Source organism: Schistocerca gregaria, chromosome 2, assembly GCF_023897955.1.
Source record: "Schistocerca gregaria isolate iqSchGreg1 chromosome 2, iqSchGreg1.2, whole genome shotgun sequence".
In the NCBI taxonomy this organism is placed as follows: domain Eukaryota; kingdom Metazoa; phylum Arthropoda; class Insecta; order Orthoptera; family Acrididae; genus Schistocerca; species Schistocerca gregaria.
This window is the reverse complement of record NC_064921.1, coordinates 120,886,940-121,031,118: the sequence shown is the minus strand read 5'-3', so window position 1 is coordinate 121,031,118 and position 144,179 is coordinate 120,886,940. Positions and strand designations below refer to the sequence as shown.

Genomic DNA, 144,179 nt, shown 5'->3' with positions numbered 1-144,179 from the left:
TCATCAGTCCCCTAGAACTTAGAACTACTTAAACCTAACTAACCTAAGGACATCACATACATCCATTCCCGAGGCAGGATTCGAACCTTCTACCGTAGCGGTTGCGCGCTTCCAGACTGTAGCGCCTAGAACCACTCGGCCACCCCGGAAAGCTTTCCAGATTTTGAAAAGGAATTTATTACAGCATGAAAAGCATTGAATCAAGCATTAGAGTGTGTTTTTACTTAGGAAATTGATGGGAAAGATCATCCTGTAGCCTATGCATCTAGGCAGTTGAATGCAGCAGAGAGGAATTACTCAACAACAGAGAGGGAAATGCTTAGCGTAATCTATGGAATCACATATTTTACATGTTATTTACATGGGAGAAGATTTCGGGCAGTGACAGATCATGCAGCATTGAAGTGGTTGTTGGGGATGAACGATCTGTCCACTAGACTTGCTAGGTGGACTGTGAGGCTTAATGAATTCTTAGCCACATTGGCGAGGAAGCACACTGCGGGCCGCCTTGCAGCTCCTAGCGGGTGGCGCTGAGCTGGCAGGGATATAGACCGCTGAGTTGACTACCGGTGCATCCTGACATCGTAGCAACTTCGCGGCCATACAAGGCCGTCACACAGCAGTGCGCTGCACGGGTCGTTGAGGTAGCCATTTCACACCAAGCCGTTTCTCAGACACTCCTGGAAATGGAAAAAAGAACACATTGACACCGGTGTGTCAGACCCACCATACTTGCTCCTGACACTGCAAGAGGGCTGTACAAGCAATGATCACACGCACGACACAGCGGACACACCAGGAACCGCGGTGTTGGCCGTCGAATGGCGCTAGCTGCGCAGCATTTGTGCACCGCCGCCGTCAGTGTCAGCCAGTTTGCCGTGGCATACGGAGCTCCATCGCAGTCTTTAACACTGGTAGCATGCCGCGACAGCGTGGACGTGAACCGTATGTGCAGTTGACGGACTTTGAGCAAGGGCGTATAGTGGGCATGCGGGAGGCCGGGTGGACGTACCGCCGAATTGCTCAAAACGTGGGGCGTGAGGTCTCCACAGTACATCGATGTTGTCGCCAATGGTCGGCGGAAGGTGCACGGGCCCGTCTACCTGGGACCGGACCGGGGCCCGTCTACCTGGGACCGGACCGCAGCGACGCACGGATGCACGCCAAGACCGTAGGATCCTACGCAGTGCCGTAGGGGACCGCACCGCCACTTCCCAGCAAATTAGGACCACTGTTGCTCCTGGGGTATCGGCGAGGACCATTCGCAACCGTCTCTATGACGCTGGGCTACGGTCCCGCACACCGTTAGGCCGTCTTCCGCTCACGCCCAAACATCGTGCAGCCCGCCTCCAGTGGTGTCGCGACAGGCGTGAATGGAGGGACGAATGGAGACGTGTCGTCTTCAGCGATGAGAGTCGCTTCTGCCTTGGTGCCAATGTTGGTCGTATGCGTGTTTGCCGCCGTGCAGGTGAGCGCCACAATCAGGACTGCATACGACCGAGGCACACAGGGCCAACACCCGGCATCATGGTGTGGTGAGCGATCTCCTACACTGGCCGTACACCTCTGGTGATCGTCGAGGGGACACTGAATAGTGCACGGTACATCCAAACCGTCATCGAACCCATCGTTCTACTATTCCTAGACCGGCAAGGGAACTTGCTGTTCCAACAGGACAATGCACGTCCGCATGTATCCCGTGCCACCCAACGTGCTCTAGAAGGTGTAAGTCAACTACCCTGGCCAGCAAGATCTCCGGATCTGTCCCCCATTGAGCATGTTTGGGACTGGATGAAGCGTCGTCTCACGCGGTCTGCACGTCCAGCACGAACGCTGGTCCAACTGAGGCGCCAGGTGGAAATGGCATGGCAAGCCGTTCCACAGCACTACATCCAACATCTCTACGATCGTCTCCATGGGAGAATAGCAGCCTGCTTTGCTGCGAAAGGTGGATATACACTGTACTAGTGCCGACATTGTGCATGCTCTGTTGCCTGTGTCTATGTGCCTGTGGTTCTGTCAATGTGATCATGTGATGTATCTGACCCCAGGAATGTGTCAATAAAATTTCCACTTCCTGGGACAATGAATTCACGGTGTTCTTATTTCAATTTCCAGGAGTGTATATATATATATATGGTGAGAATGTTGGTGAGAATAAGATTCTCCAGTTGCCTGAGCCCTATTGTATTTGCACCATGAATTTTCTCCTGATGGACACAATCCATGACATGGCTTATCATCAGTAGAGGATTTATGGAAGAATATATCTCAAACATCCCTCTTCATTGCTCCATATTTTCTTTATTTCTCCTAATTGCTTGCCTACAGTATACCTGCAAGTTTTCTATTTCAGTTTTAGTTAACTGACCCTGTCCGATCAACAATTTCCATTTTCTAATTTTTTTCCTCTGATATCAATAGTTTTCTCAGCCTAGTTCCCAAACGTTTTTGAACATAGCCTACACATTCTATTTTGCTAATAATGGCATCTCCATGTGGCTTAGAGTTCACCACATTGTTGTATACCTTACTGTCACCATTCCCCAAATATTTGGTGTACCGTACGCCTCTTGTGTCTACGGAACGATGAAATATTTGTTGTTCTCCATGAACTTCCATACCACCACTTGTTCCTCTGAAATTAGACACACAGTTCTGTTCTTTATATTCATTGACTTTACAGCATTTGCAATATTTAGACATTATTTCCACATCTAACACTTTACCAGTGCCTACACTCGTGGCAATCACTACCCAATTCAGAGAAGTATGTCCTCTTTTCTGCCAACTTCCATAAGTACAACTGCAACATCCGAACATCCATCATTTTCTTCCACTGCTTCCCTAGCAGCCAGTTTCATGTTTTCCTCACTGACCTCTCATACAGCTTTCTTTAATATTGCAGCCAGTTTTTCAAATTTATTTGGTGGTTGATGTAAGTTCATCACTGAACAAAATGTTCTCCCTGCAGCCATGCCCTTGCTTATGGATCGTAAGGCATAAAATAATCTAGTATTGATTTCATAGGGGCCACTTGCATCTGGTTTTGAAGGACTCATAAATGAAATCACAGCTAACATTTAGTGAAAATTAAATCCAAACAATTGCTAGGCCTTTTCTCCCACTAGCACTCTCACAAATTTCCGAACTCTGTGACTCACCATACTGTCTATATTATTCAGATTTAGAAGTGCATCTGACAATATTCTCAAATTTATAATAATGTACTGCACCCCTTCTCACTTACAGTAAATTCGTTGTAATTCCCTTGAAATGGTGAGAGCTTCCTTGATGATGCACTTGTTGAAGAATTACAATTAGAAACATCGTTGCCAGGCTACATAACCTCTTGTACAGAAAGCTTTCTAAACTTGTTTCCTCTAAATTGTCGTTTCTTGAAAATGCCTTTACGTTTCGTCATGTTCAATAAACACAACAAAACACACGTAAACAAGCACCTCAAATGTAAGTATAACAACTACTCGCAATCACACTTGAACAAAACTAACTGGGTGTTTGGAAGCATTTTGTTTACAAAACAGAAACAAAAGAATACCGACCGTTGCATTCCAAGAATAGCCAACACACTCGGGAGCAAAAAAAAATCCCTAACATGCAATGTAGGGGATATAAAGATCTAAAATATATGCAGAAAAGTGGGTGACAGAAAAGTGGGCGTGGCACATAAACGCATGTGGTAGGAAAATGCTCTTTAAATGATAGAAAAAAAATTCAGCAAAATCCTTTTCATAGTACTTAAATCAACCCTTAATCTATCGAAATATGATGAAAACCGACAATCGATTATTTCGACCTGAACCACTGTGTGGTCCCCTTAAATATTTTCACATATGCAGCCATGAGTGATATTGTGGATGTCGTCAGCAAAATGGTAAAATCGCACTGTAGCCTTTTATTGAGTTGGCGCATACGTTCGTAGCGTTTTTGGTTTGCATGTTGAAATTCTGGTTGCTATGGTTTTTATTTATCGATTGTTACTTTTTATTTTTAGTTCACTGCTGCTATTTGAGTTTACATATTGTAAATTTGTAACTTGCGGTAGTGAGTGGAGATGTGGCCGCTAGAAAATTGAGTTCCAGTTGGAACATTTCCTACATTTTCTTCTCTCTGAGTTCATTAGAGGATGTCAGCAGCGGAGGCAGTCAGAAACATTTGCGCCGTTATGGGGACAATACCTTTGGACAGAGCATAGCAATAAAATGGATTTCTCGTTTTAAGGAGGATCGTTTTGACATTATTGACTCTCTACTTCAGGGAGATCTTTGGGGTTTGATGAAGATCGTTCAAACGCATTAATCCACGACGATCCTCGTCATTGTGCTAGAGAACTAGCAAATGTTATTAACTGTGATCATGCCATCGTCGTGTTACATTTACTTGCAATGTGGAAGGTTAAAAATCAGATGTATGGGTACCGCATGAGTTAAGCCAACCCCCCTCCCCCCAAAAAAATCGGCAAGTAACCATATGATTATCTCTGCTTGCTCGTCATTGATTGGCTTGTGAACAGCATGGACCACTCTTACGTTCTACCGTTGCTGGTGGCGAGAGATGGTGTCTCTATGCCAACAAAAGGCAAAGAAACGAACGGTTAAGCCAAAACAAAGCAGCATCACCCCGTACAAAAACCTGCACGCATCCACAGAAGATAATTAGTAATTTTTGAGAATGTTCCTCTTGCAGTATAGCATTTTTTATTACGTAAAAATGAACATGAACAGTCTCTACCGCTTGAAACTTCTTTTTTTATGAAGTTACCGGTTTGGTTTCTGAAAGTATTTGTATGGAGTGTAGCCATGTATGGAACTGAAACGTGGACGATCAATAGTTTAGACAAAAAGAGAATAGAAGCTTTTGAAGTGTGGTGCTACAGAAGAATGCTGAAGGTTAGATGGGTAGATCACATAACCAATGAGGACCTATTGAATAGAATTGGGGAGAAGAGGAGCTTGTAGCACAACTTGACTAGAAGAAGGGATCGGTTGGTAGGACATGTTCTGAGACATCGAGGGATCACCAATTTAGTACTGGAGGGCAGCGTGGAGGGTAAAAGTCGTAGAGGGAGACCAAGAGATGAATACACTAAGCAGATTCAGAAGGATGTAGGCTGCAGTAGGTACTGGGAGATGAAGAAGCTTGCACAGGATAGAGTAGCATGGAGAGCTGCATCAAACCAGTCTCAGGACTGAAGACCACAACAACAAAAACCGGTTCGGTCTGTTTTACACCATCATCAGACTTCAAGCCATGCTGACAGGCGGTGGCTGTCAACGGAGCAGGCGCTACGACTCGAAGAACGCTAATAGCTCAAGCAAGCAGTTGAGTCCACCATCATGGTATGAGGTTTGAAGATGGACTAAAAAAGACCAAAACCGCTAACTTCATAAAAAAAGGAGATTCAAGCGGTAGAGACTGATCACGTTCATTTTTAAACAAAAGATAAGGCTATGCATCTGGCGGAACAGCGACGGTATGGTGTGCTACGAATTGCTTCCCTGAGGCGTAACCATTACTGCTGACGTTTATTGTCAACAACTGAAACGTCTAGCAGACGCAGTCCAGGAACAAGACCAAGAAGACTCCGTGAAGTGAGGCTACTCCACGATAACGCCCGCCTGCATTCTGCTAGGCTGACAAAAACTTTATTCAGGACTTGGGTTGGGAAGTCATTCCACATCGACTTTATTCACCTGATCTTGCGCCCCCAGATATTCACATTTTCCGCTTTCTATCGAACAACCGTCAACAAACTTCCTTTCCTATTGAAAATACACTCGAAACATGGCTCGACGAGTTCTTCGCCTCAAAATCATGCGATTTCCACAGTCACGGAAGTGAAGTTACCCCAGCGTTGACAGACTATTGTAAACAGTGATGGAGAACATATTATTGATAATTAAAGTCTCTGTTACGTGTATCTCTTCTGTCTGCAAAAACGCAATGAACTTATGCATCAACCTAATACATTGTGGTAAGTCATTTACAAATGAGAAGAAACTTAAAGGATCAATAATGATTCTTGTACTGTCTTTGCTGTTTAGTACTTCTTTCTGCTTCCTGTCTTTGAAGTATAACCATAGTCACCTATTTGATACATCACTTAGTCTTAAAATGTTAGCTTTCTTTAATAGTATTTGATGGTTCACAGTGTCAGAGGTTTTTGATATCACAAAATAATCTTACTGTCACAATTTTGTCATGTAGGGACTCTGGAATCTACACATATATTTAAAGTGGATGTATGTTCCACATCTTCTCCCCAACTACTGGATCTATTTCACCCAGAGCTCCTGCACATATTACTTGCTATGTAGAAGGGAATACTTGGAGGGGGGGGGGGGGGGCAAGAGGCAGGAACCTCCTATTGGGGAGGAGTGATAACACAGAGACAAGGGGAGGAGGAAGAGGTGGAGGACAGAGAGAGAGAGAGAGAGAGAGAGAGAGAGAGAGAGAGAGAGAGAGAGAGCTGGGAAAGAGGAGATGGACGCAATATGGGGTAGGAGGAGAAGGGGGAAGCAGCAGATGGCCTAATAGTATTGGAGAAAATACATTCCCAAAGAATGCTGTGTACTCAGCTAGTTTTACTGGAGATTAGTTTTCAGGAGACATACACTTTTGGAAACCTGTCTTTTGCTGAGAATATTAAATCTATATAGATGTTCCAAACTTCCTGTGTATATGAAATTTTCTACTATGTTCGAAACAGCAGTTAGAAGAGATATTGTCCCATAATTTGTAAGTTTCATTTTTTCACCCTTCTTGAAGAGGTGTTTCATAACACCATATTTAAGTCTGTCAGACACAGTTCCTTGTTGTTAGGCTGCACTGTAAATTTGTAAGGTATATCACTTACAGAAACACAGAAGAGTTTCAACAAATTGTTACCGATATTAATCACTCCATCTCAACCACAGAGGTTAGGAGATGGCACTAACCATACTGAGCAGACATCGGCTGAAGTCTGTGTGCTATCTTGGTGTTCCTTAGAAGTCTGTTTCTCTGTTAAAGCCCTTGTGAAGTCTGCCCTTATAAGGTTAATGAATTAAATTGACGGTCTGTTCTGACAATGTACTTTGGAACAATACAGTTTCATGGATGAATACCCATTGTCACACAGTTGAAATCTTAATTTTTAACGCCAGCTCTCACCCGTAGAGAATAGTGCACGTTGCGTCAAAACAACCGAACTGCTTATTCCTGTTTTAAGTAAAACTGAAGAGCAGAACAGTGACACGAACACTCCACTTTCAATATGGCCGAGGTAGGCTTCACTTTTTTGGCATAAAGGCAAGTCTGCTGGCATCTACCTATATTCTAATCTGCTTGAGCACACCTTACATAACGGTATTAAGATACAGTTATCTACAGACTTTTAAGACAGCATGGAGGGGCAATGGCAAGAAAAAGAAGAAAGAAACTGCTTTTATTCTATAAAGATTTTAGCGAGGCGCTGACAATTTCGCTGTTGGTATCCTATGCTTCGCTTTATTTAACGGTCCTGTTGGAATTTATAAAGAAAAGCGAGTATCTGTTTGCTTTTACGATAAAAGTGAGTGTTGTAATGTCAGTGGCCTGTATATTATTAGCCGTAGAATTGTGACTATTCGTCCCATTCCATCTTCTTCATCTCTGAATACAACTGAAGACTTTTACTGTTTATCGATCCAGTAAAGCGTATTAAAATTTAAATGCATTGCCCCAAGTCATCAACATTTTTTTTTAAATCTATATATACATAAGTCTTAAGACTTGGTCTCGTAAATGCAATGGAATGGGGCTAGAAATTAAAGACGGATTTTATTTCCTTACTGTTTGCTGATAAGTCAAGTGGTTATACCACAAGCTGTAGAGGACACAAATTATATAGCTATGTAGCCAGTTAGCAATGGCTTACAGAAGCCAGAGACTGAAGATTAATTACCAGAAAATAGAATATGTCACTAATGATCCAGATGACTTGCACATAGAGGGAAAGGAAATTAAGAAGGTCAGTAGTTTCTGTTATTGGGGATCTATTTTATCGCTGGGGGGAAAATCAGAGATACAAATTAATAAAAGAATGAGCAGTGGAAGGAAGGTCAATGGGATGCTCAGCTCAGTCTTATAGACTAGAGATGTAATAAACCGAACCAAGAGAATCATATATAAAAAGATAGTTGACAGCATAGTTATGTATAGAATGGAGGCTTGGACTACGAGCATGAAAAATTAAAAAAACTGCAACCAGTAGAAATGGACTCCTGAAGAAGATCAGCAAGAATTTATAAAAAGGGGGAAATAAGAAACGACCAAATAATAAAAAGAGTCGAAGTACCAGAAAGAATCGATGACGCAATGGATAGAAGGAAGTTACAATCATTTGGGCATGTAAGAAGAATGGAGAAAGCCATAATATCGAAAATGATCCTGGAATGGTAACCGGAGGGAAAGAAGAGAAGAGGTCACCCAATGAGCATCTGACTCTAAAATGTACGATTAACAACGAGAAGACTTGGAGCAGAGGAAGAAGATATACAAGATCTAAACACCTGTAGGGCATTCGTGAGGAGATAAATTAAGATCTAATGTAACATGTGTAATAATCTCCGGGTATTTGTTATGTCGGAAAAAACCTTTGTATAGAGGACCTGTAGAGACCTTTGTAAACCTTATCAAGAAACATGTGTGGCAAGATGTTTACAGTGCTGATACAGTAGACGATAAATGTAATGCTTTCCTCAAGACTTTTCTCGAGCTCTTTTAAAGCTGCTTTCCGTTAGAACGTTCAAAACAGGGTACTAGTACAAACAGGCAGCCGCGGTGGCTGACTAGAGGGATAAGAATATCCTGTAGAACAAAGTGGCAATTATATCAAAACTTTAGAAATAGTCAAAATCTAAATGCAGCAGCTCATTACAAACAGTATTGTAAGGTGCTTAAAAAAGTCATTAGGAAGGCAAAAAGTATGTGGTATGCATATAGAATAGCTAAGTCTCAGGATAAAATTAAAACCATATCGTCAGTCGTAAAGGAAGTGGCTGGTCTGCAGAGACAGGTCGAGGATATAGAATCAGTGCATAGTGGGAATGTCCGTGTTACTGATAAGTCGCATATATGTACAGTATTTAATAACCACTTTCTGAATATAGCAGGTGAACTAAACAGAAACCTAGTCCCAACAGGGAATCATGTAGCGCTCGTAGAAAAAAGTGTTCCGAGACTGTTACCTGAATTGCTCCTCCATGATACTTACAAGAGGGAGATTGAGTTAATAATTAAATCACTAAAGACCAAGAACTCTCATGGATATGACGGGGTATCTAGCAGAATACTGAAGTATTGTTCTATGTATGTTAGCCCAGTACTTAGCAATATCTGTAACTTTTCCTTTAGGAGTGCTCGGTTTCCTGACTGATTAAAGTACTCGGTAGTGAAAAGGGAGACAGGGATAATGTTGACAATTATAGACCTATTTCTGTGCCATCGGTGTTTGCTAAAGTTATCGAGAAGGTTGTATATACAAGGTTACTGGAGCATTTAAATTCACATAATTTGCTGTCAAATGTACAGTTTGGTTTTAGAATTGGTTTAACAACTGAAAATGCTATATTCTCTTATTTTCTTTTCTCTGTGAGGTTTAGGAAGAATTTAATATAAGGCTGCGAGCGGTAGGTGTTTTCTTTGATTTAACGAAGGCTTTTGACTGTTTTGATCACAAAATACTACTGCAGAAGTTGGACCATTGTGGAGTAAGGGGAGTAGCTTACAATTAGTTCGCCTCTTACTTTAAGAACAGAAAGCAGAAGGTAATTCTCCGCAATATTGAGAGTGGTAGTTATGTTCAGTCCCAATGCGGCACTGTTAAGTGGGGCATTCCCCAAGGGTCGGTGCTGGGGCCATTGCTGTTTCTTATTTATATAAATGATATGCCTTCTAGTATTACAGATAATTCAAAAATATTTCTGTTTGTTGCTGACACCAGCTTGGTAGTGAAGGATCTTGTGTGTAATACTGAAACATTATCAAATAATGTAGTTCATGAAATAAGTTCGTGGCTTGTGGAAAATAATTTGGTGTTAAACCACAGTAAGACTCAGTTTTATAGTTTCTAACTCACAATCCAACAAGAACTGATATTTTGATCAGACAGAATGGGCATATTATAAGCGAGACGGTATAATTCAAGTTCCTAGGCGTTCAGATAGATAGTAATCTGTTGTGGAGAGCCTATGTTTAGGATCTTGTTCAGAAACTAAATGCTGCTTTATTTACCATTAGAACAGTATCTGAAATAAGTGACAGTTCAACACGAAAAGTAGTCTACTTCGCATATTTTCATACGCTTATGTCATATGGTATTATTTTTTGGGGTAATTCTTCTCATTCAAAAAGGGTATTTTTGGCTCAAAAACGGGCTGTTCGAGCTATATGTGGTGTAAGTTCGAGAACCTCTTGTCGACCCCTATTCCACAGTCTGGGAATTCTGACCTTGCCTTCACAGTACATATTTTCTTTAACGTCGTTTATTGCTAGCAATATTAACTTATTCTAGAGAGTTAGCAGCTTTCACTCAATTAATACTAGGCAGAAATCAAATCTGCATGTGCAATGCACTTTCTTGACTCTTTTGCAGAAAGGAGTGCACTATTCTGCTGCATCCATTTTCAATAATCTACCACAAGAACTCAAAAATCTTAGCAGTAGCCCTAACGCTTTTAAGTCTAAACTAAAGAGTTTCCTCATGGCTCACTCCTTCTATCCTGTCTAGGAGCTTCTGGAAGAGCTGAAAAATTAAGGCAATTCCAGTGTTACATTGTTGATTTTCTTTATTTAAACTTACTAATTGTCGCCTGAATACGTTTCTTGTATTTCATTTTACCTGTTTCTACTATCGTGTTATGATTTCATGTATTGACTCGTTCCATGACCATGTAGACTTCTCCTTAATTTGGTCCCACAGAACAATAAATAAATAAAAGAAAAGAAAATCTCAATAAATAATCAATAAAAGTACAGTGAAAGAGATGATGAAATATCATTACATATTTCAGTGCCGATAATATGGTTCACATATTCATTACACTGTATTTGCTACGGGCACACTAAGAATTATTCACCCCAAGCAAAAGGGCGTTTATTCTGTTCCACATTTCATGTTGTTTTGTGCTATAAACTGAGGTTTCAGTTCTCATCTTCGGCACAGCAGTGTAAAAGAGGACACAAAATCAGCTCAATGCAAAGCCCACGGAATTTCCATCTTTATTTGTGGGTATTTAGGCATATAAGCCGCCTCTGGTAGTTCTGCTGTCTCCAGGTAAGATCATGCGCGTCAGATAAAATCGTTCCTTTCGAAAACTTAAGCCCAAAAAGTTTACGTAAAATTTAAATGTATTTTCCGTGCTGATTTGATCAAAACTCGTGTCGATGTCGTCATATATTGTGTGTATATCAATTCGTCAATTGTAAACTTATCCTTTGCGTTTTAGAAATGTGATATACGTATTTTGTGGAATTGTATCATCAATATTGTAAGCTTAACATGTGCTTTTCATTAAAAAAATTCTCACAATATCTTGGCTCAAAACCAACAATTCTCTAATTTCATTATGTTTATGTGAGTTACATATTTATGTGAGAAAGGTATATTTTAGAGAATTCTCTAAGTTGTGAGGGATTTGGGTAACCTGTCTCAAAATAAATCGGTGTTTGCGATTTACAGTTACTGTAAGTAACAGATCGTGTAACATTAGTTTTCTCTTTTAACAGAAATTTATATTGCCTCAATTTACCGTAAATCAACTCTGTTGTCGAATTTGTTAGTGGCTATAACCTGGAAAACATTTCAGCGAAATAGTAAAACTTGTAACAAATTTTTCTGTTGTCATAACAAACATTTCGTTTTGGCTGTTAACCGCTTTAGTTCCAAAAGGTTACTGGTAACTTGTAGCATATCAGACCCATTAATTAAAAGAGGATTAGCAAGATTAGTTTAAAGTTATTTGTTTATTGCTCAGTAAAATATGCAGTGCCACTGTGTTCACTCTTCTTGGGCGGGAGATGAACTGATTGCTGTTTGTAAGCAGCTGCAAATCGCCTTAATTACTGTGAAGAGACTGGAAGCTGCTGCGAATGAATGTGTTGGGAGGACCATAGATAGCAAAGGAACCTCAAATACTCCCGTGGACGCTATCCCTTTTGCAGGAAGTACCGTATACATCTCTACTAGTCCAGCTGACTGCGAGTGGCTTGTCAATGATAGGTCTAGGCAAGCTATACAGAGGAGACAGAAACCAGGGAGAGCTCAGCATGTTATATCCATCACACCCAAGATTAGTATTCTGTCTTCTACTGACATTGCAGGTGAGCCAATGAGACTCAGTTCACCTGTCGGGAAACCTGTGGCGACCTGTGTCAAGAGGAGGCAAACACTAATTAGTATCAGTCTATTAATCATTAGTGGTTCAAACTTACGGTATTAGGGAAATGGTAGCAAGAGATGGTAAGGAGTACTAAGTGCACTGACTGTATACACCTGGGGACCTCACTCAGCATACTAAAGAAACTCTTCCGACAGGTACTGAGGGGGTAGGGAGCAACCAAATTCACACTGTGGTACACAAAGGAAGATACTGTACCTGTCGTCTGGGCTCTGGGGCCATACTTGGATCTTTCCAATGACTAGCAGAGCAGGATGAGAACACCACTCTAGTTCAAGCAGTTTCAACAAAGAACTGTACATGAATGTTGGACGTGGATGGAAACTGTCAGGATGCGCCATATTAAAACTCGTCGACGTTTCCAAAGTGATTTATTATTTTCAGCTACTGTGCTCCCGTTCCTCTCGGTATGCGTCACCTGGTCCCGCAATGCTGAGGACACCACTTCGCTGTCTGAGAAACGGCTTGGTGTGAAATGGCTATCTCAACGACCCGTGCAGCGCACTGCTGTGTGACGGCCTTGTATGGCCGCGAAGTTGCTACGATGTCAGGATGCACCGGTAGTCAACTCAGCGGTCTATATCCCTGCCAGCTCAGCGCCACCCGCTAGGAGCTGCAAGGCGGCCCGCAGTGTGCTTCCTCGCCAATGTGGCTAAGAATTCATTAAGCCTCACAGTCCACCTAGCAAGTCTAGTGGACGGATCGTTCATCCCCAACAACCACTTCAATGCTGCATGATCTGTCACTACCCGAAATCTTCTCCCATGTAAATAACATGTAAAATATGTGATTCCATAGATTACGCTAAGCATTTCCCTCTCTGTTGTTGAGTAATTCCTCTCTGCTGCATTCAACTGCCTAGATGCATAGGCTACAGGATGATCTTTCCCATCAATTTCCTAAGTAAAAACACACTCTAATGCTTGATTCAATGCTTTTCATGCTGTAATAAATTCCTTTTCAAAATCTGGAAAGCTTTCCGGGGTGGCCGAGTGGTTCTAGGCGCTACAGTCTGGAAGCGCGCAACCGCTACGGTAGAAGGTTCGAATCCTGCCTCGGGAATGGATGTATGTGATGTCCTTAGGTTAGTTAGGTTTAAGTAGTTCTAAGTTCTAGGGGACTGATGACCTTAGAAGTTCAGTCTCATAGTGCTCAGAGCCATTTTTGAAAATCTGGAAACACAAAAACCGGACTTGATGTTAACACTTCTTTCAGTTTGTCAAACGTTTTCTGACACTCTTCTGTCCACTCAAATTTCACACCCTTCCGTAACAATCACGTCAATGGCTGTACTAAATCTGCAAAATCCTTCACGAACTTTTGATAGAAATTGCAAATTCCATGAATGGTTACACTTCTTGAAGTGTTTTCGGCTCCCGAAAAGCCCTTAAGCATGCACCAAGCTCAGATCTGTTCGCACTCCGTCTTTATGATATGACCGAAATATTTCACTTCTTCCAATGCAAAATGACACTTCTCCAGGCTCAACGTTAAACAAGCTGATCTTAACGTCATAAAGACTTCCCTTAACCGCTGTCTATGCTGCTCCATACTACTTCAAAACACTGTAATGTCATCCAAATAGACAAGACACTTCCATGATTTCAAACCCCTCAACACACTGTCTAACAACCTTTGCAACGTTTCCGGAGCGTTTTTCAAACCGAATGCATTCTGATGTATTGGTAATGGCCTCCCAGAGTAGAGAAAGCAGTTTTTGGACGATCCTCTGAAGCCACCTCTAACTGATGATAACCACTTGTCAAATCCATCGTAGAAAAACGCTGGCACTATCCTAAGTGATCCAAAGTGTCTGATATGTTTAGAATGGGGAATGCGTCCGTTACTGCCTTATTATTGAGGGATCGGTAGTCACAACAGAACCTGTATTTCTTAGATCCATTCATAGATTTTTTAGGCACGACGTCGATGCCCGTTCCCCAGCAAGTACACTCCTGGAAATGGAAAAAAGAACACATTGACACCGGTGTGTCAGACCCACCATACTTGCTCCGGACACTGCGAGAGGGCTGTACAAGCAATGATCACACGCACGGTACAGCGGACACACCAGGAACCGCGGTGTTGGCCGTCGAATGGCGCTAGCTGCGCAGCATTTGTGCACCGCCGCCGTCAGTGTCAGCCAGTTTGCCGTGGCATACGGAGCTCCATCGCAGTCTTTAACACTGGTAGCATGCCGCGACAGCGTGGACGTGAACCGTATGTGCAGTTGACGGACTTTGAGCGAGGGCGTATAGTGGCATGCGGGAGGCGGGGTGGACGTACCGCCGAATTGCTCAACTCGTGGGGCGTGAGGTCTCCACAGTACATCGATGTTGTCGCCAGTGGTCGGCGGAAGGTGCACGTGCCCGTCGACCTGGGATCGGACCGCAGCGACGCACGGATGCACGCCAAGACCGTAGGAGCCTACGCAGTGCCGTAGGGGACCGCACCGCCACCTCCCAGCAAATTAGGGACACTGTTGCTCCTGGGGTATCGGCGAGGACCATTCGCAACCGTCTCCATGAAGCTGGGCTACGGTCCCGCACACCGTTAGGCCGTCTTCCGCTCAAGCCCCAACATCGTGCAGCCCGCCTCCAGTGGTGTCGCGACAGGCGTGAATGGAGGGACGAATGGAGACGTGTCGTCTTCAGCGATGAGAGTCGCTTCTGCCTTGGTGCCAATGATGGTCGTATGCGTGTTTGGCGCCGTGCAGGTGAGCGCCACAATCAGGACTGCATACGACCGAGGCACACAGGGCCAACACCCGGCATCATGGTGTGGGGAGCGATCTCCTACACTGGCCGTACACCTCTGGTGATCGTCGAGGGGACACTGAATAGTGCACGGTACATCCAAACCGTCATCGAACCCATCGTTCTACCATTCCTAGACCGGCAAGGGAACTTGCTGTTCCAACAGGACAAAGCACGTCCGCATTATCCCGTGCCACCCAACGTTCTCTAGAAGGTGTAAGTCAACTATCCTGGCCAGCAAGATCTCCGGATCTGTCCCCCATTGAGCATGTTTGGGACTGGATGAAGCGTCGTCTCACGCGGTCTGCACGTCCAGCACGAACGCTGGTCCAACTGAGGCGCCAGGTGGAAATGGCATGGCAAGCCGTTCCACAGGACTACATCCAGCATCTCTACGATCGTCTCCATGGGAGAATAGCAGCCTGCATTGCTGCGAAAGGTGGATATACACTATACTAGTGCCGACATTGTGCATGCTCTGTTGCCTGTGTCTATGTGCCTGTGGTTCTGTCAGTGTGATCATGTGATGTATCTGACCCCAGGAATGTGTCAATAAAGTTTCCCCTTCCTGGGACAATGAACTCACGGTGTTCTAATTTCAATTTCCAGGAGAGTATTACTATGCTCTATAATACCATCCGCAAGCTGTTGATCAATGAAAGCCTCCACAATCGGCTGCAAATACCTCAGTATTCTGCATGGTTTATGGTAAACAGGTGCTTCATTACCTGTTGGTATCTTACGTTGAACTAATGGAGTTGCTGGTAACGGCTCTTGTGGAAAAGACAAATCCTTAAATTCCCACAACAATTCTCCCATAAGCTCTTTTTCTCGTCCTTTCAGATGCTTAACTTTGTTATCCAATGCAGTTCTATCGGCAGTTAGTGGCTGATAGCTATGCCTACCTCTCTAACACCAGTCTTCATCATCGGTACATCCAAATTCGCTACTAACTCCTTTTCTCGCGTCTACAGCCCTAAAATTATCCACGTTCACAGGGACTACTCGCCTGTCGGTTCCCTCTTGTACGCGTACAGTACTACGTTTCACAAAACAACCTAATAGATCCAAAAATTCATTATCGTACAATGGTTCAATAACACATATCGTACCCACAGGTAGATTTGACTCTCCACGTATCCAAAGCGACTTCCCGGTGCCACTAGACACACACCCATGAGAATTAAGCCTTAATGCTAAAGTACACGGTTCAATTGGTTTATTCATTACGTCGAATGCTCGTCGCGACAGCTCTGCATCGACAACAGTTTCCCCTAGTTGAAATAAGTTCCACAGTTCACTGTCCAAGCTCAATTTTGGCATGATGTTTGTGCAAGAAATCTACTTCTAGGATCATGTCGTAGCCCACGCTTACCCATGGTACTACCTCCAAGCATGCATCAAATCTGAGTTTCCCTATGCGAAAGTCAACTGTCACTGACCCCAAAGGTATCACCTCCTCCTTATCCCCCCCCCCCCCCCCCTCCATCGGGTTCGGTTCTTGGCGGGGTCGGGGACTTTCACCTGCCTCGAGATGACTGTGTGTTTATGTTGTCCTCATCATTTCACCATCATTCATTAAAGTGTCGAGACCGGACAGAGAAAAAGTTATGAATTGGTATGGGCGCTGACAATAGCTCAGTTGAGCGCCGCACAAACCAAACATCATCATCATCCCCCACTCCACGCAACATATAACGTATTGGGTCCAACTTCCTTCGTCCGATTAAACTCCTAGTAGCCAATGACACTTGCGCCCCTGTGTTAACGAAAGCTTAAACGTTTGTTTTAGTTCCTATGTATCCTACCACTGAACATTCCATCTCTGCATACGTATTTTTAGCATTGAGATTAAACGGGAGCTCCCTTAGGTGGGCCTTTGGCCCCCTCTGCTGTTTAAAGATTGTCCACCTCTACTAACTCCACTTCTCCATCCTCTGTGCTGCTGATTTCCACCCCTTCCTCTATTCCTCAGTGACTGGGTACATTGCCTCTGCACATGTCCCATATGACCACACTCCCGCTGTAAACACAAATTGTCTATCATGTACCCCTGTTGCCACATCTATTTCCTCACATTGGATTGCCAACTGAATGGCCAAATACAGATCTTTTGGAGTCCCTTCACGTACTGTCCGCGACATATGCGCTGGGAACTCCCTCAAAAATGCATCAAGTGCCCTTTGCTCGGCCTTCTGCAACAGAACACCATTCGCCTCATTGCTCTGACTCGAACTCAACCTCCCCCTGAAGTACCGAGCGCTATTCCGTTTCTTGTACCTGTAAAAGCCCCTCCTTCAACTGCTTAAACTGTCCTGGCTTCCTTAAGGCCTCAGAACACCTTAAATATTTCCTCACTTCACCCATTAATCTAATCTTGGCTACATGTAACAACTGTTAATCAGAACAACCATTCATCCAGCTGAATTTTCCAAGTCCTCCACAAATGAATGCACATCCTCAGTTGCCGCGCCAGAAAACGGAATAATCAAACTCGTGGTGGCTGGATCAATCTCCTGCTGCGGTATCCTAGGCAAAAACGACTGATCCGATGCAGGCTCTCACTCACTTCTAGATGTTAATTCACTTCTCAACTGTGTACTGTCCACTGTCAATTGTGCTACCTTTTCCAACAAAATCCGTACTGCTTCTACTTCCAACACACCTTGCATCCCTGACTACCATTGTGTTGTTTCATTCCCAGTTAGTCCCGAAACAAAACATTTAAGTACAAGAGTAACCTGACTTCCTACAGCTCCATATCATCATACCCAGTGTCACCATACACCAATACAAAAGTAATCAAATGCCATGAAAAACAACATCTTACTGCCCCAAACACACTAAACTTATTCTGACAAAAAAAATAATATGCCTCTGCAAAATACTAAAATGATCTGCCAGGAGCCATACACAAACAAAAAAAGGAAAAAAAAACGTTCAACACTCAAACAGAAAAATTGGTCACCACATTTTGTGACTGTAATGCAGCCGGTGGGCTCGAATGTCGTACTGTACAGATGGTGCCCGCTATTCTGACACCAAATGTAGATGAATGTTGGACGTGGGTGGAATCTGTCAGGATGCGCCATATTAAAAATCGTCCTCGTTTCCCAAGTGATTTATTATTTCCAGCCCTAGTGCCCCCGTTCCTGTCGGTCTGCGTCACCAGGTCCAGCAATGCTGAGGACACCACTTTGCTGTCTGCGAAATGGCTTGGCGCGGAATGGCTGCCTCACTGACCCGTGCAGCGCACTGCTGTGTGTGGGCCTTGTATGGCTGCAGAGTTGTGATGACGTCAGGATGCACCGGCAGTCGACTCAGTGGTTTCCGTCCCTGGCTCCTCAGCACCACTGGCTGGGAGCTGCAAGGCAGCCCATGGCGTGCTTCCTCGCCGGCGTGGCTAAGATTGTGATGACAACAAGCGCCTATGATTCGGCATCCGAATCTGCGGCCCTCGCCTCGGGATGCCTCCGGCGTGTGTTGAGAACCAACAAGACTGCCCGCAGTAGTGAGCCATGGCATAGCCTCCGAATGTCGGACCAGCGACCTGCCGTGCACTGGAACGCTGGCGCCCCATTTGCTGCTGCGTGTAGCCGGTGGTGTGACACGCACCACCGCCTAGGACAGCTGTCACGCTTGACTGCCTTGTTAGTGAACTGGCTCCCTTTTATGTGCGGCTGTGCACCTCTGTTTTGCTAATGCGCCACTCCAAGTTCATAACACCTGGGTTGGGCCAGTGGGCCCCTTCTGCCTGTAACTAGAGCCATGCAAACCACTGCGTTTACTCTTTTCAATGGATCTACAGGCATGAGCCCTCCATTCTACTTCGCAACCGCTGGTAGCATAACTTACTGTCAACAGGCCTGTGCCTGGCTGTAACTTGTGTTCTCAGAAATATTGCACTGAATCCAACTTTCCTGTCTTAAACGGTGCTGCCACTACAGAACAGATTGCGGTCACCTGGTTCTGAGATGAGTGAAGGGATTGAAGTAGAGACTGCGAAGGTTCTGTGACAAGCTGGACTGTAATTAGCTAGACGTGTGTGATAGGACTGAGAACTGAACAGTGCCCCTAAGTGGGTCATATGTGCAGTACACATCAGGGGCAGCTACCCGTATAGCTGACAGTGTGTGGGCACAGGGTTTGTTTGATTAGGTAACTCCCTATCCAGCCCAGCTAACTATAGTTGTAAGAAACCCAGAAGTACTAGTGTAAGATTCAAAGAATTGCACCTTGCAGGCGAGAGTATTAAAATCCTGATGGATAATGGTTAAAGCATTCACAACCAAGTGCCAGAGTTTCAAGTGCTCCTCGAAAGCAGTGTAGTTCACATGATACAAGGCCCAGAAACCAAGTTAAAACCTGTATTATCAGTAATAAGAGACAAATATAACAACAAACTAGAAATGGCAACTAAAACAATTAGCCCTTCATATTGTAAGTAGGCTGTTTAGGTTTTTTTATTTGTAACACCACCTCTGTATGAAAATCACTGGCTGTGCTGTGGGCAGTCTGTGGCTGGTTGGCATTGTTGTAATACTCGCCATTGTAGCGTTAGGCTGTTGGCTGTTGGCTGTTAGCAGCGCGTAGCGTTGCGCAGTTGGAGGTGAGCCGCCAACAGTGGTGGACGTGGGGAGAGAGATGGCGGAGTTTTGTAATTTGTAAGACTGGATGTCATGAACTATCATATATATTTTGACTATTAAGGTAAATACACTGTTTGTTCTCTATTAAAATCTTTCATTTGCTAACTATACCTATCAGTAGTTAGTGCCTTCCGTAGTTAGAATCTTTTATTTAGCTGGCAGTAGTGGTGCTCGCTGTATTGCAGTACGAGTAACGAAGATTTTTTGTGAGGTAAGTGATTTGTGAAAGGTATAGGTTAATGTTAGTCAGGGCCATTCTTTTGTAGGGATTATTGAAAGTCAGATTGCGTTGCGCTAAAGATATTGTGTGTCTGTTTAAGCACATTCGTGTATAATTGTTCAAAGAGGACGTTTCACATAGACCAGTCTTGTATAATTTTTCAAAGGGGACGTTTCAATATATGTTCTGCAAATTAGACAAAGAAGCAATACTGTCATCTCACTGAGAAACCGCAAGCTAGCCTATGGTGGCAGCAGTTCTCCGTCTGCCAAACGACTAAAAAGTTGTAACCACCATACCCAAGAGGTGCCACATTTATCAATAGCGCAAGGAAATCTGACATTAAACAGTGCCCTTGTGTGTATCACCCCTGAGTTGGCTAACTAGATATAAAATTAATTTAATTACTTCAAACGCGCAACAAAATAAATAACATCGTAGGGAATGAAAATGGGTGTCATTGAAAAATTAATAACAATGACCTGCGCTATCAAAGAGGTTTATTAACTAATATCGAGGTCAAGAGAGAACAAACATATAAACAGAAACTTCAACTGTGTAACATTTCATTAACACGAACTCAGGTTGGTTGGCAATAGATCTGGGGAGCCTAACTGGAATTTACGTATAAATGAGACCGGCTACTGTGAGTGGAAGGATGCCAATCTAGGCAAGCACACGCTGCTGCATCGTTCCACTGATTGGTCTCCCGCGTCAAGATACAATTAAGCATGCAATGAACACTGGGAGTGGCTACTGCAGGTACAAGCCTGCTATGAAAAAAGATAGTCGTGAAAACGATGGATAGGCTTCTGAATCTGCCGAAGCTGCGCAACGTTACGCGATCTAGCCATTCAAAGACGAGACGCTGTCGGGTTGCGGGCAGTGCCAAAGTGTTTTACTGTGGAAGATGACGCCACGTCCACCGGTGACTGTCTCACATCCGCGAAAATATAAAGTTTCGCCCAGGTGTTCAGATGTCTTTACAACTAACTACTATCTCCATATAAGCGGAAGAGCTGTAGCAACTGTACTCAACGATGGACAAGAGGCAAGACCATGCCTCTCTCTTCTGCCCAAAACCCCCCGAAAAACAGCTGTTCCCCCAAAGTTCTCAAATAAACCTATCATGGTCCAGCAGTGGTTATCGTGCCAACCATGTTTTCTAGCAAGGAGACCCGATCTTAGCCGGCCGCTGTGACCGAGCGGTTCTAGGTGCTTCAGTCCGGTACCGCGCTGCTGCTACGGTCTTAGGTTCGAATCCTGCCTCGGGCATGGATGTGTGTGCTGTCCTTAGGTTAGTTAGGTTTAAGTAGTTCTAAGTCTAGGGGACTGATGACCTCAGATGTTAAATCCCATAGTGCTTAGAGCCATTTGAACCATTTGATCTGATCTTCCTCAACCAATCGCTGCAGTGCTGTACACATTCTGTTCTCCGAAGAAACAGCACACAATGCCTGGAGGTCCTGCAGCCCAATTCACGGCGCATTTCACAAGATGAGGGAAGCTTCCTAGTGGAAACAAGCTCTGTCTCGTCCATAAAACGATTTAGTGGGCGCCGTTTTGGCGGGGTGCTTCGGCATCTAAGAAACGTGACATCCGGAGAAATTCGTCGTCCCGTCTCACAAGATACGCTGTTTGTTCTTGTAATAAACACGTTAGCCGGGCGCCAGCCCGACGCCGCTTTACCTAGACCCGCACAGGGAGAAGAAGAACAGACTCCTACACCACGTCCACTCGCTAATAAGGCAATTAGGCCTGCGCCAGTATGCCCGGCACCGTCAGTTTCTAAAGAAGTGTCGTTTTGCATTCAGCCACGGCGTTCCCACCGTTTTCCTTGGCCGCTAGCGGAACAAGGACGTCCGCCAGAATAGCGGCCCATAAACCACTGCCCTGCCGTACCCACGGTCCGTTTCGGTGGCTACAAAGGAATCCGCGAACTGGTTTGCTGCTGAGAGAAACTTCTAAAGCTGCCCATAATGCAATGGTCACCTCCAGCGTCCAAAAATTCGTCTCTATAGCTGAGATTAATTCTATTACTGCTACTCAAGTCATAGGAGTACTGAGATCAATCAGTGGTTTACATCAACCCCACTAGTCCATCAGATTAATCTCAATCAGGGAAAATTTAGATATACAATAGGTAATTGAAATTGAATGATAATCACCAAAACAAAATGAAGGGGGAGGTGCCTGATGGGTATTACCACGGCATTATTGTCCCTGCCTGGAAGGCACCGCGATCTTTCAAAACTTCTAACTTGTAGCTCAGGACAGGACCATGTACAGGAACCATGGCTCAAGTTTAAAATAACAGTTGACAATGGATATACATGTATCCAATAGAACAGTTTATGATGGGACGGTTGGTCGGTTGGTTGGTTTGTGGGATTGAAGGGACCAGGGCCAGACTGCTACGGTCATCCGTCCCATGATGGGACGGACCTTGTATGGTATAAATTCACTGCAAAGAAATTTCTAAAGAAAAAACAGCGACTACTGCGTAATTGTAAGAAAACAGAGCATAGGGCTTTAGACAGATGGAGAGATATTGAAGGAACCGCGTTTGACTTTCAAGAGAGCAATACGAGAATCCTACAGTGACTACCATAACAGAATGTTGTTGAAGTATGTTTCACGAAACCCACAGACATTTTGGTCGAATGTAAAGGCTTTCAGTGGCGCTAAAATTAGCGTCCACTCACTCATGGATGAAACAGGAACTGATATTGAAAGTAGTAAAACAAAAGCAGAAATGCTTAACTCTTGTTCCCAAATGTTTCTTCGCAAAAGAAAAACCAAGAGTATTGCCTCATTAATTCTTGTGCTACTGAAAATACGAGCGAAATAAATGTAGAGCCAACGGCGTTGAGAAGCAGGTGAAGTTATTACAATTGAACATAGCTCCAGCGCCCGATGGAATATCTATCTACCGTAGACCACTAGAACAATAAACCGTGCCCAGCAATTGGGACAAACACAGGCCACATCCATCTACAAGAAGGGTAGCAGATGTGATCCATGAAACTACCATACAACATCTTTGGCATCCATTCGTTGTAGCATATTAGAAAGTATTCTGAGGTCAGACTAAGGTTCAAACGTAATGAGGTATCCCGGAAAGCATGACCTCCTCCACGACAACTAGCACGGTTTCTGAAAACATCGATCATGTGATACCCAACTAACACCTTTCTCACAAGACATCCTGAAAGCCATGGGTAAAGTATTCAATGAGATGTACTATTTTTCGATTTCCATAAAGTATTTGACTCAGTGCCACACCTATGCTTCTGTCCGCAGTTCATGGTCTAGTGGCGTGTCACGTGGGCTACGCAAGGTGGTGATTGACGCCGAAGTGTGGCCTACGATCTTCACAGAGCACCAGGCTTACATCTGCACCATCGCTCTGCCACGACAGAAGACATGGCGCAGCAGGGGTCCATGGAAGCTCAGAATGAAAACTGTTTACGGGAGGTTGAAGTCACATGGCGACAATGTCAACGGCGAGAGCGTTCGTACGATTCAACGCTTAAATGCTGGCTCTGCTGTGTCGGACCGGCTTTACGCAGAACGTTCACACGATATGGCCAAGATAAGTCACACTGGCAACGGGCGACTTCCGAATTTTATTTCACAGCCCTGCGTGAGTTGGCGAAACAACCACCGTGTCTGCCGACCGTCAGCAGGCTGTCCAACGTATCAAAGCACAACTGCCGCGTCTTACGGCAGTGAAGGTGGAAGGAGTTAAAGTATGTGGGAGGATGCTCACCGGATTACGCAACGAACGGCCGTCATTCCACTATATCCAATAACGAAATGTGTCCTCCATAACAAAAAATCCTCAGTCCAGTTACAAATTTCGCTTGACACCCCATACGATCGCACTTTTGATAGGAAGCGTGGGTATGATGATGTTTGACTTGTGGGGCACTCAACTGTGTCATCGGCGCCTGTACAAAGTCCCAATTTTTACACAGTACAATTTTTTTCGCAGTCCAATCTAGCCACTGTCACGAATGATAATGATGATGAACTGATGAAGATAACACAAATACCCAGTCCCGAGGCAAAGAAAACCCCCAACCCGGCTGGGAATCGAACCTGGGACCCCGTGTTTCACGAAATAAGCATCAAACGAAAAAACTACAAAGAACAAAACTCGTCTAGCTTGAAGGGGGAAACCAGATGAAGCTATGGCTGACCCGCTATATGGCGCTGCCAAAGGTCAAACGGATATTTAAATAGGAACCCCCATTTTTATTACATATTCGCGTAGTACGTAAATAAATATGAATGTTTTAGTTGGTCCACTTTTTTCGCTTTGTGGTAGATGGCGCTGTAATAGTCGCAAACGTCTAAGTACGTGGTATCACGCAACATTCCACCAGTGGGGACGGTATTTGATTCGTGATACATTACCCTTGTTAAAATGGACCGTTTACCAATTGCGGAACAGGTCGATATCGTGTTGATGTACGGCTATTGTGATCAAAACGCCCAACGGGCTTGTGCTATGTATGCTCTTCGGTATCCTTGACGACATCATCCAAGTGTCCGGACCGTTCGACGGATAGTTACGTTATTTAAGGAAACAGGAAGTGTTCAGCCACGAGTGAAACGTCAACCACGACCTGCAAGAAATGATGATGCCCAAGTAGGTGTTTTAGCTGCTGTCTCGGCTAATCCGCACATCAGTAGCAGACGAATTGCGCGAGAATCGGGAATCTCAAAAACTTCGGTATTGAGAATGCTACACCAACATCGATTACACCCGTACCATATTTCTATGCACCAGGAATTGCATGGCGATGACTCTGAACGTCGTGTATTCTGCCACTGGGCACAAGAGAAATTACGGAACGATGGTAGATTTTTTGCATGCGTTCTATTTAGCGACGAAGCGTCATTCACCAACAGCGGTAACGTAAACATGCATGATATGCACTACTGGGCAACGGAAAATCCACGATGGCTGCGACAAGTGGAACATCAGCAACCTTGGCGGGTTAATGTATGATGCGGCATTATGGGAGGAAGGATAATTGGTCCCCATTTTATCGATGGCAATCTAAATGGTCCAATGTATGCTCATTTTCTACGTAATGTTCTACCGATGTTACTACAAGATGTTTCACTGCACAACAGAATGTCGATGTACTTCCAACATGATGGATATCCGGCACATAGCTCACGTGCGGTTGAAGCGGTATTGAACAGCACATCTCATAACAGGTGGATTGGTCGTCGAAGCACCATACCAAGGCCCGCACGTTCACTGGATCTGACGTCCCGGATTTCTTTCTGTGGGGAAAGTTGAAGGATATTTGCTATCGTGATCCACCGACAACGCCTAACCACTTGCATCAGCATGTTGTCAATGCATGTGCGAATATTACGGAAGGTGAACTACTCACTGTTGAGAGGAATGTCATTACACGTATTGCCAAATGCTTTGAGGTTGACGGACATCGTATTGAGCATTTATTAAAATTAGTGTGGTATTTACAGGTAATCACGCTGTAACAGTATGCGTTCTCAGAAATGGCAAGTTCACAAAGGTACATGTATCACATTGGGACAACCGAAATAAAATGTTCAAACGTACCTACTTCTGTATTTTAATTTTGGCCGCGCGGTTCTGGGCGCTACAGTCTGGAACCGAGCGGCCGCTACGGTCGCAGGTTCGAATCCTGCCTCGGGCATGGTTGTGTGTAATGTCCTTAGGTTAGTTAGGTTTAATTAGTTCTAAGTTCTAGGCGACTGATGACCTCGGAAGTTAAGTCGCATAGTGCTCAGAGCCATTTGAACCATTTTGTATTTTAATTTAAAAAACCTACCTGTTACCAACTGTTCGTCTAAAATTGTGAGCCATATGTTTGTGCCTATTACAGCGCTATCTATCACAAAGTGTTCCAAATAAAACATTCATATTTCTTTACGTACTACACGAATATGTAATAAAAAATGGGAATTCCTATTTTAAAAAACGCAGTTGATATCCGTTTGATCTATGGCAGCGCCATCTAGCGGGCCAACCATAGCGCCATCTGGTTTCCCCCTTCAAGGTAGCCAAGTTTCATTCTTTGTAGTTTTTTCGTTTGACACTTATTTCGTGAGATGTTCGGGCGGGTCACGATCAATGGACCACCCTGTACATTGAGAGAAAGAAGGCAGCGGCGACGTACACTTACATGGGATGTCTAAATGCCCGATGGATCGCGGGCCACGTTACAGAAGGATATCGTACGTCCTTTTGCTCATCACTTCCGCAGTTCTCTATGTGGAGGATCAGCTGGACAGAGCAGGACTGACAGACGTGCTTCGCGAAATGCCAGCGGAAGAGAGTCCCACACTGAAGTGGGCGGCCTTATGGCTAAAATCACCGTAGATGATCTGGACACTGCCGTAAAGCGTGGTGCGTTAAACAGATCCCCTGGACCAGATGGGCTCCCTCTTGAGTTCTACCACGCCATTGTTTCTCTAATGGGCCCGACGTGGGTACAGATGTACAATGAACTCTTAACACCTACCTTACGTGCCCCTTCCGAGTTCACAGGGGTATCATGATACCCGTTCCAAAACCAAGTGGTGGTCATAGACCACAAGACTACCGGCCTTCGACATTATTGTATGCAGACTACAAAATCTTTGCATGTATCCTCCATGCTCGCCTTCAAGTGGCGGTAAAGGACAAAATATATTTAGAACAAATGTGTCTAGGTGGGAAGAGCAATATACACACAGCGCTAGGGGCACACAGGAATGTCGTAGCACTGATGTCGGGTTGTCGATTACGAGGAGCCCTCTTGGCAGTGGAATTCAATCACGTTTCCGACCGAGTGGACCATCTATTCCTCCGAGGGATCATGAGAAGGATGGGAATCCCCCTCCAGTCTGTGGACTCGATCATGAGGTTGATTAATGGCGCAAACTCGAGAGTCTTGGTGAACAGTGATAGCTACGAACCTTTCACGATCCAGCACTCAGTGCGGCAAGATTGCCCCCTTTCGGCCACCTTATTTGCAGTCGCTCTTGAACCTGCACTACACGGTCACCGACGACGACTTGAAGGCGTCCAGCCAATGCGGCGCATACGCCGACGGCGTCGTTCTTTGGGTCAAGTCAGGATACTAAATCCAGGAGGCGCTGGAATGGCTCCAGCAGTATGGAGATGTGTCATCAACCTACGAAAGACTCGATGTGTGGAAGTGGGCCGAGGGCTGCCATCAGGGACAGCAGTGCCCATCACCAAGATTAGATTAGATTAGATTAATACTTGTTCCATAGATCATGAATACGACACTTCGTAATGATGTGGAACGTGTCAGGTTAATGAAAGATGCCTGTACAAGATATTACATTACACAAAATATTGCTTAAGTTAGTTTTTTTCCCTCCCTTAACTTATATCTAAAAATTCAGCCAATGAGTAGAAGGAGTTGTCATCTAGAAATTCTTTTAATTTATTTTTAAATGTTGGTTGACTATCTGTCAGGATTTTGATGCTGTTTGGTAGGTGACCAAAGACTTTTGTGGCAGCATAATTTACCCCCTTCTGTGCCAAAGTCAGATTTAACCCTGCATAGTGAAGATCATCCTTTCTCCTGGTGTTATAGCTATGCACACTGCTATTACTTTTAAACTGGGCTGGATTATTAACAACAAATTTCATAAGTGAATATATATACTGTGAGGTTACTGTGAGGATCCCTAGATCCTTAAATAGATGTCTGCAAGATGACCATGGGTGGGCTCCAGCAATTATTCTGATTACACGTTTTTGAGCAATGAATACTTTTCTACTCAACGATGAATTACCCCAGAATATGATACCATACGAAAGCAGTGAATGAAAGTAGGCATAGTAAGCTAATTTACTGAGATTCTTATCACCAAAATTTGCAATAACCCTAATAGCATACGTAGCCGAACTCAGACGTTTCAGCAGACCATCAATGTGTTGCTTTCAGTTTAACCTCTCACCAGTGGACACACCTAAAAATTTTGAAAATTCTACCTTAGCTACAGACTTCAGTTCAAGGTCTATATTTATTACTGGAGTTGTGCCATTTACTGTACAGAACTGTATATACTGTATTTTATCACAATTTAAAGAGAGTCCGTTTGCTGAGAACCACTTAATAATTTTGTGAAAAACATCATTTAAAATTACATCACTTAGTTCTTGGTTTTTGTATGTTATTACTATACTTGTATCATCAGCAAAAAGAACTAACTTGGCATCTTCATCAATATGGAATGGTAAGTCATTAATGTATATCAAGAACAGTAAAGGACCTAAGACCGAACCCTGTGGGACCCTGTGCTTGATAGCCCCCCCAGTTTGGGGAATCAGCTGTTGTATTAACATTACATGAACCACTTATTTCAACTTTCTGCATTCTTCCAGTTAAGTATGAATTAAACCATTTGTGCACTGCTCCCCTCAAACCATAATGATTTAGCTTATCTAAAAGAATTCCATGATTTACACAGTCAAGGTCCCCACACTCACGTGTTTGGGAGTGGTATTCCATGGAAACATACGACGTACAGAGGCGGATAGTTATCGACGGCTACTGCGACAGATTCGCCAATTGATACTACAACATGCACTGCGCGCCATAGATATGTTCCAGAGCGCACATTATGTCAACGTCTACTTGGCACCGAAAATAAGTCACTTGGCACATATACTGCCGTTGCCTACCACGATCGCGTCAAGACTACAGTCGGCCTTCGGACATTTCGAAAGTGCTGACCTCCTCTTCAAAATCCGCTACGATACCTTGATGCTGCCACCGAGAGGAGGAGGCATTGGACTCGTAAGCGGAAAAACAGGGTGCCTGCGCTGTTTTTAGTAAGATGCAACGCTATTGGAAAACCGAGCACGTCACCTTAATGGACGCTGTGATCAACGAAGTGGCTCCCCATTCACACTGTCCACCAGTCAATGTATGCCACATCACGGCACCACTCGCACACCTTCCGGACTTCTTCGTCGATTACAGTTACGTTCAGGACAGTTTGCCGGACACCAGGCTGCCCACAATGAAAGACATATATCGAAGCTTCCTTTAGCAACAATCTCGCAATGTGGCCGAACAGAAGTACCCGGCGATACAGTGGCAGAGAACATGGAGAACGGTCCCTCTCTCCCTACATAGGTACCCGCATTGTGGTATGTAGCGGTGAACGGCAAATTCCCGAACCGTCAACGACTGCACTCTATTCATCTGGTCGACTCGCCGATATGCCCCCACTGCGCGGTCGACGACTCTGACGAGCACCGTTTGGTTTGTTGCACGGCAATTAACTGTTGGCTTCTAACATGCTAGAACATGTTTTTCCAATTACTTGGGTTCGTTATTCACGGACTCTGGCTTGTTGGGGTGTTCCGGATATGAGAAGTGAAAAGAGGACATAACTCAACGTTGAGGAACTAACGTTCAAGCCTGATGTATCGAGGAGACTATACATATTTTTTAAGTTAACGAGAAGCCGACCTGGATACACGCAAACAGGGCCGTTGCAGGGTCCCGTTTTCTCTTCTTTCTTTTTCTAGTAAACACTCTAATTGTAGAAGGCGCTAGGTGCCGTTTTTAGGTTTGGATGTGTTGAATGGCACCTTTAGTTTCTGTATGTTGTGTGTAGCACCTATGAAAATAAAAAAAAGTGGCTAGTGTTGCTGCCACTGGATCAAGGGGTCCCAGGTTCGATTCCCAGCCGGGTTGGGGGTTTTCTCTGCCTCGGGACTGGGTATTTGTGTTATCTTCATCAGTTCATCATCATTATCATTCGTGACAGTGGCTAGATTGGACTGCGAAAAAAATTGTACTGTGTAAAAATTGGGACTTTGTACAGGCGCCGATGACACTGTTGAGTGCCCCACAAGTCGAACATCATCATACCCACGCTTCCTATCAAAAGTGCGATCGTATGGGGTGTCAAGCGAAATTTGTAACTGGACTGAGGATTTTTTGTTACGGAGGACACATTTCGTTATTTGGATGAAGTATCATCAGCAGACGTGGATGTAACTTTGAGTATGTTCCAGGAAAGTGTGTTGTGTCCTTTGCTGTTCATGTTTGCATATTAATGAACTTGTGGACAATATTGATAGACTTCTCGCAGATGGTGCAGTTATCTATAATGAAATACAGTTTGAAAGAGGCTGTGCAAATATTCAGTCAAATCTTGATGAGCTTTCAAAGCGGTGCAAAGAGTGCCAACTTGCTTTCATTTTTTAGAAATTTAAAACTGTGCACTTCATAAAACGAAAAAATAGTATCTTATAACAATAACATCAATGAGTCTCAGATCGAATAGGTCAGCTCCTATCAATTCCTGTCTGTGACATTTTAGGGACATTGGAACGATCACATGGGCACAGTCGTGGATAAGGCAAGTATCAGACGGTTTATTGGTAGAATACGGTACTTGGGAAGTACAATCAGTTTACAAAGCAGACTGCTGACAAAGCATTTGTGTGGGCCATCTTACAATATTGTTAAAGTGAGTTGGTCCTGCACCAAATAGTACCAACAGGGATGTTGAACGTATATAGAGAAGGGCTGCACAGACAGTCACAGATTTACATGAAATGAATTCGCAGTTGCGAATAAGGACAACCATCAGTAGTGACAGATTTGTTCGACTAGTAGGAATGTCACAGAGATTCTGAAACAACTAAACTGGTAGACATAAACTATCCCTAGAAAGAATCGGCTCTTGGAAAATACTAAAAACCCCTACGTGTTTCTCCCACGGGGATTGTGAAGACAAGCTTAGATAAATTTCAATACGCACAGAGTCATTTAAACAGTCGGTCTTCCAGAGCTCCATTTGTGAACGTAACGAGAAAAGTCTCTATGTGTCTGCCTTTTTAGAGATGTTTCGGGACTCGGCTGTTCGATAGAGAATGTCAAATTAAACACCATTCAGCCGTCAGATAGAGTTAGATTCTTCCTACACGTCGGTCGGGGGCCTGAAGATGACGCAGTAAAACGTTGAAACTGGTTGCCAAATAAAATAAGGTTGGAAATTTGACGGCTGAAGGGAGTTTGACATCCTGGAACGAGAGAAATCCCTAGTAACTGGTACAGTGGGAAATACCATCTGCCATGCAATTCAGAGCGGTTTGCAGAGTGTGAATGTACATGTATTGGTTTTACTCGTCATTACTAATGGTACCGGTACGTCGTAACAACCGTTTCTTACATCTCTTCAAGCGAATATTTTTCCAGTTCTTAGCGGTCTCTAGCCTTTCTGCATAAATGTTTTACTCAGCGTTAACGAATCTCTGAAAATGAGGTTTTGGCAATTTCTTATTTGATGTACAATTTGGCTACTAGTAACACACAAAGCAACACCGTTTTAAGTTCCATTTAAACGTATTTGTCCTCTTGGTTTTTGGACCGTAGGAAGTACAACCGAATGCGTAACTATAGCTGCTACATAACATCTTAGTAACATAAGTTATCTTGTTTTCCTAAATCAAGATATAAGAATTTGATTTCTCTTTCTCGCAGAACATATAGGTAATAAAGTGAAAGAGATTCCATTATCTTGTTTACGAACTATCTGACAGGAGCTTCTCCTCTGACGTTGCCGATAATTAAATAGTAATCGTATGGCAGTTCAAAGCATTGGTCTTGTCATACTCTGTACTGATTAATTACTACTTAATTTTAGTTTTCGACGTCAGGGAAGATCAGTTTAAAACACAATATTAACAAAATATAGTTGCCGCTTTAATTCCTGTTGACACGCGATTAAGGACCTGTTGTCTGCTGTGCTTAGGAAAATCTTTGTTTTTGCGCTGTTCATAACCTCAAACGCTTTGTTTATAAACGTGCAGGAAAAATAAGCGAGGAAAACAACCGAAGGAGCTGTGTTTCTAAGTGATTTCACCTCTTATTAGGCGGATTCTCAGTGAGGTGAGCGCTTTTATGAATTGACAATTTTAGTGGAGTATGTAACGTAAATAAGAATGATTTTACTGTGCCTATGAGAATGAGCATCTTCTGGCATACAGCAAGTAAGGTCTGCGAAAAGTTGCCCATCGAGTTGTGAATGCGAAATAAAAGATAGGAAACAACAGATATTTATTGAATGTTATTGCGTATATACCCGTTTTGTGGCAACGCGAATATGAAAGCTAGTTCGTGAGGAATGAACGTAACTTACACTTTTCGCAATAGATTTCATTTATTATTTTTTAATACCAAATTCTCTAGTGCCATTGTGTGTATCACTGTCCTGTCAGAGTTTTCCCTTCGTACCCGCTCATAGACAAGTAACTAACTGTGTTGTTTTGGCACATGTCGATAAATACTTTCATGTATGTTCACTTATGCGCTGAAAATTATTCGTAGATAAAAGTTTGTTGCCACACTGCCAAAAATCATGTGAAATTATACTTTTATCTGAAATCTGTATACTTATCATGAAGATACAAATAGGCCAACAGTTGAACATAACGTATGGCGTGTGTGATTTTATAGAATGATGCGAGAATGGAATATAGTTGTTTCATTTAGTTCAACAAGTAGGATTTCATCTTTTTCTGCCCCGTGGTCTTCACAAACCACTCTTATTAAATCTTGAACTGGCGGAAGATATATCTGTTGTTAATTTTGCTATCTTGTCTAAGCTTTAAATATTATGCATAACAAAGCATTGGGAACATGTATTAGCATGTACTTCAGTTAATGGTCATGTTTTATTAACATTCCATATTTAGGTAGGCTTCATCTCTACTTGCTGATCTAAGAAACAATTTTTTTACTGTAAAATACTACAGAATTTGTGATATCAGTTCAAGACGAAATTGCCCTGAGACTTGTCTACAGAATGAAATATTCACCACATTTCGATAAAATTAGATATGTGTACAAGTAGGGAAAATTTATCATTAAAAATAATAAAAGAACAATTGATATTCTTTACGACAGTTCAGAGGTTGACAGTAGCTTTTTCCTTCTCTCTCTCTCTCTCTCTCTCTCTCTCTCTCTCTCTCTCTCTCTCTCTCTCTCTCTCTCTTTCTCTTTCTCTTAATAGCAAGAATTTTTCAAATATTTCAACTGGAACTGACATGATTCATGTGAGTGGTCTTATTACTATGAAAACATGTTACAATTATATAGTTATAATATAGGCCTACTAAGATTAGGTCTTTTAGTATCTTGCAGAAAATGTTATGTCTAATTACATTCATAATTGATGAGAGTGGACATGATGATGTATGGTGAAAGATCATCATTATTATTGGACCTCCACCCCCCAACACCCCCCCCCCCAAATTCCTCCCCTTTTGTTTATGAGTTCTCCTTTTGTAGAACAACAGTGTTTCACAATTCAATGTGCATGTCCTATTGTGAATAATTCTAGAACTCTGTGTAAAATGTCTGTAGTATGGGATGAGAGAGGAGGAGCATCCAGCAGATAGCTTCTCAGAATTGTAAGAACAATTTTTGAAATGACTTTTGATCAGTTCCTTGCAGAGTGTTCACATGGAATGTTGGCCTGCTATTCAGCTCCATTATGTTCATATATGGACATACTTTGTGTTGAGTGGTTAACTTACGGCATAAAAAGTTAAAAATGAAACAGTATGTTTATCATACAACAAAAGACAGTTTCTACAGAATAATATCAACTTCTGTATTGCGGTATTGCATATTTTCTGAATTGTGAGAATGTGGCAGGCATTTTGTTTTCAAATTCAGGGTGATCTGTAATACGATGATAGACAATTATTAAACAAGCTTCCACAAAAACAGAAAGCAGTAGATGATAAACCAAGTGAACCCTTTCCTCCTAACATTCTGTTGTCTTTATGAGTACCTACATGCATTTAAACAAGAGTAATGGTGAAATGAAAGAAATTCTCAGTAAATTATTTTTATTGTAAGTACTATAGGCTGTTACCTGACTGAGCTACACTTGTTTGGGTGCTTTTGATCACAGTTGCTTCCATTCTAATACTGCAGTAAATAGTATTCATGTAAAGTAACATAATGAAATGTTCTACGACAGTGTGTCAATGGTAGTAAGGAATAAAATATAAAATAAACAATCTCTTAATTGGATAGATAGCAGTGCCCTCTTTGTTTATGTAGGAAGTTTTGAGAACCACTAGATCCTCTTGCATTGTGACACAAGCGGAAGAGCCTGCAAAAGTATTATCATAAGTCATCTGTTGTTGCATTATCAATATAGGATTACTGGAAAGAATTTAAAAATAGCTAACAGTATTCAGTCACAGTTATCTATGTAGGTAAAACTGAAATATTTCCCTGTACTGATGTCTCCACTTTTTCAAAGTGATTAGAATTAAGTTAATGGCCTTGCAACTTGTAGGGTTTCTTACCACAACTGTGTCATGGTCTGTCATTAGTTCAGTAAATTACGATGTGGTAAAAGATGTTAGTCTGTGTGCATTCCTAAGGAAACATTTGTCATCAAAATGCAACAAAAATAAGTAGTACAAGAAAACTTAAATCAGGAGCAAGCTATAACCTCTTTACTATTAGGTCAGTTTATTAACAACTGCACTCCCTCAATGTGGTTGGTCTCTACTGTATAATGTTCTCTTTATCATATCCGATTTGCATTAGATATTTTATAATAAAAACATAGCTTTGCGCTGCCCACACTACAGATATCTACTAGTGACTCTTGGTCCATGAACATGCTGTTATATGTGTTGCATGTTTATGCATTCTTCTTTGGTAAAACAACAGTATTGTGACTTCAGTACATTGTAAGTAATTCTAGTATTCCGTGCAAAATGCTTATAGTGTGGGTTGGGATGAGAGGACCAAGCTGCTGATTTGTGTGTTTATATTTACTTTTCCAGGGATCACCTCACAATGACACGAATTTCACAGTAATGGAATGAAAATCTGTTGCTCAAATTATATACACAGAATACATACACATGCTTTATAAGGATATGACAGGTAGTCTACCGTGGCCTTGATGGAGGAACCATTTTGGCATTTGCCCGAATTGGTTTAGGAAAACCACAGAAAACACAAATTAAGAGGCTTGGATAGCACTAACTCCGTCCTTGCGAATATGAGGTCATTGTCTTACCAGGTAGATTTACATGCAGTATGCTTCAGATAAAGTACACACTATTGATTTGGATTCAACTCCAGCAGCTGTGAGCTAACTCATTGTGTTAGAAACATGGTATCCACCCAGTTTGTGCGAGGGATTGTCTGTATACTCTGTACCATTGATAGTGCAAGGTGCTTTGAAGATGACTCCTCTTTAGAAAAATGTCAAACCATATTTTGTGCAGGCTTTTGCCTGTTGATTTTGTGATATTTGTTGACTGTGGTAGGATCAGAGTATTAGTGATTGTTGGTTGAAAACAGTTTACTTTTACCTGTTTGTGCAGTGCTGGCTGTAACAGAGGTGCAATACTGGGTACACTACATTCTTGCATTATCCAATAATGAGCAGTATGGTGTTCAATTTAAACAATATTTCTCATGTAGGACCTACTTTTGATAATAGTTGCAGACACTCTGCTGTCTAAAATAAATAATTTGCAGAGAGAAACAAAGCACAAATTTGAAAATCTATCACTATATTTACAATACTGGCCAGATTTGTGATCAACAGGTGACTAAGGTTGAAAGTCATGATCGTATATCATTATTGTAATGTAAAGACTGACGCAACACACCTATCATTCTGAAGAATGCATTTGGTAAGCAAACTAGATCTTTAATTCAAACTTCCTGTTGCAATTGTTGCATCATATCACACATTTATGACCACTGGTTCACCTAGGGTCATTAACCTCCATAGGAATGTTTGCCTGTTCCAAAACACTATACACTTAGTTTTCTATGTTACACAGATTTGTTCTGTGATTTTTGATGGTGAAGAGACAGAGGACACTTCCTTCGTTATGTCTATGCTCTTCATGAAAGTGGTTTATCCTCCCAGATTTATGTACCTGAATTTCTTCCTGGTATTGGAGTCCCTTAGCGGCATAGATGCGGAAGGCCTTTGACCTTGCCTCCATTCCAGACAGATTTCCCCCTCCTCACACACGCCTCCCTTTTCCCTACATTTTGTCTCTTCTTTTGTGACATTTTGTTCCCCATTTTCTGGTGTTTTCTTCCCCTGGTGTTGTACCCATTGTGTAAGATTATGGTATTGTGTGGGGATGGGGATGGATCAGCAGCAGTATTGCCACCCTGTTGCTTGTAGTGCCTCTGGGGTGTCCACTGCTCCCTACCTCTCCCCTCCCTTCTTCCCCCACATTCTTCACCCTTCCTGTTGCTCTGAGGTTCCTTCTCCCCTCTGCCCATTTTCCTTTCTTGTTGACTGGACTGTGCTTTTAGTGTTGTTCCACCCTTAATTTCTGCCATCTTGGTACATGGGACTGATGACCCCTCTGTTTGGTCACCTCACTGCCCCCAGTCAACCATCCAACCATTCATGTCATGACATCATTTTTTTTCCCCTTCTTTTTCTTTGGGAGGATGGATGTTCATCTCCACTTGGATAGGAATTCTCCACCTTGTGTTATACTGGGCCAAAAAATTAACCTTGGTACATTATTGTCTGCTCTTCAGGCTTCATTAACAGTGTTCATTGGTCAGTGTTTCCAGTATGTTTGCCTGAAACTCGTGATTTCATGCAGAACTTTTGTGGAAATTTATGGAATGCAGGTATCTCTATGAAACAATTTCTTTTCTTATTAACTACTACAAAGACTCTTTTTAACCATTACATTGTTAACTTTCAGCAGTTCATCTCTTCATTCGTTGCTGTGAACATTTTCAAGTGTTTATCTTCTTGTTTCTAAGGACACATTTTGCTTGTAATGTGGTATTATTGTTTCCTTTACTTACGGTAAAAACAAAAAGTCTTGTGAAAGTGTCCAGTGTTAAATATGAAAGAACATGTTCCACTACTTTAGTTTTATGGCACAGGTGCAAAATTTTAAGTATCTTGGAAGCAGGATAGACACCGACTGGAAGTGCAGCATACACATTTAAACAAGGATAGCAATTTTATAAGGAAAGGAAAATTTTCTGCAGCAGTCTGGAGAGAGAACTGAGGAAAAGACTCATAAAAAGTTTTGTATAGAGCGTTCTTCTGTATGGCGCTGAAACATGGACAATGAAGAAGAAAGACAGAGTGAGGCTGTAGGCTTTTGAGATGTGGACATGGTGGAGGATGGACAGAGTAAAAGATAAAGAGGTACTGAGAAGAGTGGGAGAGAAAAGACAGTTACTAGATGTAATAAAAAGAAGAAAAAGAAATTGGATTGAGCATATATTAAGAAAGAATGACGGTCTGATAAAAACAGTTTTAGAAGCTTATGTAGAAGAGAAGAGGAAGTGAGGATGGAAGAGATTTGATACTGGATGACTCGATGGATCACCCAACGTACAGCAGCCTTAATAAGGAAGCAATGGATCGCAGAAAATGGAGAGGCAAAGGACCTGCCAATGTAGCAGAAAACTGATGATGCTATACTTCTTGCATTTAGTTTTATTACCATGTGTGGTGTAGAAGAGACAGATTTTTAATGTTAAGTTGCCAAAATAGGAGGGTTTGGAGGTAGACTGACAAGCAACAAAAGAAGTGGAAACCTTTACAATCTGATCAAAGAACACAATATAAGGTTGAAAATTACTGTGTGAGAGGCAGATTGTGGGAAGGGAGACTAATACATGACTGGGGTAATCACCTAAAATTCTACTTGTAACTAGTTATAGGTAATCAGCAGCAAAAACAAGAGATTAAAATGGATAAAAAGTTGTCAAGTGCAGACTGATATGAAAGATAAAGAAACACTTTAAAACTGCAAAAGAACAGAATGATTAGACTTGTTGTAATTCCATCTAACTGCTTTGGCCTATGATATCATCAACATAGTGGAAACCCCTATTTCAGTGTTTGTAAGGAGCTTACAGCTGCTCAGCCCCAATTCCAAGCATAAACAATAAGACGACCATAGTGTCACTCATTAAACCCATCAACGTACACAAAAACCACGTGAAATATTTTACTCCAGCAGTAGAATGAAAGTAACAAGAAATAAGCATTTTGAGTAGGAACAAACTAAATACACTCCTGGAAATGGAAAAAAGAACACATTGACACCGGTGTGTCAGACCCACCATACTTGCTCCGGACACTGCGAGAGGGCTGTACAAGCAATAATCACACGCACGGCACAGTGGACACACCAGGAACCGCGGTGTTGGCCGTCGAATGACGCTAGCTGCGCAGCATTTGTGCACCGCCGCCGTCAGTGTCAGCCAGTTTGCCGTGGCATACGGAGCTCCATCGCAGTCTTTAACACTGGTAGCATGCCGCGACAGCGTGGACGTGAACCGTATATGCAGTTGACGGACTTTGAGCGAGGGCGTATAGTGGGCATGCGGGAGGCCGGGTGGACGTACCGCCGAATTGCTCAACACGTGGGGCGTGAGGTCTCCATAGTACATCGATGTTGTTGCCAGTGGTCGGCGGAAGGTGCACGTGCCCGTCGACCTGGGACCGCACCGCAGCGACGCACGGATGCACGCCAAGACCGTAGGATCCTACGCAGTGCCGTAGGGGACCGCACCGCCACTTCCCAGCAAATTAGGAACACTGTTGCTCCTGGGGTATCGGCGAGGACCATTCGCAACCGTCTCCATGAAGCTGGGCTACGGTCCCACACTCCGTCAGGCCGTCTTCCGCTCACGCCCCAACATCGTGCAGCCCGCCTCCAGTGGTGTCGCGACAGGCGTGAATGGAGGGACGAATGGAGACGTGTCGTCTTCAGCGATGAGAGTCGCTTCTGCCTTGGTGCCAATGATGGTCGTATGCGTGTTTGGCGCCGTGCAGGTGAGCGCCACAATCAGGACTGCATACGACCAAGGCACACAGGGCCAACACCCGGCATCATGGTGTGGGGAGCGTTCTCCTACACTGGCCGTACACCTCTGGTGATCGTCGAGGGGTCACTGAATAGTGCACGGTACATCCAAACCGTCATCGAACCCATCGTTCGACCATTCCTAGACCGGCAAGGGAACTTGCTGTTCCAACAGGACAATGCACGTCCGCATGTATCCCGTGCCACCCAACGTGCTCTAGAAGGTGTAAGTTAACTACCCTGGCCAGCAAGATCTCCGGATCTGTCCCCCATTGAGCATGTTTGGGACTGGATGAAGCGTCGTCTCACGCGGTCTGCACGTCCAGCACGAACGCTGGTCCAACTGAGGCGCCAGGTGGAAATGGCATGGCAAGCCGTTCCACACGACTACATCCAGCATCTCTACGATCGTCTCCATGGGAGAATAGCAGCCTGCATTGCTGCGAAAGGAGGATATACACTGTACTAGTGCCGACATTGTGCATGCTCTGTTGCCTGTGTCTATGTGCCTGGGGTTCTGTCAGTGTGATCATGTGATGTATCTGACCCCAGGAATGTGTCAATAAAGTTTCCCCTTCCTGGGACAATGAATTCACGGTGTTCTTATTTCAATTTCCAGGAGTGTATATGACAATAAAAATGATGTCACCGTTCCAAAATAAACATTAATCCTAAATCCAAGTACACGAATTTCTCAATATTCAATAACCAGAAGAAGAAACAAAAATCCTTGGTAGCATGGACTTCACTTGACTTATACAGCTCAAATGAAGACCTTGATATTAATAAACCACACTCAAATTGGAAACCTGGTACTGGAAATTCAATAGCATGAACCCACACACAATTCCAGAACCTGATACCATTGTGCAAGGTGGCACAGTGGTTAGCACTGTGGACTTGCATTCAGGAGGATGATGAGTCAATCCCGCATTCGCCCATCCTGATTTAGCTTTTAATTGCAGACAACATTTCTTCACCTTTTGCAACAAGCAGTGACCTACCCATAAATTTCTGTCTCATGTACATGCCCAAAAATAGGAAAATAATATGAAATCTCAGAACATAAGAAACACAAGGCACTAGTCATTCCAAACACAAACATGAATCCATCAGCCACACTCTGCAGAATCAAAGTAACTTACTAACAAATCGGCACACTCTTCCAATAACAACCTGTTGCACTCAAGTCACAATGTCAAATGAGTCATCTATTATACATAACAAACTACTTTGAATAATAAACATCCAACATACGAGTGTGCCACCAAATACTCAACATACCATATACAAACACCACTCAATCCAAAACACTGCACTGCCATGAAGTCACACAACACAATGTAGTTACATCACAGGTCAAAGCAGACAGGTGGAATGGCAACTTTTGGTTGATCCAGCCACAAATAGAGTGATCAAGGGGGAAACACTGTTATAATTGGGCAGGTGATGTGTTTCTACTAGCAAGTACTTCTATCATAAGGTATCATCGAAACACCCTAGTTTCTGATATTTCTGTTGCTGAGTATCTGTAATACAAGTGCTGTTGTAATAATACTCTTAAATATAATTCTGTGGTAGAGCTTTGATTGTGATAAGTGTCTTGTAGAATGTAATCCTAGACAGAACTTACTGCCTTTTTGACTGAATACATATTTACATAGAGCCACACCTTGTCACCTTACTTGCTCTAAGCTTTCTTATCTTTCATCACCTGATGGTTTTGATATTTTTTTGTTGTGCTAACCCCAGTATTAAAAATAATACAAAACCAAACATTTTTAGCCATTATAAAGAAAGCTTTACATCTGTTCTGATTTGGTTTGAGGAAATGCCAATCATTTACAACCTGATCATTGCTATGTTGGGTACTGTGAATATGTTATGTCCATCTCCTGCTGTCCATTCCAAATATAATGTAAATTACAAATTTATTTGTGGTACTGTACAAGTAGAGAAGAAAATTCAATGAAATTCAGATGTCTCTTGCTTAGAAAGTGTATGTTAACTATAATTTAGAGATGAGATTATGTTTTTTTTTCTCTCATAAAAAGATTTAGTAAAAAATCAATAATAGCCATCTATTGCAATTTAGGAACATTTCTATTGGTTAGCATTTCATTTCCTAGACTCAGATGAGCTCTTATATTTACTTGATTGCACTTTGGTAAGGGCAACTTGGTTTTTAAATGCAGGCTCCATTACACACAGTTTGTTGTTTGAAATCTACTGTATTATTTTATATGCTTATTTGGAATAGAATGAATGCTAGGCTCTAAGCCTTTTAAGATCTTTACTAATCTACAGTAGTTTGCTGTACGAATAAAATCAAAACTGGGTTTAACTATAGGTTAGTATGACTATGGTGGTGATGTATGTGCTCCCTTTTTCCAGACTGGACCATCCTAAATGCAACAGGATTGGAAGGACAGTGCCAGTGGGCAAAATAAAGTCAAATTGCAAACATGAAGACTGAGGCTCAGCCAGAAAGTTGCAAAAAACACATCACTGAGGAGCTTATGTGTTTCTGTAACAAGCGTTTTAAAAGATTGTGCAGTGCTAATGCATAAAAATAGTATCCTTGTTACAAGGTTATGAAACTGCTGACTGGAAGTTTGAAAGATACGAATCACTTCCTTTAAGTTTCTTTGGACTCAGGCTGTGTGTGTTGCTTTGTTCTTGATGTAACGTAAATATATGAACAAAAAGTGAAACAAGTCAAGATGTCATTCACACCATCTCCAGGCATGGCAACCACACCTACAATGTCTGCAACAGAGAGTCCTCCACTTCAGTATATGTCAGAAGATGGAGACAGCATTGACAGAAGTGAAACCATGAATATGTCCCAGCTTGAACCCTTACCTCCTGTTGATGCCCAACCAGTGATGTACTGTGAACCAGCCTTTTGGTGCTCTATTAGTTACTATGAACTCAATACTCGTGTTGGTGAAACTTTTCATGCTTCACAGCCCTCTATAACAGTAGATGGTTTCACAGACCCAAGCAATTCAGAACGATTCTGTCTTGGACTGTTGTCAAATGTTAATCGTAATGCAGTTGTGGAACAAACGAGACGTCATATAGGGAAGGGTGTTCGTTTGTACTACATTGGTGGTGAAGTGTTTGCTGAGTGCCTAAGTGATTCATCCATTTTTGTACAATCACCTAACTGCAATCAGCGGTATGGGTGGCATCCTGCTACAGTCTGCAAGATACCACCTGGCTGTAACTTAAAAATCTTCAACAATCAGGAGTTTGCAGTGCTGCTGTCCCAGTCGGTGAGCCAAGGGTTTGAGGCTGTGTATCAGCTAACTCGTATGTGCACAATTCGAATGAGTTTTGTCAAAGGTTGGGGAGCAGAGTATCGCCGTCAGACTGTCACATCTACTCCTTGTTGGATTGAACTACATCTGAATGGTCCACTTCAGTGGTTAGACAGAGTTCTTACACAAATGGGCTCACCAAGATTACCTTGCAGCTCAATGTCCTAAAAAAATTGATACACCCATTATATTTGTGTAGGATCCTGTGACCAGAGCCAGTTGTGTTCTGGTTCTACCTGAGAAGACCACTGTAACTGCAACTGAAATGTTGATTTTATGACAATTTTTATAGTATGACATGGTACCATACATAGAAAACTTTCATAGTAATTAATACAACCAGTTCTTCTGCATGCTTTAAATTTCTGGTTCCTGTGTTTTGTAGTGTAAAGGATGTTAAACTTAAAATGCTCGTGTAGATGCATACTACAGAATTTATTTTTGTTGCTTTATAAATATATATTTTGTTGTATGTGTAAACTATTTTAAAAACTCATGTTGTGTGTAAATTGTTACAAATTATAATTTTTTTGTTCATGATGCCATGGTTATTTTCAACTAACCTGAAACTAAAAAAAGGCATCATTGTGCTGCCCAGTATGAAACAGAAGTTATGTAGCAATTCATTGTGTATGAAAATTTATTACATCAATAGCCACTTCAATCTACAAAAAATATTCACATTAGTAATTTCAGCAAATAGTTGCCATCTTCAGATGTCCATAATCCATTGAAAGTTGCGTACAGCTAAACAAATGTAGTTAGGCACTTTGAACATCATGAAGTTACTTAACGATTCAATGAATGTACATCATTTCACCACATTATAAAAAATTCACTCTTTTACCATGTGACAATATGATGTGCATTCATTGAAATGTTAAGTAATTTTATGAAGGAAGTGTTTGTCTGTATGAAGCCTTTCAGTTGATAAAACACATCTGAAGATGGTAACTGTTCACCATACAGGCAATTTGAATATTTTCTTTGTGTCTGTACAGTTGTTGACATAATAAATTTTTATACAAATATTACAAAGGTAACATACTTCCAGTTGGCATTATGTCCTTTTTTTTTTTAAAAGAACTTTATTGTATATTGTTGTGATGTGTTGTTGTTTGGAAAGCAATGAAAAGTATGGTGTGAAATGATCAAGCTCAGAGTATAAAAAAAAAGGAATTTGGGTATTTTGTATAGAGATTATTAGTTTTGATTGACACAGAACTGTCCAGTTATGTAGAGCAACTCATGTCCTGAGGAAAGTGCCTTGAAAGTTCTTGGTTATAAAACATGTTCTGTATAATGGGTCTTAGTACCACAAAGCCAGAATGTGAGCAAGAAAAGCCTAATTAATTAAGTTGTAACACAGAGAAAACTGGTACTGTAGCAGTAATTTGTGTAGAAGATTTTATATTTGAGTTGAAGCAAATAACTTCTTCTCAGGTTTTGAGAATAAGTCTTTTTAAGTGCTACTGATTTAACTGAAAATTGAAAACTATGTGAACAATGTATATTTCAATTTCCTGGTGTTACTTGTAGTGACATAGCATGTTTCCACTTTGTGATGAGATATGTTGCATCAAAAATAGTGTGTATTTTGTATTAAAAAAATACCATTTTGTCAAATCCTTTGTGACGGTTTTGCAATTAGAATCCCTGTTATGACATTTCCAACCTTTCCTGTGTTTGAGTTTAATGAATACAATATAAAAATAAGAACACCGTAAAAGATGTAAATTTGTGAGTGATCAGCAATATTAAAAATCCCAGTGCAGAAATCTAAGCAGCCAACAAATTATGAATCTTCTAACTTATAAAATCTTAAGGAAATAAAGAAATGAGTCATCTGCACTGCTATTTCATTCTATTAAAATTACTGTTACATTTCTCTGTAACTGCATATGTTACTGGTCACTCATACATTAACTGACTGTAATGACCAAAACTCACTTTTTGTTTAAATTCCTCTTCCAACCAGTCTTTTGCATATTTAACATCCAATATTTTATAAAAAGGAAAGTGTCTTCATTCAGTGTTACTGATTAATCTTTAGGATAAAGTTGCTTTAACATTTTGGATATTAATTTTTAATGTAGTTTTTTGTTATATACTATGTGCCATCCATAGAATTTGTTTTGCTCATAGTGTTCTCACAGGATATAGTTCTTCACATAGTATCATTGAAACTGTGGTAAAAGTATTTCCAATCAAATCATCAATGTTAGTGAACTGTTATTGGTTTCACTTGTGGCAAACTGACATGACGACTGGAATTTAGACAAACTTGAAAAGGTAGGTCAGCTCAGTATGGGACAAAAATGATATTTTTCATAATTTTCATTTGCATTTGAAATTTAAAAAAGTTACAATTAAAGAAAATTTTGTCAAAGCCTTGTCCAGGCATTTAAAGACGGTTAAAAGTCTGTGGATCCCCTGCATATAAGCATATGTAGCCTATGAAAATTTAGCAATGGAAAAAATACAAATATCGAAAATACAGTTATTTGTATTGAAGAATGCACTTGCAAATTTTGAAAATGTGTGCAAATTTCTTATATAATGTGAATTTATTTCATTCTGGGAATTCATTTTGTTCATGGCATCAAATAAAACTTTGCTGAACAAGAAAAATATCAGAGAAAACTACTCTTTTGCTTTCCAATGGGCACCTTACACCGTTTGGTAATGGAAAAGATCCTACTATGTCCACTACCTTTTTTTTAATGTTATGCAAATTGTCAATGATAGCATTAAGTTTTAGTTTTTGAAATGATTGCTGTCTGACTTCTAGTTGTAATAGCTGAAACTTTTGTGCTAATGGCAGGTTTAATAATGTTATTTTTAAGATGATTTAAAAACCGTAGCAGAGAATGGAATGTTATTTTGATTCGGTAAAAAATAAATGGTACTGTGTGCTACATTATCTTTTACATAATATGTTAAAGCTTCAACCCCAATGTGATTATGTTGAAGCTTGTGTTTCTTGAATTATGCAGACTTTGCCTGCATTTTTAAGTGAGTGGGTGATAGTTGTTGGTGTAAGATAGTGGTATGGTAGGGACTGCTTGTGAAAGTAACTAACACCAGAAGGAGAAGAGGAAGAAATACATTGACTGTATAGACATTTTGTTGTCTTACGGACTTTTTTTTTCCCCTTCTGAAATATCACTGTCGGTTCCCTGTTTGCACATATGTCCAAATTGTGAAACAGCACATACGAAACAGAATTTGGTAGAGAAGTAAGGAGAAATACTAAGATACTGTGTGGTTATAAATTCATTTGATATGAATAAATGTACACATTTGGTTCATTCGTAAAATGGCACAGTTTCTGAAAGTACAAGAGAGATGACAGGTTTATGCATATGTTGGAGTGTGTAATGGCAATGAAAGAATATTTCCTGTACTAATAGTCAGTGTAACACAGTTTTTAATGTGTGTTGAAACTTATAATAATCTGAAAAGACTCATCACAACTTTGTTATATTTTTCAATTGTGTATATGTCGTTAACAAGAACAACTGTTTAACCCAACAACTGTTTACCCCAGAAATCTCATCTCTTAATCTCTCTTTAATTTTATTAAAATCATAAAGAAATTTGGGTAGTTGGTGCTTAGTTTTACTAGCCACTTCTCCTATGTTGCCAACAGACACATAAAGGTAAAAGACAATACTCTTACATTCTAGAACCTCAGAAATTCTCCTTCCTTACAGCAAACAGGAAATTGAGGGTTTCATTCAGAACTGAGGTCAAGAGGGACTCATATTAGGCGGGAAAAAATGTTGAAAGAGATGGTGTAAATACATTTCCGTAGTAAGTATGGAGTAATGTTTTAACAGAAATGAGTGTGTCATATTGAAAAATGATACTGCAGAATTTGGAATGGGGAAACATTAACTATAGTGTCAGGAGGTTAGATACTTAGCCCTGTTCCAATAATGATCCCACATACATAATTTACCATAGTCAGTGGTTGGCTCTTCAAAAGTAGTTAAGTTTGCAAATTCTACAAGGACTACAGATGAAGGACCAAAACACATCCATTCTAGATACAGTAAGGAGAGTAACATGCTTACAACTGTTTCACATCAGCCAGCATCTCATGGTCGTGCGGTAGCGTTCTCGCTTCCCACGCCCGGGTTCGATCCCAGGCGGGGTCAGGGATTTTCTCTGCCTCGCGTTGGCTGGGTGTTGTGTGATGTCCTTAGGTTAGTTAGGTTTAAGTAGTTCTAAGTTCTAGGGGACTGATGACCATAGATGTTAAGTCCTATAGTGCTCAGAGCCATTTGAACCATTTTTTTTTTTTTTTTTTTTTTTGTTTCACATCTGAACTATTCATCTTACCAAAATTCATACTAAGCACTTAGGAAAAAATCAAAATGAGTTGTAGGTAAGAGATGTAGAGGCTAATGGATCAAAATGAAACTCGTATATGTGGAATTCCTATACATACAGATGGAAAAAGGAATGGAAAGGGTCCTAGTACATGCGTAACTTACCTAACCTAAAACAGCTCTGTTTTGCTTAGATACCTTTCTCACTGTTTTGACCTGCAGACAGAATCACGAGCATGCTTTGAATTACTACTGTCCTATGGAATAATCTTCTGGGACAGGAGAGTTCTGGTCAGAAAGTACTTATTCTACGTCAGCATTCAATAAGGATATTACACAAATGTTGATAATCGAACATCTTGCAGAAGCTTCTTCAGCAGTCTTGGGATTCTTACAGTCACATGCAATACATTTTCTCTCTAATGGTATCTGTGATTTATAAAAAGAATGGGTTTAGCATGAGCTGTGAGATTTATAACCAGAATACTAAAGTAAAAAGAAATTCATACATACTACACATCCCGCTGGTGTGTGGAGTCAGGATGGAGTTTTGTATACCAGTCAAAAAACTTTCAACAGGTTGCTAGTAGACATAAAGCAGGAGATTGGTCATCTCAAGTTACTCATGAATAAAACTAGAATTTACTTGCTTAACTGCTTCTGTAATTTATCAGAGTCTTTGAACTCGGTGTCTCTCTCCTCCAGCACATAAATAAATGAATAATATCTCATTAAAAACAAAGATTCCATGACTTACCAAGCGGGAAAGTGCCTGTAGATAGGCACAATAAAAAAACATACAAACACACAATTTATTTCGAGCTTTTGCAACCCACGGTTGCTTTGTCAGGAAAGAGGGAAGGAGAGGGAAAGATGAAAGGATGTGGGTTTTAAGGGAGAGGGTAAGGAGTCATTCCAATTCCGGGAGCGGAAAGACTTACCTTGGGGGGAAAAAAGGATAGGTATACACTCGCGCACGTGCCCACACACACACACACACACACACACACACACACACACACACACACACACACACACACACAGACAGACGTGTGTGTGTGTGTGTGTGCACGAGTATGTGCTTCTGTGTGTGTGTGTGTGTGTGTGTGTGTGTGTGTGTGTGTGTGTGTGTGTGTGTGTGTGTGCGCGTGCGTGTGTGCGTGCGTGTATACCTATCCTTTTTTCCCCCTAAGGTAAGTCTTTCCGCTCCCGGGATTGGAATGACTCCTTACCCTCTCCCTTAAAACCCACATCCTTTCATCTTTCCCTCTCCTTCCCTCTTTCCTGACAAAGCAACCGTGGGTTGCGAAAGCTCGAAATTTTGTGTGTGAATTTGTGTGTTTTTTTTATTGTGCCTATCTACCAGCGCTTTCCCGGTTGGTAAGTCATGGAATCTTTGTTTTTAATATATTTTTCCCATGTGGAATGTTTCTTTGTATTTTATGAATAATATCTCAAATATACTAAATCAATAAGAACAGAATGATGATTTTCTTTTTAGTCTTCTGACTGGTTTGATGCTGCCCATGACCTGCTGCAAATTCCTTTCCTGTGCCAAGCTTTTCATCTCAGAGTAGCACTTGCAACATATGATCACAGTTATTTGCTGGATGAAAACCTCCCTGATTTCGAGGACCCAGGAGAGAAAAACCACAGTAGATACGACAATGAAAAATGCACCACATTGTAGAGCATTTCGCATCAGAAGTGCCAAGTATTATCGCCAGGGTGCAGCATGGTCACATGAAGTGAAAATGGCCACTCCACAGGAGCATGTGCAAGCAGTAGTGTGGTTTCCAGAATCAGAATCGCCGATTACTGTGCAAAGAAATTATTGTCGTATGTATGAACGTGATCCACCTGATGTGATAACAATTAAGGAATGGTATAGGAAGCTTCTGGCAGCAGAAAGTGTTCTGAAACATTCTGGCGGTGCACGTTATGGAGTTTCAGAAGAGAGACATCAGACAAACGTTTCTCAGAAGCCCTCGTAAGTCAGTTAATCAAGAATCTAGGCAACTTGATGTACCTCGATCTACATTGCATCGTGTAGTTCACCAGCGTGTTTGTATGTGTGCTCACGAAGTGCAAATTCTGCAACATCTGACACCGAATGATAAACCATGCTGACAAAAATTTGCTGCGGATATGCTGCAGCATACTGATATGGATGCCAGGTTCCTGGAAAGATGTTTATTCTCAGATGAGGCAACCTTTCATCTATCAGGAAGGGTTAATAGGAATAATGTTTGGATTTGGGGTTTGCAAAATCCGCACGTTGTCATTGAACATATTTGGGATAGCCCTAAACTAAACATCTGGTGCAGGCTAATGCACAACAAGATTGTTGGACCATTCTTCTTTGCGGAACAAGCAGTGAATCGGTCAGTGTATCTGGACATGTTGGAGCAGTTTGTGTACCTTCAGATACAAGACTTGCAACCCAACATTTTTCAACGAGATGGAGCTCCGCCGCATTGGTCAACAGGTGTTTGCGAGTTCCTCGATAGGAAATTTCCCAGTCATCGGATCTGACACCCAACATTATGCCACTGGATTTCTTTGTGTAGGGATTCGTGAAGGACTGTGTGTATGCACCCAAAGTGGACGATATTCCTATGTTGCAACATCATAGCACTAATGCAATTGCAATAACAACAGAGGATATGTTACAAAGAACTTGGCAATAAATTGAATTAGACTTGATATTCGTCATGATAAAAGTGGTTCACATGTAGAGGGGTATTGATGGTAAATAAAAAAATAGAGATGCTCTGCAATGTGGTGCATTTTTCATTATCGTATCCTTTGTCTTTCTGTACAGTTTTTACCATCTATAGCTTCCTCTAGTACCATGGAACATATGTATCGTACTGTCCCTGTTTCTAGTGAGTGTTTTCCATATATTCCTTTCCGCACTGGTTCTGTGGGGACTCTCCTCATTCCTTACCTTATCAGTCGTCCTAATTTTCGACGTTGTTCCAGTTTTCCATGGTCCATGTTTCACTAGCAGACAATGCTGTTCTCTAAATGTACAATATCAGAAATTTGTTCCTCAAATTAAGGTATATGTTTGATACCAGATGACTTCTCTTGGCCAGAAATGACTTTTTTGCCTGCGCTAGTCTGCTTTTTACGTCATTCTTGCTCCATCCGTCATGGGATATTTTGCTGCTTTGGTAGAAACATTCCTTTACTTCATGATCACCAATTATGATGTTAAGCTTATCGCTGTCCTCATTTCTGCTGCTTCTCATTACATTTATCTTTCTTCAATTTACTCTCAGTTCATATTTGCACTCAATAGACTGCTTACTCCGTTCAACACATCATGTTATTGTCCTCACTTTCACTGAGGATAGCAAGGTCATCAGCGAATCTTATCTTTGATATCCTTTCACCTTGATTTTTAATCCCACTCTTGAACCTTTCTTTTATTTACACCATTGCATCTTTGATGTATAGGTTGAACAGTAGGGGGAAAGACTACATCCCTGTATTACCCGCTCCTTAATCTGACCACTTAGTTCTCTGTATGCCACTCTTACTGTTCCCACTTGGTTGTTCTGCACATTGTATATTGCCCTTCTTCCACCATAGCTTATGCCTACTTTTCTCAGAATTTCAAGCATCTTGCACCACTTTAGGTTGTCAAATGCTTTTTCCAGATTGATAGATTCTATGAATGCGTCTTGATTTTTCTTCAGTCTTGCTTTCATTATCAACCCCAATTTCAGAACAAGCTCTTCATTGGTTTTTTCTTTCCTAAAGCCAGACTGATTGCCCTCTAACAGAGCATTAATTCACTTCTCACATTCTTGTATGTGAATTAAGTATGGATATAGCAGAAAAGAAAATCACAAGTGGGAAGAGCAAACAAATAAGCTTTTTGCATATAAGAGTGAGGAAAAATAATAATTAATAAATGTGAAAAAAGTATTGGCAACAAACAATGTAGGATGGAAAAACCGGAGGGATTAGGTAATGTAGTACAGGAGATCGGATTTGAGGAAGTACTGGAGTGCAAGTTTTAATGTCCAGAGCTCGGGAAACTGTCATTTTGTTGGAGGATTCACGTGGTGTTTATAGCGTAACTGGCCTTCAGGTCTCTCAATTCAGTATGTAAAGCATGTTCAGTAACTGGGTATTGGTCATCCCATAGGCTAACACATCATCTGTGTCAATTCAGGCATCCTGACAGTTTGACGGGGTAATTCCCATGTAGAATCTGTGCAATGAACGCTTATCAGCCAGTAAACAGTGTGCTGTGTCACATGTTCCCTTGCCTCTAATTTAGTACATTTCATCGGAGATGTGGACAGAGTAGGCAGAAATGTATCATTGTGTGAGGTAGGCTCTACAGTGGGGGTGGTTGCAATGGAGGTAATATAAGGGAAAGAATTGCACCCAGTGAATGTTGAATTGTTTGAAAACAATGATGCGAAAGTTGAGTGTGTGGTGTGGAGAGGATAGTGAGGGATTGCGTTACTTCAGGTCCTGCATAGTACTGGCAAGTTGGGAAGGCTGCTTCTGTGTTCTGTGCTAGGAGGGTAGAGGAGGAGACTGTCAGGAAATTATATTTGAACTAGGTTATTGAGATAGTTCAAAGGAATGGGAAGGCTGGGAAAGAGTTTTGGTACAAATGTCCACTGTTGGAACAGACTTGTTTCCCACAGATACTTAGGTTGCAGGGAAAGGGGCATTTGATGTGAAAGAGACAGCAACTGTCAAAGTGGAGATGATGATGCTTATTGGTCAGTTTCACGATGACCAAAGTTTGAATGCAGTTCTCAATAGGATGGAGGTCCACATAGAGGAAGATATCTTGTGATTGTTTTATTTGATTGTCTTGTTGTGTTACACTCAGAAGTTAAACTTTGTACAGGATAGATATATTTACATGAAAGCAGCAATATTTGCATTACTGATGCTTTAGTCTTGTGTGTGTTCTTTTCTTTCTATGTTTACACACTATCTACATCAGGAGAATAATGTTTCACAATGCGTGTGATCATCATTTGATTTTTGGATTTGAAGTCCAAGTAGATACCAGTTCATGGTTTGAATAATATAAGCATAAGTCAAATTAAAATGAGAACTATTTTGTTTCAAAGTGGAGCAGTTCTGTTTTGCAAAATAAATAACACTGTAATTCAGTGAAATATCCTGCCTGATCACAATTTTTTGTCTACCATGATCACCGTAATCTTTTGTATGTTGTATGTTGAACACACCAATACTGCATTGCTTCCGTATTCCTCCATCTAGCACCAAACTGGCATCCTCCATTTACAATGTTCAGTTTCATAAAACCTGGAAGTCATGAGGTAGTAAGTCCGTATTACATGGAAGATGATTGAGCTACTCCTAATACTAGTATTTTATGACGTTTGTAGTATCTATTGCTATCTGTAGTAACGTATTGTCATGCAACAAGGTGGAACCTTTATACAAGTGCCTATGTTTGTATAGCTTATATTATTAGATATAAATGATTTCAAAGAACTGCGTGGAGGTGACAGATTAGTGTTTTGTAATGAAGTGGCATTTTAATGGACTATGAGCATTTTGACTGAAAATTTATTAACTTTTAAAATATGTCACACTTTCGTTTCCCTGGTATGCTGCTTTGTTTTCTCTTGTTCCATTTTATTGCACAGGTTTCACTTTCTGTGAAAACTGTACGGTATTAGAGCTGTGATTATTGCGTCTCCCTTAGCCTGCTCTGTGATGACAGTCAGATTCACTGACACAGAACAGGTTGTCCTCTGCATTTTTGGGTATAATACTTTTCAATTCTGAGAGTAAGATGCAGTTATTATTTCACTCTATCTTCATTTGCTACATCACCTGAGATGCACTTGCCACTGTGAATGGCATTTTTTGTTCTGATTCTGTGAGTCACTACTTGTGCTCATAGCGTCATTTGCGTCGGTCACTTCTGCTCTGTCAGTAATTTCCTCCTTGTGTGGGAGCATTGGTCTATAGTCGAAATGGCGTAAGAAAATCCACAGCAGTTCGTATCTCTGTTGCCTGCTTTCAGCTGCAAAATGCGAGTGGCTGCAGGCAAAAATGATAGCTGTCTGCAGCACCGCCATAGAGACTTTCACAATATTGTGTTACATCTGCATTGACATCTATACTGTGCAAATCACTGTGAAGTGCATGACGAAGGGTACATCCAAGAATATCATTTATTAGGGTTTCTTCATGTTCCATTCATGTATTTGGCGTGGGAAGAATGAGTGTTTGAATGCCTCTATGCATGCAGTAATTATTTTAATCTTACTCTCACGATCCCTATGTGAGTGATAAAAAGGGGTTGTAGAATATTCCTAGAGTTGTCAGCCGTCATTTAAAGCCAGTTTTAGAAACTTTCTTAATAGGCTTTCTCGGGGTAGTTTACATCTATCTTCAAGAGTCGTCCAATTCAGTTCCTTCAGTATCTCTGTGACACTCTCCCACAGATCAAACAAACTTGTGACCATTTGTGCTGCCCTTCTGTGTATGTTCTCAATATCGCCTGTTAGTCCTATTTGGTTTGGGTCCCACACACTAGAGCAATATTCTATAACCAGTTGCACAAGTGATTTATAAGCAATCTCTTTCATAGAGTGATTGTACTTCCCCAGTGTTCTACCTATAAATCGATGTCTAACATCTGCTTTACCCATGACTGAACCTATGTGATCATTCCATTTCATATCCCAACAAAAGTGTTACACCCAGGTATTTGTATGAGTTGGCTGATGCCAACAGCCACTCACTGATACTATAGTCATAGGATACTGTTTTTTCGTTTTGCAAAGTGCATATTTTATGTTTTTGAACATTTAAAGCAAGTTGTCAGTCATTGCACCACTTTGAAATCTTATCAAGATCTGACTGAATACTTATGCAGCTTCTTTCAGACAGCATTTCATTATAGATAACGGCATCATCTACAAGAAGTGTGAGGTTACTATTGGTATTGTCTGCAAGTCATTAATATAAAACAAGAACAGCAAGGGTCTTAAAACACTTCCCATCCAAGATAACATGCTGCATCCTCCCTACCAAAAAGTCCTCAATGCAGCTTCAAATTTCACATGATGCCCCATAAGCGTAGATGTGGTACTGAGTCAAATGCTTTTCGGAAATTAAGCTGTACTGCATCTGCCTGACTACCTTGATCCAAAGCTTTCAGTACATCATGTGAGAAAAGTGCTTGTTGGGTTTCACGTGTTCAGTGTTTTTTGGAATCCATACTGGTTGGCATTGAGGAGACCATTCTGTTCACAGTATCTATCTTATTACGTTTGAGTTCAGAATATGTTCAAAACTTATAAATCTATGTCATAGATATTAGACATAGTTTTGTGGATCACTTCTACTCCCCATCATGTAGATGAGTGTAACAGCTTTTTTACAGGAACTGGGCGCGGTTTTTTGTTTGGGGGATCATGACAGATATATTCAGGAGGGCTAACTCAGCCGCAACTTCAGTATAGAATCTGACAGGGATTCCATCGGCTCCTGGAGCTTTATTCAGTTTTAATGATTACAGCTTGTTTCTCAGCACCAATACTTATTTCATTTATCTTTTCAGTGGTACAAAGATTAAATTGGGGCAGTTCTCCAAAGTTCCCCTTCATGGAGGGACATTTGAAAACAGAGTTAAGCATTTCAGCTTTTGCTTTACTGCACTCAATTGAAGTTCCTTTTTCGTTTGCTAGGGTCTGGACACTACCTATGGTGCCAGTAACACCATTACTATGACCAGAATTTTTTTGGGTTTTGTGAAATGTCATGGTATTCTGCCATGGTAGTCATTGAAGGCATCACACATTGCTCTTGTGACAGTCAAATATGTTTCATTCAGAATCTCTTTATGTGTAGCCCTGTGCTTTGTTTTGTACCTATTATGCAGTAATATCTGTTTCTTTAAGTGTTTCTTTACAGTGATTGTATACCATGGAGGGTCCCTCATGTTATCAACTGTTCGACTGGGTACATATACGTCCAGTACATGATGAACTTTTGTTTTAAACTTGAGACATAGTTCCTCTACATGATCCTGCCCCGTGATGAAAGTTTCAAGTTGTCATTGTTTTGAGTTACATTGTTGGTTGAAGTAGGCTCTCAAAGCTGCCACGCCCAGTCCACTGCACCTGACACAGATCAGCTTACACTGACTTACCTGTAGATTTAGGGTAGCTGATTTGTAATTTTCTTTGCAGTAACATTTGTTGCATGCACTGTTGTTCTCTTAAAATAGTGTCTCTTATGTTGTAGAGTGAGAAAGTGAACTGCTTCATCAACATTATTTTTACAGTAACAATTCATTCAGACATCTGTACTTATACAAATCAGAAGGATTTATGTGTTAATTGACAAATCATAAGCATTTACATAATAACTGAAAATATAAATTTGATTGAAAATGTCTGGCATAAGTGCATTCTTCTGTTTTCGATTTTGGCCATTTATGGACTATATGAAGTAGCTTACTCATGATGATATCTTCTTTGCTGCTTTTCAGTTTTTGCAGTATTTCTTCATTCTTTCACTGTTGTCTTTTTTTTCTTTCATATGTCGATATGATGATTCACTTACTGACAATTTCCTGAAAACCTGTAAACTAAGTAATCTTGTTTTGAAACGTTGGCCAGTCTAGAATTTATGGTTTTGTAACACTCATTTCTGCTAAGTCCTTTTTCACTTATCTGAACCAACTAATTTGTATTTTGGGATTTTTGTCAAAATGGACAACTACTTTTCAGTCAGTCCCTTCCAGTTGATTTGACCCAAGTGACCACAAAAAAATTTCTGCTTTTTCTGAGATCACCAGTTAGGGTGTAGATTTCTTCATTCTTATATTTGTAAGTCCTCCTCTCATCCTCACCCGCCTCCGGTATGGCTTCGCACTAAGTGGATGCTGCCAACCACAAATTCCTCTCCCATACCAGCCTCTTCAATTCAGAGAACTAGTACTTGCACCCCATACCCTCAAGTATTTGTTGAGTGTATTCTAATCTGTATCTTCTACCCCAGTTTTTACCCTATACAGCACCCTCTAGTACTACAGAAGTTAGTACATGACATCCTAATGTATATCCCATCATCCTGTCCCTTTTTGTTATCAGTGTTTTCTATATGTTGCTGCCTCTAATTCTGCAGAGTGTCTCTTCATATCTTATCAGACCACATAATTTTCAACATCCTTCTATAGCAATCAATCTCAAATGCTTAGATTCTCATTCATCGGGTTTTCCCACAGTACAATGCCTGTACTAGTCTGCTTTTTATGTACTTGTGACTTCTTGTATCATGCGTTACCTCTCCCCCTCCCCCCCCCCCCCCCCCCCCCCCCCGGGGGTTCGCCACTCTATCAATATCTATGAAATGTAAATGTAATGAGGCAAATGATTTGAAGACCCTACCTGCTGCACCATGGTTCCTCGTGGTCTCATATACTGAAGACGGTCAGTCCTTTTCCACAGTCAATCAGTAAGGTGTTGGTGCAAATGTTGGCTCTGTGAAATCCTGCTCTCGTTCACGGAATGGCACTTTGTTTTTGGAAGCAACTTCTGATACTCAAGCACAACAACTGTTTACTGCCTCGTTTCTCCATGGTTACCCTGTTTGTGTTGAGGCCCAAAGAACTTTGAATTCTTCCCGTGGTGTAATTTACGCCAGGCTGCTCGATGGTCTAACAGATGCTGACATCCGATCTTACCTCACTGATCAGGATATCATTGCTGTTCATTGTGTAATGAAAAAGATACATTCCTCCTTAGTGCTCAGCAGCACACTCCTTCTCACCTTTGATAGGGTGGTGCTTCCATCCAAGCTCAAAGCAGGCTATGAAATTATCACTGTCCAGCCACACATTGCGAACTCGATGCGCTGCTAGCAGTGACGTTGTTTCAAACACACTATAATATCTTGTCGACACCCAGCCAAATGTGTTACCTGTGGCAGGTATGCGCTCGAAGGCAATTGTCCACCTCCTTCTCCCCACTGTATCAACTGCAATGACAACCATGCCACCTATTCTCAGGAGAGTCCAATGTATCTCGATGAGTGGGCTCTTCAAGAGATCCGGGTAAAGGAAAAGGTACCGTATCCAGTTGCTCGCAAGTTAATGGCTAGTCGCAAACCCTGCATTCTCCTACTGGTACCTATAGCTCTGTGAAGGACATGGCTATGCAGACATACGATGTCCAGTTCAGCTCTGAGGTTGTGAAATGACCCATTGTCAAGGTAGCATCGCCATCCCCTGTCGAGCTGTGCAACAAGCCGTCAAACTCTCGCCTCAAGGGGCAAAACCACCAGCTACACAACCGGTAGGCCAGAGAGAACAGAAGGAGTACTCCCAAGAAGACTTCTTCCATCCCTCCAGCCAAACAACACCCGAGTCTTCATCCAACCAGAAAGGCTCGAAGAAGTCCACCAACGGCAAATGGTCTTTTCCTTCGTCATCTTGAAGATCCTCTTTGATGGTGTTGGCACGTGATACCTTAGCCCGGCCAGCCTCAGTGTCGCCGCACCTTTTTTGGCATTAGCCTCCACAGACCAACCACACAAGCAAGCTGATGCTTCTGTGGACCTCGTGGAGGAGGATCCTCCTGCTTCTGTGCCCTATAGTAGCGCCTCTTCCCCTGTTGTCACTCGGCAGTCGTCAAGGTGACACCCATTCATCTCTTCCTCATCGTGACTCTCCTTCAATGGAGCGTTCATGGCCTTTGGTCCTACAAAAATGATTTACGGCTGCCTTCAGGAAACGAAATTGTGACCTCATGCCCACTTTGAGCTTTCACATTTCTTACTGATTCGCCTTGACCTTCCCTGTGAGGTTGGCATTCCCTATCATGGGGTTGTCATGCTGCTCATACGGAATGACATTAATATTCAACCCATCTCCCTGACTACCAATCTTCAAGCTGTTGCAGTTCGCCTTTTCCTTCCCCACCTGGCTTTTTCCCTCTGTACCGTGTATGTCCCTCTGTCATTCGCTGTCACCAGGGTAGACTTCCTTCAACTTATTGGGCAGCTACCTCCACCACTTTTGCTACTCAGTGACTTTAGTGCACATCACCCCCTTTGGGGTTCTCCCAGGACCAGTCAGAGAGGTGCCCTCTTGGCTGACCTTCTTAACCAACTTAACCGCTTCTGCCTTAACTCTGGAGCAACCACTTTCCTTTCCGATTCCTCGCACACCTATTCCCATTTAGATCTATCCTTCTGCACTGCCCAGCTTGCCCCTCGTCTTGAGTGGTGCGTTCTTTCTGACACCTACTTGAGCCACTATTTCCCTTGTGATATCCGTTTGCTGACTGACTCCTACCGCATCCACGTGCATGCCTAAATGGCAGCTTACTAAGGCTGACTGGCAGCTTTACTCCTCTCTGGCAACCTTCGAGGATCAAGATTTCCCCAGATGTGATGACCAGGTCGTATATCTCACAGACGTTATCCTTACTGCTGCAGAACATTCCATTCCTCGCACTTCCTCTTTACCACATCGTGTCCCAGTCCCTTGGTGGACTGAGGCATGCCGTGACACATTTCATGCACGTACACGTGCTCTCCGTGTTTTTAACTGCCACCCTATGCTGGCATTCTGCATTCATTATAAACAGATGTGTGCAAAGTGTCATGTTCTTTGAGATAGCAGAAGATCTAGCTGGATTTCGTTCTCTAGTTCTTTTAACAGCTCCACACCTTCTTGGGTAATGTGGGCCAACCTCCAATGACTTTCTTGGACCAAGATCCATTCCTTGATTTCTGGCCTGACAGTCGCTAGCAATGTCAGTGGACCCTACTACTATCTCCAACACCTTGGGCCACGTTTTTTCCGGAGGTTTCAACCTCTTCCCACTATCACCCTGCCTTCCTCCATCGGAAATGAGTGGAGGAGGCTTGGGCGATGCCCTTCTCTTCTCTGAATCGTGAGTGCTACAATTCCTCGTTTACTATGAGGCAGCTTGATCATAGTCTCAATTCATCCTGATCCTCTGCCACAGTGCCTGACGCATCCACATTCAGATGTTGCAGCACCTTTCTCTTGCGGGCAAGTACTTTCTGCTTAACACATACAACCGCATCTGGGCAGAGGGAACATTTCCTGGATGCTGGCGTGAAGCTACCATCATACCCATAACTAAGCCCGGTAAGGATGAAAACCTTCCTTCTAGCTACCTCTTCATCTCTCTTATCAGCTGCATTTGGAAGGTGATGGAAGGTATGATTCATGCATGGCTGGTGTGGTGGTGTGAGTCTCACCATTTATTAATGAATGCACAGTGTGGATTTCGAGCATGGCATTCTGCAGTTGACCATCTCATTACTCTGTCCACTCATGTCATGAATGGTTTGATGCGGAAATCCCAAACTGTGGCTGTGTTTTTCGGTTTGGAGGAAGCCTACAACACCTGCTGGAGAACTGCTATTCTCTGTGCTCTTTACATGTGGGGCTTCCGTGGGTGCCTACCCTGTTTTATTTGTGCATTTTTACGAGATGGAGATTCCAAGGTGTGTGTGCATTCTGTCTTTATTCAGGAAAACAGTGTGCCTCAGGGTTCTGTCCTGAACATCGTCCTCTTTGCTGTCGCCATTAACTCTATAATGGCCTGTCTCCTGCCAGGTATCTCTGGCTCTCTCTTTGTGGATGATTTTGCCATTCTCCACAGACCTGTCTCACTGAGTGGCATCTTGAGTGCTGTCTTGATCATCTTTACATCATCTTTACATTGACAATGGCTTTCACTTTTCCACTGACAAAACCATCTGTATGAATTTCTGGCAGTGCAAATGGTTTCTCCCATCATCTCTACAGCTTGGGTCTGTTGCCCTTCCATTCATTGACATGATGAAATTCCTGGGGCTCATGCTCGATAGGCAACACTTTTGGTCCTCCCATGTGTCTTACCTGGCAGCCTGCTGTACGCAGTCCCTCAATCTCCTACGTGTCCTCAATGGTACTTCCTGGGATGCCAGTTGAACCACCCTCCTCTTTTTGTACTGGTCCCTTGTCCATTTGAAACTCGACTATGGGTGCTTTGTTTATGCGTCTGCACACCCATCCCTCTTACGCCGTCTCAACACTATCCATCGTCGTGGCATCCGCTCGGCCGTGGGTGCCTTTTATACCAGCCTGGTTGAGGGTCTGTATGCTGAAGCTGCTGAACTACCACTGTTCTACCGCTGTGACTTTCTCCTCGGCACGTATGCATACTGTTTGTCTACCATGTGTGGCCACCCCTCTTATGCCTCCTTCTTTGATGATTCCTTTGATCATCAGTGTGTGACTCTTCCCTCTTCTCTGTTACCTCCTGGAGTCTGCTTTCGCCATTTGCTACAGTGGCTTCACTTCACACTACCTGCAACTTTCCCAGTGGGTGTGAGCCCTCATCACCTTGGCTTCGTGAAGTGGCCCTTGTTAACCTTGGCCTTCGTTCACTTCCTAAGGACACTACTCCAGCGTCAGTCTATTGCCTCCAGTTTCATGACCTTCACATGGATCTTCGCGATAGTACCTTTGTATATACTGATGGCTCTCAGACTGACATGGAGTCAAGTGTGCCTTCGTCATTGGCACCCGTGTCTTTAGGTATCGGCTTCTGGCACACTCCTCAGTATTTACAACCGAGCTCTTCATCTTGTATCAGGCCATGGAGTACATCTGGCAACACAGCCTTCCCAATTGTGTCCTCTGCTCAGACTCAGTGACTTCCAAAGTCTATGTGTGCTGTACACTGCTCATCCCTTAGTGCAACAGGCCCAGGAAAACTGTCACATGCTCACTCTTGGTGGAGCCAGTGTCATGTTTCTGTGGGTCCCAGGTCATGATGGTTTCCCAGGAAACGAAGCTGCTGACAAGGCTGCAGTCCTTGTACCTCAGCCCATGCATACCTGTATTCTCTCCAATAATCTCTGTGTTCCTGTCTGTCAGGAGGTGGTGGCATCACCAATGGCCTTCCCTCCACGCGAATAAGCTTCTGCTTATGAAGCCTCTCCTGGCACCTTGGCCCTCCTACCAGGAGGAGAATATTTTAATCAGCTACGTATTGGGCACCACCTCGTTTGCTAAGTGGCACTACCCCACCAATCTGTACACATTTGTGCCCAAATTTTAACTGACCACTACTTCCTGCTGGAATGCCCATTTTTCAACCATTCACATTCCAGCTTGGGTTTGACGTCTGATTTATCAGCCGTTTTAGCGAATGACACGCGGGCTGTTGACCACTTTTTACTTTTTATCCGCCAAAGCAATGTGGCTAAGGTCATTTAATTTTTAGTTTTGGACCATTTCTGTATAGTGTTTCTTTTTTTTAGCCCTTTTTCCATGTGCCTGTTTTTAGCTGTATACTATTCTGTCCATTGGGACTGATGCATAGTCATTTACCTCCTCTCTGTGTTCCTGTTATATAGTTCTGACTTGTGCATGTATGACTGCAGTTGTTTTTTGCACCCTAAAGCAAAACAAAACAAAACATCATGCATTACTTTCCTTCTAAGATAGTACAATTCTTGCACTTCCCAGCTTTGTTGATCCCAATATCAATGTTACGTTTACTGCTAATCTTAGTTTTATTTTTTGTGATTACTTCTGCCTTTCTTCTGTTTACTGCCAATTTATATTCTGTGCTCATTATTCTGTTCATTGCATCCAGCAGGTCCTATAATTGTTCCTCAGTTTCACTGGGATTAGGAATGTTCCCAGCACATCTTATCATTACTGTCCTTTCACCCCAAATTTTAAATCCGCACCTGTACCTTTCTTTTTATCTCTGTCATTGCTTACTCAATACATAAATTGAACAGTTGGGACAAAAGTGTGCAACCTTATTTTAAACAGTTTTTAATTAGAATACTTGGTTCTTAGTATTCCATCCTTGTTAATCTGTCTTGGTTGTTTTATGTAGTGTATATTAAGTGCTTTTCTCTAAACTACACACACATTTTTCTGAAAATTCTGAATATCTTGCACCATTTTACATTGCTGGACCCTTTTGCTGGGTCAACAACTCTAAGAATGTGTCTTGATTTTTGTTAAGTCTTGCTTCCCCTTTATCAAATGCAATGTCACAGTTGACCTCTGCTGTATTTACTATCTTAAGGCCAAACTGCTCCTTATCTTATGGAGCCTCAATTTTCTCCTCCATCTGTCTGTATATTACACTTGTCAGCAACTTGGATGCTTGAAAGACTACACGAATGCGCAATAGTTTTTCACTTATCTGCACTTTACATATTAGTGAGTGTGTTGTTGATATGTTTTTTGAAAGTCTGATGGTATATCTCTACTCTTTTGTTTTACAGACCAACTTGAATTGTTGTTTGTTAGCCATTCCCTCAGAAACTTTAGACATTCGTAAGACATGTTATCTACCCTTACTGATTACTGTTAAACTCCTCCAACTCCTCTACTGGACTCTTTATTGTTGCGTAGAATAACTATTTGTTGTTGTTGGGGTCTTCAGTCCTGAGACTGGTTTGATGCAGCTCTCCATGCTACTCTATCCTGTGCAAGCTTCTTCATCTCCCAGTACCTACTGCAGCCTACATCCTTCTGCATCTGCTTAGTGTATTCATCTCTTGGTCTCCCTCTACAATTTTTACCCTCCACACTCCCCTCCAATACTAAACTGGTGATCCCTTGATGTCTCGGAACATGTCCTACCAACCAATCCCTTCTTCTAGTCAAGTTGTGCTACAAGCTCCTCTTCTCCCCAATTCTATTCAGGGTATTTATTTTGGAATTAATTCTGAATGGCTGTACAAGGTGATTTTTATTGATTTCAGTTAATTTATAATCACTGATGGCCTCATTGTCAGGCATTTACAACAACACTCAAGTTGTTATACATCCCCTAAGCATGTATCTGCACAATCATGTATTGCTTCACCTTAACAAAAGGGGAAAAAAAAGCAATATGAAAAACGGATCCCATATTTCTTCCAAATCAACTCCCATATCTGCTTCTACCACATCACAAACTAGTTCCTCCCCCTCTTAGAGGCCTTCAGTATAATATTTCCATCTATCTGCTGTCTCCTCTGCATTATACAGTGGAATTCCTGCTGCTCTCTTAAGGTTGACACCTTTACCTTCACCTTTACTTTTACCGAAGGTTGTTTTGAATTTTGTGTATGCTGAATCTGTCATAGGTACAATTTCTTACTTTTGCCATTCACATTTTTCCCACAGCCATTTTGCTTTAGCTTCACTACAATTCCTATCTATTTATATATTTAGTTCCTATGTGACTTATATTGCTGTATTTCTGTGATTCTTTCTGTATGTACCTCTTTTGTCAATCAGTTGGAGGCTTTTTTATGCTGCCCAAAGTTTCTTTATTATTTCCTTTCTTCTATCAACTACTGAGATTGCTTTTAAAAAAAGTGTCCATTCCCTTTCAACTAAACTGCTTACTGTGGTAAGTCTGTTATTACAGTATCTACAGCCTTTTATAACTTCAAACACACCACTTCATTCAGAGTACTTCAGTATCCATATTCTTTCTGCATCAATTCTTCACGAGAAGTCTCATAAGCCTACTGTTCAATGTTACTGAATTGTGTTCATAGAGCAATAAAAGTTAAATAATTGATGTACACCACTTGCTCTCTTGTATAAATAAATTTGTTGCCACATTTCGTTGCCAACTTCGTACCATCGGGAATTTTTGTCTATCTGCTTGCATGCTAGTTATTTTGAACATGAATGTTAGCCGTTTTTATGGATGCTTGTGGAAGGTTCTGAAATATTGAAGTAGAGGTCTGTGTTCTTTTCTTGGTGTGATGTGTTATGTGTGTTGTGGGTAAATACAATGAGCATATGTAGGTTGCGTTATTGATGATGTTTGGAAATGAAGGAAGATGGCAGGTTACCCATTCTTCACAAACAATACCAAACAGCAAGCAAAATTCAATGTTACCATTTATGATATATATGGTCATTATCACTGTCACATGAAGCTTTGCAGAAAGGCCTAGGAACTGGACATGCAGTCTGTTGATCAAGGTCTGTACACCCCCTTAAATGAGTAAGCTAAATAGTGATAATGAATGTGCCACAGTGGTGTCCATTAGTGTGTTGTCATACTGAATGTTCTTAGAGTACAGTTGTCTTTGAAACTAATTGAAAACAATGCAGTACCAACTTGTGTTTCTCCCGGTATATACAATGTCTAAATAACTTAAGGGAATGCCATGGGGTGACATCGTCAACAACCACATTTCAAAATGACCATACCCCATGCCATTTTCAAGGCAAAACTGCCTTGAAAATGGCAGTGTTGTTTCTGTTGAAATATTGGCAGTTGTCACTGATGTCACCCAGCTGCAGTCTTATAAATTATTTGAACAATGCATTACTGGTATATTGGGTTTCATATTTTTTTCTCTCTCTCTTTCATAAGGTAGAAGAGTGCATTCTATAGCTCAGTTCTTTTAATGTAATCTTATACTAAGCCATTTTGCTCTGAATATAGTTATTTAAGTTAATATGAGTAGTTGAAGACATAGTAATCATCTGCACAGGTTAGACTCATACAGCAGGTACGTATCCAGATGATAATGACTGCCTATGACATTATGAAATGCTATCCTCATTTCCAAATGTTCCTTTACATAGAAAAACTCTGGAGAATTGCCACAATTTAATCCTTGTGTCACTGAAACGATGAATAAAATAAGTATTAGTGTCAGTGGTGTTGAGAAACCACTGAAGTCCTTAAAACTTAACAAATCTTCAGATTCTATGCTGAATTTGCGGCTGAGTGGGCCACTCTTCTAACTATAACCTGTCACCGATCCCTCGAACATAAAACCATGCCCAGCTCTTGGAAAAAAACTCAGGTCACACTCATCTACAAGAAGGGTAGTAGGAGTATCTACAAAACTACTGTCGAATATCCTTGGCATCAATTTGTTGTAGAACCTTGGAACATATTCTGAGCTCAAATATAATGAGGTATCTTGAACAGAACGACCTCCTCAATACCAACCAGCATGTGTTCCAAAAACTTGCACTTTCCTCGCATGACATACTGAAAGCTTTGGATCAAGCAGGTAGCTGCAGCATTTCTTGATTCCCGAAAAGCATTTTACTCAGTACCACACCTGTGCTTATTATGACAAGTATGATCTCAACTGAAATTTGTGATTGTACTGAGAACTTTGTGGTAGGGAGCATGCATTATGGTACCTTGGATAGAGAGTCATTGTCAGATGTAGTAGTAACTTCAGGTGTGCCCAGGGAAGTGTGTTGGGATAGTTGTTGTTCATGTTTCATATTAAAGACCTTGCACACAATATTAATAGTAACCTCAGACTTCTTTCAGATGATGCAGTTATCTATAATGAGATACTGTCTGAAAGAAGCTTCATAAAGTATTCAATCAGATCTTGATAAGATTTCAAAGTGAGCAAAGATTGGCAACTTGCTTTAAGTGCTCAAAAATGTAAAATTTTTGCCCTTCACGAAACGAAAAAAACATAGTGCCCTATGACTATAATTCAATTGAGCAAAAGTTGGAATCGGCCAATTGTACAAATACCTGGCTGTAACACTATGTAATGGAAAGGTCACACAGGTTTATTCATGGGTAAAGCAGGTGGTAGACTTCGATTTATTGGTAGAATACTGCAGAAATACAATCAGTCTATAATGGAGGTTGCTTACAAATCATTTGGGCCACCAGTTCTAGAATACCACTCAAATATGTGTGACCCGTACCAAATAGGACTAACAGGAGATATTGAACATATACAAAAAAGGACAGCATGAATGGTCACAGGGTTGTTTGACCCTTGGGAGAGTCCCACAGAGGTACTGAAGAAACTGAACTGGCAGACTCTTTAAGACAGATGTAAACTAGCCTGAGAAAATCTACTAACAGAGTTTCAAGGACTGGCTTTAAATGATGACTCTAGCAATATATTAAAATCTCTTATGTATTGTTCATATGGGGATTGTGATGATGAGATTAGAATAATTACAGCATGCACAGAGCGATTCAATCAATCATTCTTCTTATGCTCCTTAAGTGAATAGAATGGTATGAACAGTGGGACGTACCATGTGCCATAGATGTAGAAGACTACCGAATATTGAAATAAGTTACGGGCATGTGCCTGTGTTAATTCCTTGACAAGTGGAGACAGGTTAACAGTGATATGAATTATTGCTTGCCACAGGGCTGTATGGAGGGTTGATGAAATAGTCCCTTACCAATGACATAGGCACAGAGGACGTGCAAAACTGGTTGGAAAAGGCTAAGGAAGCAGAGAAATGTTTTTCCCTAAGCCTGTTACTATAATTGCACACTATTCTCAGAGTCATTTTGTCCAAGTTTCATCATCAAAAAATGACTGCTGATGTGCTATTCAGCAGACAACTATCACTAAAACAGTTTATATTGAAACATTCTGGTTCACACAGCTGCCACCTAAACAGCTTACTGATGTTCGATAGTGATGTTCTTGATGCTATTTTGGTATGGTATTGTAGGGTGTCAAAGGTGAAGAAATGAGTGCTGAAACATGTGTTCTATTAGAAAAGAGACTTGCAGTTTTTGCCGATTTCTGCCAACTTAGGGTTGGAGTGTGATTGAATGAAGTACAGTGCTTGAAAGTATTTTCTGGGACAATAAGTTTCTTGGAAATCAGATTTCTCACATCTCATACCATTTCAGTTGACTTTAATATACTGTCAGGGAACATCATAAACGATGCTCTGTATCTTATTGTGACAAATGTGCTACTGATTTTGGTGCCAAACATAGCAGAGCCATTGATACAGTGGAGCTAATTGATACAGTGGAGCTAATTGATTAAAGACACTTCCTAAAGACACTTACGGAAATACCAAAATAGTGTTGAGGATATTTATGACAATGTCAGCAACTGTCGCATCTTGTGAGTGCAGTTTCAGCAAGTTAATAATCATAAGAAATAGTACTTAAGGTATAGTATGATTGAAAGCAGACTGCTAAATTTTTCTCTTTATCTATAGAGTCTGATACAACTGGTAAACTTGGATTCAATGACATTTCTGAAGATTTTGCATCACAGAAAGCAAGTCATTGCATAGTAAAATTATAATAAAAATAACATTTTCTCAACTCTCAATTATGGCCCTTCTTTATTTCTAATTAATAATTTATGCATTATTAATAATTTTTGGTTGGGAAACGAAATCTGATCTTTAATTGCAACATTCTAAAACAAGTTTTCAGTAGCTGCCATAAACAATAAAATATAAATTTTATTTTACTTTCAATTTTTTAGAAAGGTTAATTTATTTACTACAGTTACATAGTGTAATATTACTGAACAGTCCATTATTTTTACTAAATATAGCTAGAAAATTTTTAAAAAATTCTAAATATGTGAAGGGAAAAAATACAGAAAGGTAGTTTTGATTTGGAGGCAGATGGGGAGGGTGCAGCCTTTGTAGTTCTGAAAAAGGTGCAGAACAACTACAATATGACTGCTATTCCCTAGGCCTCCATTGTAGTGTGGTTTATTGAGTGTTTGTTGTATTTGTAATGAGACAGGAGAATGAAGACATTTGCAGCAGTTTAATATTAATAAATTTTCTTCTTTTGAGGGTAATTAAAGCCATACTTTACATGAAAAATCTCCTATGAACATCTGATTACTGTCTCTGCCAGACAGCAGTTTCCTTGTTTTATGATGATATAGCATTTTTTACTTTCAGTTGATGAGGTATGTGTGGATTACACCATTTTTTTCCACATTTTGCAGTGAATAAACATGAAAAACATCATTCTGGTATCAAATCAAATAGCATGTATTAGGCTTGCGTCCAAATGACGTTTATTTACCCATGGAAAAAGGATGGTTTTGAGAGGTGGTTGAATGAACCGGAGACTCTCATTGCGTAAAAATATGTTATTACGTGTTAAGAGCTACAGATACTTTGTGTTCCTTTAATTTAGTAATTCTCGTTAGAGGCTGAATATGTGATGGTGAATACTTTGATCAGTAACTGTTAAGTTTTTAGGCATCTCACATTTCACCAAGATTTAATTTTAGATGCAAGGAATCATCTGGAATGATTTTGGATAATCATAGACAATATTATGACCAGACCACAGCCCAAAAGTCACTGCATTACTTTATATTGAGTGGAGCAGTAGGGTGGTAATTGTAGATTTTCATGGCTTTTATTTGAAACACTTGTGATTTTTGCTTTATTGGCAATAAGCTGTGGTTTAAGGCATATTTCTGTGCCTAACATTTCATCTTCCAATGCTGGAGACATCATCAAGGCTATAACAACTTGGAAAGCAGTTACAGTCTCAAACAAATTCAGTAAACTGAACCATTTATACGTATCCACACAAACGTCAGGTTGGGGCATTATCAGATCACTACCCGTGATTGCGTTGTTTTGCCAATCTGGGTTACAGAGTTAATAGAAGGGAAGAGGTGGTGGTTTTTGGTTTATTTAGCATTAAGGACCATACTCAACTTGTCCGATTTCAATCCTCTTCCTTTCTGTTGAAGTTGTTTTTGTGCTTTTGAATTTCTATGACCTCTGCATATAGCCCAGCATAGTAATGAGTGGATCTTGATAAAGTCTATCATTGATGAAATTTATTTAGTTGTTCCTTGATGTGTTATTGCTAATTTATCTGTGGTACCCAGATGACAGTTGCTCTTGTGTTCCTTAAGCCTTCTTCCACACTATAAACTCCAGAACACGCTTTGACGTGACTTTGCAATCTTAATCGACACTCTGATTCCTTGAACCAATCTTTCATTGGATACATATGCAGTTTAACTTGTTTAAGATTGTAAATACTTTCTTAGTTTGTGAAAATCTGATAATGTAATATGAAATGTTAAGCAGAAAAATGTGCCTTGGATCATGGCTCAGTGTCCATAAAACAAAAATCACTAATTATCAGTGTATCAGAGACACCATTTGTCATGTAATTTGAGAGCACTTACTGCAGGTTTAGTCTTGCAGGATGTGTGTTGCTTTGAAGCTATGTTTCAAATCTTTTTGAATTCGAGTGATAACGTTTGTTGTGATCCCTGTGTGGTATCAGATAATGAGTTCCATATGAGCATTCCATGAATTATTGATTCTAAGAAAAATGTAGGTCAGTAGGATATTTTCATCCTCAATCTACATCTATACCTTCCAAACCACTGTGAAGTTCACATCAGAGGATGTGCCCCATTGTACCATTTGTTAGGGTTTTTACGCATTCCAGTCACTATGGAGCATGGACAGAATGATTGTTTAAGTGCCTCTTTCGATGCGGTAAGTAATCTAATCTTGTCCTCACAAGCCCAATGGGAGTAATGTATCGGGGATTGTAGTATATTCCCAGAGCCATCATTCAAAGCCAGTTCTTGAAACTTCATAAGTAGGCTTTTTGTACATAAGTGCCCATATTGCTGGCTTGAAGAGCAAACTTTTTTTTTTTTAAATTTGAAACCTTTGTCACCATGTAAACTTTAACTGACTGTTACATGATTTCTGTGTTATGTCACTCATTGCCTTCCCAAGAAAGATATTTAGCATATGGCTTTTTACACGCACACACACAAACATGCACTCACTCTCTCTCTCTCTCTCTCTCTCTCTCTCTCTCTCTCTCTCTCTCTCTCTCTCTCTCATTGTGTGCGACCATTTAAAGTGTTTTGTTGTATCAAACACCACAGAGACTGAAAAAAAAGTTTTCCCAGAATTCATAGCAAGTGTGGATTTCCAGAACATTTAATCTACAGAGTTATTGGTTCTGTGTCCTATAATAACTCATGGACTGTAATGTGCATATTGTTTTGATTTCATTTTATTTTTTCAAGGCATTTTACTTCATCTCTCTTTCTTATTTGTTTTGTTTTATTTACTGTGTATTTATGATAATGGAGGTCTGGAGGAACATTGACTACTTAACATACTGTGTGCTCATTTTAGAAATTTTCAGGAGTCATACAAAGCAACATCATGATCATGCAATATAGGTTTTGGACAATTCTTTCACTTCATGAGAAAAAATGTAACTCTTAAGAAAAGAAATTTTAGAAAGGTAATTTATTCGTAACCATAAACTGACAAAAATGGTTTCCAATACCTGTGTAGCTATGTACACATGCAGCCTTATATTCATTTGGAGCAGAGAATGAAAGACTAAGGCTATAAAAGAAATGAGAGGAGAAACAATGTCACTGTAAAATAAACACAAAACGTTGACAAAAATATGTGTGTTTTAAAGTGAAGATCTTTGCACATTTATGAAAATAAAATCTACTATTCATGTAACATTCAGTACTGAGTTGATCCATCCCACATACTGTACTATGCTTGGCTCCTTCTTGGCATATTGTTCACAAGGTGGTCCACACGTTGTTTTCAAACCTGTCACTCTATTCAGTGGAAGTGTGCGGGGAAAATTAATAGGGTGATATACTGCAAGTTAGAAGTGGTTCCAAGCAAGGTCAGTCAGATTCACACCAACAGTCTCTTCGTGAGGTGTGTATGGTGTGCTCATGTGTTATCATCTTGCACATGAGAACGTCAGTGAAATGTGACTTTAAAGACGGACAAAAGGTTTTAGTATTAGTCTCAGTACTACACAGCCCCCAAATTACTCTTGATACCAATGTGAGCCCTCGATCTGACATCAGTGCTTGACCTTGGCCCGAAAAATGACTGACTCAACTCCCTGCTACACTTGTGGGATGCATGCTTGAGACGTGATTGGTACCTAGTCACCTTCACTCTCTTCCACAATGATCAAACTTAAGACAAATCCTGTACTCGGTGGTAAAAAAATCCAGTTGCCATGAACCGTTTCTTTGCAGCCGCCTTTGCATGTCATGGTGTAGTTTGTTGTGGTCGCCTAGTGACCAAATTGATAATGATGAGATAGTGCTTACATGGCTCTCATAGTGACTTACAAAAAGCCAGTGCACAGCTATGTTGCATTCTCTTTGGGACACTTACAAGCCACAATTTGTATGAGGTTCATTCGGAAAGCAAAGAACGTTTGGTTTCGACATGTGACCTGACCCCCCACCCCCAAACGCCGCCGCCGCCGCCACCACCACCACTGACCTTCGTACTCATCCGCTTGGCGGCAGCTACGATCCAATAGCGTTGCTTACTGATTAGCTGCACGATTTTTAAATGTGTGACAAAATTGACTATAAAAAAATCGCCAAGTGTGAGATGCACAGTGTCATCCGCTTTTTGAACGCAGAAGTAGTCCGAACCATCGACATTTATTGACAGATAATTGAGGTTCACGGTAACGTGATGAACGAAACGCCAGTTCGGATGTGGTGTATCATGTGTGATCGCGGACGGAAGAATGTTCACATTTGAAGATTGCTCGGTTCGGCCCTCAGTGGTTACTAAAGCACTAAAAGCAAGGACTGAAACAAGAATCCAAGAATGTAGGCGTTTCACAATCAGTGAAGTGTACAAATTCTTAACCATCATTTCAAAAACTATGTTGTACGAGATTGTTGGTGTGGATCTGAGCTATATAAAAAAAGTGTGTACCATGTGGGTTCCTCGAATTTTGTAAGACGATCAAACCAACGAATGGCAGTCGTTATGGAAAGGCTGGTGCAGAATTTTTGAATCGCGCTGTCACTGGTGGTGACACTTGGATATCACATTTCACACCAGAAGCAAACAGCCAATCAGTGAAATGGCATCATTCGCAATCCCAACGAAACCTGACCAGTGGAGTCACCCTCCTTCACGATAATGCACGTGCGCATGCAGCGGGAGTGACAGGACTTGCTTCGGCAGTTTCAGTGGGAAGTAATTCAACACTCACCACGAAGTTCGGACGTAGCCCCAAGGGATTGTCACTTACTCCCCAAATTGAAAGATGTTTTGAGTGGATAACGCTGCGGAAATGACGAACTTAAAAAAGTCGTTAATCCGCGGTTTAACAACTTGGCGGGCAACTGAGTATGCAGTCGGGATAGAAAAGCTGGTAAAAGGGTAACACAAATGCCTAAATTTAAACGGTTACTACATATAAAAGTAGTTTGGATATCAAATTACATGTAAAATAGTTTCGTTTAATTACATCAAATGCCGACCGGAGTGGCCGAGCGGTTCTAGGCGTTCCAGTCTGGAGCCGCGCGACTGCTACGTCACAGGTTCGAATCCTGCCTTGGGCATGGATGTGTGTGATGTCCTTAGGTTAGTTAGGTTTAAGTAGTTCTAAGTTCTAGGGGACTGATGACCACAGAATTTAAGTCCCATAGTGCTCAGAGCCATTTGAACCATGACATAAAAAAAAAAAATTCCGTTGAAAAAAAAATAAAAATAATAATTCTTTACTTTCCGAATGGCACTTGTAGGCAGCGGTGATAAGATGGTGTTGGCTATTTATTGCCACCACGAGACGAATCTTCAGTGTTTGTGTGCCATTATAGTGGTTGAACGTTCAAATTATGTCACCATATTATGCACAGTTTTGGCTGATTCCTGTGCTGACAATAATTCATGCGATGCTTTGACAACGTGCGTGCGCATGGTAAAGCTTCAAAAGACACCTCAAGACACTTTGACTGAACAATTTAGTCAATTTCCGTTGTCCCATTCAGGATTGGGCGCACGACACACACTACTTAATAGCCTCGAGAATGGGTGTGCGTCTTTATGAATGATTTTCTGTGCTGTAAAGCGTATTGAGAAGAGGGTTCTGACCAAAGAAGCACACAATATGTTAAGTCTGGTGCAAAACTAATTTTTGGAACAGTGTATTTTACATCAGTAAAGACTATCTAGGTATTCATCCCTCTCAGCTGAGGGCACTATGAAGATAGTCAACATCTTTTCCATTCATTATTAGGTGACCATCGTATTTTATTTGAATAAACGTGATGGGCAGCAGTATTTGCGTGCCTAAGATGTACAGAAAATCGTCAGATTATAAAGTGTAGAGCATTTAGACTCTTGTCAGAAGTTGCTGCGTGTGGATTACAGTATGTAGACATCGGTGAAATTTTTTGATGTTGTTTGACAATAGACATAGATACTTCATGAATACGTAGTGACACAAAAATTTAAGCCAGATCACTGCCGGTACCCAAAATATATAATTAATAAATGCACATTGTTAGAAAATATTAGACAACAATCGGTCACGATAAAGGTTTGAGTCGGGCTTGGAGGAGAGCTTAGATAGTGTAATGGTTAAGGCGTCTGCTCACAATAAGTGAGAAATCCAGGTTGGAGTATCTGTCTGGTACAAATTTTAAGTTGTCCTTTCATATTCAGTACATTGAAGATTCAGCGTATGTAACCTGTTACTGCTGATATCATTTCGTGTCATTGCTTCTTTGTTCATTCCATACGCACCGATTCGTTCATGTCGTTTCATTTTATTCATAGAAAATTCCAAGCTTTCCGAATTGATTCTGAAATTTTTATTTTATTTTGCTAAAAAGTAAAGAGTAAACGAAGCACCTGTTTCGAAAGTCTTGTCGTGTTTTGAGTTTTTGGAGTGAACTGTGAATGGTAAAGACACTTTATGTTGGTAAGTGTGCTACTTTGAAAAAATTAGTTTCATTAAGTTTCAAATAATTCTGGAAACGAATGTCAACATGTAGGCCTATTACAAGATACGAATTTGTAGATAGTAACAAGCTGTATTTGTGCTATTTATGACGTTATTCAACTGGAACATCGTTATTGGTAACTAAGGTCTCAGAGATTTGAGCCAGTAACTAGTTTACCAGAATAAAACTCATCGTTACTGACTCGAGAGTTGTCTAAGAGAGGTTGAATCGCAAACTCGTAGACGCATGTAATGAAAACTTTACAGAAGGTCTCCTCGTATGTTGGACCAGCGCTCCCGGAAGAAACGACACTTCAGAGAAATGGCCAAGCCACAACGGGGATTGTTTCCACAATGAATCTTCTCTCTGCTACATGAGTCATTCTTGTATGGCTCTGTTGGTATTTTTTAGCTGCGACGTGAAGTTGCGAAGGATTGCGACCATTGTTGAACAATTTTTGTAACTTGTAACAGTGCTGATTACGATATAAAAAAAATTCACTTTGAGTTCAGCAATTCACATTTATTGACTCGTTTCGAGGTTATCTCATCATCAGAATATCTGCCAAAAAGAGTACAAAAGTCATAAGCAACAGAGTAACTAATTTTTTTTATTTAAACAAACATACGGGGCACATCTCAGAGCATATCTAAGGAGAATAGTGGAATTCTACACATACGTACCGTGTCACGTGTGAGCTAACTGCTCCAAAACACAGTTTAGCGTGAACAAACTAGAAAGTTTACAGAAATGACCCCCAGTCAGTAAGTACATGAGTGGAGTGGCTGTATAAGTGACTAACGGAGATACAAAGAAACAATTTTGCTAATAATTAAAATAAGATATGAAAGAATAAATACTTAAAAGTACCGAAAATGTAACAGCCTAAAATATATGTGAATGACATTCGTCTTCGAAAGTCATATTGGATATCAAATTACATGTAAAATAGTTTCGTTTAATTACATCAAATGCCGACCGGAGTGGCCGAGCGGTTCTAGGCGTTCCAGTCTGGAGCCGCGCGACTGCTACGTCACAGGTTCGAATCCTGCCTTGGGCATGGATGTGTGTGATGTCCTTAGGTTAGTTAGGTTTAAGTAGTTCTAAGTTCTAGGGGACTGATGACCACAGAATTTAAGTCCCATAGTGCTCAGAGCCATTTGAACCATGACATAAAAAAAAAAAATTCCGTTGAAAAAAAAATAAAAATAATAATTCTTTACTTTCCGAATGGCACTTGTAGGCAGCGGTGATAAGATGGTGTTGGCTATTTATTGCCACCACGAGACGAATCTTCAGTGTTTGTGTGCCATTATAGTGGTTGAACGTTCAAATTATGTCACCATATTATGCACAGTTTTGGCTGATTCCTGTGCTGACAATAATTCATGCGATGCTTTGACAACGTGCGTGCGCATGGTAAAGCTTCAAAAGACACCTCAAGACACTTTGACTGAACAATTTAGTCAATTTCCGTTGTCCCATTCAGGATTGGGCGCACGACACACACTACTTAATAGCCTCGAGAATGGGTGTGCGTCTTTATGAATGATTTTCTGTGCTGTAAAGCGTATTGAGAAGAGGGTTCTGACCAAAGAAGCACACAATATGTTAAGTCTGGTGCAAAACTAATTTTTGGAACAGTGTATTTTACATCAGTAAAGACTATCTAGGTATTCATCCCTCTCAGCTGAGGGCACTATGAAGATAGTCAACATCTTTTCCATTCATTATTAGGTGACCATCGTATTTTATTTGAATAAACGTGATGGGCAGCAGTATTTGCGTGCCTAAGATGTACAGAAAATCGTCAGATTATAAAGTGTAGAGCATTTAGACTCTTGTCAGAAGTTGCTGCGTGTGGATTACAGTATGTAGACATCGGTGAAATTTTTTGATGTTGTTTGACAATAGACATAGATACTTCATGAATACGTAGTGACACAAAAATTTAAGCCAGATCACTGCCGGTACCCAAAATATATAATTAATAAATGCACATTGTTAGAAAATATTAGACAACAATCGGTCACGATAAAGGTTTGAGTCGGGCTTGGAGGAGAGCTTAGATAGTGTAATGGTTAAGGCGTCTGCTCACAATAAGTGAGAAATCCAGGTTGGAGTATCTGTCTGGTACAAATTTTAAGTTGTCCTTTCATATTCAGTACATTGAAGATTCAGCGTATGTAACCTGTTACTGCTGATATCATTTCGTGTCATTGCTTCTTTGTTCATTCCATACGCACCGATTCGTTCATGTCGTTTCATTTTATTCATAGAAAATTCCAAGCTTTCCGAATTGATTCTGAAATTTTTATTTTATTTTGCTAAAAAGTAAAGAGTAAACGAAGCACCTGTTTCGAAAGTCTTGTCGTGTTTTGAGTTTTTGGAGTGAACTGTGAATGGTAAAGACACTTTATGTTGGTAAGTGTGCTACTTTGAAAAAATTAGTTTCATTAAGTTTCAAATAATTCTGGAAACGAATGTCAACATGTAGGCCTATTACAAGATACGAATTTGTAGATAGTAACAAGCTGTATTTGTGCTATTTATGACGTTATTCAACTGGAACATCGTTATTGGTAACTAAGGTCTCAGAGATTTGAGCCAGTAACTAGTTTACCAGAATAAAACTCATCGTTACTGACTCGAGAGTTGTCTAAGAGAGGTTGAATCGCAAACTCGTAGACGCATGTAATGAAAACTTTACAGAAGGTCTCCTCGTATGTTGGACCAGCGCTCCCGGAAGAAACGACACTTCAGAGAAATGGCCAAGCCACAACGGGGATTGTTTCCACAATGAATCTTCTCTCTGCTACATGAGTCATTCTTGTATGGCTCTGTTGGTATTTTTTAGCTGCGACGTGAAGTTGCGAAGGATTGCGACCATTGTTGAACAATTTTTGTAACTTGTAACAGTGCTGATTACGATATAAAAAAAATTCACTTTGAGTTCAGCAATTCACATTTATTGACTCGTTTCGAGGTTATCTCATCATCAGAATATCTGCCAAAAAGAGTACAAAAGTCATAAGCAACAGAGTAACTAATTTTTTTTATTTAAACAAACATACGGGGCACATCTCAGAGCATATCTAAGGAGAATAGTGGAATTCTACACATACGTACCGTGTCACGTGTGAGCTAACTGCTCCAAAACACAGTTTAGCGTGAACAAACTAGAAAGTTTACAGAAATGACCCCCAGTCAGTAAGTACATGAGTGGAGTGGCTGTATAAGTGACTAACGGAGATACAAAGAAACAATTTTGCTAATAATTAAAATAAGATATGAAAGAATAAATACTTAAAAGTACCGAAAATGTAACAGCCTAAAATATATGTGAATGACATTCGTCTTCGAAAGTCATATTGGATATCAAATTACATGTAAAATAGTTTCGTTTAATTACATCAAATGCCGACCGGAGTGGCCGAGCGGTTCTAGGCGTTCCAGTCTGGAGCCGCGCGACTGCTACGTCACAGGTTCGAATCCTGCCTTGGGCATGGATGTGTGTGATGTCCTTAGGTTAGTTAGGTTTAAGTAGTTCTAAGTTCTAGGGGACTGATGACCACAGAATTTAAGTCCCATAGTGCTCAGAGCCATTTGAACCATGACATAAAAAAAAAAAATTCCGTTGAAAAAAAAATAAAAATAATAATTCTTTACTTTCCGAATGGCACTTGTAGGCAGCGGTGATAAGATGGTGTTGGCTATTTATTGCCACCACGAGACGAATCTTCAGTGTTTGTGTGCCATTATAGTGGTTGAACGTTCAAATTATGTCACCATATTATGCACAGTTTTGGCTGATTCCTGTGCTGACAATAATTCATGCGATGCTTTGACAACGTGCGTGCGCATGGTAAAGCTTCAAAAGACACCTCAAGACACTTTGACTGAACAATTTAGTCAATTTCCGTTGTCCCATTCAGGATTGGGCGCACGACACACACTACTTAATAGCCTCGAGAATGGGTGTGCGTCTTTATGAATGATTTTCTGTGCTGTAAAGCGTATTGAGAAGAGGGTTCTGACCAAAGAAGCACACAATATGTTAAGTCTGGTGCAAAACTAATTTTTGGAACAGTGTATTTTACATCAGTAAAGACTATCTAGGTATTCATCCCTCTCAGCTGAGGGCACTATGAAGATAGTCAACATCTTTTCCATTCATTATTAGGTGACCATCGTATTTTATTTGAATAAACGTGATGGGCAGCAGTATTTGCGTGCCTAAGATGTACAGAAAATCGTCAGATTATAAAGTGTAGAGCATTTAGACTCTTGTCAGAAGTTGCTGCGTGTGGATTACAGTATGTAGACATCGGTGAAATTTTTTGATGTTGTTTGACAATAGACATAGATACTTCATGAATACGTAGTGACACAAAAATTTAAGCCAGATCACTGCCGGTACCCAAAATATATAATTAATAAATGCACATTGTTAGAAAATATTAGACAACAATCGGTCACGATAAAGGTTTGAGTCGGGCTTGGAGGAGAGCTTAGATAGTGTAATGGTTAAGGCGTCTGCTCACAATAAGTGAGAAATCCAGGTTGGAGTATCTGTCTGGTACAAATTTTAAGTTGTCCTTTCATATTCAGTACATTGAAGATTCAGCGTATGTAACCTGTTACTGCTGATATCATTTCGTGTCATTGCTTCTTTGTTCATTCCATACGCACCGATTCGTTCATGTCGTTTCATTTTATTCATAGAAAATTCCAAGCTTTCCGAATTGATTCTGAAATTTTTATTTTATTTTGCTAAAAAGTAAAGAGTAAACGAAGCACCTGTTTCGAAAGTCTTGTCGTGTTTTGAGTTTTTGGAGTGAACTGTGAATGGTAAAGACACTTTATGTTGGTAAGTGTGCTACTTTGAAAAAATTAGTTTCATTAAGTTTCAAATAATTCTGGAAACGAATGTCAACATGTAGGCCTATTACAAGATACGAATTTGTAGATAGTAACAAGCTGTATTTGTGCTATTTATGACGTTATTCAACTGGAACATCGTTATTGGTAACTAAGGTCTCAGAGATTTGAGCCAGTAACTAGTTTACCAGAATAAAACTCATCGTTACTGACTCGAGAGTTGTCTAAGAGAGGTTGAATCGCAAACTCGTAGACGCATGTAATGAAAACTTTACAGAAGGTCTCCTCGTATGTTGGACCAGCGCTCCCGGAAGAAACGACACTTCAGAGAAATGGCCAAGCCACAACGGGGATTGTTTCCACAATGAATCTTCTCTCTGCTACATGAGTCATTCTTGTATGGCTCTGTTGGTATTTTTTAGCTGCGACGTGAAGTTGCGAAGGATTGCGACCATTGTTGAACAATTTTTGTAACTTGTAACAGTGCTGATTACGATATAAAAAAAATTCACTTTGAGTTCAGCAATTCACATTTATTGACTCGTTTCGAGGTTATCTCATCATCAGAATATCTGCCAAAAAGAGTACAAAAGTCATAAGCAACAGAGTAACTAATTTTTTTTATTTAAACAAACATACGGGGCACATCTCAGAGCATATCTAAGGAGAATAGTGGAATTCTACACATACGTACCGTGTCACGTGTGAGCTAACTGCTCCAAAACACAGTTTAGCGTGAACAAACTAGAAAGTTTACAGAAATGACCCCCAGTCAGTAAGTACATGAGTGGAGTGGCTGTATAAGTGACTAACGGAGATACAAAGAAACAATTTTGCTAATAATTAAAATAAGATATGAAAGAATAAATACTTAAAAGTACCGAAAATGTAACAGCCTAAAATATATGTGAATGACATTCGTCTTCGAAAGTCATATTGGATATCAAATTACATGTAAAATAGTTTCGTTTAATTACATCAAATGCCGACCGGAGTGGCCGAGCGGTTCTAGGCGTTCCAGTCTGGAGCCGCGCGACTGCTACGTCACAGGTTCGAATCCTGCCTTGGGCATGGATGTGTGTGATGTCCTTAGGTTAGTTAGGTTTAAGTAGTTCTAAGTTCTAGGGGACTGATGACCACAGAATTTAAGTCCCATAGTGCTCAGAGCCATTTGAACCATGACATAAAAAAAAAAAATTCCGTTGAAAAAAAAATAAAAATAATAATTCTTTACTTTCCGAATGGCACTTGTAGGCAGCGGTGATAAGATGGTGTTGGCTATTTATTGCCACCACGAGACGAATCTTCAGTGTTTGTGTGCCATTATAGTGGTTGAACGTTCAAATTATGTCACCATATTATGCACAGTTTTGGCTGATTCCTGTGCTGACAATAATTCATGCGATGCTTTGACAACGTGCGTGCGCATGGTAAAGCTTCAAAAGACACCTCAAGACACTTTGACTGAACAATTTAGTCAATTTCCGTTGTCCCATTCAGGATTGGGCGCACGACACACACTACTTAATAGCCTCGAGAATGGGTGTGCGTCTTTATGAATGATTTTCTGTGCTGTAAAGCGTATTGAGAAGAGGGTTCTGACCAAAGAAGCACACAATATGTTAAGTCTGGTGCAAAACTAATTTTTGGAACAGTGTATTTTACATCAGTAAAGACTATCTAGGTATTCATCCCTCTCAGCTGAGGGCACTATGAAGATAGTCAACATCTTTTCCATTCATTATTAGGTGACCATCGTATTTTATTTGAATAAACGTGATGGGCAGCAGTATTTGCGTGCCTAAGATGTACAGAAAATCGTCAGATTATAAAGTGTAGAGCATTTAGACTCTTGTCAGAAGTTGCTGCGTGTGGATTACAGTATGTAGACATCGGTGAAATTTTTTGATGTTGTTTGACAATAGACATAGATACTTCATGAATACGTAGTGACACAAAAATTTAAGCCAGATCACTGCCGGTACCCAAAATATATAATTAATAAATGCACATTGTTAGAAAATATTAGACAACAATCGGTCACGATAAAGGTTTGAGTCGGGCTTGGAGGAGAGCTTAGATAGTGTAATGGTTAAGGCGTCTGCTCACAATAAGTGAGAAATCCAGGTTGGAGTATCTGTCTGGTACAAATTTTAAGTTGTCCTTTCATATTCAGTACATTGAAGATTCAGCGTATGTAACCTGTTACTGCTGATATCATTTCGTGTCATTGCTTCTTTGTTCATTCCATACGCACCGATTCGTTCATGTCGTTTCATTTTATTCATAGAAAATTCCAAGCTTTCCGAATTGATTCTGAAATTTTTATTTTATTTTGCTAAAAAGTAAAGAGTAAACGAAGCACCTGTTTCGAAAGTCTTGTCGTGTTTTGAGTTTTTGGAGTGAACTGTGAATGGTAAAGACACTTTATGTTGGTAAGTGTGCTACTTTGAAAAAATTAGTTTCATTAAGTTTCAAATAATTCTGGAAACGAATGTCAACATGTAGGCCTATTACAAGATACGAATTTGTAGATAGTAACAAGCTGTATTTGTGCTATTTATGACGTTATTCAACTGGAACATCGTTATTGGTAACTAAGGTCTCAGAGATTTGAGCCAGTAACTAGTTTACCAGAATAAAACTCATCGTTACTGACTCGAGAGTTGTCTAAGAGAGGTTGAATCGCAAACTCGTAGACGCATGTAATGAAAACTTTACAGAAGGTCTCCTCGTATGTTGGACCAGCGCTCCCGGAAGAAACGACACTTCAGAGAAATGGCCAAGCCACAACGGGGATTGTTTCCACAATGAATCTTCTCTCTGCTACATGAGTCATTCTTGTATGGCTCTGTTGGTATTTTTTAGCTGCGACGTGAAGTTGCGAAGGATTGCGACCATTGTTGAACAATTTTTGTAACTTGTAACAGTGCTGATTACGATATAAAAAAAATTCACTTTGAGTTCAGCAATTCACATTTATTGACTCGTTTCGAGGTTATCTCATCATCAGAATATCTGCCAAAAAGAGTACAAAAGTCATAAGCAACAGAGTAACTAATTTTTTTTATTTAAACAAACATACGGGGCACATCTCAGAGCATATCTAAGGAGAATAGTGGAATTCTACACATACGTACCGTGTCACGTGTGAGCTAACTGCTCCAAAACACAGTTTAGCGTGAACAAACTAGAAAGTTTACAGAAATGACCCCCAGTCAGTAAGTACATGAGTGGAGTGGCTGTATAAGTGACTAACGGAGATACAAAGAAACAATTTTGCTAATAATTAAAATAAGATATGAAAGAATAAATACTTAAAAGTACCGAAAATGTAACAGCCTAAAATATATGTGAATGACATTCGTCTTCGAAAGTCATAAAAGGAAAATTGAGAGTAATAAGAGGAGGCGAAAACAGAATACTGCATGAATGAAAAATGCTAAAAATACGTAATGATTACAGCAAAATGAATGCACTTCACGCTCAGTTGTACACTGGAGCTGTTAGCTCACACATGACACTGTGCTGTGTATGAAGAATCACACTAGTCTTCTTAGGCATGTTCAGAGATCTGCCCTGTATGTTTAAAAAAAGTTTTGTTAACTGTGAATCAAAAAAATCTTTATTACTCTGTTGCTCAAGACATTTTTAATCTTTTGATAAATGTTCTGATCGTGAGTTAATCTCGAAACACGTCAATAAATGTGAATTACTGAACGTAAAGTGTCTTTTTTTTTGAAGGATCTAATCAGCAGTGTTAAAAGTTAAAAACGTCAGTTGGTAAGAGCGTTGCAACGTTCCGATTTCGAGTCCTGGTCTGGTAGACAGTTTTAATCTATCAGGAAGCTTCAAAACAGCTCACATTCCGCTACAGATTGAAAGATTCATTTTCAAAACATTAAGAGAAATTGTAATTTTGGACTAATTCTTGGAATTTAACAATAGTGACTTCAAGTGCTTGATAGAGTGTATCTCCACTCTCGAGTAGCTCGCGGATAGAAGGAACACTTGAATCTTGGTCCGATTTCTCTTACTTTATTACAATGATCATGTTCCTTTATGTAGATGGAAGTCAGCGAAACATCTTCGCATTCGGAGTAGATAGTTGGTGATCGTAATTTCTTGGAAAGATATCACCGCAACGGCGAACGCAATTGATTTACTGACGAACACTCAAACTCGCATATAATCGCCCGATACTCTCTGCTGTTTTTCGCGATAATACAAAATGTGATGCCCTTTGAACTTTTTCTATGTCCTCCGTCAGTTCTATTTGGTAACGACCCCATATCGCGCAGAGTCAATTGCCACATCTCGAACCATACAGATATCTTGTATAAATCATTTTGCAGTTGGTTTTGATCTTCTGATGACTTTAGTAGACGATAAACGACAGAATCATCTGCAAACAGTCCCAGCGGGCTATCCAGATTCTCCCGTAAATCGTTTGTGTAGAGCGGGAACAACAGAGGGCCTGTAACACCACATTCGGGAATACCAGACGTCACTTCTGTTTTTACTCGATGACCTTGCGTCAGTTACTACGAACTGTGACTTTTCTGACAGGAAATCACGATACTAGTCGCACAAGTATTCCTAATGCTTGTAAACGATGTAATTCTTTGGTGCAGAGGAATGGTGCCGATCTTGTGAGACCAAATAAGGAGCTTTTTGACAATAAATTGGTGTTAGCAATGACACATCGGACTCCTATTCTAAACGACGATCCAAACCTTGCGCAGAGATTCATGTTGACATTTAAAAAAATGATAAATCAATAGATTTTAATATCCAAGTATCCCTGCTACATCCGTAATTATCTGCATTTAAAAGTCATTAAGAAAGCCCCGAAGCACTTTTTCTCTCCTAAATATAAAGCATTTTATGGTACAACAATGAAGAAACAAAACTGCAGCAATAGTTATGCACAGTTAAGTCGTCCGAGACTCAGAGAAAATATAACTAAAACGTGAAAATGACGAATGCATAAATTTATGACTTAAAGTCGCTTTCACACCAGACATACCACGCCCCGCAGCGCACAACGACACAGACAAGGGCAGAAGTGCACAGAATGGAGCAGTGTTCGTAGGTGCGCAGCAGTGTTCCAATGTGTGTGTGTGTGTGTGTGTGTGTGTGTGTGTGTGTGTGTGTGTGTGTTTGCGTGTGTGTGTTTGCGCGCGCGCGCGCACCCTCCAATAATAATGGAAAACGAGAGACGCCATCCAAACAGAGCGCACACGATGGAATCATTTCCTTTAATGTACTGACACTGCGCGGAACTTGCTTCTTGTGCAGAGCGGCGCGGTTTGACGCCCACACTGGACGCAGCTTTTTAGACCACAAAGGCGCTATGAAGCTGTTTAACATGATATCGCTGTTAATGTCCTTAGCTATCTTGAGGAGAACGAATCTGGGGTATGAATGTCACAAAAATACAGTATATTAAGACTGTCTGTTCAATGGGAAAAAGCACTGATGAAATGTGTGTTTCGAGTTTTTGGAATACGTTCAAAATAACAAGTATTTCATCCAAGAAGTGTTAACTTGGTGCCAACTTAGAACACTATGCCAAACCGTGTTGTGTTATTCATCAATACCAAAAACGCAGTCACGAACAAATCAGGCAGGAAATTAGAGAAGTAGTAATGGAAATTCAGCATAGCTCCTGGGAGCTGGCCATTAATAATTGGAAAATTTTTTAACCCATTTGAAAAATTATATATTCTACTTGCATTCGTATAGGTCGAAAATCAGTGTTGGGTGATATTGTAGCATTGCGCTAATAGTAAGAAATTAAACATGCTTTAAAAAGGGTCTATAATAAAAATGCCATTCCAGAAAATGTATTCGAACGCAAAGACCGATCGTTCTGGAAATTGAATAACGAATTGCAAGACCTACACCTAAAATACGATTCTATTTACAGCCCTTCAGTAAAGTTTCGATAAGTTCAACTTTTTATCGAGCGATAAAACACTTTGTCTGAACTTAACTCGTATCCAGACCATTGCCTCCAAGGGGATCGTTCTTATCTGTTAAGCTATCTACGCTCACAGTTTCAGTCTGCCAGTACATTCTGGATTTCCGCATCTATTTTTCGCTTCCAGTGCAGATATGAAGGGCGGCCGAACTAAAATTTGGAATAACTTTCAAACAGATGGTATATTCTAGCAGACGTGTGTGTCACAGCACTCGAAAATGGGACTAAATTCATGAAACACCATGTGCGTTGTTCAAAAACTATAACTGTGCAGCAATTCTATTCTTTGAATGTATATTTATGCAGATACATTTATGATGTATACAATTAGCTGTTGGATTACTGCAGTAGGTAACCGCAATGGTAAGCATCGGCCTCGCTTACTCTTGCAGTTCATATAGCAGATGTGTATGGAATAGAAACCTGGTGTCGTGAGGAACAGCTATCGAATGTTGATTCAAACATCGTGACTCGGTGTTCACGTTTCTGTTCTTTCGTTTCACTTTGGGACGTGCATTTTTTTACCGCGTTATATACGAGCTCTGTTCAAAAAATTCCGAAACTTTGTCTACAAAATTTTTCTACGCTTACGCTTTACTTATTGTACATGGGCTCCTTCGAAGTACTCTCCTCCTCAATTGATACGCCGCTCCCAACGCCGTTTCCACCTCTGGAATCAGTCTTGGTACGCCTAATGCTGGATCGCGCGAAGCGCCGTCTGCGAATTTACTTTTGTCTCGTGTATCGTTGCAAATCTTCGTCCTTTCAACGGGATTTTTAACTTTGGAAACAAAAAAACGTCCGCAGGAGCCAGATCTGGAGAGCACTGAGGATGAGGCTGCAGAGTGATTTCGTTTTTTGTGCAATAGCCACGCTCTAACAGGGATGAATGAGTGAGGGATGAAAGAGCTATCAATTGTCTCGCCACATTTGAGGCCGTTTTCTTCTTACCTTTTCTCGCAAAACGTCCCGACAGCACCGTCGATTAACAGTTTGTCCCTGTGGTTCGAATTCATGATGAACTAATCCTTCAGTCAGGTCAGCATGGCTTTGACATTTGACCTGACCTGACGAACTTTTTTGGGTCTTTGAGGATCTTTCTCAACCCATTTTGAGGATTGAACCTTGGTCTCAAAATCATAACTGTAGACCCACGTCCCATCACCAGTTTTGATTCCCTTTCTCATTTGCGCGATCCAAAAACTCTTCACAGACTGCGAAGCGAGTCTTTCTGGTGTTGACTCATGGACCGTGGGACAAACTAGGCGGCAACCGGATGCATACCAAGATGCTGTTTCAGGGTTTCATGACATGATCCAACTGAAATATTACATTCTTCTGCAATCTTCGATTGGCAAGTACAATTTCGTTGCCGTGCCTGACATGAGCGTCGTCGGTAGACGTCGAAGGGCGTCGTAAGCGAGTGTCATCTTTAACTTCCGTACAGCCATTTTTAAACCGTGTGAACCATTCGTAACACCGAGTACGGCTTAAGCACTCATCACTGTCGGCCTCCAGCATCATTTGGTGTGTTTCTGTAAATGTTTTCTTGAGCTTCACGCAAAATTTAATGCAATAGCTTTGCTCCTCTATGCCGTCTCGAAATTCGGAAACTGTGCGACATAACGTTCTACTCAATACAGCACTGAGAAATAACTAACAGACATACAACAATGAAACTTCCGGCAGTTAAACACAGGTGTGTGCGGGGATGCCAACATCATTTCGCTCCAACACACCATTGAAGCGGAATTACGAATGTTCCGGAATTTTTTCAGCAGGCCTCGTACGTTGTAAATATGCGTGACACTCAGTGCTGATAACTGTTTGAGGTTTAGTAGCAGTACTCAGAAATGAAGGAAATTATTGCTCCATTACACCGCAGTTACGTCTGTGTCCATACCACAGCTATAACTATACGAATAACTTTCTACCGCCATTTGTATTGATTCGCGCACAGTTGTTCGAGTAAATTGTAGCTTAAACATTTTCTTCCTTTCTAGTTAATTCATAAGTCGTATTCTTAAGCCGGTATAGCAAACATTAAGGATTTGAAAAATATTAAAGGTAAAGAAACATACCATCTGCATTTGGAATTGTAAAATCTGTTGCCGACATTTTCTTGCGCGATATGATGCCCAAGACAGTTCACTCACTCACTCACTAACTAACTAATTAACTGAGAGTCATTTCTGTGAGCCAAAGCTCTGAGAACGTTCGTGATTAAAAAGCTGTCAGATTACATTTGCAAAGACACAAGAATCGATAGCTCTTCGTTCTAGGAATTTTTCATCTGTGGCAATGGTTTGCACGTGTGGAAACAACTCACAGGAAGAGCTATATCGTCAGCATTTAACTCTTTATTTATATTTATCAAGACAGATATCCTCCTCCACACATTATCACCAACTTTAGCACCTAACTAAACTGTAGAATGAATTTGGTCAACCGCAGTTTGAGCGTATTCCTTGCATGAAAGATTTGTTATTGTTGTTGTTGCTGCTGTTGGTAATGGTGGTGGTGGTTGCGGCGATGGACCCAGTATACATGACGACGACGACGATTAGGACACGTAACCCGGTGTCTTCACATAACCGACTCATGGATCTGCTTAATACGTCAACCCGACTTGTGGTTTACCGTCAACACTATTTCGCACCGTCACCCATAGAGAAACTACGGAGAGGTTTGGAATTTGCTGCAGGCCATTAAATGGCGATTAAAATTCATTCTGCCGCCAGAACTCGAGACATTTGTTCCCAAGTCCAACACTGGAACGGAAGTGCGTTTTTACAAACTCTGCTGCAGAGTGGGGCGAAGATGTCTCTTGGCTCCTAATCTGGAGCAACCCTTTCGATGTGAGGCCGCTTGCTTAGGTTGCACGTCGATTTCGCTTCGTACGAATTGAAACAGACTCTTATTAGTTCACACGAGTCCGACTGTTTCCTGTTTTTGGTCCCAGAAAACTCTGTGATGGTTGCCCGAAACAGAACCCGAGGCCCTTTGTCGTTGTTCAATGACGCGTACCAGTAGACCAGTGAGAGCTTCATCGATGTGCGTAAGGGGGCAGAGGGGGACAGCACAGTACCATCGTGATTTAGCGACTGCGGGAATGCTTCAAATATAAGGTCACTGAGTATCCCTTATGATGAACATCATGCGTTTGTACAGGAATACCTCTGAGTGCTTAGCGTGAGAATATTTAGTAAATCGCTGTATACATGGTGACGGAAGTGACCTAACTCTTTCCAGCTGAAGTATGCGATGTTGATGGTATTATACGAAAAGAAGTCCCGCACATGGTACTATCATGAACAGTTCCACCCGAGAAGTTCAAGTCTCGGTGGTAGGGAATTCCGCAGGATTCTGCTAAAGAATTTTTTTCCAGTAGTTGCCCGGAATAGCTCGGAGCGGTGTCACATTGTTCGTTGATGATATTAATGTCTTAAGTATCGACGTTGGATGTTCGTAAGAAAATGCTGAACGTCTGGTATAGAATTTCGCTACCTCTATTAATTAAATTCTTCAGCTGCTGCTTTCAGCACCGTGTCCCCAAAAGAAGAATTTCGACATTTCCATACAGCATAGAGCGGCGGTTCCTAATCGTTCTTAGACCATTACCCCTTAGTGCACTCAGACATTGGCTATTATTCCCCCCTCCTCTCCCACACATTATCACCAACTTTAGCACCTAACTAAATTGTAGAGTGAAAGACTTTCATTGGAACTCTTTTATTTTTTAAATGATGACAGATGAATGATATTTAGTTTGTTTGTGTGTGGGTGTGTGTGGGAGGGGGGATGAGGAGGGGGTTGAATGAATGACGAAGGAATTCAATTCATCGTTCATCGTACGTGCTACCTACAAATCCATCTCAGATAAGGAAGCTAACTATCCACAGTGAGAGTACACACTTGTCACAAAACATTAATCCTCTCCGTTGCGGTACTTCCTTGACCTGTACACTGCAACTCCATTTAAAATCAATCAAGTTAAAGTGCGTGCACTATACTTACTGTCTATAAATCACTTGATTGCTGCACTCCTTACTTCTGAACTGACAGAAATTGGAAGATTTCAGGCTGTTAATGCTTTGTGTCTTACCGCAACCACTAATAATAATAATAATAATAATAATAATAATAATAATAATACTGTGAACAGCACTGTAGTAGCCCTTATGTTAACTTAATGCTTTGTCTTGCTGTCAGTTAATTCATTTATCTGTTTCGAAGCGAGTAATGAAGCCATTTCTGGATTACTGTAGGTACTATCTACAACTTAAGACATTTTCTTCAGGTAGTTAGCCTTTGTTACCTATATATGTCACTTGCATCATCAGCACTGTATGGGACGAAAGTGCTACATATGTGTTTAGTGGGTGGATAATGTGAGGAATCTGTAACCTCCACTGTATTAATGCTTCTAATTTAGAAGAAGTAATTATTGATAACTTATTATATAAGTATTAGAGTCTTACAGAATTGTGAGAATAGTAATGATCTTCTGAAAACAGTTTAGTTTCGTGCCTGAAACAGAATCGAAACGTTTCGTTTTTACCCCTCAGAAAATTTCATTTTACCCCTCAGGGGGTAATTACCCTAGGTTCTTCGGCGGAGGGTGAAAGATCGCTTTAACTTTGTGAGTACCAGACCTATTTTTGACAACAGGCTTCTTACATTTGGCAGGAAAACCATGGAGTTAAATCTGTCCTCGTTCCTTTATGTCCTACTGAGATTTTATTCGTAGGGTCTTACGTATCTGTTGCAGACGTACACATTTGCTTCAGAAACTCCCTTTGAGTGTATAAGCTCATTTGCAGACTGCTTTCAACAGCAGAGCCGTCTGTAAACAAAAGTTCTGGGAACGCTCATCGTCTGGGAAGGGTGGTGACAGCTATTTGCATATAAATAAAATTCCATATCAGCTGGCTACCGATTAAGTGCTTCCGATTAACTGCGTCTCCCAAGGTACCATTATTGCTCTATGTGTATTGTGTGTAGTGTGCGAAAAAAGCGACGAGATGTCCACAGAGCTGACATTTCGTTGTTCGGTTTATGTAGGAGAAAAAGAGGATTTTTAATGGTGGCCCATGGAGCACTTACGTACATTTCGTCTTCTTCTTCACCTCTGGAAAATTAATTTAAGTTCCATACGCCACTGCATTTTGTTCCCTAATCCTTACTTGATTCTTATTGTAACTGTTTAGTATTGGGCACCTTTCCTGTCTTTCTTTCAGTCGCCGCTCTTTTCTATTCTTCTTTTCGTCAGTTAACTTACTAAAGAAATGTGAGGTGAAACGCAATTCACACTCGTGCGGCAGCCATCCGTGCAGCACCGTGTACAGGATGTGGCGCCGCAGAAGCGGCACGGCGCGGTAGCTCCTTTCATATTATTCCTTAACAGTCTCTCTGTACTGAACCAGAACTTGGATCCTGAGAGACAGCTATGAAACTGTAGATACACTGTCGATAACTGCACTTGGACGAGTGCGGGCGGTTAGACAGGTAAGTGGAGAAGTTCCAACAAATTATGCGAGCAACATAGTGAATACTTTTTGACTTCAGCTGCGTCTGTAAACTTGCAGTTTTATAATATGTATTTTTTTGGAAAGGCTAATATTACTACTCCATTCAGTACAAAGGCACTTTTGAATATGATACAGTAAAACGTCTTAAGTTATTAATTTTTCCCCTTGTCGTTGATGTTTCAAACTGTTCCACTCAACCGACTGAAAAAATCGACGGAGTCGTTATCTGTATGAATCCTGTTCTTGTGTCTTCCGTGGTGGGATGGCACAGCCATGGGATCCCCACCGTACCCGGCCGTCACAAATGTTTTTGTAGAGCACTTTTAGGAGCAGGCTCTGAATTCTGCGAGGTTGCGACTTCCTACCGTACGTCGATGACACGTTCTTGTTATGGCCTCATAGTGAAAATGCATTGCAGCAGTTCGTCGATCACATGAACGGTATCTATCCCAACATTAAATTTACTGTCGAGCTGGAGAGGGATGGCTAGATTCCGTTTTGGGATGTTTTAGTTAAACGGAAGGCAGCAGTAGGCCGGCTGGGCCGTTCAGTGTACAGGAAATCAACGCACACTGTCAGCTACTTAAATGTTAACAGTTTTCATTACCCAGCATACAACAAAGTGGTTCTTAACATGTTAGTTCACATGGTTACTGCAAGGGAGGAATTGCTAAAGCTTTCAAGCGCCACCGACGAAACACGCCTCGTGAATCGACGGAAGAGGCCAAGCCAGCTGCATTCCTTCCATACTGTGGAACAACTACTAACTCAAGAGACATGGATTGAGACCAGTGTTCCGCCCCGCCTCCAAGATGAGACATATGTTACGCATTGTTACAGACAACATAGGTCTTGACTTCCTCGGTTGTATAGTGTATTCGTACTGTCATCGAGAGTTGCGCCCTACGTTCACGGCAAACCAAACAAAGGGAACTTGAGAAGTCGGCCATGGCTGAACATTTTCCAGAAAACGAGCATAAAATACGATTTGAAAAAATGAGCGTTTTGGCTCAAACAAGATCATACTGGATTCTGTTATCAAAGGAGCGGTCGAACTTAGAATAAACAGCAACGGTTTAATAGAGGCCAGGGCTCACACTTAGTAGGGCATGGGGGGGGGGGGGGGGGGGCGGCGGCCGTTGGTCATTAAACGGAAGAAAAGACGTAGGCTGGAAGCTTGATGGGACGCGGGAGCGGTAATTCAAACGTGTCACCGGCCCCTCGCACCATGTGAAGTCATTCGGTCCCGCGGCATGACGGAGCCGCTAGGAGCTGCCCAAGTTGCATTCCCTCCATGCGCCACTCCTGCCCTCTCTGTAAGGTTCCAGACGCTGCCATTACATATATATACGCAGAACACCGTGCCAGTCCCGGCAGTCAGTGATCTCAACTCCTGATGACGATGGCGGTGACAGCTGTAGAAAGCTCGAGTGTTTTATTCGAAACGACGCGGCTTGTAAACCGATAAGATTTTTTTCAGTGCTGTTCTTGTAATTATCTTGAGTTTTCTACCACAAAACAGGCCGTTCTTCCACTAAAGGAATCAATCGCCCAATGTATGTAATGCCTACGCTAAAGGTGCTTAGCGTCCCAAGTTAAGAGTCGGTCTGTGAGAAGACATTACGAAAATAAAATGAAAGACAAAATAACAGTAGAAAGAATGAACTGGCAAACACGCTGCTGTTTCCTCGAAGAATGCCGTGCAATTCCTGAAACATGTGAAGGCGCCAATGTACTACTGCACACGTTACGATGCTAAGTACACGGCAGCGGTCCAGTGATGTGGGAGTGCCCGGTAGCTTCATGGCTGCCGTGCGCCGTTTGGACGGTACCAACCAATAGCATGTAGATGTGAAAGCCGCGAATGGCTTGCCGCACCACGGCCGTGTAAACGATGCCGCCTAAATGTGAAATCTGGCAAAGGGAGCGGGAAGGCGCAGTAGTTAGAACACTGGACTCGCATTCGGTAGGAACTGATTAGCGTGCAGGCAGTTTACTCATATTCTGGACGCGCTAGAGTCCAAAGGTTTCACACATCACGTAGACTGAATTCAAGTAATTCAAATTTGCGAGTGATTTTTTTCAAATGGTTCAAATGGCTCTGAGCACTATGGGACTTAACATCTATGGTCATCAGTCCCCTAGAACTTAGAACTACTTAAACCTAACTAACCTAAGGACATCACACAACACCCAGCCATCACGAGGCAGAGAAAATCCCTGACCCCGCCGGGAATCAAACCCGGGAGTGGTTTTTGTCTTCCGTAACTTACTCTTGTTACTACTTCTTACTACTGCTACCACCACCACCACCACCACCACCACCACCACTACCACTACTACCACTACTACTACTACTCTCTTGCATAGACTAGGGTAATAGACACCCACTGTGAAGCGGTGTTGGTGGGAGATATTTTCGCCACCAACTTTTGCTACCTGTGGAATAAGACGATTATGTTTCTTCCTGATCATAAAACTGTCTTCCTCACTTTATTTCTTCGCAGTATATGGAACGGTATCTCTTCCTGCTTCATCTCGAGAGTGGTTACCTTTTTTTTCCGAGGCCTTTCAACGTTAAGAGGTGCCAAGCGCGCTGCAAACGTCTCCACAGTTTCTGCTGGCATGTGGCCACCTTTGTCTTTCACCGTCGTCAACAACACAAACCTAGATACTGCACTGTGCACACACATGTGACAAGTAGCTCCGTTAACTTTGTATGGCTAATATCTTCAGGCTTAGTAAGGAAGTAGGATACTACATAGAGATGAAAGTCCTACTAACGCTCTGAGGCTCACAAAGGACGTTGTTATCGCAAGACGATCTATGGGTCTTCAATAAAATATGGGTTGAAGGCTACTATTCAGGTCCATGGGGGAGGGGGGGCGACTCTGCCACAACATCTCAAGCCAAGGGAGAACAGATTGTCTCCAGATAGTTGCATGAGTGTTGCACTCACTAGCTGTATAGGTTAATGTCGTGTGACTAGGGCCTCCCGTCAGGTAGACCATTCGCCGGGTGCATATCTTTCGATATGACGCCACTTCGGCGACTTGCGCGGCTATGGGGACGAAATTATGATGCTTAAGACAACACAACACACACAGTCCCTGAGCGGAGAAAATCTCCGACCCTCTAGGAATCGAACCTGGGACCTTAGGATTGACATCCTGTCGTGCTGACCACTCAGCTACTGGGGGCGGGCGGTTGTATACGTAAGGCCCTTGAGCAGATGATAAACCGACGCCGCGCGGGATTAGCCGAGCGGTCTGAGGCTCTGCAGTCACGGACGGTGCGACTAGTCCCGGCGGAGGTTCGAGTCCTCCCTCGGGCATGGGTGTGCGTGTTTGTCCTTAGGATAATTTAGGTTAAGTAGTGTGTCAGCGTAGGGACTGATGACCTTAGCAGTTAAGTCCCATAAGATTTCACACACATTCGAACATTCGATAAACCGACGCCTGGTATGGACTCTGGACGACTGAGCAATCCCTTGGTTTCTAATATGGGTTTCGCAAATATTGATCCGTGCTTAACCATTTGCGTCAATTAAAAGGTGCGATACAACGGTCATTCTTACGCGAACAGTTTATTGGTATCGTCTTCGATTTCGAGAAAGCATGTGGTACCACTTGGAGACATAATGTCGTCCGTCAACTTCATGAGTTGGTGCTGCAGCTTCGACTAAGAACTCTCTCAACAGAGTGGTGTTCCTCGTGCCGGCCGCTGTGGCCGAGCGGTTCTAGGCGCTTCAGTCCGTAACCGCGCTCTGCTGCGGTGGCAAGTTCGAATCCTGCCCCGGACATGGATATGTGTGATGTCCTTAGGTTAGTTAGGTTCGTTCTAAAAAAAAATGGCTCTGAACACTATACGACTTACCGTCTGAGGTCATCAGTCGCTTAGAACTTAGAACTAATTATACCTAACTAACCTAAGGATATCACACACATCCATGCCCGAGGCAGGATTCGAACCTGCGACCGTAGCGGTCGCTCGGATCCAGACTGTAGCGCCTAGAACCGCACGGCCACTCCGGCCGGCTAATTCGTTCTAAGTCGAAGGGACTAATTACCTCAGATGTTAAGTCCCATAGTGCTTAGAGCCCCTGTTATTTGGTGTTCCTCAGGGTAGCACTCTGACCAACACCCTGCTTGTTATTGCAGTCAATAGCTTCTCCTCCACAATAAGGAACCCAGTCAAATATTCCTTATTTGTGGATGGCCATGCAGCATTCTGCTCTTCCTTCAGTCTCATCACTGATACACATCAACTACAGCTGTCCCTTAAGTGTTTGACGATTGGGGGGATACAACTGGTTTTCAACATTCTGCAGAAGAAATTGTTTCTGTGTATTTCAATATTTCGCATCATTTCATTACTTACCCTGAAATCTGCATGAGGGCGATCATTTAGGATACTAAGACATCAGTGCAGTTGTTGGGCCTCATCTATTATCAGAGGCTGCACATCTTCATGTTTACAAATGTAGATGTCTCAAGGCACTAAACATCTTAAAATGTCTTAGCAGTAAGAAGTGGGGAGCAAATTGGTCCTCTTTGCTCACATTCTATCGAAACTTCGCTTGCACATGGCTTGACTATGGCAGCATAGTCTATGGCTCAGTTAGGCCCTCCTATTTAAAGATATTGGATGCTGTCCACTACACAGGCATTAAACAGGCTGTAGGAGACCATCAAACCAGTCCCATTCCTGGCCTCTGTGCAGAGGCAGCTGAGTCGCTTCTCAGCATCTAGCGAGAAATTCCCATGGTGTGAGTTGTACACAAAATGAGATGCCTCTCATAACATCATGTTGTCAGTATTCGGGCCGAACAATCCATGAAACGACGGTTAACTTTTCGCCAGACAACTAAGCCTTTTTCTTGTCCATGCGAAGGATTGTCTCAAGCAACTTGCTATAGCAGACATATCAATTCTTAAACAGGGTTGGAGCAAATACTCTTCCTGGTTATCAGGCCCACTTTTAACTTGGTCATGAGGGAGTGCAAACGAGGCCACCACTCGTTCTATAGTTTTAAACAGTATTTTATCGGAATATCGCGAGTACGTGGTAGGTTTTAGCGATGGTTGAAAGCAAGGGAACATTGTCGGATGTTCCGTTATCTTACCAGATTCTGTCATTAAAATCTGTCTACCAAGTGACATCCCGTTGTACTATTCGGAGCTGAGGGCGGTCAAGAAGCCATAGGAGCACGTGAGGCTTCTTGTTGGAGAAAAATTTCTTCTCTGCACTGACTGTCCTATGGCTCTGTAGGCTATTCAACAAATTTTCCCATTAGATAAGATAGTTCAGATTGTCTATGCCACTATTCACTTCCTGCTGGCTCCCTAGACTCATCGGATTTGAGGAGAATGAGGGAGCTGTCAGAACAGTGAAAGTAGCCTGCCAGGAAAATGCCACAGTTCACCTTAACGTCCTCTTACAAGTTGCCATTTCGTGAGTGACAAAGATAGTGTTGGTCGAGTGGAAAATGCTGTGGCTGGATGTTGCCGACAACAAGCTGTGATTGATCCAAGCAGCTATCTGTCATTGGTGCACTTCCGTTCGATCCCCGAGAACGACGAAGTAATCGTCACTCTTCTTCGTATCGGACACTGCCCAATGGCGCATGCATGAAGACCCAGCAGAATGCAGTGTTTGCGGTGTCCTATTACGGTGCACCATGTTTTAGCTCCGTGTGTTTCGTATGCTGTTAGGAAGAAATCCTTTGGTCTACCGAGGTGAGCTGGCCGATGTGGCCGTGCGGTTCTAGGCGCTTCAGTCTGGAACCTCGCGACCGCTACGGTCGCAGGTTCGAATCCTGCCTCGGGCATGGATGTGTGTGATGTCCTTAGGTTAGTTAGGTTTAAGTAGTTCTAAGTTCTAGGGGACTGATGACCTGAGATATTAAGTCCCATAGTGCTCAGAGCCTTTTGAACCATTTCTACCGAGGTACTTGCCCTCAATTTTAGGTGGTATTGAAACAATAGTAAGTGAATTGTTGACATTGTGTGTGGGCTCATGATTTCTGCCCAATTTAATTGGACGAATGTTGTAATGTGCTTTAGCCGGCCGCGGTGGTCTCGCGGTTCTAGGCGCGCAGTCCGGAACCGTGCGACTGCTACGGTCGCAGGTTCGAATCCTGCCTCGGGCATGGATGTGTGTGATGTCCTTAGGTTAGTTAGGTTTAAGTAGTTCTAAGTTCTAGGGGACTAATGACCACAGCAGTTGAGTCCCATAGTGCTCAGAGCCATTTGAACCATTTTTTTGTAATGTGCTTTAGGGTGGCTGGCTCGTCCTCTTAATTACGTGATCAACCAGTCATCGGAATACCGTCTACTATTTTATTAATGCTATTAAGTATGGCAATGGTATGAACATATATACCGGAGTTTGTATGTGAAATTTTTTATTGTTCTGCCTATAGTTCTATGGCCGTTGTTGTTCGTTTCAACAAGAGTAACTACTCGTACACCAGTGCCACGATCATGGGAAGGGCGCCGATGACTACGATGTTTAGTGCCCAACGATTATGAATCCATCCATCCATCATGATATGTGGTGACAGCTCGAGAAATACGTGCTGACCGTTGCCCACACGTCTTGGAAAGGCTAGCTGTGCCACCTCTGTACACAAACGCTATCAGCGGGTTTGTGGTTAATAATACGCACGAAGTCAAAAGAAACAGGAACATTCACTGCCGACCTGAGGGGCCGAGCGATTCTATCCGCTACAGTCTGGAACCGCGCGACCGCTACGGTCGCAGGTTCGAATCCTGCCTCGGGCATGGATGTGTGTCAAGTCCTTAGGTTAGTTAGGTTTAAATAGTTCTAAGTCTAGAGGACTGACGACTTCAGAAGTTAAGTCCCATAGTGCTCAGAGCCATTTGAACCATTTTGTAATATTCGCTCAGCGGTCACCAGACAGGAAATCGATTTACACTTGGCTAACGCATTCTTATCCGCCCTGCAGAGGGGTGCGTACTGTTATACATGTATAACTTTCGGAGCATTTCAACCAGAACATGAAATTTTAAGTAATTTTCGTGTGAAAGTTTATTTTGCTCTGTCGTGTTGATTCGCTGATATCAAAACCATCTTCCTGGCACTAGAGGCCTACGTAACGCTTAAGGACACTGGATGTGCTTCAAAACACATGATTACTGTTGCAGTGAAGAAAAAGTAGTTGGCCTTACATTTCCTATTTTTTGCCTTTTTAAATCCGCATCTTGCGTAGATATTTTTAGTAAAGAACATAAGGTTTTTTCGTTAATAGTCAGTAGCTGACATGTTGAGGGTACCATGCTTGTGTTGTGAGAGAGGCAGTGAAACACCGACCAGCAACTAAGCTGACGACATATTTAAATCATCTACTGTTCTCTACCTTCGCAAGGAGCACGACAGGAAACAATAAATACCTTCAATACGTTATCGATTTAGTGACTTGAAACTTGGCGGCAGATTAAAACTGGATGCCACACTGGTTCTCGAACCTGAGAGATAAGCTCTTCATGAGCAGTTCAACCCTCTACCCGGCCTCACAGACCTGCTTCCGTCAGTACTACTTCTCCTATTTTCCAGTTTCGTATTGCGATTTTGTGGTTGGTGACAACTGACAGCGAAGAAGAACATTTTGATCGAATTTCCGGCTACAATAACATATGCGGAAAGTAGTTCTTGCGTTGTTTTAAGCACATTCGTGCTGTCTTGTTTGGCGGTTACGATCTGTCGTTTTACTACTTGTAGGACAATGTTGCTAATCTGTCTCTTCGATGCGTATGCTTGGAAAATAAGTAAAACGCATCCTTCTCTCAGCGGGCAGATCATCGTTAACGGCATCCGTCAGACGTCAACCAGCCACCGCTCTGCTGTTGCTGCTGCTGCGGTTACAAGATCAACCGTCATAAAGCAGTCTTCAAGCTGCGAATTGATCCTACTCACAAGTCTTACAAACCTCTCTCGGCAGTCGAAAATCTGTGTCCACGTTGCAGGATATTTTCAAGGAGGGGATATTCGTCCATAAATTCCAAGACGGGTAAACTCCAAGACAACAGAATCATTAGTTTGATTAGACTAGTGGACACCGATCAAAGGATGCAGGAAGAAGAAACTGTCTGCAGTAATTTACTCATTAACTGATTATTTGTATTCTTAGTGTTTATCCCTAGTCAGTATTAGTTATCTATCTCCAACGGTAAAGCCAATGAAACGACAACTGCCATGCAGTTGTCAGGCATTTTTTTACTTGTTAAAGAAACATTTAAAAAAGTGGAAATGTTTCTGTTATTTGTACGTACAAAATTAGTAATGAGAGCAATGTACAGAAAATTCACTATAAACATATCAAATAATTAAGTTATTAGTAAATATAATAAATAATAATGTAGTTAACTAAATGGCCGGGCAGTACATTTAAAATTAGAGAATGTTGACTGGAATACTCTCTTAGAAGTTCTGAAGGTAGCAGGAGAAAAATACAGGGGCGAAAGACGATTTAAAACTTGTATAGAAACCAGACGTCAGTTACAAGAAATAGAGTGGCATGAAAGGGAAGCAGTGGTTGAGAAGGGTGTGAGACACGGTTGTAGCCTATCCCCTATGTTATTCAATCCGTACATTGAGCAAGCAGTAAAGGAAACCAGAGAAAAATTTGAAGTTCGAATTAAAGTTTAAGGAGAAGATATAAAAAACATGAGGTTTGTCGATGACATTGTAATTCTGTAAGAGAGAGCAAAGGACTCGGAAGAGCAGCTAAACGGAATGGACAGTGTCTCGAAAGAAGGATATGAGATGAACATCAACAAAAGCAAAACAAGGATAATAGAATGTTGTCAGTTCAATCAGGTGGTGCTGAGGGAATAAGAGTAGCAAATGAGAAACTTACAGCAATAGATGAGTTTGCTATATGTGCAGCAAAATGACAAATGATTGGCGAAATATAGAGGATATAAAATTTAGGCTGGCAATAGCAAGAAAAGCGTTTCTGAAAAAAGAGAAAGTTGTTAACATCGAATATAGACTTAAGTTGTCGGATGTCTTTTCTAGAGTGTAGCCATGTATGGGAGCGGAGCATAAACAATAAATTTCTCAGAAAAGAAGAGATAGAAGTTTTTGAAATATAGTGCTACAGAAGAATGCTAAAGATTACATGGGTAGATCACATAGCTAATGAGGAAGAACTGAATAGAACTGGGGAGACAAGAAATTTATGACACAACTTGACTAAAGGGAGGGATCAGTTGACAGTACACACTTTGAGACATCAAGGGATCACTAATTTAGTATTGGAGGAAAGCCTTGGGGTTAAAATTGTAGAGGCAGACCAAGAGGTGAATACAATAAACAGAATCAGAAGAATTTTTGTTGCAGTATTATTCGCAGATGAAGAGTCTTGCACAGGATAGCGTAGTATGGATGGCAGCATCAAACCATTCTTCGGACCACGACAACAAATAAAAAATTCTTCGGATTATGAATATGTTTTATTTGAAGTACATCTGGCCACCATGCCTTAGTCAAAACAGAAAAATGTTTTTAGCTGTTCTAAGCAAAATTATTTTTTTCAGTTCAAAAATTATTTTTAAGTTTAAAATATCCACAATCAGGAAATTTAAGAAGATATTTCATAACTGCAACTGCAAAGTATTGTTTTAAGTACATCCATTATCCTATAAGATTTATGTTTGTGTCTTTAAGCATTGATGAAACAGTCTATTCCGCGAACAATATTTACTATTGATATCATTGAATTGGTACAACGGATTTTTTTCCAGGCGAGAAGTGCCCAGTTTTGATGTTTCTATTCAGTGTAGCATTTTTGAGCTTCGCACCCTCCACTTCCAATATAAATTCCAGGCAATGAGGAGTTAACCATTTAATTAACCCTTAACAGTGCACCCTTAACGGTGCAGTTATCACTATAACATACATCAAATAAAACTGAATATATCCTAAATAACCTCGTCAACTTCTTCCTTACCATACAAATGCTATTGCAATTGCCTTCTGTTTTTGATTTATCAGGCTCTGGTGGCTGTTGTACATCTTTATTGTTTGAAATCATTCTTTGACCGGGAAAGTACTGTATTGAATTCCTCGCGAAACTGTAATAATAAGTATGAGACCGGACTTCAAAGAGAGAGTATGCGGGTGTGATTTCGTATGAAAGTAATATTTAAACGGCACGTCGCGATATAGCATTCGCTCGTTCTGCTTTTAAACAATGTGTGTACAGTCATGACACATATATCTGAAACATGAAAAAAGTCATACAACATATTAATGTGACCAATTATAGGATTCTATAAATGACTTGCAGACACCTTTTAAATAAGACTGAGCTTTTTATTCAGTAAACTGTACAATGTGTAGAGAGCTCTGGAAACATACCTCCCATGATGTCCGTAAAAGCAGAAGTAACGTAACAGAGGAAAAAGTCCTCTTTACATCATATTTTGTTTTAAAAAAATGAAAACGTTACAGAGACTGTCCTTTTCACTCCTCTGTTGCAACATCTGTGCACAACATTTAACATGAACTCGTTGGCTGTTAATATATTATATATTTCATGAGATGTTTTTCTCTACGTAGTAATTAGTTCATCTTAATAATTTACAAAAAAAGTGCGAAATTAACCCATATATTACAAGCTACACTACAGGTTTTTGAAAGCTGCGTTATACCCGAAATGTGTCCGAGGAAAAGGCATTTGTAATGCACTGTATACCACTGCAAACTACTTGCTTTCCTATGATTTTTTAAAACTTTAATGGCACCCCGTGGGTTATATCTGTAGTATTGTGTTATATGACCAAGTAACTAGACTAATATTGACTCGTGGGACATGACAATAGGTAATAAAGACAATTAAACTAAACACATGTGGTACGCCATCGTTGGAAATGACATGAATTACAACTATTTGTATCAGAGCATGATCAACATGAAATAATTCTGAAATTTGTTCGACCCATGAGCTATTGACGTGTGTCTAACAGCGTCAATGCCTGTGGGACGTCAGTTTGCCAATCCCTATTTTGAGCATGTAAGATGTTGCGTATTTATTTTTATTTGTTGACACCCCCTTAGGACGAAGCGTTTATTTTTTACGACTGGCTTCTCTTTTGTAGGTGAGACCAGAGATGGAGGAATGTTCATTCACCAGCTGGTACCCCAGGTTTTCGAGGCACAGCGTCGAGTCTATAGCGATCCCCATCCAGAACGACGTGCTGACGTACCTCCGCGAGGGAACCCTCATTCTGCCCAAGGAGGCGGTGCCGCCACCCAGGCAGCGCAGTTCCAGCTCTTCCGACTGGAGCGACTCGGACGCAGACTCTGACGAGGCTGAGGTGAGTCGCGGGCCCTGCTTAAGGGCTCAGGTTGCGCCCAGAGTGTCAGCAGCGAATTTGCTTGCCAAGTATTGCTGCTAGGCTGTTTTGGGTACTAGTAGTAATTGGGAAAATTCACCTGGCCGCCTTACGAGAGCTGTCCAAGTGTAGTTGGATAGGGGGCTAGACTTTGTGGCCTGATTTTCTTGTAAGAACCAGCCACGTAGGGAGGCTGGCTTCCCTACGCATTGTAACTCGAGATGACCGTAAAAGGGACGTGACAAGGACAGGCTTAGGATAGGAGAAGGGACCAATAAGCTGTTGTGGGATACACTTCGTTTGGCTACTCCCCTTCGGCATTTCCGCCTTGGGAGACAGTAGCCCTACGTATCGAGATTATGCAAACCTCGGCTGTGCGAGGTGGAGTCCCCTGAGTAGAAACTCTCCGGCTAAGCAGATTTAAACCAGTTGGGAGAAGAAGTCAAGGAATACCGAGGAAGCGATGGGTACCGTAACATGCTCAACAAAGGAAGGCCTAAAACTTGAAGTGAAGGTGATGATTGCTAGAGATAGCCGCCTGTTCAGCTGGGACAGCTCTGTTGTATAGGAGAACTAATCACGTGCCGAGGTCGCTGATATTTAGTGGTAGGGGCACAAATTTTGTAAAGAAATCCACAAAATTTCAACAAATTTGATTCCCTGTCTTTCTATAATGTTAGCTATAATGCGTCTTGACCAACACAGAGTAAATGAATAACTCTTTCCGCCACGCAGTGGAATGCATTTGCACACGACAATGACGCGCGCTTGTCAGTGTAATATGTGATACAGAATGTTTTTTATTCGAATCGGAGACTGATGACGTTAAATATGGAGCTGCTTCCCGAGACAGACCACAATAACAGAAACTGCACTGCTTCAGGTCCGTTACCCAGCCCCAATACTATTGCACTTGCCCTTTTTTGGCAGTTATCTGAAGTACATGGTGACCTTACAGCAGAGGAGTTCAGTAGTGACTATCGGAATACCACTGCACGTAGGCCCGTTCTCTACCAAACACATGTTAGCGTCACCGTTCCACGGAAGACTGAAACCATAAGTGAACACACAATACCGCACGAAAACACAGGTGGCATTGGCCTACTGTGCTGTTAGGTGTACATGCGGCATGAAGGCTATGAAGTGGTCCAATTAGAACGCTTAGCGCCGGCGGACTGCAGGGAGCGGGTGTGGCTATGATGATGATGGTGATGATTTAAGGTGAGAGGTGCCCAACATCATGGTTCACCAGCGCTCCGACGAAAAGTTAGCATGCCAGTCTCAAGGGTAGGGATGAAGGCTGTCCCCACATGCGGACCAGTTTAAAATGCATTCAAGTCTACCTCTCTTCCCCACCAATTTAGCGATCAGGCCTTACAGTTCACAAAATGTCACCACTCTTGTAACAGTGGAAACAGTATTGGCGAGGATGGTGGGCAGGTCTCCGTCGAGACTGAGGGATGTCCTGATGTCAGTATATAAAACACACGTTGTCAGAATATGCTGAACTCAAAATGGCACACCACAATCCTCACAGAGTGGTGGATCCTCCCGCCAGAGGGGGGAGCCCTGTGTTAAAGCGCTATGACCGATGCGCAGCCTGGTAAGCTGAACCTCCTTTCAGCGATGAGACTGCCGTGAAGTCCGCCATGCCCGTGTGGTCGATTTGAGCAACTGCAATTTGTTTTCTGTCACATTCAACCATTCAGTGTCCCACTGACACATGATGCGTCTGTCAGAAAATGAGGTAAGGGTGAGTTTGCGTTGACTATTTTCGTGACATTCACTCAGAGGACACTGTAAGTACAATGCCTTCCATTGTAGTTGTTCAGTTCCGCGTGTCCTCGTGAAGTATCGTCAGTAGTACGGTACGATGTTGTCCATAATCATGAATACTCTTGAGAATGGAAAGCAGCGGGATACACCGCGAAAGTTGGCACATTCAGGTGAAAAAGAGTTTGTATTCAAAGTTGTACAGTTTTGCCACGAAGAGAATAAAAAACACAGGTACCGCAAGAGAAACCAATTTCATGGGTGGCCAAATTGGTTGGGAACTCAGAAAGATCAGTAAAATACATTTTGAAGGACCTAAAAAATAGTGGAACAAACCAGGGAAAAAGTGGAAACTAGTGGAAAAGAAAGGCGTCCTACAATAGTAGTTTCTCTTGGTGACTGCAATAAAAAGTAGCAATTACATTTCAGCCATACTTGTTGAGGAGTCTCTTCTCAGACCACGGTGTTCATTTTTACCACGATCATCACAGTAATAGGCCCTGCTGTTATACACTCCTGGAAATTGAAATAAGAACACCGTGAATTCATTGTCCCAGGAAGGCTAAACTTTATTGACACATTCCTGGGATCAGATACATCACATAATCACACTGACAGAACCACAGGCACATAGACACAGGCAACAGAGCGTGCACAATGTCGGCACTAGTACAGTGTATATCCACCTTTCGCAGCAATGCAGGCTGCTATTCTCCCATGGAGACGATCGTGAGATGCTGGATGTAGTCCTGTGGACGGCTTGCCATGCCATTTCCACCTGGCGCCTCAGTTGGACCAGCGTTCGTGCTGGACGTGCAGACCGCGTGAGACGACGCTTCATCCAGTCCCAAACATGCTCAATGGGGGACAGATCCGGAGATCTTGCTGGCCAGGGTAGTTGACTTACACCTTCTAGAGCACGTTGGGTGGCACGGGATACATGCGGACGTGCATTGTCCTGTTGGAACAGCAAGTTCCCTTGCCGGTCTAGAAATGGTAGAACGATGGGTTCGATGACGGTTTGGATGTACCGTGATCTATTCAGTGTCCCCTCGACGATCACCAGAGGTGTACGGCCAGTGTAGGAGATCGCTCCCCACACCATGATGCCGGGTGTTGGCCCTGTGTGCCTCAGTCGTATGCAGTCCTGATTGTGGCGCTCACCTGCACGGCGCCAAACTCGCATACGACCATCATTGGCACCAAGGCAGAAGCGACTCTCATCGCTGAAGACGACACGTCTCCATTCGTCCCTCCATTCACGCCTTTCGCGACACCACTGGAGGCGGGCTGTACGATGTTGGGGCGTGAGCGGAAGACGGCCTAACGGTGTGCGGGACCGTAGCCCAGCTTCATGGAGACGGTTGCGAATGGTCCTCGCCGATACCCCAGGAGCAACAGTGTCCCTAATTTGCTGGGAAGTGGCGGTGCGGTCCCCTACGGCACTGCGTAGGATCCTACGGTCTTGGCGTGCATCCGTGCGTCGCTGCGGTCCGGTCCCAGGTCGACGGGCACGTGCACCTTCCGCCGACCACTGGCGACAACATCGATGTACTGTGGAGACCTCACACCCCACGTGTTGAGCAATTCGGCGGTACGTCCACCCGGCCTCCCGCATGCCCACTATACGCCCTCGCTCAAAGTCCGTCAACTGCACATACGGTTCACGTCCACGCTGTCGCGGCATGCTATCAGTGTTAAAGACTGCGATGGAGCTCCGTATGCCACGGCAAACTGGCTGACACTGACGGCGGCGGTGCACAAATGCTGCGCAGCTAGCGCCATTCGACGGCCAACACCGCGGTTCCTGGTGTGTCCGCTGTGCCGTGCGTGTGATCATTGCTTGTACAGCCCTCTCGCAGTGTCCGGAGCAAGTATGGTGGGTCTGACACACCGGTGTCAATGTGTTCTTTTTTCCATTTCCAGGAGTGTAGGTATTCCGGGGTAGCTTGCTGCAGTGAGCATGGCGGAAGCTTCATTGCTCCGATTTGCCGCGATCAAAATGTCGTGGAACGCAACGTGGGGCTGTAACAAGGCACGGAGGTGGAGGGAGGGCTTTAGCAAACGTTTATCGTTGATTGTTGAAGCAACGAAGCGTTCCGAGAGTCGTCAGATGAGTGTACCTGTAATCGTATATCGGCGATGTAAATCTGCTGTAGAATTATGGTACACGTTTAGTGGTTGCGTATTACGATCTTTTTGATGGCCCCAAATAACCTTTATAGGAATCAGCATATGGCCCTAAATAACTTTTATACGAATCTGTGTGGATTTCGCAAACAGCACTCCTGTAAAACTCAGCCCGCTGCGTCACCCTTGAGTCCAATAGGCGGGAGGTAGCGAAGCCTAGGGTTCTGTGTTTGTTGACATTCGGCATGCATTCAGTACAGTCCCTCACTGTCCCTGGATTAATAATTATTTTTTATTTCTTCTCCATGGATTTTAATTCCTGCTCCAAATTTTTCTTTTGTTTCCTTTAGTGCTTTCTCAGTATACAGAATGAATAACACCGGGGATAGGCTTCAACCCTGTCTCACTCACTTCTCAACCATTGCTTCCCTTTCATGCCCCTCGATTATTATAAGTGTCACCTGGTTTCTGTACAAATTGTATATAGCCTTTTGCTCCCTGCCTTTTACCCCTGCCACCTTTAGAAGCGAGTATTCCAGTCAAATTGATACCTTACATAATCAATATTAGAGTTTTACAAAATTACGAAACAGTAATGATCCTTTGAAAATAATTTAGTTTTGTGACTGAAACAGAATCGAATCGTTTAATTTTTATGGCTCAAATGGTTCAAATGGCTCTGAGCACTATGCGACTTAACTTCTGAGGTCATCAGTCGCCTAGAACTTAGAACTAATTAAACCTAACTAACCTAAGGACATCACACACGTCCATGCCTGAGGCAGGATTCGAACCTGTTTTTCGAAGAGATTCAATGGACCAGCACCGTTTCTTCGCCCCAGTTATTCTTCACTGCTATGAACCCATTTCATCGACCGTATACAAGCGTTCGAAATTAAACTGTGATTTTTTGTAGAGATTGTCACGTGGATAGAATCATCTGAACAAAACAGATAATTTTCCAAGTTAACTTCACTGAAGGATGCCGCTATTATGAGAGACTTCGAATGATATCCATCTTTTCCGCATAACATTAAGGAAGAATTTATGTTCCGATTTTCGAATGGGGAGGCGCTAGAAGATGATTTTCGTCTGTCATCCTCTCTATATTCAATGAATATTGGCGTCGTCTGCACGGATCTGCAGCCTGAAGTAACTGACACGCAGTGCGACGGGAAATGTAAAGACAAATTTAGTAAAAAGATGAACATTATAGACTTCGGCAAACATTTCTCAGGATCGATTTACTCGTTTGCACAAGAGTGCTGCAGGAGTAGTATGATTGTCTGCTTCCAGACCGCCTGTGAGCAGCTGTTTTGAGCAATGGAGAGCAATAAAACACGCGTGGGAAACTCAGTGTCAGACCGTAACCTGAACTGCATTCTGCTTTTACAGTGCATTCGAACGGTTGCGCCGAATACAGAAGCTCTTGCAAAAGAGAGTAAAGGCAGTTAATCTACATCCAGTTCTACATAGCTATTCCGCAAGCCATCTACGGTGCGTGGCGGAGGGTATCCTGTACCACCACTAGTCACTTCCTTTGTTGTACAACTCGCAAATAGAGCGAGGGAAAACCGACTGTCTGTACGCCTCAGAATAAGCCCTAGTTTCTCGTTTCTCATCTTCGCGGTCCTTACGCGCGATACATGTTGACGGCAGTAGAATCGTTCTACACCCAGCTTCAAACACCGGTTCTCTGAATTTTCTCAACAGTGTTTGTCGTAAAGAATGTCGCCTTCCCTCCGGGGATTCCCATTGGAGTTCCCAAGGCATCTCCGTACACTTAACTGTTGTTCAGACCTACCGATAACAATTCTCGCAGCGCGCCTCTGAATTGCTTCGATGTCTTCCTTCAGTCCGACCTGTTACGTATCCCAAACACTCGAGCAGTACTCAAGAATCGGTCGTACCAGCGTCCTATATTCGATCTCCTTTATAAGTGAAGCACTCTTTCCTAAAAGTTGAGAGTGCAAGAGTTCGTTAAAAGTCATTACGAGAGTAACGCCTGTTTAAATAAAATAGGAAGCATGTGCGCACTAACAAAATTGTGTGACAGCTGTCTAACATCATCATCAGTTATCTGCTATATTAGCAGGCCATTTGCCTCTCCATTTCCTGCGATCCATTGATTCCTTATTAAGCCTGCTGTATGTTGTTCCGTCCATCATGTCATCCAGTATCTGGAATCTCTTCCTTCCTCGCTTCCTTTTCCCTTCTACATAACCTTCTAAAACTGTCCAATATAATGAGCAGCAGAACTGTGACGAGGCTCTGGGTGGCACGTCTAGCAGCCAAGTCAGATATTCGTGCACACCGCTGCTCTCCGAAGAGAAAGATGGCTTGAGGTGGCCGTGTTCCAGAGCTTGCTGACGACAGGTCACCTCGGCAACCTCCTGACCTCAAAAAATGAGTCTCGCGCCGGGATGAAACGGGCAGTAGCAAATGCAACATTGAAAGCAGGTAACGCCTTCGTTGAACAGAGGTTTCTCAACTTCCCTTGACGTCAGTTGTCGCCAGGGTATATGCCTCTCGTATCGAGATGCCTCCCTGTAGAAAAAGGCTTTCAGATATTTCGCAGGTACTAACGGTTGCCGCCATTTCGATGAGGGTAGTAACTACTCACAGAACGTTCGTACCAGAGATCGGATTCCGGGAACTGCTCTCAAGCCGGCTGCAGTGGCCGAGCGGTTGTAGGCGCTCAGTCCGGAACCACGCTACTGCTACGGTCGCAGGTTCGAAACCTGCCTCGGGCATGGATGTGTGTAATGTCCTTAGGTTAGTTAGGTTTAAGTAGTTCTAAGTTCTAGGGGACTGATGACCACATATGTTAAGTCCCATAGTGCTCAGAGCCATTTGAACCATTTTGAACTGCTCTCAAATGTGTAAGGAGCCTGGCTGTCATTGTCACGTTTCTCTCCGATTTTTTCTTAAACGTTTAATCTGTAGATAAATTTATACAGACATCGAAATAAAGTTAATATCAGGATTTCAAGTACAGGGTGTCGATAAGAGTTCCAGTTTAAAAACGCCGTAGATAGAGAACCACTGCACAGAGTGACGTCATATTTGAACAGTATATTACTGACGCAGGGGGAAATCTCACGTAAAAAATTTAACCAATAGACGATGCTGTAATCATGGGTCGGCCACAAATGTCAAATGAATCGCAATACGACGGCTGTGGTTTGAGTTTCACATTACACCGTCCGCACTGGTCAATGTGCGTGTCTGCCCAAGTTCGGCAGTCAACAATTCTGACCCTGTTATTTAGGTAAGCGCATCCAACACGGCTTCCAATGTCATACCACATCGGATGGGAAAAATCAATTTTTAACTGTCCTGAGGCCAAAAAACGCTTGAAAAGCAAAATAACATCGGTTTCTAACTGTTGTGAGATTGGCGCAACGTATATTCGTTGTGCTGTCCACGTTCGTGGCGCAAGTTGAAACTGAGAAACTGCGTGTTGTACAACAGATCGGAGTGTCTCGGGGGTCACGTTCAGAATGCTTTGCGCAGTGCGTGCTTTCAGTTCATCCACGATCGTAATTGGACCACTAAACAAACATCTTTCAGATAATCGCACAGCCAGAAGTCACACGGATAAGGATCAGATGATCTGGATGGCCCGGCTGTAGGGAAATCATTATTATGTCGTGTGACTAGGGCCAAGTCTTTCGATTTGACGCTACTTCGGCGTCTTGCGCGTCGATGGGGATGAAATGATGATGATCAGGACAACACAACACCCAGTCACTGAGCAGAGAAAATCTCCTACCCAACCGGTAATCGAACCCGGACCTTAGGATTGACATCGTCTCGCGCTGACCACTCAGTACCGGGGGCAGACTGTAGGGAAATGACGTCTGGTAACTCTAGCATTTCCGAAATATCTCTGCAGCAGCCGCCTCATTGGCTGTGCAACGTGCGAAGGAGCACCATCTTCCTAAAAATGATTCTACCCAGACACCCGCGCTGTTGAATGGTTGGAATGAAGTTGGTGGGCAAAGCACCCTCAGAGCGTTTAATAGCGACGGTACAGGCCCACAGGACTCATCTCCTCGAAAAAACAGCCTACGATAAATGATGCCGTCAACCCGCATCACAATCACTTCTGCAGCATGAAGTGATGTGCGTGCAATGTAATGCGCTTCGTCTCTCCACATGGCCATTCGTTATCCACATCCAAGCGAACGACAAATTCCATAGCGAACGCTAGTCTTGCGGGCAAGTCAGCAGGAAACAACTCCTCAATATGGGTGATTTTTTATGGGTAGAAATGCAGCATGTTTCGTACAGTTTTATGCACCGTGCTCGCAGGCATGTCCATTGTTCGGGCAATTCCCCGTGCACTGCCTGTTTGCAGACCACTGCTCGATCCCTCCTGCAGTGCTGTGGCCACATCTTCGGCAGACGTCGGATCAACGGCTTTCTTTTCTGTGCCACAGTGCTCTTCGAAAGAACCTGTCATTTCGAATTATGTAATCATTTTCTCCGGACACTTAGCAGACATCGTACCAATGCATTTTTTTACACCCATTTGTGTCCAGAACTGCTGCACAGTTTCCTTTCTTATAAAAAGAGCCTTACCAGCAGCGCGGTTCCTTCATGCAGACAGTCCTGTTGGGCGTGTAGGACGCAAACTGAGGAGCAGCCGCGTGTCGTGCGTCTGTTGGTATGCATATTCTGATGCTGGCAACGTCGTGTATAGGCCAAACTTTCGTTGATTTTACTTTTTTTTGATCCAGAACGTTTCCACCTGCATTAGCAATATGCTATAAAAATTTGACGTCATTCTGGGCAATTGTTCTCTTTCTATAGCGTTTTGAAATTGGAAATTTAATTATGGATACCTGTACGTTCAATAGATTAATAGGATTTTAATTAATTGTGGTCTCCCTCAGTGTCAGCTCGGCTCGTTTGAGCGTTAATGTAGGCGTCTAGATAAGTGTCGAGCCTGGTTTGAAATGTCGTGCGACAGCATGCCCCGCCTACATAGAGGGCAGTCATATACAAAGAGAAACTTCTGGCATAATTATGATGGCTGCCAGCTCCCCCTGACAGGCGTTGTATAGCGTGTGGTTGATAAATGTTTCCTGGAAATTTAATTCCGTTGAGTCTAATAACGAGACATCATGTACTGTTTACAAAAGAAGCTGTAGCTATCTCTCGTGTGATTCAGATCACATGTGTTCTTAGCGTCGTAGGAAAAATATGCATCGTCTACTTAAGAAATGTCTCTTATTTTTATTAGACATTCCTTAACTCTTTGGTGGAATGATTATATGGGCTATCATTGTGAGCTGTGAGCAACACATCACTTGCTTGTCTCTTTTCGGAAATAACCGCAGCGATGTTTTAGCTGAAATGACATGTATCAAGAATACAGTCATTCTCGAAAGTACATAGTGGAATTTTTGTTCATAGTATTATGCAAATGTTACTGTATTTCATGAATTGCTGGTTCACTGGTTCATCTAGTATTTTCATCGTGTTTTATAATACAGTCCTGGAAATGGAAAAAAGAACACATTGACACCGGTGTGTCAGACCCACCATACTTGCTCCGGACACTACGAGAGGGCTGTACAAGCAATGATCACACGCACGGCACAGCGGACACACCAGGAACCGCGGTGTTGACCGTCGAATGGAGCTAGCTGCGCAGCATTTGTGCACCGCCTCCGTCAGTGTCAGCCAGTTTGCAGTGGCATACGGAGCTCCATCGCAGTCTTTAACACTGGTAGCATGCCGCGACAGCGTGGACGTGAACCGTATGTGCAGTTGACGGACTTTGAGCGAGGGCGTATAGTAGGCATGCGGGAGGCCGGGTGGACGTAGAGCCGAATTGCTCAACACGTGGGGCGTGAGGTCTCCACAGTACATCGATGCAGTCGCCAGTGGTTGGCGGAAGGTGCGTGCCCGTCGACCTGGGACCGGACCGCAGCGACGCACGGATGTACGCCAAGACCGTAGGATCCTACGCAGTGCCGTAGGGGACCGCACCGCCACTTCCCAGCAAATTAGGGACACTGTTGCTCCTGGGCTATCGGCGAGGACCATTCGCAACCGTCTGCATGAAGCTGGGCTACGGTCCCGCACACCGTTAGGCCGTCTTCCGCTCACGCCCCAACATCGTGCAGCCCGCCTCCAGTGGTGTCGCGACAGGCGTGAATGGAGGGACGAATGGAGACGTGTCGTCTTCAGCGATGAGAGTCGCTTCTGCCTTAGTGCCAATGATGGTCGTATGCGTGTTTGGCGCCGTGCAGGTGAGCGCCACAATCAGGACTGCATACGATCGACGCACACAGGGCCAACACCCGGCATCATGGTGTGGGGAGCGATCTCCTACGCTGGCCGTACACCTCTGGTGATCGTCGAGGGGACACTGAATAGTGCACGGTACATCCAAACCGTCATCGAACCCATCGTTCTCCCATTCCTAGACCGGCAAGGGAACTTGCTGTTCCAACAGGACAATGCACGTCCGCATGTATCCCGTGCCACCCAACGTGCTCTAGAAGGTGTAAGTCAACTACCCTGGCGAGCAAGATCTCCGATCTGTCCCCCATTGAGCATGTTTGGGACTGGATGAAGCGTCGTCTCACGCGGTCTGCACGTCCAGCACGAACGCTGGTCCAACTGAGGCGCCAGGTGGAAATGGCATGGCAAGCCGTTCCACAGGACTACATCCAGCATCTCTACGATCGTCTACATGGGAGAACAGCAGCCTGCATTGCTGCGAAAGGTGGATATACACTGTACTAGTGCCGACATTGTGCACGCTCTGTTGCCTGTGTCTATGTGCCTGTGGTTCTGTCAGTGTGATCATGTGATGTATCTGACCCCTGGAATGTGTCAATAAAGTTTCCCCTTCCTGGGACAATGAATTCACGGTGTTCTTATTTCAATTTCCAGGAGTGTATTCATCTTATGGAATGTACTAAATTAATGAGTTTAAGGTATTTAGGACGCATTGAACTCTATTATATTGATGAATGTTGTCAGTTCTTTCGGACATGTTCGAAAGAACGGACACCTCGGATTCATGTAATCTGAATGGCCTAGCTGGGCAATGGATCCACCTTCTTGGGTGCAGATGCACAAATACGTCTGACCTCCTGTGGGGATGTCATAGAGCGAATATGGGGGAAATGGACGGGGACTACGGATAGGGGCGCTCGATGGGAGTGTGGATCGGCCGTGAGGCGTGCAGAGATAGTCCGCGCAGTTGCGATAACGATGTGTCCCGTATGACGCAGTGCTTAACGCACCTGCCTAGTATGCAGGAGATCCCGGGTTCGAATCCCGGTCCGGTATACATCTTCACTCGTCGTCGCTGATTCCGCGTAATGTCCTGATGCAGCTGAAAGCAGTGATCACCTACCCTTGCTTTCCTATCTTACCCTCTCCATCTTCAATTTACATACAGTGAACCCTGTTTTGCGCCTTTCTGGAAGAAGGTGTCATATAAAAGTATGTTTGTGTTTTTTGTAATTCTGTAAGAAACGCACACCGGAAACAGTAATCAGACTATGTGATTTTCTCTGTTATCAGCAACCGTCTTTCCCCGCGTTCAGCGCACAGTTGAAGGATGCGATGAACCAACTGGGAGGCGAGGTGTTTATCAAAACCAACTGGAGCGCTCCGAAGGTAACTACATACCGATGACTTTTGTAGATTTTGTCCACGACCAGCGTATGTGTAACCATATTACTCACGGTAACTGTTGTTTCAGGATGCAAAATGGATAGCAACGAATAAGTCGCTTAAATGTCGGAGACTGGAAGAAATATATTTACTGCTCAAAAGTTCCGACTTTGTTGCCAACGATCTCAGCTATCAACTTGAGGTATGGAAGAGAAGACGGGACTTGTCGGATTATACAGAGTGTAATTAAACTCCCTGCACAGGCTTTGAGGAAGGGTTCCTTACAACAAAAGAAGAAAATAACGACATGTAAACATGGGCTGTAAAATGCTTACCTTAAGAGCTATGAACACTTGTTCAGTAGGAGAGATGTTTATCACAGTATCGAAGATAAACAACAACATTTTTACTACAAAGACAATACTGTCTCGGAATGTTACCTGTCCCAAGGGCTGGCTTATTACGCCACTATTAAGTACTTGCATGTTTGTCCCCAACCGACACTATAACTTCAAAGAGTACAGGGCGTTCTCCTTTACACTCGCCAAAACGAAGGCCGTAACCAAATGAATATAGCCCGGTGTCTTTCCTCGGCTCAGCTCCCGCAGCCCGCTGCATTGGCTGACAACCTGGTACAGACCTCCTTCCGCAAAACAGAGCTCCCTCTGTCTCCCGCGCCCTCACTAGCTCCCCACTAAAACCGTTGATATTTTTTAAAATATCGGGAATCCGATGTATCGATATTGAAAAAATGCTATCGTACTTCGATAATCCGAAAAAATTAACTACATATTAACGAAAAAATCGATATATCAGCCTATAAAAATATAGGTTGTAAACTGTAAACATATTGCCTGTTTTAGAAATGGTTCAAATGGCTCTGAGCACTATGGGACTTAACTTCTGAGGTCATCAGTCCCCTATAACTTACAACTACTTAAACCTAACTAACCTAAGGACATCACACACATCCATGCCCGAGGCGGGATTCCAACCTGCGACCGTAGCGGTCGCGCGGTCCAGACTGTAGCGCCTAGAACCGCTCGGCCACACTGGCCGGCTGCCTGTTTTAGGTCTGTATATTTAAGTACTGATTAATTATAAGATATTCTGTGCATCAACAAGCTGGCTGCCTGGTTATCCTTCTTACAGCAAGAATTGAAAGAAAACAATGTACGTTCGCGCTTGGCGATAACCACTTTGCTAACAATGGTATGTGCATGTCAGTGGCACAGTAAAGGGCGTCCGATGGGTCCGTCGTTCGGTTTCGTCACATATCGGACTTTTCTGGAGCACCTAAGCCAACTTCCCTGATTCCTCTTTTTTTGCATTTCTGCAAACGCCAGGGACCTAGCAGCTGCAGTGTCAAAATTGCGTGCTGAAGTTAAACGTTGCCGTTTCTGTTGGTAGCGCCAAGCACGCATAACGTAAGCATATCCCCGCACGCGTCTCCACCTTCCCCAAAAACCAATCTTGTCATTTAGATTGTGGTCCTCTTTTTTCGGCAACTGTTTTTGAAGAATACAGATGTAAAAAACAGCACACTAGTTGCGTTAAAAATTGTTTTATAACACATCTGGTGTTCTATTTGTCCACATCCGGATCTCGTTATTTCATTCACACCGCCATCCGCCGTTGCAATCAGACTTCCTTTCTGTGCCACCTATACATGCTTCACACAGTCAGAGAAAGACTGGACATGATGGGAGCTGAAAAAGTAGTGAGTGAAAGTCAAATTATGTTCTAAGACAATTTCAAAAGAGCGATTTTATATATTTAGCGACAATTGCGAAAAAAGTTCACACATCAAAAAAAAGTTTTGCTCGTCCCGCTTCCCAGAATTCCTGAAGAGACAGACATTGACTGTGGATATTGTATCACTGACATAGTCCCTTTGACTGTTCAGAGATGTCATTAAACCCGCCCATGCCGGCCGGGGTGGCCGAGCGGTTCTAGGCGCTACAGTCTGGAACCGCGAGACCGCTACGTTCGCAGGTTCGGACCCTGCCTCGGGCATGGATGTGTGTGATGTCCTTAGGTTTAAGTAGTTCTAAGTTCTAGGGGACTGATGACCTCAGATGTTAAGTTCCATATTGCTCAGAGCCAGTTTTGAAACCAGCCCAAAGATGTAAACAACCATGCATGCGCAGCGCCTATTAGACGGAGGGGGTCCGACAGCTGATCAGTTCCAGTCATTTCACCAGGAAGGGGCTACACGGCTCGTGTTGACTGTAGTTAAACCATGACTAGACGATCAGCACCGCGGTTCAATCGCGTCCGCATTGTTACTTTGTGCCAGGAAGAGCTCTCAACAAGGGAAGTGTCCAGGCGTCTCGTAGTGAGCCAAAGCGATGTTGTTCGGCTATGGAGGAGATACAGAGAGAAGAGACAGGAACTGTCGATGACATACCTCTCTCAGGGCTACTCCTGCAGTGGATGACCGCTACCTTCAAAAGTGTCATCAACATAGCGGTACCATTTAGCTGTGGACTCATGGTGAAGAAGAGCTGGATGTCTTCTTGGTGCATGTGAACAGTATTAACCCGAAAATACAGTTTACGGTCTACAAAGAGCGCAACGGTCGACTTAATTTCCTGGATGTGTCGGTGATTTGTCGGTGATTAAACGGATGGTTGGGACGCTGGGCCGCAAGGTATATAGAAAGAACACTCATACGGATGACACCTCCACAAGGAATCATCCTAGGCAAAAAAGAGGTGTCATGAAAACCTTGGTGGACAGAGCCAACAAAATCTGCGAGCCGGCTTACTTACAAGATGAACTAAATCACTTACGGTCAGCCTTCATGAAAAACGGATATACCAGCAAGGAAATTGATCGAGCCCTGCATCAAAGAAGAAAAGAAGCCAGAAGTCTAGAGCAACAACGGGCACCTACTGGAAAAGTTGTCCTACCTTTCATTAACAAAGTCACGGACCGTATCTGGAAAGTTCTGGCCAAGTATGAGATCGAAACAATCTTCAGACCCACCAAGAAAATTAAGGAATATTTAAGAACTGCAAAAGACACTCGACACCCCCTAGCACCACCTGGGGTATACAAAATTCCATGCAGTTGTGGACAAGTATATATCGGAACAACAAAAAGAAGTGTAAACACCCGCTTAGCCGAAAATGAAAGAAATTGTTGCTTAGGACACATAGAAAAATCGGCCGTGGCTGAGCATGTTTTTCGAGATGGGAGCCACGAAATTAAATGTAATGAGACAAGTGTTCTAGCGCGATCATCGCCTTATCATGCGTGCATGTATAGAGATGCAATAGAGATTCACAAACACCACAACAATTTTAATAGAAAAGAGGAAGTTCTAAAGCTGGACAAAATTTGGATGTCGACGTTGCGCCAGCAGAATGACAATCAATTACTCTTAATCGAGAATGATGACGCCTTCCAAAGATAGGCATACCGTCGGCACCACGTGACGAATGGTGGTGCCCTCTATGGGGTCTATAAATGCGAGAGTACGTGGAGCCTTAGTGGCAGTAGCCGGACGATCTCAAAAGATGTCTCCCGCAGATGGAGACGAAACGTTAGGTGGAAATTTTATACATCGACCACGGCCTCTCAGCCCGAAAGTTTCAACTGAGGATTGTTCTGCATGATTCATCCCGACACCGCTAATTGTGAAATGTTCGGTTCCGAATTACAATGTTACCCTAACGGAAATAGATGTGGTGTTTCCACAATCCCATCTATAGAAATAATAATAATATAATAATAATAATGCATTGAGATGTGTGCTGAACGGCACGCGGTTACCAGTCTCAGTATTGAAAGGCGTAATTAGTGGGATAACACATACAAATAGTAGCCGATTTTCGACATTATTCGCAAAGTACGTTGCTAGTCCTACGGAATGTAATGAACCTGAAAGAGGTTAGTTGGTACTGATCTATGGGACCATTGTAGGAGGGTACAAAGAAAATAGGTTTCACATCTAGTAGATGAAGTGGTGCGAATAATTACACGCCCACTACGTGGAAAGGGCTTCTTTCAAAGCTGGACGATCTTGCATTTCTACGATTGTAGTATGTAAGTGCAAATGTTTTCTAGAGGACCCGCTGCAATCGCTGTTGACGATTAAGATGCCAGATACCGTACCACCTGGACTACATTTACCAAACAAAAAACATATTCCCCAACCCAGCATCGAACCCACATGCTAAACCAAAACTGTATCCACTGCACCAACTGCACTTTACAGAGAACTCGACGGCGTTGAGTGCTCACAGAGGTAGTTACCATACATGTGGTTACAGTATTGCCAGATTGCCACTCTTTAACCTCCTTTTTCTACCAGATGTATTCGCCGGGCGAAATTTTGTGAGAGACATTCTTTTATCGCTGGCATGTGACGAGTCGCGCTGTGAAGCCTGAGTGCGCGAATTTCGCTTTACCCGGTATATGTCGGTTTTCTTGGAGAAAATACCGATGTATCGTTATTTTATCAACACCCGTACTCGCTACCACTCGTACCTCTTGCACCCTCTCTCGAACTTCTCCCTTGTTGCGGCCGGCGAAACTGCCCTAAGATCAGGAACCAGTCCATGAGCGATATATCGAATCGAGCGTCACGGCTCTGTGAAGTATCTGAACGAATGCAACAACAGTTTCCGATGTATTCGGTGTGACAAGAATCTTTCTTCATCACAACAATGCACTTCCACACACAACTCTCAGAACCCAGGAAACACATAGCCATATTTTACAGGATATGATTGCCTCATCCGTTGTACATTTCATACCTGGCGCCCTCGGACTTCTATCTGTTTCGACCATTTAAGGCTTCCCTATGTGGTACACACTTTGAAGATGATGAGAGTATAATTCATGCAGTAAACAACAGTGCCACGAGCACAAGAGAAGAGCTTTTACCAACAGGGAAGACATGCTCTACGCAAGGTTGAGGTAAGGCCGTAGAACATGGTAGACACTGTGTAGAAAAACAGTGTACGTAAAAGAAGAAATGGCTCTGAGCACTATGGGACTTAACATCGGAGGTCATCAGTCCCCCAGAACTTAGAACTACTTAAACCTAACTAACCTAAGGACATCACACACATCCATGCCCGAGGCAGGATTCGAACCTGCGACCGTAGCAATCGCGCGGATCCGGACTGAAGCGCCTAGAACCGCTCGTCCACCGCACGTAAAAGAAATTTTGATTGATACTGTCACCTAATTGTAACTCTTAGGAACAAGTATGTTGCAAGGAAAATAAAATAGGGCTTATTGACTGAATGACCCTTGTTCAAATAAGTTGTCACGTATTTTCTCATGTTGACAGTATACCAAGTTTTCAAATATATTTGAAAGCGGTTGCATGTCCTCTGGTCTGGTAAAATGATAGTGTGTGAAGTGTAACATGTGCTGAAATTACAGGGTGGACAAAGCAGCGGTGGCAGTGGCTATTACGTAGTGCTAAAGCAGTGGAAAGACATCCATCCAGGAACGGAATACAGATGCTTCGTTATCCAAAACCAGTTGATCGGTAGGTTCTCTAAGAAATTATGTTATCGTACATTAAAATGGTGTATATGTATGTCGTATATTTATCGCAAGTTACAAGTGAGATATCGATTGTGTATAGTCGTGATATTCTGATAAAACATATTTTCACTTACAAGCGTAAGCGGACTAGAAAACATGTGATTTTTAAAGTCATCTGCATTTTCACATAAATGTCTTATCTGCACTTGAAAAGTAAAAAAAATAAACTGTTTCACTCTTTCAGCAATTTCACAGCGAGACTGTACTTCGTACTATGAGCACATACAAAAACTGAAGTTCGAAATACTGGACGATTTAGTCCAGTTTTACAGAAGAAATATACATAAGAAGGCACCACTAGAGACTTGTAAGTGTTTCAGCCATATATTTTTGTCCTTGTATACAGTCTATACATTGTTAAGAATAATACTAGATTATTCTAACACTTAGGTGCTACTTTTTGTCTTATGTTTCGTCATTAACGAAATGTACTAACCATATTGCGCTCTTCAATTTCGGCATAATTCCTCTGTAAGATCAAGTAAGAAAGATCTCTAGGTCCTGAAATTTATCTAGGAACCTTACAGCATGAAGCTCCACAGGTAGTAATTTTTTTTTTTAATTTTCGTTCTTCATTACTCACTTTTAATGAGCATATGCCGCAGATCTGGAAAACAGTATGAGCAGTATATATTAAAAGAGAAAGTGATAAAGACTCAACAGATCTCAAGAGGTACGCATTTTGAGCAATGTAGTTAAAGCCCATGAGAGGCTTATGCGTGACCGATTTTGAGCTCACAGAGAGATTCACCGGCTGTCAGTTTGAATTTAGAATGATGAAATCTGTTGATGACGTCAGTAACGGGGCTATACGTGTGGAGGTCGGCACATGTGGGAAGTATACTGCAGTTATAATGGTGGACATGTGAGTTTCCTTAGATAACCTTTGGTGGCCTACGGTTTTCTCCCAACTAAGCGATGGTTGCGGTCCTGATATTATGGATAAGGAAACGCTAAGTGTGAAAAGATATTGACACTTTTCACAGCACTGTGTACTGAGTACAGTGGAGGAACAGTTCGGAGATGGTGCATGTTTCTATCTGTGCACGCTTTCACAAAGCAACAACTATGAGGCGATAGTCTGCGGACAGTAATGTTCCTGAAATGTACTGGCCTGTCCAGAGTCCCGATCCGAACCGAAAGGAACAGCTGTTGAATGAGTTAGAACGTCGATTTCGCTCCAGACCAACTGGTACTATCTTCTCTGCTTTCTGCTCTAGGGGAAGAGTAGGCTGCAACTTCTCTACAAACATTCAGACAGATTATTGAGAGTGTACCGAGGAGAGCTCAAGCTGTCATAAAGGGTGGACACCTTCTTTCAATGCTGCTAGAAGCCCCATTCTCCCCCACCCCACGTGTGCTAAACCCTTCAGAAATATCTCAGTGTAGCCAATGAGTCCGTAGAGGATGGTATAGGAAGTGTACAGTATGAATGGCCGTGCTTTTTCAGCCGAGTTTTGCGGTAATTAAGACGATCAGCCCTCGGCTACCTTAGTTAGTCGTCGTGTAGGGTTCCTTCTACCTGACCCTCTCGAAGTTTATGTCCAGTATCAACGCCGTCGAGTTCTCTGTAAAGTGCAATTCTACTTCCTGTGATTCTAACAAGGGAACCTCCCCAACGCACCCGCCTCAGATTTAGTTATTAGTTGGCATAGTGGATAGGCCTTGAAAAACGGAACATAGATCAATCGAGGAACCAGGAAGAAGTTTTGTCGAACTATGAAAAAAGTAAGCAAAATACACAAACTGAGTAGTCCATGCGCAAGACAGGCAACATCAAGGAGAGTGTGAGCTAAGGAGTGCCGTGATCCCGTGGTTAGCGTGAGCGGCTGCGGAACGAGAGGTCATTGGTTCAAGTCCTCCCTCGAGTGAGAAGTTTACTTTTTTTTATCTTCGCAAAGTTTTGATCTGTCCGTTCGTTCGTTGACGTCTCTATTCACTGTAATAAGTTTAGTGTCTGTGTTTTGCGACCGCACCGCAAAACCGTGCGATTAGTAGACGAAAGGACGTGCCTCTCCAATGGGAACTGAAAACATTTGATCGCAAGGTCATACGTCAACCGATTCCTCCACAGGAAAACACGTCTGATATATTCTATACGACACTGGTGACGGCATGTGCGTCACACGACAGGAATATGTTGTCGACCCACCCAACTTGTACACTTGGCGAATGGGTAAAAAGATTTTTCTACCTTGCCCGATTTTGGTTTTCTTGTGGATGTCATAATCACTCCCAAAAAAGTGATGGAAACATAACGGACGGACAGATAATAATTGTCTGAAAATAAAAAATTAAACTTTTCACTCGAGGGAGGACTTGAACCAAGGACGTCTCGTTCCGCAGCCGCTCACGCTAACCACGGACCACGGCGCTCCTTAACTCACACTGCCCTTGTTGTTGCCTATCTTGCGCATGGACTACTCAGTTTGTATATTTGCTTATTTTTTTCATAGTTCCACAAAACTTCTTCCTGTTTTCTCGATTGATCTGAGGGGGGGTGCGATGGGGAGGTTCCCTTGTAAGTTACGAAGTGGGAAGCTATATTATTCGGAATAACGTTCAAAAGGCGTACCGTTATGATATATTTATTTGCTAAACTTCGTGAAATGATAATATCGACACAGTTAAGAATGGTTACCTGAAAACTAACTATTTCCTCAGAGCATGGTCTTACGATGTAACTACAATCCCTGTCCGGCACACGTTTCCATCCGTCGCCGTTGATTCCGCGTAAAGTTTCAATACAGTTGATATTACTAATTCCTTCCCTTCCATTTCCTTTCCCTTCTCCCCCCGCCACCGCCGATTTAAACGTGTTGGAGTGTGGTCTGGTCGGTGCGCAGACACGCTGGACGTGGTGCGAGAGGGCCGCGGCAGGGTGACGCTGCTGGACGTCGGCCCGCTGACGGAGCGGTCGGCCAAGACGCCGCTGTTCACGTGGCCGGAGCTGCAGGAGCTGCTGGCCGCGCGCTCGCCCCCGCAGCCGGCGTCTGCGGGCGGCGCCGAGGCGGCGGACACGCCCGCCTTCGACCCCGAGTTCCGCTTCCTGGGCGAGGACCCTGGGCTGCAGCCCAACCAGTGCCAGCACTTCGGCGTTCCTTTCGAGGTGTCTGACCTGTGCAGCATGCAGGAGTCCATGTCCATCATCGAGCACATTACCGAGGTAGGTTACTTACATCTGAGTGGCAGGAAATCAGAAAAATGACACTCACACAAAGTAACCTGGAGTGTGTGTAATCTGGAGTGTGCTCTCTGTCAAACAGTAAAACGAAAAACATGGCTCTGAGCACTATGTGACTTAACGTCTGAGGTAATCAGTCCCCTAGAACTTAGAACTACTTACACCTAACTAACCTAAGGTCATTACACACATCCACGCCCGAGGCAGGATTCGAACGTGTGACCGTGGCGGTTGCGCGGTTCCACAGTAAAACAAATGTTACCATTTTCTCTCCGTTGCGCCTTTGCTCTCTTATCATTTCTCAAAGACTCAGGTATATGTCCTGTTCCCATCTTCATTATCTGTGTCGCCATCATTTTCATCTCTCTCTCCTTCTTGCACTTCGTCTATCGCGCCAATTTTTGCTGCCAGTACTCTCGGACTAAATCCATCTGAGTGTAATCAGGCGGTTTATGTAGGTAAGATGTCCAACCAGTCGTTTTTTGAATGTCAGACGAATTATTGTGCCAATAACTACGCTATTGTTTACAAAAAGTGAAACACTCATAAAGGAAACTCGCCATCGCATCAAAATGGTTCAAATGGCTCTGAGCACTATGGGGCTTAACATCTGAGGTCATCAGTCCCCTAGAACTTAGAACTACTTAAACCTAACTAACCTAAGGACATCACACACATCCATGTCCGAGGCAGGATTCGAACCTGCGACCGTATCGGTCGCGCGGTTCCAGGCTGTAGCGCCTAGAACCGCTCGGACACTATGGCCGACGCCATCGCATCCCTCTCAGGTTTAGTCGTAAAATGGCCTAGTGAATGCTAAAAGAGTTACTTTTGTAGATTATATTATATTACCTATTCATTTAACGTGACTGTAAAGAAATAAAAATATATACAGAAAAACTGAACATTCATCAAGAATGAAGACAGGAAGAACGTGTACTGAACTGTGAAAAAAGAAGCAAAATAGAAACAGTGAACGGTCCTAACTCAAGATGTATATCATCGAGTGGACTGCAAGAACTATGGCGTCGTTGTTGTGTTCTCATGGTCTTGGCTTGCAAACCGGAGATCCGTGTTCAAATCTTCCTCGTGTCCCATTTTTTTCATAAAATTATTAACTTTCCGTCCGTTCATTCATGTGTCTGTCCTTCTGTAGTCTTGGCAATTGTCATACTATGCATTGATTGCAGAATATGAGTCATGGGGTAAGAATATATTATCGTCGCAAGTAAATGTGATGAATAATGAGAGCAGGCAAGATGCTGCATACACCTCTCACAGAGCCGGCCAATGTGGCCGTGCGGTTCTAGCCGCTTCAGACTGGAACCACGCTACCGCAACGGTCTCAGGTTCGAATCCTGCCTCGGGCATGGATGTGTGTGATGTCCTACGGTTAGTTAGGTTTAAGTAGATCTAAGTTCTAGGGGACTAATGACCTCAGACGTTAAGTCCCATAGTGCTCTGATCCATTTTTTGAACCTCTCACAGAAATGAAAACAAAAAATGACAGGTGTGGAATAAAAAAAGTAATTCAAGAGTCAAAACTTCCAAAACGGAACGCAAGTGTCGTAACATGTGATACTTGAGTAGAAGAAATAAGAGGTAATTATGTATGTACTTACGTACGTGCGTCTGGAAGTCCCTTCCTTACGCGTCGCTGTTGCAAACGGACATTACACCATGGCACAGACACCAAATTGAATACAGCGACAGACACACCAGTGACAGGCGGACAGTTCATAATTTTTGTAAAAAAAAAAAAAAAAAAAAAAAGGGCTAGCGGGAGATCTGAACACGTATCTCCCCCTTCGCAGGCCACATGACCACGACGCCGTGGCTGTCCAAATTGTCTCGATTTTGCATATTCTGAGTGTGGACCATTCACTGTTTCCATTTTACACCTTTTTTCACAGTTCAGTACACGTACTCCCCGGTTTCATGCTTGATCTGTGTTCAGTTTTGGACGCTCTATCTAATAGGCTGTTCTACCACTAAATATGAGGGGGGGGGGGGGGGGGGGGGAGGTGCGACGGGGAGTTTCCCTTGTCAGAAGCAATGTTCAGCAACAAGCGACGATAAGAAGTGAAGTAGAGCAGTGGAACCATAATAAGCGCCTTATATGGCAGAGATGTGGCGTGCACGTAGGCCTGTGCACCGCCCTCTATTGTGTGACCGGACAGGTTAGTGTGACGTAACGCTCAGTCGATGCGGAGCTATCATACGAAGTGGAAAAGTGTAACCAAGTGCCACTATGCCTCGCCGAGATCACATGGTGGGATATCAGCATGTGAGTGCGTTCGGAGGGGACAAAAATGATCGGTTACCGAGGGGCGGCTCTGTAGTTCCGTGACACTGCGGCTCGTACAGGGCACGCTGCTTGATCATCGAGGCGTATGTGGAACCAGAGGAGAGAAGGTGCCGTACACGGCGCCAATAGGGTGCTGGACGAAACAATGCGGCTACAGTGCTAGGTGGTCCGGTTGGACGTGACGGACAGAACAGTTTCGTCTGCAGACTTGGCGCGATGTTGGAATACTGCAACGGGTGTGGACATGTCTGCGCCGACGGTTCGACGCTGTCTTCTGCGGGGTGGACGGGGGTAGCATGCATGCCAATGCGTCGCGTTCCACTGACTAGAACCCACTAACGTCACAGACTGCAATGGGCACGTGAACGCCGACACTGGCGCGTTGAGTGGTAAAATATAGTGTTTCCGGACGAGACCAGCTTCAACTTGCCCTACAGTGATGGCCGCAAATGCGTTCGACACCGCTGTGGTGAACGCGATTGGGCAGACGGTTGAGCGGCATACCGGACAAATGCCAGGTGCGATGGTTTGGGGCGGTATTGCATATAACACGGGATGTCGCCTCCTACGTCTTGAGGGCAATCTGAGCAGCTACCGCTACATTACGGACATTTTTCAGTCCGAGGCACTGCCTCTCCTGTAGGCCATACTACATACCATATTTCATCACGACAATGCATGGCTGCTTGTGACGAGATTTGTGCAACCTTTTTCGAGGAACGTTAGGTATCATTGCTTCCCTGGCCGGTCTGTTCCCCTTACGTGTTGCCCATCGAACGTGGCTGTGTATGGTCGGTCGGTTCAGGTTCTCCAGCAGCTACAGTTGATGCTTTGTGGACGCGCATACTGACCACATGGCACAGTATTCCCCAGTAGAATTTTCAGGCGCTCTTTGATCCCAAGCCAGCCCCGACGTCTAGCTGCTCTGACAGCTACTCCGTACTGAATATCCGCAGTCACAGTCAGGGCCATCTTTAACCTCTTGGAGGTCCTGGGCACATTAGTGCCCCTATGACCTCGACAGAGCACTATTTTGCTAGACAAGGAAAGTAGATAAGCGAGAGTCTATATATGTTTTTATTTCTTTACAGTAACATTAAGTGAACAGGTAATATAATATAACCCATGAAAGTAAGTCTTCCAGCATTCACAGGTTAGCGCCTAAAATCTATGTTGATTGGAGAGGTACCCTTATAGATTTGAGATAGGCCAAATGGTTAATCACGTGTTCAAAATCTGTATTTTTGAGCATACTTTATTATTCTTATTTTTGAGCATACTTTTTTATTCTTTTCAGTTTGGAGACGGAGCGTTCCGCACTGCAATTGGTTACCGCCATGCTTAAAAAGATTCTCAAGGCGTTTTCTACATTTTGAAATGTGTCTTCAGCTTTGTTTTCTTTCAAAAGGTGATATTTTTCCCCCGTTTTTACCGTGAACAATTTTCAAGTATTCTGTTAAATGCAGACATTCCGTTTCTAACTCTTCCTAGTTAACGTCTTCGTAACAAATTTCAGCAAATTCTTTGCAACTTTGTCTCAGCTCTTCGGAATTCAGAGTTTACAAGCGAAAAAATAAACCAAAGCGTTGACTATTGTTCTCATACGAACTTAATCGCTGTTTTAGATGAGTGCTCAATGTATCAATTATGGGAAGAAAGCCGACCCTGGTGGCCGAGCGGTTCTAGGCGCTTCAGTCTGGAACCGCGCGACAGCTACGGTCGCAGGTTCGAATCCTGCCTCGGGCATGGATGTGTGTGATGTCCTTAGGTTAGTTAGGTTTAAGTAGTTCTAAGTTCTAGGGGACTGATGACCTGAGATGTTAAGTCCCATAGTGCTCAGAGCCATTATGGGAAGAAAGGTTTCTACTTTGAATTTCTCTTTTCCATTCAGTTTGATTGACGGTGCAGAGCCAGCAAAAAAACTCTGGCGTGTATGTTTTGTTCCTTGAGATAGGTCCTTGTAATCCGATTCCGGGTTGCTTTCTTTGGCGAACGATTCGAAGTCAAATTTATCCCTGAGGTTAATGATAAAATCATCAAGCGAAGCGAAACAAATTATTTATAACGTGCAGCGTTATTGTTTCTTTCTGAAGATAATTGCTTGTTTTGTATATTCTTTTCAATATAACGCTCCAAATTTCCGTTAATGTAATGAACTCCAGCTTTCCATTTTTCTGGGCAGGCTAAGGACTTCGTCTCTGGTTTGTCTTGCATGTTCTGTATCTTCTGCGATGGACATCAAAGTTTCTATAATTTGTTTATGACCTTAATGCAAGGCGCTTACTGCATCATCTAGGGCTGACCATCTGGTTTGTGAAACATTTATAACAACTTTTTTAAAACTTGAACGTTCTGTTAATGTATTTCATCGGTGGGTAGAGCTCGACAAAAAGGTGTACACTTTCTCAACCATTTCAAAAACTTTATTGGCTCTGATACACACCCAGAAGCTTGGAGACCTACACAAGGTTAGTGATTATCCCGCACATGGTACAAAGGTGGCAAATTCACATTTGTCCTTGACTCTTGCTGGTAGACCAGTATATTTCCTCGACATATTTGAAGCATTGTCGTCGCTTTGTCCTCTGCAATCTTTTATGGGAATGTCATGAGTATCCAAAAAATTCAGGATGGTTTCCGCTAAATACTCAGATTTATGGTCTTTAGTAGGCAAAAATGTCAGGAACCTTTCTACAGGAACACGGTCGAACTGAAAAAGTTACCTGCTCAACATGAGACAGATCGGGCGTACTGTCAACGCTAATACTTTTTTGGGAGCTTTTATCCCATTACGTCAATATAGTCATTGCAGATATTCGCTGATAAATAAGAAGTGTTACCTTTTCCAGTATCCCCGATTTTTTTAAGTTATCTGCAAGAAATGGATTGAATTCACTCAATAATTCCATACATCCCAAATATTTTCCGTTGTTGGGAGATCCTCGAATGTCATTGTCACCGCGAAATGGAAGCCTTCTCGATGTCATAAATTTTACAACAGCCACAATCCGTTTAATTACATATCTCTAGCAATCCACTTCTTTTTGATGTTGAGATAATAAGTCTATATCTATTCTACCAACCGCTTTGCTTCGTGCAAGATAAGTCATCATGGATTGCCTATGTGCTGGGCTATTTTCATGTGTTAAAATTATGTGATTTGTGCGCTTCCAATCATTACATCGACTCGGAGAGTATAGTTTTGCATCAGAAGGCTTAAATAAGCAGCATGAAAAACAAAATACAGAGATTTTTGAAGGCGAGTGCAACAACCATTTTCCTTCGACACTTTCATTGTTCTAGTCGCTAACACAAAACAAAACGGGCAAACGGCGATTGAATCAAAGAATACCTCAAACCAGTGTTAGTAACAACTACAAACAAAACAAACGCCACAACACCGCAGACAAATACAGGAGAATTCCCGATCGTCGAGTTGGTTTATTTAAGTCGGTCGGTCACGTTTAATTTTACGACGCTGTTCGCTCCATGCGGAAATGTGCAGTGCGCAAAGCTAATAAGCCATTAGCTATTGTAGTCAAACATTATCGTTCGATTTATTCGAAATGAATTTGTTTCTCGATAGTACGAGTAAATATCGGTTATCGTTTGGTGATCTGGTAGGAACTTGGGGGGGCCAATAACGACAGCGGGGCCCTGGGCACGTGCCCAGTAGGAAAGAGGTGCCTGGCCACAGTGCATTTAAAGGTCTTTAATTCTCAACATTTGTGTAGTGTCAGCTGGCCGCTGTGGCCGAGCTATTCTAGGCGCGTCAGTCCGGAACCGCGCTGCTGCTACAATCTCAGGTTCGAGTCCTGCCGCGGGCATGGATGTGTGTGACGTCCTTAGGTTAGTTGGGTTTAAGTAGTTGTAAGTCTAGAGGACTGATGGCCTCATATATTAAGTCCCATAGTGCTTAGAGCCATTTGAACCATTTGTCCAGTGTCATGCCGCTAAGAAATGGAATAAATTTCATTGTGATCACAACTCTCGCTCTTGGTGCTCCACTTTTTCCAAACAGTAGTGTAGTTCGACCCACCAGCTGCCGGCTCATCGCCAGATGGAAGTATTACAGGTACGTTATTTTCTGGAGCATTTGCCGTTAGACGCCGGTGTCATGGTGATAGCATGTCATCTTGATATCCATGACAAATTCCATCTCTCTCTCTCTCTCTCTCTCTCTCTCTCTCTCTCTCTCTCTCTCTCTCTCTCTAACACACACACACACACACACAAACACACGCACACACACACAGGTGCACTTTAATTTTTGTTTACTTCGTTTACTTTGATACTAAGGTGCATAAAATCGCCACGAATCTAGTGTGTAGCTGCACGCGGTCCAAACATTATATTCTTGTAACATCTTCAGCTGGTGACGAGCGTGCTGTGGCTCGAAAACTACTTCCCTCTCTTTAATCTAACTCTTCGCAAGGGTTTAGTTGCATCACGTGGTAAGCCCCTCGACGATCTACCTGCACGAAGCACTGACTTCGGCATGTTGACCTGCTGGCTGCAAGCCCACCCCGGTCAGGCTTTTAATCTGGGCTATCCACCGCAATTGTGCGTCCTCTACGTCTTCGACCGTCGACTGTTCCCTGTATCATAGTTCTTTCCGCCACATATTGCCTTCTGGCAATGTGACCAAATATACTGACAGGAAATAAATTAATGTAATGAAATTCAGGGTATACGCCAGGTTAGCCGTAGCGCTAATGCGCTGCTTCCTGGACTCGGGTAGGCGCGCTGGCCCCGGATCGAATCCGCCCGCTGGATTAACGACGAGGGCCGGTGTGCCGGCCAGCCTGGATGTGGTTTATAGGTGGTTTTCCACATCCCTCTAGGTGAATACGGGGCTGCTCCCCACTTCCCGCCTCAGTTACTCGACTCAAAGACATTTGAAACACATCCGCACTTTTCCATGATATACACTGGACATAGACCGATGGAGTACTCTGATTCCTCCCCAGGGGGTACGGGGTGGCGGCAGGAAGGGCATGCGGCCACCCCTTCACATTCACATGCCAAATCCGATTTAACCCCGCCATCCCCGCGCAAAATGCGGGACAAAGGCGCAAGCGATAGCGCTACCGATAGAATGAAATTTCGGGAATACATTTGTCTAAGTAGCACATTCAAGTGATTAACATTGCAGGATCACAGGTTAATGTAAGTGCGAAATAAACGATTGAAAATGTGAAATGCTAGTACATTAATAACCAGTGTAACCAACTGAATGTTGAATGCAAGCGTGCACACATACATGCAGTGTGTTCTAGAGATATCAGTATGTGGGATGGAGTTCCATACCTGTTGCAGTTGGTCAGACAATAAAGAGACAATTAACGCTGTTTGAAATGACGCTGGAGTTTTGACAGTCTGGAACCGCGCGACCGCTCCGGCCTCAGGTTCCAATCCTGCCTCGGGCATAGATGTGTGTGATGTCCTTGGATTAGTTAGGTTTAACTAGTTCTAAGTTCTAGGGGACTGATGACCTCAGAAGCTAAGTCCCATAGTGCTCAGACCCATTTGAACCATTTTTTGGAGTTTTGATCCGATGATGTCCGATATATGCTCAATTGGAGACAGATCGGATGATTGAACAGGCAAAGGCAACATGTCGACAATGTAGAGCATGTTGGGTTACAACATAGGTATGTGGGCGAGCGTTTTCCTGTTGCAAAGTAGCCCCTGGAACGCTGATAATGAATGGCATCACAGTAGGTCGAATCAACAGACTGAAGTGCAGATTTGCCATTGGGGTGTGTGAGATAACCATGAGAGTGCTCCTGCTGTCATACGAAATTGAACCCCAGACCATAACTCCAGGTGTAGACCCAGTGTGTCTACTATACAAACGTCCGCAGCTCGTGGTCGTGCGGTAGCGTTCTCACTTCCCACGCCCGGGTGGGGTCAGGGATTTTCTCTGCCTCGTGATGACTGGGAGTTGTGTGATGTCCTTAGGTTAGTTAGGTTTAAATGGTTCTAAGTTCTAGGGGACTGATGACCATAGATGTTAAGTCCCATAGTGCCTAGAGCCATTTGAATCATTTACTATACAAACAGGTTGGTTCCATACCCTCAGCTGGCCTCCTGAAGAACAGACTGCCGTCACTGGCTCCGGGGCAGAACCAGCTTTCATCAGAATACATAACAGACCTCCACCCTACCCTCCAACGAACTCTCGCTCGACACCACCGAAGTCGCTGATGGCGGTGGTTTGGGGTCAGTGAAATGCACGCTACAGAGCATCTGGCTCGGAGCCGCCCTTGAAGTAACAGATGTATTGTCACTGTGTGCCAGCTGCAGTTCAGATTGCTGCTGCAGTTGCAGTACGATGCCCCAGAGCGATACGCCGAACACGATGGTCTTCCCTCTCGGCAGTGCCACACAGCCATCCGGAGCCTGGTCTTCTAGTGACTGTACGTTCCAGGACCACCGCTGCCAGCCATCATGAACAGAGACTACATTCCTGCCACGTCGTTCTGCAGTATCGCCAAAGGAACATCCATATTCTCGTAGCCCTATTACAAAAGCTCGTTCAAACTCCGTGTTGACAATGGCGTCTTAGTCTCCTTAAAGGTGTTCTTGATTAACATCCAGTCTCAAAGGTAACCAACGCTCACGACTGTTACAGCGTGTATTTAACGCAAACCTGATTTACATCCTCATAGTGCGCTACTTCCGCGAATTTTGAATAGACATCATCTGTCAGACATAGAAACGCGCCCGCAAGTTTCGCTTATGTCGCACTACTCCTTCTTGGTGTTGTGATTTTTTCCAGTCAGCGCGTTTCAACTGATACTGGTTGTCGACAATCTTCTTTTCATGCCGAACTGCTTGACGATTCATTAGTACGATGCGTTGTCCATGATATTCGAAGTAATCTTCTATAACACTACAATTCCAGAGCATCAATGTTGCGACGATCCAGCGACTTCGTCGTGCACTTTTCTGCTGCTTGGGCACGATAGGGAAGGTTAGATTTCGAACGAGGGGGTTCATTGCCTTGGGAGTGAGGTACGAGCAAGTTTTGCTGTAGAATTTCTCGAATATATCTCCAGTGTCAGTGGCAACAGATCCTAAGTACTCGACGTCACTGACGACTTCGTAGCCAGAGGTTCTTGTGATGTCAGGTCACTTGTTATTAGAGTGATCTACAGTAATCACTTTGGTATTTCTGTTCTTGCTTTCAGGAAGTTTTTTTATTGTTTATTTATTGACAAATTATAAACCTATTACCTGATGTATTAAAACAGGTCTTACATCTTACAATTTTCGTTTTTCATCCTTTTTGCTGTTTTCTTTTGTTTTATCTACAACATATACTAAGAATAACACTTTCAAAATAACAGTAATGTAAGGTCAAAATATAAATAAAATGTTGTTTTTTTTCAAGAAGAATATAAAAAGGTGATAGCACAGAGGAGAGATTTGTTAGTGCCATCACTGATTGTGACTGATGGTGAAGACCTCGGAAAGATTTCTTCGAGCTTGTGATTGCAAGTCACACACACACACACACACACACAATTGGTTATTGGTATTGCCTATCCTATGTATTGCTAAGCCTACGTATTAACTTTAGGTGCCCATGCGTGTACAGCATTTGGTGATTTCTTGGCTAGATCGCCAGCACCTTGTGCTTATTTACTGTCACAACTCGTGGTCCTCCTCCTATTCCTCTTCATTATCAATGTTTCCGCTGTCATTGTGAATTTCACTGTCCACCCTCTAGAGATTGTTGTTACGCTGCATACAGGCATGTATGTTATGTCGTGTCCGCAGGTACTCTTCCTTCATGTGTAGTTTTGAAATACTGTTTGTCAATAAGCTTAATTGTGCCCATTGTTCTTCGTCTGTTTCGGTGTAGTCTAAGTGTAGTATATGTCTATTGTTCGCGTATTGCCTGCAGAAAAAGACGGTGTGTTCAGGGGAATCTTCTTCCACGCAAGTACATTTAAGTGTCTGCCTCAGACTAACGCGGTTTAAGTGCGTGGGTAAGATCCGTATCTGGTTAAGAAATGTACCATACTGCGGTTGAGATGGATATGTTTCGTTCTCAACCGTTCCCTTATGTCAGGGAGGAAGTCGTGTAGTCTACATCCCTTGTCACTTGTCTACATCCCACTCACCTTGCCACGTATCCGAACGCCAACTTTTAAGGTGACTTACCGACTGTATCAGGTCATCAGTTGTTGTGTGTACCTTACTTAGTCTCCCCATCTTTAACCAGTACCTTGCAGCTCTGTATTTGATCGTTATATCTACAGAGCATATTCCGAGCACCCACACAGTGCACCCACTGAGGTTTTACCGAAGGCTTCAGATAGCCCTTCTCTGCCCTCGTCCGACTGATGCTTTGTCGGTGACCAGGTCTGTGTGCCCACGTGCTAGCTGCGAAGCTGAGTATGATTCAAAGAGCGCACAGTGGTATGCCCGTATGACTGTAGTGGTAGTCTGTACTGTTTTGAATGTAGCCTCACCAGTTTTTGTAGTATTTTTTTTCTGCTTTGTCTCTTGTTAGCCTTGTGTGTTCGTGGAAATTCAATTTCTCATTTATGTGTCCCCCAAGATAGCGCATAAAGTTTTCTCGTTTGATGTTTGTGTCCCCAATTTTAACTGAAGGATTCCTTTAGAGTGATCCTTTCAGTAACGTGTATGTTGTTTTGTTTTCGGCTATCCTGAGTTTATTGTTGTGACACCATTGTGTAATTGTTTGTAGTATTCCGGTGGCTTTCTCATTTAATTTGGCTCTGTTGTTTGCAGTGACTGCAACTAATAAGTCACCTGCGTAGGCGACAATTCCGTCTGACCTGTCATCCCCTTCCAGAGGTTGTAGGAGGGGTTAAATTGTTATGACCCAGAAAATGGGGCCGCAGATCGACCCTTGAGGACAGCCTTTGGTAATTATTTTAATTACTTTCCGGCTGTGCATCTGACATTCGGCTACTCGGTCTTTACAGAACTCTAGCAAACTGCTGTACAGTCATTGCGGCACCTACAGGTGTCTTAGTCTCTAAAACATTGCGGACCACCAGAGATTATCGAATGCCCCGACAATGTGAATCATTATTGCCATGGCGTATTTCTGTGTTGTTGTATTAACTGTGAGTAGGGCCTGCTTGATGGCATCATCTATTGATCTGCCAGTTCCGAAGCCGAATTGGTGTCTGCCACAAAACATTTTTGAACTGTTTTCGTACAATGTTTTACAACGAAGTTCTTCAGTGCGGGCTGGACCATACGAATAGAAATTACGTCTTAGTTTGCGGATTCGTTAAACATTCAAGACACAAAACGTCACCAGCATACAGGGTCACTTTACCTTTCAGTCTTTACTTTGCGTCTACATCCTACTACAGCTTGCTCCAAATCGCACCATAATGTATTGAGTCACGACGCTGAAATAATTTCAAACAGCACTAAGTTAAAGCTACATTTTTTTTTTACAATATTAACGTTACATGAGACTCCGTTTTTCTTTACAGGCTGTCAGGCAACAGAACGGCCGCACTGAAGAAAGCTGAGAGATGAACTGCGAGCGAGGAGGATCTGTCGATATTATAAACTGTGAGGAGAGAAAACCTAATGAACGTTATGTTATATGGTCAATTAATTCTGTGGTATTACATGTGGCTAAGGTTTTTAAAGTTACCAGATTCACTGTAAGATAAAAATATGATAATCATCTGGAAGAATGTTTCATTTAAATGCCTGCACGTTAAATAGTCTTGAAATGAATTATATAAAGATTATTTCCGTTAAAGCTTTTACTTGTTGTTTACCTCCTATTACCTACTCCTTTTCTAGGAAAAAATAAATAACGTTTTCACTATAGTACGAGCAAATTCAGACAGTCGATTACAATGAAAGATCTGAAAATTCCTCATTAACACAGTAACTGCTCTTTATTAATAAGCGACTCTGCACAGGTTGATCATGCAGTGTGCTCTTGTGCTTGTAATGACCGAAGTGTGTGCAAGATGACATATAAACAAGAAGGTGAATGTCAGAAAATTAGTTCCGTCATTGTTTAGTAGTATAGTCACAGAGTTGGCGTTTATCTTAGCACGTAGGAACAGTAAAAGTAGGTAATTTTCCAGAGTTTCAAGACAGTAGCTTTCGAAAAGACAATGCAATATATACTGTTTTCATTGTGATCCAGATTCATTATGTTACTTACTGAGTGCTAGTTATACGACATAAAAAGTCACTAGTATTGTAACTGAAGAAGTAGTTCATCTTGCAGATGCCTGCATGCAGAAATCAGTCATTGGTCAAGAAAAGTTGCCATCAAATTGATCAAATGCTTATAAAAAGAAAAAAGTTTATAGTGATGCAGCAGCGCTAGGACTGTGGAGTTGAAGGAGTGAGCGTTTTGTAGCGGGGATGTTGCGTTCTCGTTCTTTAATTAGCAGCACAAATACTTAGAAATAACCCAAACAGAACTAGATTCATAGCTCTCTTGCACACGAGAAATTTGCCTGCTAATTAAACAAATATAACAAAAAAGCTGCAATCAACATGCTCAAACGAAATAAACAGTGTTGAAAATCCGAGCATGAGATTACAACTTAAATTTCTTCAAGAGACCTGCGACTTAACATGGCATAAACCTCGACGAAATAATAATAATGAAAAAAATAACAAATGGAATGAATATGCTAACTGTGATGGAGGAAAAGTTGCAGAAGCGCTACGTGAAGAAATACAGTTTGCGTAATCCTTTAATGTCAAGTCCCTGCCAGATTGTACATTGAGTTAATTCAAAGCAATCTTCCCTAATGGCCTTGCCACAATGATAACACTGGTTCTCGTCAGATCACTGAAGTTACCCGTTGTCAGGCCTGGCTAACACTTGGATGGGTGACCGTCGAGGTCGACCGAGCACTATTGGCAACTAGGGTGCACTCAGCCATCGTGAGCCCAATTGAGGAGCTACTTTGAGAAGTAGCGGCACCAGTCATGAAAACTGACAACGGCTGGGTGAACGATGTGCTCCCACATCACCCTCAACACCCGCATCCAGTGACGTCTGTCGGTTGAGGATGACACGGCGGTCGGTCGGTGGCATTGGGCGTTCCGAGGTCCGTTCGGACGGAGGTAACCTCCGCTAAGGCACAGGACTGACAGTAGAACAGCGGTACCGGCGAAACGACAAGAGTTACTTGTGGAATATTAAGTACAGGGCAACGCCGCAAAGTGACGCAGGCACTGCCCGAATTCTGCTACACCAAGAATCGTGCAGGCACCAGGAGAAGAGAGGGACCTGGAGACTCCAGCCGCCACTCCCTCGACCAGTCGGCGCTGCGCTCACTGTGTTTGTAATGTTCTCAAAACTCGACGGCCTCTGGATTGCTGTATTGCTCATTCGCTCGCCCGCACAGTGTGGCGCCAGCAACGAAGCGTCCTCGACAGTGGTAGCCTGGTGTCCTCCTCTCCCTGCTGCAGGAGTCTCCCCGCATTTGTCGGTCCGTCCCTCCCTCCTTGACTTCCACATAGGGATGGCGGTTACCGCTGAAGCAACCGGTTTTCGGTTACGCCGGTTGTTTTCGTTTTCATTTCAATCTGACAGTTATAACCGCTGAAATAACCGATTTTCAATTTTTTGTATTGCTTTTGATTCCAGTAATAAACACAGACTTCGAACAAAGGTTCTAACGAAGGTGGAAAAGTTGGAGATTTCGATCGATATGGTGTTGAGGTTGCGGCAAAAATCGGTTTCATTGTTTCCAACAAAAATTGCGATGGCGAAGGAGACGGGGTGGGCGACAGCCAGAACGAAAGGTCACAAGTTGATGGCTTACCTGCATCATGTGTTTTGGATGATATTAACTTTTCATCCTGAAGCGCCCATAAAGTAAGGTAATGTAAGATAATGATGTATCTACAGCTAGCCATATGATGTCATGTATTTTATGGCTTCCAGTTACGGCGCTTCAGTGCAACATCACCTGGCCTAAGCCGATGCTGAAGAGAGCCACATACCCTACACATCAGTGGCCAACATAAATAATTTACGCAGACTACCTGTAACTGTGATGTTATCTCTCCAACCATCAACTGTCAACGTGTGTGTGTGTGTGTGGTGTGCAATGTCCAGTCACGGAATAATCGGCGCGATATACCTTGATGGCACAGTGACCACGTGAAGGTTTTGGAAGATGATTTCATCCCCATTATCAAAAGTGACCCTGTTTTCTACCAGATGTGGTTCATGCGAGACGGAGCTCGACCCCATCGAAGCAGGAGTGTGTCTGATGTCCTGGAGGAGCACTTTGGGGACACCATTCTGGCTCTGGGGTGCCCAGAGACCACTGGCATGGGCCTCGATTAGCTGCCACATTCTCCGGATGTGAACACATGCGACTCCTTTTTGTGAGGTTATATTAAAGACTAGATATACAACAATAACCCCAATACCATTGCTGAGCTGAAAACGGCCATTCATGAGGTCATCGATCGCATCGATGTCCCGACAATTTAGCGGGTCATGCAGAATTTCTCTATTCGTCTGCGCCATATCATCGCCAATACTGACAGGTGTATAGAACATGTCATAACCTAAATCCGAATATCTGTAGTGACCTGTACATGTTTCATAAAGTGTATGCACACCTTAGTTAGTAACTAATTTACGCTTTTTTCATATAGTTTAATGATTGTCACCCTCTATATTGTACTTCACGGAAATGCTCACAGAACACGCACCTTAACAATTTTCATCGGCGAGGAATCGAACCCAAGTTCCCAATGGGCCAGACGATTAAGTCTAACAGAAGGCCACACTATCTGTCCAAAAAATCGATCTTACCTTTACGTATTAAGTATGCTTGGAAAAACTCAAAGTCCATTTTCTCATGAGTTGCTGAGAGCTACTTCGAACTGCTTGGGAAGAGTAATATTTGAGTTCTGAACTCCATGTACCATACATATAAAAAATAAACAAAAATCCGATTGCGGTGTGGTCTCATTGTCTGTTTTCTAGTTCTGGTAATATTCAGTTTCTCATGCCTGTGAGTATCATCTCGCTGGTGGTACACAGTTGGACAGCACAAAGGTTCCAGTTGATCGAGGAGCAGTTCGAGTGTTATGGAGTGGCAGTAGTGTGCCTCAGTTCCAACCCAAACAGTACTGCTCGAATACTCTCGAAGTAAATGCGGTAGTGTTTTCCGATATCAAAGTTTGACCTGGACCGAAGGTACCGAACAGGCGTTTTAAGCAACAAATGACCTCCTGTGACGTAGCTGCATGGGTGGAAACAGTCAATAAAATCTCCTGTAGGATCGACGCAAAAGTTTCCGAAAAGGCAGCGAGGGAATTGCCCTACAAGATCCACGTATATCTTTTCTAATCGCTTCTCTGTTGGCTGCAGGGAAAAAGTACTTTTCTAAGTGTCCTATGGAGGTCTACAAACCCGTATAATTGTCTTTATGTCGGAATAAATATCCTACCAAACCACCATCTTTGTGGACGATCATTCCTGGCCTTACAATATAAAAATCTCATTCTTCACTAAATACAAAAATAGATCAAATGGGTCTAAGCACCATGGGACTTAACATCTGAGGTCATCAGTCCCATAGACTTAGAACTACTTAAACTTAACTAACCTAAGGACATCACACACATCCATGCCCCAGGCACGATTCGAACCTGCGACCGCTGCAACAGCGCGGTTCCGCACTGAAACGCCTAGAACCGCTCGGTCACAGTGGCCGGCCACTATAATACAACTTTGCCTCATCTCTGCCCACATTGTCACTTATTTAGTTCAGGGTTTCATCCCGCTTCTGATATTTCTGATATCTTTAAACAGCGCCGGAAACTTCCATGAAATCGGTTCACAACCCGGAATTCGGGAACTGTTCGGCCGCACTCTCGGCTTCCTGGCTCTTAAAATTGCTACATACTTGACTTAGAGCTGGAATACTGAGATACTAGTAGCTCATCTAGCTATCTTACCTGTACGTCTAGGATTGGACAAAATCAAACTCAAGGCCTCATTATCGGTTTCGAGCTGGAATAGTCTATGTTTCAGGTCACAACAGAACCTCCAGCTCTTACAATGAATAATTTTTTGCGCACGTTGACAACCAAGGAGAGGCAAACTATGCAAATCGACTGCCATGTTTGACTTCTTGCAAAACCACAGTAGCAACGCTGTCAACGGATCATTGGTCTGGTCAATGAACTGCTGACTAAAATCCGAAGTAGTTAAAACTGGCGATGACGCCAGAGCTTCCTTAAGCCAATCGGAAGCGGTCTAACCTGTGTCGCTTTTTCGCAGTTCGATCGGGGGCGGATCCTGTCCCAATACTTACTCAAGGAGACTTGTAAATGGAGCAGCTATCTTTAATGGAAGTACTGTATGAAAAAAATCTACCGTAATAGTTAATCTTAATATTATTTCAAAGTGGTGCAAATGTTGGCAACATGTTCTAGATATACAGAAATACACTCTAAGAAAAGGAAAAAAGGACACCACGAAGGAATTAGTTGAATGGGGCGGAAATCGGTAGATGTGATGTACATATACAAACAAACGATTACAGTTCAAAAAAGTTGACGATTTATTCAAGAAAAAGAGCTTCACAAATTGGACCACCTCCAATCCTCATGCAGGATGTTACTCAGCATGACACTGATTGAAGGAATATTTGGATGTTCTCCTCTGAGATATCGTGCCAAATTCTAATCAGTTGGCATGTTATATCGTCAAAACTGATTGGAGGGTCCTGCCCATAATGGTGCAAACGCTCCCAGCTGGGGCCAATTGCTGGCCAAGGTGGGGTTTGACAAGCACCAAGACAAGCAGTAGAAACTGTTGTGTGCGGGTGGGCATAACTTGCTGAAATAAAAGCTCAGGATGGCTTGCCACGAAGAACAACAAAACGGGGCCTAGAAGATGGCAGACGTACTGCTGTGTGATGAGAGTGCCGCGGATGACACCCAAAGGCGTCCTGCTATCAAAGGAAATGGCACCACAGACCATTACTACTGGTCGTCAGACCGTAGGGCGGGCAACAGTCACATGGGTATCCCACCACTCTCAGGGGCGTTTCAAGACCTTCTTTCGGCCTGGAATCTTATTGACTGGAGTAGAATTGTCCTCAGTGAAGAGTCCTGCTTCATAGCGAGCTTTAATGACCAGCGAAGATCTGCCTGGAGACGCTTTGGACAGTGGTGGCATACCAACCCGACTATGGCCCAACAGTGGCCCAACAACCAGAACTGGCGTGCCATTTCTCCTTACAGCAGCGGTGCATCGACAATATTCTATGCCCCATTTTAATGCCGTTCGTGCCAAGCCATCCTAAGCTCCGTTTCAGCAAAATAACTCCTGGGCGCACACTGCGAGAGTTTGTACTACTTGACTTTGCGCTTGCCAAACTGTACCGTGGCCAGCACTGCCGTCGCAGCTCTCCAGAAATGAGAGAGTATGGAGCATTAGGGACAGGGCCTTCCAACCAGTTCGGAATTTTGACGATCTAACTCGCTAGTTGCACAGAATGTCGCACGGTATCCCTCAAAAGGACATCCAACAATTATGTCAATCAGTGCCAAGCCGAAAAATAGGTTTCATTAAGGCCAGACGTGGACCAACGCATTATTGACTCACTCAATTTGTGAAGCTCTTTCTCTTTTAATAAATCATGCAATTTTTCTGAAACTGTTTTTGTTTGTCTGTACGTGTACATCACACCTACCGATTTTCGTCCCATTCGGATAATTCCTTCGTGGTGTGCGGATTTTTTTTCCTTAAAGTGTATAAAGTTACACACTTCAGAAAGTGAGGGCAAAAACGGGCAACTTAATTTAAATGTAGATCAATTTAAAAGTATGCAATTTTTAAAACGACAAATTTAGCCTTCCATGACTAGCGCATTAATGATCTAAAAGTACAGTTTATTCAACTTATACAATTACCTGGCTGTGATAGTTTGTAGGGATATGAAATGGAACGATCATACAGCCCCTGTTGTAGGAAAAGTACATGACAGACTACGGTTCATTGGCAGGAAACTTAGAAAGTGCGTTCAGTCTACAAAGGAGCCATTGCTACATGCAATCTTATAATATTGCTCAAATGTGTGGGATCCGTACCATATGGTACTATCCGGGGAGATTGCACGTGCAAAGGTATTATCACAGGTTTGCTGACTCATAGTATTATATGAAGAATCTGTTCTTCAGGCCCCTGTGCATCATTCTCGTAGATACGATCAGACTAATTACAGCACGCACAGAGACGTTTAAGGAGTTTTCTTCCTGTGCTCCATGCTCGATGTGGTACCATGCTAAGTACCCTCTGCCATGCACTTCACAGAAGTTTCCTGAATATATACACAGGTGTAAATCCCTGGCTTTTGTGTGTATAATACACACCATTGAGCACGAGACCACCAGCAGTATCGTGAATGACTGCTAAGGCAGCAGAGAACATTCCCTCCACACATCGTTGCGGCATGCAGTTCTGGCAGCTTCAGGGTGGTCAAGTTTAATTAAGCTATGGGTTGGTTACTGAGACGGAAACTCTGAAACTAGAATTTCTGTCAAAGGCTTATTGGTGTCCATCTGCCATCATCCTTCGTGAACTGTAAGTGTACTTAAAGCTTAGTTGACAGGTTCCATGTAGTTCTGGTGTTGATGGCGTGGGACGTCGGTTGATTCTCGTATCCGAGTTCTCATTTTTCTCTTTCATTTCCGTTATTGCTTCGCATTTCAGATATGGAGATGCCTTCGATGGCTTAGCAGACCTAACCTGACATGAAACATGCAGCCACATGCATTACAATAGAGGGTGGAGGGCTCCTTCTCCAAATATAAGACAGCAGCTGAAGTACTTTTGTTCCAATATTTACGATCTTCTGCTGCGGCGCACTAATTACTTCCAGTGTTTAGACTCTCTAGGTTCTTCTTGATTGGCCCTTAGAGCGCTTCACAGAAGTACCGCAGGGCCTTGTATCTGTCTCACTTCACCATTCAAAATTTGTCGAGGAAGGCTGTTATTTCTCATCCACTGGAAGTGATCAAGCCATCTGGTGATGAATATCGGTGACTTCTATACGTTACATCTTTGCTTTCTCAGGAACAATAATGTTGAATACAGTGTTATCCCATTTGATGTTCATAATGTGTCTAGGCTTCTGTTGGTTGAAGCGTTGTATTTTCTTAAGATCACGGCGATACAGTGTCGAGGTTTGGCAACCACAGAGCAGGGTAGAAACAACAGCTGCATGATACACCATTAGTTTAGTGCATAGTGTCACATCTTTATTTAGGAATACCCACTGTAGGAGACGTCCAAAAGCGACATGTGCGGCAAGCATGCTCCTTTTCTGATGAAGTTTATGTATAATATACTTCTTAAGCAGGAAGTGATATACTTGTTCCAGTGAAGAAGTGATACACTTGTTTCAAAAGTGTGCTGGAAACAGAGATACTGAAATCCAGATACGCGGCTGCAGGAGCTGGCTGTGCTGGTAATTATTATAAATATAAATGTATCAAACAATGGAATCTGCAGGTAGCAATATCAACAATGTAGGAAAAGATAGATTGCTACGTACCGTTAAGAAGACCCGTCATGTTGCAGACAAGTGAGTGGCTTTTAATCGTGCCAGACTGCAACTTGACGTGTCTTATTTACGGTAAATATAAATATATTATTTTTACATTGAAAATATAATGTTTTATTTAAACTATATAAATTTTAGAAATGGTAACGGAATTTAAACTCTAATATTTGTATTTGGATGTTGATGGTCAAGTCAGACTGTGTTTGTGCAGTATGTACTGATACAATTTGCAGACGGCTGCAGCTCTGTAAGCATATGAGCTGGATAAGCACTGTCGGCAGCATACTGTAGTTCAGTTACCTGTAGTGACCGAGAGTTGTGAACATTTTAGAACCCATTAGTCATCCATCAAATATGTGTTTACATCTACTCCTGCTTGTTTATAGACGATGTCTCACAAAGCATGGATGCTAGGTACAGAGCAGGATACATCCTTGTTTGAGTCCATTAGTAACCGTAAAGTTGACAGATGTTTGATTCTGCTGTAGCACTTGCTCAGATATGTCATCATGGAGAGTTTGAACCAGTCAAACAAAGTGTACAGGACAACCAAAAGGTTCAAGATCTTCCACATGACTTCTCTGGGCACTATATCGAAGGCCTTTTCTAGGTCATAGACCACGAAAAGTAAAGGCTGATGTTGTTCCCTGCACGTCTCCTGCAATTTTCGTGCACACAAGATCATATCAATAGATCCTCTGCAGGGGCGAAATCCGCATTGAGGTTGAGGAAGTACGGTCTCGGAAAGAGTCTGGAGGCGATTGAATAGGATTCTAACAAAACTTTTACCAGCCACGGAGAGAATAGATACGCCATGGTAGTTACCACAGATGTCTTGGTCGCCTAATTTAAAGATGGTGACAATTGTGGAGTTCTTCGAGTCAGCTGATACCTTAACGTGTTTCCCACATTAGAAGAAACTGGTTTTTAGAGGCAAGCCATCACTTTCAACGGTCTCAAGGGGGACGTTGTCAGGTCCGCGTGCGTTTCTCAGTTTCGTACTACGCTCCTGGAAATTGAAATAAGAACACCGTGAATTCATTGTCCCAGGAAGGGGAAACTTTATTGACACATTCCTGGGGTCAGATACATCACATGATCACACTGACAGAACCACAGGCACATAGACACAGGCAACAGAGCATGCACAATGTCGGCACTAGTACAGTGTATATCCACCTTTCGTAGCAATGCAGGCTGCTATTCTTCCATGGAGACGATCGTAGAGATGCTGGATGTAGTCCTGTGGAACGGCTTGCCATGCCATTTCCACCTGGCGCCTCAGTTGGACCAGCGATCGTGCTGGACGTGCAGACCGCGTGAGACGACGCTTCATCCAGTCCCAAACATGCTCAATGGGGGACAGATCCGGAGATCTTGCTGGCCAGGGTAGTTGACTTACACCTTCTAGAGCACGTTGTGTGGCACGGGATACATGCGGACGTGCATTGTCCTGTTGGAACAGCAAGTTCCCTTGCCGGTCTAGGAATGGTAGAACGATGGGCTCGATGACGGTTTGGATGTACAGTTCTGATTGTGGCGCTCACCTGCACGGCGCCAAACACGTATACGACCATCATTGGCACCAAGGCAGAAGCGACTCTCATCGCTGAAGACGACACGTCTCCATTCGTCCCTCCATTCACGCCTGTCGCGACACCACTGGAGGCGGGCTGCACGATGTTGGGGCGTGAGCGGAAGACGGCCTAACGGTGTGCGGGACCGTAGCCCAGCTTCATGGAGACGGTTGCGAATGGTCCTCGCCGATACCCCAGGAGCAACAGTGTCCCTAATTTGCTGGGAAGTGGCGGTGCGGTCCCCTACGGCACTGCGTAGGATCCTACGGTCTTAGCGTGCATCCGTGCGTCGCTGCGGTCCGGTCCCAGGTCGACGGGCACGTGCACCTTTCGCCGACCACTGGCGACAACATCGATGTACTGTGGAGACCTCACGCCCCACGTGTTGAGCAATTCGGCGGTACGTCCACCCGGCCTCCCGCATGCTCACTATACGCCCTCGCTCAAAGTCCGTCAACTGCACATACGGTTCACGTCCACGCTGTCGCGGCATGCTACCAGTGTTAAAGACTGCGATGGAGCTCCGTATGCCACGGCAAACTGGCTGACACTTACGGCGGCGGTGCACAAATGCTGCACAGCTAGCGCCATTCGACGGCCAACACCGCGGTTGCTGGTGTGTCCGCTGTGCCGTGCGTGTGATCATTGCTTGTACAGCCCTCTCGCAGTGTCCGGAGCAAGTATGGTGGGTCTGACACACCGGTGTCAATGTGTTCTTTTTTCCATTTCCAGGTGTGTATATAGAGCCTTGCTGAACTCATGAAATGTCGGTCGCACAGCCATAAAGGACTGTGCTGGATATTGTGAGACATGTTTGAGAAAGTCGTCAGCAGCACTATAAATACGGTTTAAGGATGAGCTGAAATGCTCATTCCTGCGATTCAAGATGTCCTGATTGTCAGTGAGGACGGTCATACGGCGCGCGGCTTTAGGGTTCCAATATATTTCTTATATTCCAGTTCTGCAAGTCCCTAGCATCCGACAGACTTTGGACTCCCTTCGCTTTTTTGTTGCCACCAGTTGTTGTTCATTGTTCGTATTTCAGCCTGACATTTCTGCTTCTGCCCTTGAAAGCGTGTTTTCTGGAGGTGGTATTTAGAAAAATGGATATATGCAGTATCTGATTAAGAGAGCTCTGAAAGCCGAAACACCAGACCAGTCAAAGGAAGAGGAGGAGTAAAGAGATGTAAGGTCTGCAGCTTTCGTTCCGTATGTGGAAGACGTTTCTCCTTCCCACCTCTCCACCTGCAACAAGGCAATTCTTCTCGAATGTGATGGCAGGCAGGAATTCTTTGTCAGTGTGGTAAAAGTTATGTGGCAAACCACAATCACTATACAAGAACAGTTAATCGAACACTCCCTCCTATAGTCTAATAATTCTACGTGTATTTCCATTGGCCAGTCAATCATTGCACAACAGTTAAGGTACTGTCCCCAGCC

The 144,179-nt window shown here is 42.6% G+C and overlaps 2 protein-coding genes across 2 annotated transcripts; both read left to right on the top strand.

Moving 5' to 3' along the window:
* The first annotated feature begins 31,679 nt into the window (after positions 1–31,679).
* Positions 31,680–133,351, top strand: LOC126336476 (cell division cycle protein 123 homolog). Its single transcript, XM_050000217.1, has 8 exons — positions 31,680–32,007; positions 100,728–100,946; positions 112,422–112,517; positions 112,603–112,716; positions 117,918–118,026; positions 118,270–118,392; positions 120,932–121,251; positions 133,069–133,351. Exons 2-8 carry the CDS (start codon positions 100,740–100,742, stop codon positions 133,105–133,107), a joined length of 1,008 nt encoding a protein of 335 aa, XP_049856174.1. The 5' UTR covers positions 31,680–32,007; positions 100,728–100,739; the 3' UTR covers positions 133,108–133,351.
* Positions 33,147–43,927, top strand: LOC126336477 (mothers against decapentaplegic homolog 3-like). Its single transcript, XM_050000218.1, has 2 exons — positions 33,147–33,173; positions 41,370–43,927. The coding sequence occupies exon 2, from the start codon at positions 41,699–41,701 to the stop codon at positions 42,467–42,469; it is 771 nt and encodes a 256-aa protein (XP_049856175.1). The 5' UTR covers positions 33,147–33,173; positions 41,370–41,698; the 3' UTR covers positions 42,470–43,927.
* Positions 133,352–144,179: the final 10,828 nt, after the last annotated feature.

What these genes read in the sequence shown, in the direction of transcription:
- LOC126336477 (XM_050000218.1), top strand. Translation starts at nt 41,699, where the DNA reads ATGTCATTCACACCATCTCCAGGCATGGCAACCACACCTACAATGTCT.
- LOC126336476 (XM_050000217.1), top strand. Translation starts at nt 100,740, where the DNA reads ATGGAGGAATGTTCATTCACCAGCTGGTACCCCAGGTTTTCGAGGCAC. An exon ending in TATCCAAAACCAGTTGATCG is followed by an intron (nt 118,027 to 118,269) that starts GTAGGTTCTCTA and finishes TCACTCTTTCAG; the next exon opens with CAATTTCACAGCGAGACTGT. An exon ending in GAAGGCACCACTAGAGACTT is followed by an intron (nt 118,393 to 120,931) that starts GTAAGTGTTTCA and finishes GTCGGTGCGCAG; the next exon opens with ACACGCTGGACGTGGTGCGA.